Genomic DNA, 144,179 nt, shown 5'->3' with positions numbered 1-144,179 from the left:
TATATTATATTATATTATATTATATTAATTATATTTATTATATTATATGTATTATATTATATGTATTATATTATATTATATTATATTATATTATATTATACTATACTACATTATACTATACTATGTTATACTATATTATACCTGGTCTTACATTATAGTAAAATAAGACCAGGTCTTATATTAATTTTTGCTCCAAAAGACGCATTAGAGCTGATTGTACAGCTAGGTATTATTTTCGGGGAAACACAGTATGTGCCTCAGGAGACTGAGGAAAATACCTAAAGCATTCACTCTTGAGAAATCATTGCCTCTAAGATGTACAAAAAGTTTGATGGTGGCCTAACATTTATGGCTTTCAGGAGTATCACTATGAAAACAAGCCATGCTTCTTAACCCCAAAGAATAAAACCTTAACAATAAAATTTGGGACTATGGCAACTGACAGGGTGAGTATTTTGGGGTCAGGGAGACTCCAAATACTGTACAAATCACAGTATTAGGCAGCCACATACTTTGACTATGAAGGAGGCCAACCCTGAACATTTTTTGAGCCCAAGAGGGATTAGCGGTGCTGGTTAGAAGCAGTTGCTTTTTTATTAATTCCCTTAGTGCTCCATTTTATTACAATGACAGAATTATCTGCTCTTTCTTTGTCTACCTCACTATTTCTGATTTCTATTCCCATATGGCTGCAGTTGGTAATAATAGATTTGAGGGGGAGAGGTCTGGTTAATTAAAAAAATTATTTGTTATCCATAATTTGTTTAGGTAACTCTAAAAAATGTCATGCAAAACAAGGCTGTTTTTCTGCAGTTTTTGAGACATCATACTGAAGACAATTCCTGGAACCCTGCAAGAATCATATTGAGCAGTGGAACAGCGGGATAGTGCCTGTTCCAATACAAGAAATAAGTTGATTGCCATCAAACCATGCTACTACGTGACTATCAGTAAGAGCTGTAGAATATTCTGTAAACTACTTAAGTGCTAAGGCAGTGAATGTTTGCAATCTCACATGGTGTTCCTCTTTAGAGCAGGAGATGTGTTTACCATTCCCAAACAATCTAACATAAAATCTGAAAATGGATACAGAGTGCTCTCTTTTGTGGTAAATGAACAGTTCCAGTGTGTCAACCTGGGAAATTTAATAAATATCATCATCGTAATATTTTCTCACAGTGAGGAACATACAAAAAGTTGATTTTGTTTGTTTTTCATGCTATTGCTTTGCTCAAAATTTTTATTTCACTAACCTTGGGTTCAGATTCCTTTATCAAAGAGAAATGAGCCCCCTAAATTTATTAGCTTATTAATTTGGATAAAAGTACATTTTGTATGTTTCGAAACCTGAGAAGAGTAGCCCTGTTCACTCTCAATCCACAACTATAACAGGGGACATGGATAGTTTAAAAACCGTGGTTTTTCTGCTTCTACTAAACCCATTTCAAAAGTTAGTCAATAATAATTTTGACTGATTTTGATAAACTCTTCTTTATCTCACTTTACCATATCCCTAATGCAGATTCAAATGTGTCAGTTAAAATAAAATTTGTGTCTAAAAGGAAAAAAGAGGAACAGGAGAGACTTGCATACCCTAAAATGGATATTCAGGCCCTTGAAATAGAAAGCTGGCTGTATAGATTCGTTGATGTGCTCTCTCAGCAGGCAGGGTTGGGGATTCTGGCCCAAATGGGTTTACAAACGAAATTTCTGTTGCGCTCCCCATTTCCCCTGAATGATTTGGTGCCCCACAGCTTAAGGAGCATATCTACAGATTGAAGATTCTAGACTGTTGCAAGTTGTTCTCATCACATCCTTTGCTGTTATAAATGTACTTTCTATATCTGGGGAACGGAGACGACCTATATTTAAGGAAGGTCCATATTTAAGGAATGTCCACTTCTTCTTCCTGCAGCAGGCTGTTCTGATCCAAATGAATTCTGTGAATGGGTGGAACTCATGCTCTTTCCTTGCCTAGTAACCCATTTAAAAGTATCTAAGATTTTTTTTTTATATATAGTTTTATTTTATTTTATTTTAGTTTTACATCCCTCACACCGTGAACTCCCCTCCCCCCATCCACCACCACCCCGACCTCACACCGAGCCATCACATTATACACATAAAATTATAGTTGGCATTCATTAATGTCCAGCCTCTGGTGTACAATGCCATGACCAGGCATATGTGCCCCGCTGCCGCCATTCCTATGACGTCACTCCCCTAAGATTCTTAAAAGAAAGCAAATTTTATTGAAATGCAGTTACCAAACATTTTAAGTTTATCATTGTAGTAAAGATAAGAGAATACATTTCAACACAGACTAGTTAAAATTAATTCTTTAAAATAAAAAAAATAAAAAAATAAAAGCATCTAAGATTCTAGTTCACAAATAGTACCTGCTCTGGGCCAGGTCCTGTGTCAGCACATGTTCTTTCAGTTACTCCTTACAACTACCCTATAAGGTAGATATTATTAGACAATTTACAGGTGAGGAAACAGACTCACAGAGGATATTCTAGCCACTACACCATGCTGAATTATGTTATGAGTGAGCTAAAAAGACCTTTATTTATTCATTCATTACAAATGTGAGTTGTTGTTTTTCTTATTTTAAATCTCCTTTATTGCTTTTACTTGGCTTTAAGAGCATACTTGCTATATATGGGCCTATGTGAATTGGCTTAGGTAGAGCTATTACTCTGAACGTTTATACTTCATGACAGACATAATAGGCAGGGAGATGACAGAATAACTGTAAGGCAATGACAAACGTGCTCATTAGCTACAACAGCTCGCTAATTGAAAAATCTCAAATTTTGAAAAATAATATCCATCCAGTAAGTAAAAATGAACCACTCACTACCCAAAAGTGACTGAGTCTATTCACTATAGCTCATGTATTTTATTTGTAGGAAAACCATTCAGGTCCTCACTTTGAGCCAATTTTCTTTTAACTCACACAGACTTTCAACATGATTGGTTATCTGCTTGTAGCCTACAGTACAAAAGGAACTTTATCCTTGGGCATTGGATAGACAAAAGAAGAGATTAGATTACCCAAAAAAACCTTATTAATAATTTTGCTGAGGCCTGATTTTGTACACTTGAACTGGGAGATAGCACAGAAAATGTGGTTAACAACAGAAGAGTTTAAAACATACACATTTGATTTGACTTTCCCTTGAAGAGTGTGATTGAGTTTAAGTCTGTTTTCAAAACCACCATACCTTTTATTAAAAATAACTAAATCCTTTACCTCTTTGCTCCACCCCCTTTCATCTCTCATTGGTTGGTGTGCACTGATACGACTCTAGTGTGTTGATAACTCCAGTCAATTGTTAACTATAAAGTTTCTACAAACAAAGAGGGTGGCTTTTAATCTTATATCCTCACAGTTTCACAGGGACATGGATCAGGGTGGAAAACATCAACTTAGACTGTCACCATCTTTTGGCAAAACAGTACTTACTGGAGGCCTGCCTAAGTTGCTTCATGTTGTTGTTACTAGATGAGGCTTCTCCAGGGAATAGCTGTACTAATGAGAAAGGAGGCCTTAAGAATCAGAAGTGGAACCTATAGGCACACTAAATTCAGTGGTGAAATTGCTAGCCATCTGGGCAGAGGGATTAGGAATCTTGGCTTAAGAATGTACATTTCCAGGTGGTGCATGGGTTATTTTGTTAACTTGCGAATAATTTATATATATATATATATATATATATATATATATATATATATATAGGTATATATATAGATATATAGATATATAGATATAGATATACACACAGAGAGAGAGATAGATAGATAGATATATCTATATCTATCTATCTATCATCTATCTATCTATCTATCATCTATCTATCTATCAATCATCTATCTATCTATCTATCTATCTATCTATTTTTAGAAGTATGTGACTAAATATTTCTGAGAGTGGATTTATAAAATAGTATCCAATGATGGCTTTATTCTTGGGGATGGGAAGAAGTAAAAAAAAGGTACCAAGAGGACTTCATTTTGACATTTTAAAGAATTGTAATGTTAGTTACCTAAGGAATCTGAAGCTGAGATATCACCTATAAACTCTTCTTTTTCTTTGAATGAAGTAGGAAAGAGATGTGTAATGTTCTTGTCACTTTTAAGAATCACATATGTGGACACAGAACAATTTAGAATCTTAAGCAGGGTAGCAGAATAAGACAAAATGGAGAGAGCTAGAAATACAATACAAGACAAGGAATAATATATTTGGTATGACTCTCAATGAGTTTCTGTGTCTAATTAAAAAAAAACAACTTACATTTCTTTTTTTTAATTTTATTTTATTATTTTTTAAATTAAATTTATCGGGGTGACAATTGTTAGTAAATTTACATAGATTTCAGGTGTACAATTCTGTATTACATCGTCTATAAATCCCATTGTGTGTTCACCACCCAGAGTCAGTTCTCCTTCCATCACCATATATTTGATTCCCTTTACCCTCATCACCCACCCCCCACCCCCTTGCCCTCTGGTAACCACTAAATTATTGTCTGTGTCTATGAGTTTTTCTTTCTCATTTGTTTGTCTTGTTCTTTTTGGTTTATATACCACATATCAGTGAAATCATAGGGTTCTCTGCTTTGTCTGTCTGACTTATTTCACTTAGCATTATACTCTCAAGATCCATCCATGTTGTCACAAATGCTCCTATATCATCTTTCCTTAACGCGGAATAGTATTCCATTGTGTATATATACCACAACTTCTTTATCCATTCATCTATTGAAGGACATTTTGGTTGTTTCCATGTCTTGGCCACCATAAACAAAGCTGCAATGAACATTGGAGTACACATGTCTCTATAGACGAATGCTTTCAGATTTTTTGGGTAGATACCCAGGAGAGCGATTGCTGGGTCATATGGTAATTCTATTCGTAATTTTTTGAGGAACCTCCACACTGCCTTCCATAATGGCTGCACCAGTCTGCATTCCTACCAACAGTGTATGAGGGTTCCTTTTTCTCCACAGCCTCTCCAACACTTGTTACTATTTGTCTTATTGATGAAAGCCATTCTGACTGGGGTGAGGTGATATCTCATTGTGGTTTTCATTTGCATTTCTCTGATGATTAGCGATGTTGAGCATTTTTTCATATGTCTATTTGCCATTTGTATATCCTCTTTGGAGAAATGTCTCTTCAGGTCCTCTGTCACAACTAACATTTCTAATTAAAAAAAACTTATACTTGAAATCAAATTTTTAGGTTTAATATAATTTTGAATTTAAAGCAATTGAAAGAATTGAGAATTTATTTACCCAGTGATTAAGTGTCTAAGGCATAATTGCCTTGAAATGATAAACATGGACGAGACTTGTATTACAAAGTTTCCCAACTGAATTTCACCTTTGACCACTATATATAAAATCATATTTTGCATTTTCTAGGATTTTATACAGTTTTTAGATGATCCAAATATTTTCGCCTTACCTTCTTATCTCATAATGCTCAGTTCATAAACTCATCATCTCTATCACCACCAACACCATCATCATCTTCATTGTTGTCATCATTATTATTGAGAATGTGTTAAACTCTTGACATGTATTAACTCATTGGTAACTCCCAATATTCCAATGAGGTAGATATTAATATTATTATCCTGATTTTTCTGATGAGGAAACTGAGGAACAAAAAGTTAATAATTTGCTCAACTTTACACAACTAATATATATTCCTGAATAGGATAATCTCTTAAACATTCTATATTGCCTTAGATCTTGTGAGATCTTAGGGAAATTGTAATTCTAGCCCTTTATTTAGCAAAATGAGGGAGCTTAGGGCCTCAGAGAGGAACTGACTTTCCTTTGGCACTCAGCCAGTTCTTGACAGAGCTTTGAACTCACATTTCCTTGTTTCCAGTACAACGATCCTTCTAATATTATACATTGCCCTTATTTCTTGGGTAATACAATCTTTACCAGAAGGTCCACTTCATAGGGAGAAAAATGTAGAATAAATAATTGTTTATTTATTCTCTTCCATAAATAAAATGTTTGGTAGGGATGGAGACAACCTATTTATTAAAATAGGACTCCTGGAATATTTTTATATTCATTTGTACCTGTGAGGCTGTGTTAAGCTGGCTGTTTCATGGATGGCATAGAACATCAACCATCTTTAGACTTTAGGGAAGCCATTTTATCACCAATGTCCTTAATTATTAAGGGGTATAGTCCATTCCCTTTAATATCATTTATAAAGTAGTCACATTGAGTTATATTGCAAAAATACATAGTATATATTCCTCATATTTAAAACAATGAAGTTAAATATGCACATCCCTGGAACAAAGTTGAACAGTACTTCAGTAATTTTGAACAGGACTTGATTTACCGTCTTCAGTCCTTGGAGGATTTCATTCCCATCCAGGACTAGTTTTTTACACATATGTAAGATATGTGACTTGAATGTGGAAAACTCATTGTTGGTTAATATCTGTTAAATACAACTAAAGATTCAAGTACACTACAAAACATATGGAAAGCATGCTTTCTCCCCATGAATAGCTGGCATTCTAAAAAATCTGAAAATGAAGTTTTCTAGTATTTTAGGGTGCTCAATGGCAATTAATTGTGAAAACTAAACAAGAGCCTTCTTATAAACTCTGTTAATTGCAGAACAGCATTTCTGTATGAAATTAAATTAATTTTCATCCTTCTTTGTGGTGAGGAATTTAAATTATGAAGTACCCAAAGGACTTCATTATGAGGCAGCTTCACTTATAAGCAGAGCATCAATCCACCTATTTTGCTTGAGCAAGACTCAAACTTATGGATAAAATATGCCCTTGGGGTAAGGCAGATGCCTTGAAAAGTTGCATTAATAACATGTAGAGTAACTCTTTATGATTCATGAGCTAAGCGGGGTTATTTTCCTGTGGCTCACCAGACCATCTGTAAATTGGCCTGACACCGGGCTTCAAAAGAATAAATACATAGTAAAACATCCCGAGTTAGAATTGAGGCTGTTTTCTTGACTTAATTTGAAATCCCAGTGTTTTTGTTTTTAACCCGATTCAAGTATCTTTTTATTTTAAGCTGTTTACCAAACATTTCCTTGAAGTCTAAATGTTGACTGAAGGTTAATGTCAGCATATAAACACTAACATGTGGTAAACGAGTAGATGTTTCTCATTTAATTTATATACATTTGCTAATGTTTGAGTATATTGAGTATATTAATTAGAAAACATGCATGTCTGGGAAACTCAGAGAAAAACAATACAGTAACTTATTATATAACCAGCAGGTCCATGACTTCATTCGCCAAATATAAATAAGGTCTCAATGACTTTAATTATGAAGAATATATATATTTAATGATAAATAACACGTGACCTTATACAGTTCAAACAACACAGAAGTGAATAAAAATAAGGGTGATTACTCCACTGCTACCCTCTATTTTTCAATTATCCATAGAGTATAAAATTCCAGGCTGTTTTACAAATGTACCTAGATGTGTGCATATACATACACACATGTAGTTTTTGTTTTATAAACATTTGAAACAGATTATACTTATTGTATGGCAACTTGTGTTTTTTAAGTCTTAAAAGTGAACAACGATGTGTAAAGATTAACTTAATTTTTAACAGCTGCACATTATTCCATGTATCACCTTTTAAAAAATTGTTTCCTTGTTGGTAGATATTGAAGTGGTCTTCATATTTTTAAATAAAATATGCTTCCTGTTGAAGATACTTGTAAATTTTCCAATAGCATTAATCATTGCAATTTTAATAGGTAACATTTGTACTTGATTAAAAATTCAAAAGGTACACGTGAATGTATGATGAAAAATAAATCTCTCGCCCACTTCTATTTCAGAATCACTCACTTTCCTTCCTTTTCTTGTGAATCCTTCCAGAGATTTTCTGTGTGTGTGTGTGTGTGTGTGTGTGTACATGTGTACCAAAAATTTCTCCCACAAATACAGCTATAATCTACACACTTCTATCTTGCTTTTTAACTGGATAATAGATTAGTCTGTTCAAGCTGCTTATTTCTTTGTATTGACTCTGAAGTATTCCCTTGTATAGGTGTACTGTAATTTATTCGCTCTAATAGTCTCTTATTAAGTTGTTTCCCATCTTTCTTATTACAATAAAGTGAATATCTTCATATGCATAACATTTGCATAGGTGATCGTATATCTTTAGCATACTTACACGTGTAATTGTTGGATCAAAGAGTATGTGTAATTTTATTTTGAAAAATTTTAAATTTGAAAAGTCCTGTGCAGAGAGTTTTACCAACATAATTTTCAACCAACAACGTATAAGAAGTATACATTTTTATAATTTAGTTTACATAACGCATTTTACTTTCAACTCTATCATTCTCTCCTTCTCTCTCTCTCTCTCTCTCCCCCTCTCTTTCTCTTTCTTCCTTATCATGACCAAAGTGGTAGATGAAAATGTAGCCTCATGATTCTGTCCACTGTTTAAAAAAATTATTAGTGAAGCTGAACAATAATTCATGTGTTTAACAACCATTTGCATGATCTTTTCTATTAATATTTATCTTCCATTTTCCCCAGTTTGATTCTTGGACTTTTCTTACCGAGTTATGTGAACTCTTTACATTTAAGGCTATTGGTTTTTTATTAGTGATGTTGGTTGAAAATTTCCATCTCCCTTCTTCCCCAAAGTTGTCATTTTTCATTTGACTTTTGGTCTTTTTTGCAATGCAAAAAAGTTTTTATTTTTACATAGTAGAATTTATCATCTGTTTTTAGTGATTTCTGAGTTTTGTTATATATTTAAAAAGTTCATTTCCTCTTCCAAGTTGTTAAAAAAAATCACTTGATCTTTCTAACACTTCTACGGATTAATTTTTTTTCATATTTAAATCCTACATTCATCTTGGAATTATTCTGTTTCTTTTTCTGTGTCAAATTTTGAGTCTACTTATATTGATGTAACATTCAATTTATATGATATAAATCCCACTTACTAGAATTGAGGACCTCAGCCACTTTACTAGTCGCCCTCAGTTATGTTTTTGGATATTCTCAAAGGGTTCTTTCATAAACCGTTTGAGTATGAGGCAGGATAATTTCTTGGGTATAATCATGTATTCTGCAGTCCGACAGACTTTGATTTAAATACTGGCTCTGCTGTTTTCTAGCTGTGGCATCTTTGGAAAGTATGAGTAGATGCTAATGGTCGTAGCAATGCCTACATCATAAGGTTGGTGGAAGTATTAAATGAGATGATACATGCCATCCTGGTACACAGTAAGTTCTTGGCAATGTTAGGCATGATTATCATCATCATTAATATAATTATTAATAATATTATTATTGTTATTGTTATTAAAGTTCATTTGGCAGATAGAGTCTCACTGAGAGAGCTCCCTCTGCTGATCTTGAGGGGAGCCTGAGTGATGCCAAAGGTACACCTAGTGGGAATATCATTGTCCAAGGTGCTGCCTCTGGACATATCCCACTTCCAAAGCCATAAGGTTTTAGAGGTGGATTATGTTCAAAGGAAGGGAGAGAGCCTATTCCCTAAGTATGCACTGCACATTGCCACTTGGGCTCTGAAGAGCAGTGCGTATGCCCAGAGCCCATCAAGCTGCAGGAAGGCTGCAGACCCACATGTATTTACTTATGAGATTCAAATCCAGGCCAATAGTCCTGGTGAGTAGCAGGCATAAAAAATAAAGATTAATATGTTTATAACCCTGAGGTAGGTAAAACCTTCCTTGGGATTCACAAAATTAGAAGTGATAAAGGAAAATACCAACTGATTTTAATATTTTAATATTTAAAAGTCCAGAATTCAGAATTTCTGGACAATAGGTGTCAAATGCAAAGTTAAAAGACAATTGTCAACCTGACAAAAAAATTATTTGCATAAAGACTTCATGAAAATTAAGAAGGAAGAAAACAACTTAATAGAAATTTAAAAAATTACAAATGGTTAAGAATATGTGAAAAATGTTCAAATGCAGATTAAAACAGAGATATAGTTTTGCCTTTCAGATAGACAAACATTTAAAATATTTATAATAGCCAAAAGCATGGGTACATAGCAGGTAGAATGCAGTTTGGGAGTACCTAAAAATTTATACTATACCTGCACTTTGAAAAGGCAAATGCCATGTCTGGATATTTTTTCTATATATATATGTGCACATTAAGATATATGATAAAGGAAATTAATTGTCATATCATAAAAAAAGTAGAAACAATTTAAATATCAGTAGAGGAATGGGGAATATGGAATGCTAAATAATGGTTAAAATCATGTAAGTTCTGATAAGGAAAGATTTCCCAAACACATGATTATATGAAAAAGCATGTTGTAGAACAAAATATGTAGTGTTCTATAAGTGATAAGAAGTCCTTCAGACAAAAGTATATATTAAACTAGGTAGCAAAATATCTGGAGGAATGCACACCTAAATGTTAATTTAGAGTGCTTCTGATAAGGAGAATGGGATTGATTGGCGGGGATGGACGTAATGGGGAGGTAGGAGAGAGAGTTCTGGAGATATTCACTTCTCATTCTCTACACAGGTATACCTCAGAGATATGGCAGGTTTCGTTCCAGACCACAGGAATAAAGTGAGTCTGGCAATTTAGCCAGTCCTAATCTTTTTGCTGGTGGAGGGTCTTGCCCTCAATTTGTAAAAACTACAACATCTGTGAAGTTCAATAAAGCTAAGTACAATAGAACGAGGTGTGTCTCTACCTCTTTGTTGTTTAAAAAGTTTTATGATTAGACTGTAGTGGAGTACTTCTGTAACTAAACCTTTTTTAAAAACGACATCATGGTTATCCTTACACAGTACTGCTTGCAGTCAAGTTTAATGGAACGATTGCTTCTGAAACTTCACCTAAGAAATTTATATTTTCAGAATACAGTTGGAAAACCAATTATGAAATCACAAATAATCAGGGTGTATGACAGGACTGTTTACAAACCACTCAATTTAGGACAGGCTTCACCACAGCACATGTTTTAAGATAATGCTGAGGTCCTCATTAGAGTTGGAGCTGGGTTATAATGAGGTGACTTTGCTGACAAACTGCACCCAGCTCCATGATACTAAATTCTGAACTGCAGGAAGTAGTGTCACTTTCTGGGATAGACTTTCTTTCTCTGCTGCAATCCTGTTGAACTTTTGCTCTTTAACATATCAGAAAAACAGTGGCAGAATGAAACTTCCCTGGTGTCATTAAGATTGTGAAACTGACTTTCAGTTGTTTGGCAAAGCCATTGCACAAGAACATCATTAATCTTTCTTGAAATTTCATGAAAAAGGGATTGATACCCTAATATCTTTGAATTTTCTACTTCTAAAACTGGCCTTTTTGGTTTGTCATCCCCCCCCACACCCCGCTTTTGACAAAGACAAGAGTCCAACAAATTTTTCACTTTCTTCTTCTTTGTATGCATTCTCTGTATAAGCAAAGCAAGAGTGAAAACACAATGGTACCTAGCCGTGACATTCATCTCAGTAGCAGGGAGACATCAGGGAATGAAAAGGACTGTGACAAAATAGTAAGTGCATGTCACCACCAAAGGAGGCAGTTCCATTCTGTTCCAGCTGGTTGTTACAATGTTGGAATGGCCGTCTGGTGTTGCAGACTTTCTAGTTTTTAAAGAGCAGCAAAAAATCCTGACTTTATGTGATTTTTTTTCCCAATTTTTGAATATTGGGAAATATAAAATATTAATACAAAATATAATATATAAAAATCACTTAGCCACCCTATAGAACACACTGAAAGACAAATTTACTTTATGGGCCACCACTTTGCAACTTCAGATTTATGTCATTCTTTTTGTCCTGAATGCTCTGCATCATAGCTTCCCAAACATGGCAGTGAGTAAGGCCTACCTGTGGAAGTTGTTAAAAGTACAGATTGTCATTTATGACAACATACATGAACCTAGAGTTATTATGCTAAGTGAAATAAGTCAGACAGAGAAAGATAAATACTATATGATCTCACTTATATGTGGAATCTAAAGAGCAAAATAAACAAACAAACAAAACAGAAACAAACTCATAGATACAGAGAACAAACTGATGGTTACCAGATGGGAGGGGTGTTGGGGGATTGGGTGAAAAAAAAGAGGGGATTAAGACGTACAAATTTCCAGATATAAAAACAGTCATGGGGATATAAAGTACAGCATAGAGAACATAGTCAATAATATTGTTATAACTATGTATGGTGCCAGGTGGGTACTAGACTTATCAGGGCGATCACCTCGTAAATTATATAAATGCCTAATCATTATGTTGTACACCTGAAATTAATATAATATTGTGTGTCTACTGTAATTGAAAAAAAAATACTATGAGGTTCCACTCCGTGTATCAAACTTTAAACTAACAGCTCCCCTATTGACTATATACAGCTAGCCCAACAAAAGTTCTTGGCTAGCTGCTCATCTGCTATAATTGGAATGGCAGATGGGACCCATCTTGAATGCAAATTCCAACCCATGAACGGTGACTGCCTAGAGCACTGATTTGAGGAGGACTGCCAGATTGTGACGAGATTCGGTGGGTAAAGATTGGTGATCTTTTAGTGGTGCTATCTGGGGCAAAGGTGAGGGAAAATGTGGTACATAACAGTTTCTTTGTTGACCAGGACTCACTGGATAGGATTTATGCTTTTAAAACTAATATTTAAATTGCTTCACGATGTGCCCCTCCCTTCTCTAGTCTCATCATCCACTATATACTGCTTCATATGTGAGGCTCCAGCAATATCAAAGTATTTGTTGCTTCCCACACATGTCATTCTGTTCCAGGCTCTGTGGCTTTATTCCTGCAGTTTCCATCCCCAACCCCCTCCCTTTCTTGCTGATTCCTACTTTCTGTTTAAAGCTTAGTTTGGACATTTTCTTTCAGTTGAGGATTTTTCTGACCTTTTCTCCCCCCCCCCTCTGTTATTTCAGGATGCATCAAGTGCCTTGTGCTTCCTTGTCAAATTGTCCTAAGAATATCTCCAATCATAGCATTTGTTTCATATTATTAAAATGATCAGTTTACACTTGCCATTTCCTCTCTAAACTGGAAGCTTTCCCATTTTGAATATTTTATTCATGTACATATAAATGTACAATGTATTATTGATTATATAACTGAACTACATCTAGTACACCCATGGTGCTGAATTAATATTCATTAAGTTGAACTTTGCCATTTTAATTATGTGTAACCTTGTAGTATACATGTTTGTTTTGAAGACTTATTTTTCTTTCTTTAAAACGATTTTTATTAAAATATACCTAACAGACAATATTATATTAGTTTCAGGTGTACACCATAGTTATTCAACATTTATATACCTAAAGAAGTGATCACCACGGTAAGTCCAGTAACCATCTGTCATAGTACCATGGTATCACAATATTATTGACTATATTTTCCATGCTGTTCATTGCATCCCCATTATTTATTTATTTTATACCTGGAAATTTGGACCTCTTATTCCCCTTCACTTTTCTCCCTCTTTTAAAAATTTTTCATTTACAGTTGACATTCAATATTACTTTTTATGAATTTTAGTCATATAAACCCCTTGGCATCATACATAGTTATTACCATATTATTGACTATAGTCCCTATGCTTTACTTTATATCCCCATGACTATTTTGTAACTACTAGTTTGTACTTCTTAATCCCTTCACCTTTTACACCCTGTTCCTCAATCTCCTCCCATCTATCATCCCAATAAATCTAGTACCCATCTGACACCATGCAAATTATTATAACATTATTGACTTATGCTATATATTCCTTATGCTATACCCATGACTACTTTGAAACAACCAATTTGTACTTCTTAATCCCTTTCCCTTTTCACCCATTGCCAACTCCCCTCTCTTCTGGCAACCATCAAAATGTTTTCTGTATCTATAAGTTTGTTTCTGTTTTGTTTATTTATTTTGTTCTTTTGATTCCACATATAAGCGAAATCACATCTGTCTTTCGCTGTCTGACATAGTTCACTCAGCACAATACCCTTCAGGTCCATCCATACTGCCCTGGATGGCAAGAACCCATTCTCTTCCATGGCTGAATAATATTCCATTGTACCATGTTTCCCCGAAAATAAGACCTAGCAAAAACTAATATAAGACCTTATATTACATTATATTATATTACATATTACATATAATATTACATATTATATTATATATGTCTTATATTACATTATATAAGACCCAGTATTATGTTATGTTATGTCATGTCATGTCATGTCATGTCATACCCAGTCTTGTATTATAATAAAATAAAATGGGGTCTTATATTAATTTTTGCTCCAAAAGTCACATTAGAGCTGATTGTCCGGCTAGGTCTTGTTTTCGGGGAAACACGGTACATATGTACCACCTACTCTTTATCCATTCTTCCATTGATAGGCACCCAGCTGCCTCCACATCTTGGTTATTGTGAACAATGCTCCAATGAACATATGGATGTACATGTCCCATGGAAGTAGCATTTTGGGTTTCTTATCTCAGAAGTGGGATTACTGAGTGCTTCTTTGTCACTTGTTATAACATTTGATTTAAAGTCTATTATGTCTGGTATAAATATTGCTACCACAGCTTTTATTTTTGTTTCCATTTTCATGAAATATATTTTTTCCATCCCTTTGCTTTCAGTTTGTGGGTGTCTTTTGATCTGAGTCTCTTGTAGGCAGCATACAAGGTCAGACAATTAAGTTCACAAACTAGTCCTAGTAAAAGTGCTACATACCTCATTGCTGAATATCACTATGGTCGCCTTCAAAGTACTCCCCTTGGGAAGCTATGCACCAACGCCAGTGCCTAGTCCACCCTTTAAAGCAATTTTGGATTTCTTTTTCTGGAATAGCCATCAGAGCTGTCTTCGTATTACCCTTGATGTCCTGAATGTCATCAAAATGTCTTCAGTATTTCCTTTATCTTCAGGTAAAGAAAGAAGTCATTGGGGGCCAGGTCAGGTGAGTAGGGAGGGTGTTCCAATAAAGTTATTTGTTATTTGTTTATGGCTGAAAACTCCCTCACAGACAGTGCTGGTGTTAGCTTGGTGCAAAATTAATTGCAGTTTTTGTAATTGTTTTTAACCTTTTAATATGCAATTACCTTTTCACCAACCTGATACATTGTCATAATGCAAGAGCCATGAATTGTTGGCAGGTAGTTCAGGTAGTCTAACTTTTTCATGCAGCCTTTTCAGAACTTCCAAATAGTAAACTTGGTTAACTGTTTGTCCAGTGGGTACAAATTCATAATGAATAATCCCTCTGATAAAAAAAGAAGTTAGCAACATCATTGCAACAATTTCATAAACTTAATTGTCAGATCTCACATGCAAGGGTCTTATTTTTTTATGCATTCAGCCACCCTATCTTTTGATAGGAGCATTTAACCCATTTATATTGAAAGAAATTCTTGATAGATATATAGTTATTGCCATTTTATTCATATATATATATATATATATATATATTTATTTATTTTTATTTTTTATTTTTTTTGTCTTAAAGAAGGCCCTCTAACATTCTGTGTAATATTGGTTTGGGTGAGGAACTCTTAGCTCTTTCTTTTCTGGGAGAAAATTTTAAATGATAAAATTTTCTTTATCTGTCTTTCAATTTTAAATGATAGCTTTGCTGGGTAGGTAATCTTGTTATAGGTCCATACTTTTCATCACTTAGAATATTTCCTGCCAATTTCTTCTGCAAAGTTTCTGTTGAGAAATCAGTTGATAGTCTTATGGGAATTCCCTTGTAGGTAACTAATGGCTTTTCTCTTGCTGCTTTTCAGATTATCTCTTTATATCTAACTTTTGACATTTTAATTATGATGTGTCTTGGTGTGGGCCTTTTTGGGTTCATCTTGTTTGGGATTGTACTTCCTGGGCTTGTATATGTATTTCCTTCTCAAAGTTAGGGCAGTTTTCCATCATTATTTCTTCAAATAGGTTTTCAATTCCTTGCTCTTTCTCTTCTTCTTCTGGTAGTAATGTTAATGTCAGTAGGTGTGATGTTGTCCCAAAGGCCCCTTAAACTCTCCTCAATTTTTTGGATTCTTTTTTCTTTTTGCTATCCTGATTGCATGTTTTCTGCTACCTTATCTTCTAAATCACTGATTTGATCCTCTCCTTAGTGTATCTACTGTTGATTCTGTCTAATGTAGTCATTTCAGTTATATATTCTTAATTTCTGACTGGTTCTGTTTTATTTTCTACCTCCATTTTTATGTTTCCTATTTCTTTGTTGAATTTCTCCCTGAGATCATTGAGCTTCATTATAACCAGTGTTTGAAACTCTGCATCTGGTAGGTTGCTTGTCTCCATTTTGTTTAGTTCTTTTTCTGGAGCTTCATTCTGTTTCTTTTCTGCAAATATTTCTTTGTCTCTCCATTTTGACTACGTCTCTGTTTTTATTTCTATATAGGGCTTCTATGCCTCTTGGTCTTAGTAGACTGGCCTTGTAGTAGATGCCTTGTGGAACCTAGTGTTGCACTCTCCCTGATCACCAGAGCCTGGTGCTCCAGGTATGTCCCTTGTGTTAGTTGTGTGTGCCTTCCTGTTGTAGTTGAGACACTTGATTCCTGTTTGTACATGAGTGAGAGGGACTGAGTCTCAGGCTTTTTGGTTGTGAGGAATAGCTGTGACTACAGTGGAGGAGCTGTTATGCAGGGGCTGACCCTACAGAGCAGGGTTCACTTTAGCAGGGATCTGGTGCCTGCCCAGTCTGCCCTTTTGGTGTGTCATTCTTGGAGGTGGCCAGGTGATGCTCTGGCCCAGTTTGAAGCTGGCCACTGAGACTACAAGCCTCAGGGCCTCCTAAGAGGGGACCCATTGCAGGCCAAGTTTAGCTGAAGACTGTGCCCTGCTCAGGGCCACCTGGCATGAGTCACAAAGCATTCCGGAAATGGCCACTGCCCACACTGTACTTGGAAGTGCCTTGAGAGGCCAAGATGGGAACCAAGGCCAACTTTTGCCAGTGCTAGTCTTAGGGCTACTAAACCAGTGGTATTGGACATGCTGAAGCCAGATGCTGCTTGTTTGGGTTTTGTGAATCTTTGAGAGATTTTAGGAATATCCACAGCATGAGCCAAGGCAAGGCTCTTTATATGGAAAAGCCACTGGGAGTGGCTTGAGTGTGCCCAAAAGTTGTGTGGGGCGTAGTCAAGTGGAATCACTAGGGCGGGGTATACAAAAGGTGATAGCCAGTTGGGTGGAGACTCAGAGGAATCTGCATGAGTCAGCACGCTCAAAGGGGGAGAGCGAAATAAAGAAACAATGGCTACCGCCAGTTCCTCTGGCTGGGAGAAAGCTGCCTCTCTAGATCTCACCCTGAAGCTGTACAATTCACTTCTTCCTTGTATGTCCCTGGCACCTTTTGAGAAGCTGTCCCAGCACTGGAGCTCAGAGCAAGTGAGTCTGTGCCATGGGCCTTTTAAGAGGAGCACCTGGGAGTGCATTTGCCCTCTGTCTCACTTAGCCACAATCTCTGTGGGTTTTTACAGCCAGAAGTTGTGGGGATTTCTTTCCCCAGCACTGAAACCCCAGGCTGGGGAAGGGCTGGGACCTCTCCCTTCTTTGGGGGGGGGGGCACAGCTGAGGTATCTTTCCCGATTTTTAATGGTTACACTTGGGTGTGGGAGCAGCCCATTCTGCATCTATGTTCTTCCTAGCAGTCTCTAGGCAGCTTCCTCTGTATGTCTGTAGTTGTAGGGCTTTGGTTTAGAAAGACTTCAGGTGATTCTCAATAATTGTTCTGTAGTTTAGTTGTAGTTAATGTGGTTCTGAGAGGAGGTGAGCACAGCATTTATCTACTCTGCCATCTTGATTGGAAAAATGAAGACTTACTTTTCTCGCTGAATTATATCTTAAGGGCAAGGTACCTGGAAACCTAGGTGTTAAAAAGATGCTAAAGCATAAAAGTGCCTTAGAAATTATCTTATTAATATATTTCTCTTATAATTACATACAAGAGGAAAATGAAGTTAAGAGAGTAGTGAAGACTATGTGAGTAAGCTTGGTTTCTGGAATTAGACTGTCTGGATTCAAATCCTGGTTTTACCATTTCCTACCTGTTTGAACTTAGATGTAAAATCTGACCTTAAGTTTTTGGATGTGAGAATGAGGTCAATGATATTAGGTCCCTAATAAGGATAATATGTTTGTTCAAAGAGAAAACCCTTCTTTAATGCTTGGTAAAATTCCTATCATGTTGTAAGGACTAAATAAATGTTAGTTGTCATAATAGGTTAAGTAGTTTGCTCCTAAAATACATAGGAGTTAGTGGAAGAACAAAAAGGAGAACCCATTTTCTGACTCCATTCCAGTTACTTGAAAAGCTTAATTGATCCTTTTCTAATGGCACACTAGATGTTTCCTAGTTCTTGCATTGCTTTGGCCCCAAAATGCTAAGAAACAACAAAGGAACTGCTAAGAAAACTTAGCATGTTTTCTCAGATGAAGGCTTTTGGCTAGAGCCTTTAAAAGTAAATGTTAGGTAAAGGGAAAATGTTCTCTAGAAAAAAAAAAAAAAAATGAGAACAACGAAAAACTATTTTGGAGTAAGTGAATAGACAAGTTCTTTTTCTCACAGGTAATCGATTGTGTTAAGCATTTACATAAGCAATTGAATATATTTTGAGTCAAGTTTACTTACAGTTTTTTTAAAAAAAATCATCCAAGGTGAATTTTGGGGAAACATGTCAGGCTGTATCCTCTCAATGATATTGTTCTTAGAAAATGGCAAGCGTTTGTGAATTCTTGCTAGAATCATGACTATTTGAGCAGTGATCATTATGAATAAATTATTCTTCTAAACGTTATCTGTAGCATTTCATATTGTTGAAATTCTTATTGACAAATCAATTTTTCAGGATTCTCATTAATCTAAAGAAGCCAAAGAATATTTTGCCATTGTAGTGGGGCAACAAATTGTGTCTCTTCATATATATATACACGATGTTTTGTTCTATATAATGTGTGGTATCCATTTCCTTGCCTTGTCTACAATATACTGTATCAAGGCTTCTAGACATTGTTTCATATTAACCATACTCAGTAGAAACTGATTAATTTAATCACATAAATCAAATTAATCAGTTTTTAATAGATGTCAATGTTAAATATTTTAGATATCTTAAAATTAATCAGTGTTACTAGATATTATCAGCTATCTGGATAATTCCAGCTTTGAAGCTGGCAGAAATAGTTTTGTTTTTGCTGAAAACAACAATGCTTTGTTATTTAGGTCAATTTTATTTAGATTGTGTATGGTAGGAATCTAAGTCATTTTAAAAAGGGGGTATATGTTATTTGTACAGAGTTGCGATTGGTATGTAACCTTGGTTCTTTATGACAATGTGACCTACCAAACCCAAACCAAGACTGCTCACCTCTAATTTCCTTGTTAATGAGTAAAAACTGTGCCATATGCCACCCATAGACTGATCATTGGCAAAGGGGAGGGACTTAGAACAGTGAGAATTCATCCCAAGGGGCTGAATACATTGCAACCAACAAGTCAGAGGGAAGAGGCTAATGAGTGATGGAGAAGTAACCAAGAGTGCAAAGAAAGACCCTACTGCTAGGATGATGAGTGTTATCTCACACCAAGGATAGCATTCCTAATGATTAGCCATTCATGTTTGTAAACAGGCTGGAGGACAGAAGGTGTAGAAAAGCAGTAACTATTATGCATTTAGTTGTGGTAGTAAGATGCATCCTATTTAAAGACTGCTCTAGTATCTGTGCACATATATGATATATTTAGAAAAAACTTTTGTAATTTCAGGCCACTAACTGGTGATAGGTAATAAAGCTGTTTTGGTTAATTAGTTGGATTAGTGTCACACCAAGAGGTTCAGTAAATACTAGTTGTTCCCAAATCTGTCTGTGAATATGAATTATGGCTGTAGAAATTCCAAGAGGCTGTGTATGGGATAGGTGAAAAGCTTCAGTGTGAAAAAGACTAGTCCAAAGTTTTTATAATTTGTACAATAAAAATGCTTAGAGACGTTTTGTGAGCTATAGTGTTTAGAGTTACAATATATAAAGTAAACACAACTGCTCGGAGCACACTGGTGTTCTTAAAGGGTGAATAAAGTGTAGTCAGGTGTGAGCAGAAACCTTCATTTACAAAAATGAACAAACCAATTTGTATTTGCCTCTATCCAGTGATTTTTAACTTTCTTGATTCAATGGCCTCATTGAGAATCGAAACAAGGTTATGGAACACTTCCCAGAGAGATGCACATTTGCATATTCACACAATGTTTTGAATATTAATAACCTCTTCTCTAATGTTCTTGGTCCTATTAGAAAAACTGAAGTAGCGTAACTAATAACTAACAATAGATACCATTAATTGAGTCCTTACCAGTTTTCCAAGTTCCACTTAAAAAAAATCCAAACTACTGAATTAGAAGCTTTAGGGGCTCAAAAATACACAATTTATAAAGTTCCTTTGTTGTTTCTAATGAAATGAATTGGATCTCTCTTGATGAGTCAGAGAAACAAGGGCTTTAGAGTCTGACAAACTTGAGTTAAAAATAAAACTTTACACTTATGAGCAAGGGCAAGTCACTTTAATTCCCAGAGCCTTAGTTTACTTCACCTATAAAATGGGAAGGGTAGCTGCTCTCACAAGAGCATTGTTAAGATAAAATGAGATAATGTATGACAGCATCAGAGTACACCTCTAGCATATAGTAAGCATTATATACATCTATTCTTTAGAGTAGGCATTCATAAGGGGCCTGATTTGTGTACAGTGGGAATATTGTCCAAATATTCAATAACTGAACTAAGAAACTCATGGTTGTAATATTTACATTAAATGTTAAAAACTGAAATTGTGACATTAAAACAGAGACAAAAATAGCAATGGCATGAGATGGAGATCGCTTTTATTGGAACCACACACTATATAAATACATTAACAAGATAAAGCTTCAAAAAACAAAGCTTACTGGCCCTGATATCCACCGGTCTCATCTTTAACCCTAATTTTGCAAGGCTTTTGGAAGGTTTCCAATTCCTAAAGCTTTTGAATGTTCATGTTAATAAGTAAATTTTTGGTTGTGTTTACTTATTGACTTATTCATGTCAATAAGTAAATTCTTGCAAATGTCCAAAATTGTCCTGAATTGGGAACCGTTTGTCTGGCAACAAACAAACAAACAAAAAAATCTTTGAGCATGATGCAGTAAACACCATAGAGAAGGAGTTAAGATTTGGAAGTTTACCCTGACTGGCTGTTTGGTCAACAACAACAAAAAATATTCTTATTGTAAATGATAACTTTAAAAGGACAAAAATGAGGAGTCTGGGTTAGGGGAAAGAAAAAAAAATGACGGTAGAGGTATTGGGTGAAATAACTCAGGGAATGTTAAAAGAGATAGTAGCCCAAAAGAGAAGAAGCAGTGATGACTGCTGGTAGTTTGGAAGGGATTTTAAGGTAATTTTGTGTAACTCATTAATTTACCTTGGAGGTTTTCTATCGTTTCTTATGTTAATGCATGTTTCATCTGTCCAAAAATCTAGGGGGTGGGTCGAGAGCATTAAGGTCAATGATGGAGTGTCCAGAAATAGTTTCAGAGCAATAAAAGAGCTTAGTGACAATTAGTGACAATTAGTGACTCAGGAGGCCACTATTATCTCTCAGAGAAACAACATATAAATATGTGTCCTGAGCTCCTAATTGTCTTCTCAAAACGGAGAATGGAGAACAGTGGCTGTGAGTCAGCACCTTCCTAAAGAACAGAGCCAACTTATGTTTGCCTTTTTGCAGTGGTTTTTACATTTTTCATTCATGGACCTCATTGAAAATCTGAAAAAAAGATTGAAAAAAAAAAAGATTATACATCCCCTTCCTAGAGAAATAGTTTACATTCACATATAAGTATAGTGTTTTGTGGATTGATCATTACTTTTCTAAAGTTCTTGGTCATATAAGGAAATGGAAACACTGTAACTAGTGGTAATAATTTCAATTATTAACTAATTATTAACTAACATTAGCCAAGCAAATGATAACTAATAGCTGCTAATAAGAACTTACTGTGTTAAAGATGTTGTGCTAAGTCCTTTATACACATCCATCTCATTTAATCTTCACCTTAACTCTATGGAATAAACAATAATATTGACCTCATTTTATAGATGAGAAAACTGAGGCTTAGAGAAGTTAAGTAGCTTGCTTGAAGCTCTACAGCTTGCAAGTGGCAGAGCCTGGAATCAAACTGAGGTCTGTTTGATGCCAGAGCACATATTCTTAAGCACGTGTTCATACTACGTTTAATATAATTTCTTAATATATAATTTTTTAATATAATTTTTTATAGGCACTTAAAATCCCGTATTCCAGCCTGGGCTTTAAAGGATTACTGAACCTTCTGAATTTATATGCTACATTGTGTGTGTTTTGTGTGTGTGTGTGTGTGTGTGTGTGTGTGTGCACATGCGCACAGGTACACGATGTTTGTTTTTCTGGAGATCCATAGCTTTAGTCAGATTCCCTTAGGCTATCACATCTAAAACAGTAAGGGGTCAGTCATCTATCTATGCCAGATTTTAGCTGTGGATTAAGTCACGTCATCACAGAGCCACATATTTGGGCTACAATGGCGGTCTTCCCTCCACTTAGCTTACAGAATTGCTGTTATTGGCTTGTTTTTGGAATTACGTCCTAGTCTTACATTGAAGAATACTACTAGAAATAGCTGTGTAAAATCTACTATTGCATTTACTTTAGGGATATTTTTTAATGTATTTTAAAATTTATCTTTCAGTGTCTTCTAAACAAAACCCCAAGCAGTAAATTAATTTTAGAAGAAAGAAAATATCTTCCTTATGTGTGATAAAGAACACAATGGTTTATCCCTTTACTCAAGAGATAAAATGTGAGAACTCAAATCTACACCAACTTTAGCACCTGTTGTGGGGGGAAGTCTTTGGGCTACATATTTGCATTTTACCTTTCCCTAAGTTATAGCCATTTTCTCCAATTCGTATTTTCCCTGTTTTGAATATATATGATATGTATGTGTGTGTGTATATATATATATATATATATATATATATATATATATATATATGTTCCACCTCCCCATGTATTCTTGTAAGGCATTTCAAATTCTTTACTGAACAGAGGAATATAAATTAAAATTTTAACTTTTTCTCCTTCTTCCTTTTCTATCACTCCATGCTTAAAATTAGGAGGCAGAGCTTTGATATCTGGCAGAAATTTGTTCTTTAATACCTTTACCTTCAAAGATGCAAGGAAGTGATTTCCAGTTAGGGCAATATAGCATGCTAAAATAATACAAACACCTTTCATGACAAACACTCTTCTTACTGATTAACTTAGTAGAGGACTATATGTTGCTTCCCTTCTCCCCCACAGATGCTTACCTCAGGCAAAAATGGATTTCTTTCATTCATCATTGGATTTTCTGAGAAGTTTCTGTATTGTAGCTATTTTTTGTTGTGAATTGGATGAAAATCATGGTTCAATTCCAGATCTAAAGGGGCGAAGTTCTCTTTCAGTTGTATACGCTGAGTACATGAACGTGAAGTCTATCCCAGTGAAAAGATCAATATACCAGCACAGGAGTTGGCCAATATAGTGGTATTTACACATAAAATCAACATTTTTCTCAGTGAAGAACTTCGGATTTTCTTAAGTGGTTATGATAAGTAATTGGTTAAGAGCCTTGGTGCCGTGACTCTTGAAGATATTTAAAGTCAGGTTGAACCAATTGTGGATTTTGCTGGCAGACTATAAAAAATCAGGGAAAACCTTAAGACAGCTTCAGTTGATATTTAGTCTGAAAGCATGTATCCAGAAAAATCTCATCCACAGCCTTGGTTTTAATTTATCTCCTGCATACCAAGAAAACTCAATGTTTTGCTTCTAGTTAAGACCAATCTTATAATCCCTAGACCTATATACTGTATCTACTGGCTCCTCAACTCTAACTGATGTCTCACAGTCATTCCAAGCTCAGTATCTGAAGGGGAATTCACATACATCCAACCTGACTCTTCTGTGTTCCCTCTCAGAGTAAATGATACCTACCTGAGCTGAATACTTCAAACTCCTCTTAGCACTTTCCATATCTTGCCCCATTGGCCTTATTCAGGTTCCTCTAAAATCAAGTGCCTTTTTGCCTTGAGACCTTTACACACACACACACACACACACACACACACACACACACACACACAACACGCACACACGACACCTATTCTCTACTTTCAAGCTCTTCTCAACACAGTTCTTAACAGAAACTTTCCTTGCTACCTCTGACAGATTCATCCCATTATAATTTTCATAGTACCATATATTTGCCCTTTTTATTCCTTATCATACTTTAATTAATTATGTGGTTGGTTGTTTAAGATCTTTTTCTTTTGTTTGACATAAATTCCATGAAAAGTAGATGGTATTTCTCTTTTTCACACTGTTTACCTAGTGTCTGGCACAGTGCTTTGCACATAGTGGGTACTGAATGATTTGAATAACAGTTAATGAGCCACTTGCATGAATTAGGTGCAAAAATGCCACTCTAAATAGATATATGATTTTACCTTGTAGAAATTATTAAAAATTAGTGTTATTAACAATTATGATTTCCTTTTTGGAGAAATAAATTCTCAGCACAATTTTTATTAAAAACTAGGGAAGAAGAAGTTGGGAGTTTATATTTAATGAGTGCTTACAATGTCCAAGGGCTTTCCATCATCAAGTGATAATAATTCTAGTGTAATTCTCACAATGTGCAGTGAGAATTCATGAGAAAGGAAACGGATACCCAAGGTCTAATTTGACCATAATTTCACAGTTACTGAATGGCAGAGATGGCAAAAATTCAAAGGTCTCAACAAAATGAATCCATTTTCCGGAAACAACAGGACCAAATCTATCTTCTTGTGTATTACAGGACTATAGAATGATACCTTCCATGTTGTAGGCCATTCAATAAATATTTCTTAACAATTATCTTGGTTTATTTAGGTTTTTGTTAACAAAAGGAGATGCTGAGATCTAGGTCTGTTTGATTCGAGTATCAAGAAACCACTTCCTTCACATAATGGTCACTCCATTTAAAGAATGAGTGAAGCAGAGCCAGCTATTAGCAATAGGGTTTTTATACACACACCAAGGGTGTATTAATAGCCCCGAAAACTTAAAACTTAAGTAAAACTTTGGAACTTTGTGGAAATAGTCTTGATCAAGTCAAGATCGAAATTAGCAAGTTTTCTATCTGCTTCTCTGCTATGTGCTATCGAGACACTTTGACTTTTGAGGTTTATGAAAGAGTATAAAATATCTTGTTCTCCATTTTGTTTTTCCTAAAGACATAAAAGCTTGCTACATGTGTCTGTACAATAGCATGACATATTCCAGAACTTGCAGAAGCAGATGACAACTGGTCGCTCATTTCTCTGCCTCTATCTTATTTTCTGGGCTTTGTCTTTTAAGAGACAGCTGTACCAGGGTAGTGAGACAGGCCAGTCTCTTCAAGGGAAACTCCTCTTGGTGCTTTTGATTGCAGACTTGACTGTCAGTCATCCACAAAGACAAATCCGGTGCTGCGGTGAATTGGGTCCCTTACTGCTCGCTCTCTCTCTTTTTTTGCTTTGGATTCGGATATGGTTCTCCTGTGAAGTGGTAAGACCACATCTGTGCGGATGGGAGGAGAGTGAGGGATCTCACTTTAAAGAGTTGGATATTCTTGGAGTCAATAATGTGGTAATGAGGAGGATTATCAGAAAAAAGATGAACATTTAGAAGGTGGGCTTTAGAAAGATGTAAGAGGGAATGAATGAATGTCTTGCTCTCATGGGTCAGCCTGTCCCTGATTGAATTGGGCTTCTGCCAAATGGGTCACAGGGAAATGGGCCTGGAGCTGGGGGAAAACGCCTCTTTAGGAGACCGCAAGATAAAACATGAGCAAATGATATTTTAAGAACTATGTTGCCTGGTTGTATGTTCCCATCTGGTTTTGTTTCCCTTTTTATTATATCTGAGCTTTGAGTGGAGTTGTTTAAATGCTACAGCCCTGTGTCAGCTCTAGTATTAGAAATTTAGAGAGCAGTTGTGTTCTATATTTGAGCTGGAGTATTACAGGGTGAACTTTTTGTTCTGCTTCTGCCCCTCATGTCCCCACTGTCTGGGCCATGTGGTGGTGGCAGAATTGATTATTGAGAAGTCTGTCCATCTACCTCTTCCTCATATGACAATATACTCTCCATTGAAACCTTAGAAGATATTAGACTTTATTTATTAAGCTAGACTCTGGTCTCTTTAGGGTCTTTACAGTGAGATTTTGAGTTTCTCCATAGCCCTCAGATTTCTCCCCAATCATATTGCTGTTATGTTATCTGAAAGTCATTTAAGAAAAACATTTGTCTTTAAAACAGAAAAAAAAAAGAACAAGCTTAAAGGCACAATATATAAATAGCTGGCTATAGCAGTGACCTCGTAGAATTTTGTTCAGTCTGAAATACAATTTATCAACCAATAAATATAAGGTTTCATAACCTTTCTTCTTTAAATGGGAGGAATTGATGGGAGACTAGGAGCCCTTTGTGTAGGAGAGGGGGTGGGGTGCAAAAAGGTGGGAAATAAGAGAGGCTAGAAATATCAAAGACAAGCTGGGGTCACTCTCTTTTTGCCTGGAGCAAAGCATAGTTACTTTCATCTGGATGTGGGACAAATAGGCTCTGCTCTGAGTACTTTTGTCCTGCGTGGAAAGTGATAAGCTCTGAGCCAACTTGGTTTTGAGTGATGGACCAAGTATTGGGTGACTTTTTACTCCAAGTACAGCAGAGTTTTTTAAGAAGAATATGATACCCAGAGAATTAATAAATAGAGGTATCAGTGTATTTTATATCTCTACACAGTAGATAAGAAGAAGGGGACCATCAAGGAAATAATTTACCACATTGTGGTTTGCTGTATGGTTAATAATTCTAATGTAGATGTCATCTAGAACAAAATGGATGCATTGATAATGACTGATTATGAACTTTTAAGAGAAAAGACACATTTGGGGGCTCTTATGACAAGTACTTCACTTGGCAGGCAGCAGCATAGTAAAAGCTATTGGGTCACATTGACAATCCAACAGGAAATAACTGAATTTAGATTTTATTGAGATTTCCCAGCATCTTTCTCTTCACTCTCAAATTTGTACCCATGGAGCTTCCGGCAGAATCGCTTTCCATCATTGTTCCTTTCAGTTTCATGTCCTGATATGTTCTAGAAGAACTGACTCCTGAGTTTTGGGACAAGTGGCTTACTCTGAGAGGATAGAAAGTGATTAGTTTTGGTAAATATTTTTTAGGGCTTTTGTAATTTGCAATATTTTATTTTGTACATTTTATGTTTTATGCTTTGCTTTGAAAAACATGGAGAACCAAGGCTCCACCAGACAAACAGGCAAATACAAAGAAATGAACACAATCGTCTGGTCTCTTTCATTTGGAAACAAGTCACTCATGACAACCAATATTTGTACATAAACTCTATTTATTTTGATAACAGAGAAGGAAACAAAGGTCCTGTATTTTCCAAAGAATTTCATCAATAATACTAAATCCTTGTAAATTGTAATTATATTTAAATATTCATCGCCTTTCTTTCCCACACAAGTGATTAAAAATCTTATATTTGTCCTACATTTTAAAAAATTCAGAATGACTTCTATGTAGTCTTTATCACATTATCAAAGGTTTTGTTCATGGGAAAATATTATTCCTGTTTTGTGATAATAATAGTACTAAAACATTATATTTGCATAATAGTCTCATAGCATTCCATTCACAAAATAAGCCTTGAAGGTAATTTTCCCATTTTATAGATTAAGAATATAAAATGTGGTCAAGTATGGCTAAATAGGACTTCCAGGAGGTATGAATTTCTGACTGTAAATTTGGAAAGGTTAAGTAACTTGCCTAAATTCTGGAAAAGTGAGACTGGAATCTTGGGCTTCTGGATCCCAGCTTTTCATTCCTTTTGGACCACCAGCACCTCTGCACATTGATCCTATTTGGAGGGAATTCCCTACCGTATGAATTCCTACCTCTCTCTATAAAAACCTGATGCTCAGCTCCCAAGCCTCTGCTGAAGCTGCAGTTAGGCTGAAAGAAGCCAGAGCTAGTGTTCAGATGCATCATTGAGAGGTTCTAGCAGAATCCTATACTGTCCTGCCTCAGGGTGTTAATGCATCCTGATGTACTGTCTGTGCCCGGTGGAGGGAGAGGGGCAGAGCATCTCCGAGGCCAGTTCTGTGGCAGAATGTGGCAGTTGGCCCTATCTATGTAACTTCCATACCTGGTTCATTCATAAGCTATTCTGGAGAAGGTAGGAGCTACTTAATATTCTTTAATATAGTTAATTCCTACTTAAACTTATTAAGGTAGGTTTCTTTTATTTGCAACTAAAAACCTTGTTTGCTACAGATCTCAAATTTCTTTTCCTGGGATGGCTTAGCCCCCAAGCCAGAGAGTTCCCTAATGAAAATTTTTGGCCACTTTTAAGGTTTACTCACTCTCAGTTTTATCATTCCCTCTCATTATCTGTACTGTACCCAGACTCCTGACTCTGGTTTAGCAATGTGAATTCAAAAGGGGTGAATCATTAGTTATAAAATTGCTACTGTGTTGAGCCAACTCATTTATTCAACAAATTTAGTGTTAGTGTGGGGAGCAGAGGGAAAGATGGAGATACACTTGAAAAAGGAGGTTTGGGGCACTAGGTTGAGGGTTGTAAATGTCATTTACTCATTCATTCAACAAGTAATTATTGAGTGCTTATTACTTGCCAAGCTGATTTCAGATGCCGATGTTAGAACTGGCAATATGTCTTAGATAGCTTTCAGTGATATAATCACATGTGTGATTTAAAAAGATCCCTCTGGCTGAAGGGTTGGTGGGAATAGATGGGAAAGGTGTGAACTGCAAGGAAGGGAGATCAGTTATGTGCCTTTTTTTGACATTTCAAATAAAATAAGATGGTGATCTGAGTAAGATGGTGGCAGTGAGGTGGAAAATAGTGAAAAAAATGAGAGATTTTTATAAAAAGAAACGTAGAAACTGTTAATTAATTGGATGTGAAAGATGAGAAAAAGGGAAGAGATGAGGGAGAAAATTAAGGTATCTTGCTTGGGTGGTGACAATTACTGAGATAAGTAAGAGGAGGAGGAGTAGGTCTTACTTATCTCAGTAATTGTCACCATCCAAGTGCGTTCTGTTTTACATGTTGGTTTTGACCACTTTTGGGTTGTGTAGGTAGAGATGAATCCAGAGTTCAGGAGCAAGGTCAGGTCTACAGACAGAAATTTGGGTGTCTTGAGCTCATAACACAGAAATAAACATTGAAATCATGGAGATGGATGACATTACCTAGAGAGAGTGTAGAGAAACGAGCTAGTGAAGCAGTTCTCAAGCTGTGGGTCAAGGACCCTGTGGGTGCTCGAGACCTCTTCAGGGATCCACAAGGTGAAAACCAATTCCGTAAGTAATACTAAGATGTAATTTGTCTTTTCCACTCCATTCTGGCACAAATGTACAATTGAGTTTCTCAGAGGCTACATGACATGGGATGATGTCATCACTCTGAAGGATAATGGAATGTGCGCTTGTGTTTTAAGAATTTCTCAATTTAAATTTGTAATATGGTAAATGTTGATAGATAGTAAGCACTTAAACATAAGCTCTTTGGGTCCTTGGAATTTTTGAAGTGTAAAGGGATCGTGATACCAAAAAGTTTAAAAACCAGTGTGCTAGAGCAGTTAGCCTCAATTCTGTAGGCAAAGGTGGTTTTAATAGTCATTAAAGATGTTTGGGCAAGGAGAACAAAATCAGAGTCCTGTTAATAGAAGGTTGTTCTGATGGAAGCATCGAGGATACATTATGATGGGGATAACATGAAATTGTGGAGATGATTTAGTTGGAATTACAACAACTGAGGTATGAGGCTTGGACTATGGAAATAACAGTGTGAATGACAACGGACAATGCAAGAGAAAAGTAAATGTGACTTTATTATTAACGGAGTTGCTATTAAAGGGATGAAAGGAGTAAAGATAATTGAAGTTGGACTTATATGAAAGGAAGAAATGTCTGCTTCTTCTACCATTTCAAGCACAGGAAAATTGATCCTTGATATCGAATAAGGATTCATGAGATGAGCTTTGTCCAATAGCAATACAATGAGGACTACATTTATAATTCTGAGTCTTCTACTAGCTGCATTAAAAAAGTAAAATGGTGAAGTTAGTTTTAATAATATATTTAACCCAATACATCCAAATATTATTTCAACATGTAATATAAAAAAATGATACTTTTTTTTTTGGTGGGGTTACTAAATCTTTGAAATCCACAGCATATCTTACATGTACACATCAGGCTAGTCACATTTCAAGTACTCCATAGTCACAAGTGGCTAGACATGGATAGAGTAGCTTTAGAATAGCTTTTTTTCTTAATACTCTTTTTCTTAAGTCACGGTGATCAGAACCCTAATGTCAATTTGTCTGGCGTTGAAAATAACTCTCTCCTTTTTTGTTATTTACCCAGAAAGGGATAGATCTGTACCAAGTCATCTAACTCTCTTACTTCTTTGTGATCTCACTGTGGTATAGTGTAATTACATTCTAAGGAAATGATCCAAGCAGTGGTGGCTGGCTTACTTAAAACTGATTCTCTGACCTGCCTTGTACAGCCATAACCCATATTGAACGTAGCTAATAAGCCCAGCACACTGATATTGGTCAGCGGAAGGCAAAACAGACAAAGTTTGAATTATGTGCAAAGACCATATTAATAGTTTTGAAAGGATAGGAAAATCAATGAAAGAGGGCAGCAATTTTGGAAGGTAGGGAAAACAGATAATGTAAGTACTTTAAGATTTAAACTTTAAGATTTTAACTTTAAGATAAAAACTTTAAGATTTTAGCAGTGGATAAAAAGTTTAAGATTTTAGCAGTGGTAGATGAGTTAAGAAACTGTTTGATATTCCTCATTATCCATGTCCATGTGGTGTCATTATGTTTCTTCTTTGTGAGACTTGAACTGTTCCATGATGTAGGCACATTGTAGGTACATATTGTGCAATCTCAATAAAGATTCCAAAACATATGACTATTTTTATGGAAAAGAATTAATCAAAAGAAGAAGAAGGAGAAAGAAGCCAAGATTTCCTAATGAAAAGATTTCTGGGATTAAGAGATGAGTGGAGATGTGTCATGTACTTCTTTAGGGAGCATGTGAGTTTAGGATGGGAAAATGCAGTACAACGAGAAAAGATTAGACCGTGATGGTATATAGCAAATTATCCTAATATGCCTCTGAACTGTATGCTCATTCCATGATAAGTTTATGCTCCAAGGTGAAATGAGAAATTAAGATGCACGACATTGGGGATTCTGGAAAGAATAATAATAAAAGAAGCCTGTATGATAAAAAAATTTCTGAGCAACCATATCCAATGAATAGTCATTTTCAAAGTTCAGTTATGACACACATTTACTTGCCTTATTAATTTGTAAGGTTTTTCTGCAAATGTATCAGATCTTTGTAATTTCAAGTCCCCATTCCTGCTTCCTTTGCTTATATAAGAGTTACCTAAAGGCTGTTTTGCTGATGGGTTATGAACTCCTCGATTATTTGTTGTTGTTGCTTTCTTTGGATTATGACAATCCACGAGTCATGATGTAATGTTGCTATGGCAATGAATATGTACAAATAGATGATTAAGGTTGAGGGGAAGGTTAAATCTTGAGACACATTTGCATGTATATTTCTTTACAGTGAAACAATAAATAGTCAAGCATTTAAATTTTTTCCTGTTGTGTACAAAAAATATGAAAGATGTGTTATATCACATCTTGAACAATGCATTTGTAATGCTTATATTAAATAACAGGAGTCAGTCAATATGCTCCAAAGAGTGTTTCCTTAATACTATTTCATTTAAAAAGATATTGGATAAAGATTGGATTAATTTCCATGTACTTACGTATGCATGTACGTGTAAATAAAGTGTAATTTTTAAGTAAAAATTGGGACATGTTATAAGGATGAAGGTCTTTTCTTGGTTGCCTTAAAGGTAGCCTTAAGGAGTCAAGCATATAGAAATATTTGTAAGTGCCCACAAATATACTTTGTCAGCTACTGAGGTTGAAAACATTGAGAGCAGTTAACTTCATACTTCAGAGTTTCTGTAGTATTGATGTTGGAAGAAGAACATGCATAAGAGGACAGAGGAAATGGTATTTGAAGACCCAGTTCAAAATACTCCTATAAATTAAGAACTTAGATATTTGACATGTTAACCTTGTTAACATGCTGTTAATATGTTGCTGTTGTGCTACAGAACTTTGCACCAAGAATTCAAAAAATTCTGATTCCTTCATTGGCTGGCCGTCACCTAACAACTCTTTTGGTTTTGTGTACTGTGCTGAAGACAACGGTCTTTGCCATCTGATGAGGATACATTAGACTAGCACTGTCCAATAGAGATGTCATTTGAGCCACAAAAATAATTTTAAATTTTCTAATAGCCATATTAAAAAGTAAAAAGAAATAGGTGAAATTAATTTTAGTAATATATTTTATTTAACCCAATATGTCCAAAATATTATCATTCAACATGTAAGCAATACAAAAATTATTAATGATATATTTTACATTCTTATTTTATATGAAGTTTTTGAATTCCAGCATGTATTTTATACTCACAGCATGTGTCCGTTTGGACTAACACATTTCTAAGACTCACTATCCATACATGACTACTGAGTACCACACCATGTGGACAGTGGATACCATAGTGGGCAATGCAACATTAGACTGAGAGGAAAGCATTGAGTTTGTCAGAATATTGAAGTTATTCAATATCAGACTTCTCAGGATAATAACCTTGCATTTATTTATCTATCTATCTATCTATCTATCTATCTATCTATCTATCTATCTATCTATCTATCTTAGTTTCAGATGTACAAAACAATGTAATAGTTAGACATACATACCCATCACAAAGTGATAACCCCTCTCCCCAATCTATTACCCCTCTGACATTCTATATAGCTGTTACAATTCCGTTGACTCTATTCCTCATGCTGTACTCCACATCCCATGACTAAATATATATATAATTATAGTTGACATTCATTATTATTCAGCTTCAGCTTCAAGTGTACAGCACAGTGATCATGCATCTACATCTTCCCTGAGGTGGTAGCCCTAATGAGACAAGTGTCCATCAGATACCCTACAAAATCTTTACAACATTATTGATCATATTTCCCAAACTGTTTTTTGTATCCCCGTGGCAATTTTGTGGTTACCAATTGTGCTTTCTAATCGCCTCACTTTCTCCCTCATTCCCATGCCCCTCCCATCTAGCAACCCTCAGTTTTTCCTCTATATCTTTGAGACTGTTTCTGATTAGTTTTTTCATTTATTCTATTCTTTAGATTCCACTTATACTTAAGATCATATGGTATTTGTCTTTCTTCATCTGTCTTATTTCACTTAGTATAATATTCTCTAGGTCCATCCATATTGTTGAAAATGGTAAGATTTCATTCTTCTTTATGGCTGCGTAATACTCCATTGTATAAATGTACCACAGTTTCTTAATCCAGTCGTCTACCAATGGGCATTTTGGTTGTTTCCATGTCTTGGCTATTGTGAATTGTGCTGCAATAAACATAGGGATGTATAAATTTTTTCGAATCAGTGTTTTGGATTTCTCTGGATAGATACCTAAGAGTGGAATTGCTGGGTCATAAGGTAGTTCCATTTCCAATTTTTTGGGATACCTCCATGCTGATTTCCACAGTGGCCGCACCAATCTGCAATCCCACCAACAGTGCACAAGGGTTCCTTTTTCTCCATATCCTCAACAGAACTTGTTGGTTATTGATTTATTGATGATAGCCGCTCTGACTGGTGACCTTGCTTTTTTAAAAGATGAGAGCTTTCCAATCCACGGGGATTTTACTTACTATATTCAAGAGACAAAATAAATAAGTGGGGAGTAAATACCTGACATTAATGTAATGCCTTATGGTTTGACAGTGTGTTCACATTCACTACCCTTTTTAATCCCAGTGGTGGGTATAAGACATAAGGGTGAAAATTTTCTTTTGAGGAATCAGGCCCATAGAGGGCGCTAAATCTTGCTCTTTCAGTTCCAAATCTCATGATTCAACATAGATCACAATGTAGGGTACAGTTACCAAATAATGAGCAAACCAACGCAGCCAAAATATAACGTGTCCTAGCAATTTGTTGCCTTAAAAAAAAAAAGCATCTGTTTTGTGGGTGTCTGAAAGGGCTCAGGCTTGTCCCAAATCTCCACTTTTTTTTGTTGTTTACTTGGATCCAGCATAAAATGAGAACAAAGTATTTTTATGCTTAGGAATGTTTAGATTCACCCAAGGTGGTGGTAGTGATGGGGTGTGTGAGATCCTCAGGACTGTTACCATTATGCCTCGAAGTCCAACAACCATCCCACCCCCAGTACTGTGGTCCTCTGTTGGTAAAGTCATTTGTATACCTCATTCCACCATAGGGCTTTCATAGACCTTTTCAGAAAGAACACTTGCGTTATTAAGAGCTGAGCTAGGTGAAGAAGCAAGTAGCATTTCTTACTCTAAAGCAATTAATATATATGACAACCACTTTTCAAGGTGTACCATAACAGTAGCAATAACACTGGTATTGGAGTCTTGGCTTTTTGTATTCTTTAGGTTAAAATAATACCATTCACTTTAATGTATGTATAGGTTACACACATGAATTGAATTTAGGCTAATTTCTATGAATTGGTAACATTTCCCTTGTATTTTCAATCACAATCCACATAGGAGGAGCACCTGTTAGGTGATAAACTTCAGGGATTTAAACACTACTCACATAAGTTTCTAATACATTACTTTAAATCATTCTTCACCTTGCCCTAATCTGTGTATGTATGATCTCCCCCCAGCCCCACTATTTTTCAATTGCTGAAACTGTAGCTGATTATCTTCCATAGGATGGGTTCTCAAGCTCCAAATCTAGATTACAAAATGCAGAGGACCATATCACCTGACGCAGGTGGCCTAGCTTTGGTCGTCATCCATGGAGAAGAGGGTCACAAGAAGACATCAGATAAGAGATGAAGTTTGTTAAACCAAAGCTACGGGTAGTCAACGCAGTCAAACACCTGGTTATTTCCCAGGCTGGACAGAGAGGGCGCCCTTCCACAGACGCGCGCACAGCCAGGATGCGGTAGTGGAAAGAGCTGGGCAGGAATACCCGGGGGTGTCTAATGGCTCAGTCTAGTTAGAAATACCTTCAGGGCACTGGACTATAAATGAATGTTAAGAAACCTGGACCGGTGGATCTTCTGTAGAAGACTACAGAGCGGACCACCAGGAAGCAATTGCAACAGGGCTTATATTTTCCTAGTCTTAGTAGGACTTCCCCTCCCGTCCTGACTTCCACCTCCAGTTTTGTGGGCTCCACGCCAGCCACCCCCTTCCTTCCACCCAGCTCTGGGAGATCTCACTGCCTCGTCATTGGGCCGCCTTTCCCCCCTGTCGGGCAGCACCAAGCCCCAGGCATCTGAGAGAGGGCGCAGGGGGCGGAGGCGCGGCAGGGGCGGGCTCTGTCACCCCTCCGCCCCCCTCCCAGCCCGGCTGCTGGGGCCAGTGGCAGGAGCGCCGCGCACTGCCAGCCACGAGGGGCGTGGGATGTGGGAGGCAGAAGAGGGGGCGTCCGCTCGGATCAGAGCCAACCGCACACTTCAAAAGGCTGTGGGGGTGCGCTTCCCTCCAGCGCCCCGGGAACTTCAAAGCAGCTGGCGCTGTCCCGGAGCCTAGCTCGGCTTTGGGGCCTCGCAGCGCCAGCGCGGCCGCTTGGTGGCCATGACCCGAGCACTCTGCCAGGTCCTCCTGCTGCTCGCCGGGGCTGCCGCTCTCTCAGCAGGTACGTCGGGCGCCCCTTCCCACGCTCCCAGAAGAGTGGGAGTCGGGAGCGGTGTGCGGGGGTGGGGAGGCACACGGGGGGAGGAAGAAGTTGCTCAGAGCAAATTGACCTTCCACAGTGCGGAGGGGAAAGCGCCAGTTGGACTGAGGGGGCGTGGGATGGGACGCAGTGTGGGCACCTGATGTCTGGCAGCTGCAGGGATAGACAGGTGTGTCAAAGCCACCAAGAGGAGGGAAAAGAGACAGGGACATAAGAGTGTGAGTTGTAGGAGTTGTGAGGTGGGGGACAAATTTGGGTCAGTTTCCAGCGGAGGGAGAGTGTGTTTGTGGGTGTGCTTAGGTGTGGGAGCTCGGTGACACCTTGAGTTCACTCTGCCATGGCTTCGGGACGCTCTGTGCTGAGCCCTAGAGAGCTGAGTAAGGAGGATGGCATGGTGATGGTGGGAAGGTGGGGAGGGGAGGTGGCGATTCAGTCTGAGTTTGAGGAGGCGAAGGATACCTCCAAAGCCGCTGGTGCCAAGCTTTGTAGGCGGGAGTGCGAGCTTAAATCTGCGTGGTTTGCAACGCACATTGCTTTCGAGGTATGATCTTTACTGAGTTGCAGGGGGGGGAAAAATCTGGCAAGAGTCCCAGCGTTTATAACAGGTCTGTTCCTTGATAGGCTAAATAGAACCCTTGCCCAAGCTAGAAACTAAACGTTTCTTTATAATGTTTACTAGAAACTGGGGCAAATGCATCTTTGATAAAATCATAGTATGCTCTGACGAAAAACTCTTTTTTGACGATAAAACTATTTTTCATTATTACATTGTCCTGGGTTATGGAGACCAGGAGCAGGTTCCTTGCTAACTCATTTTAAAAACATTTCAATCAGACATTTAAAACACTTGCAACTAAAAAGCTGGTGTTTTTCCGTAGAGCTGTGCTTTGTCCGAAGCTGATTTTGATGCATTTTTGTTTTCCCAGATGACAATCTGTTTGACATTAATAGCTATACTCCACTGCGGGTAGATTTCCTCTTAGTGACTGTGCAGGGGAATGTTTTGAGTAGTATGATTGCTGTCATTTACAGATTTCAGTGTTTCAGATGGCCTGGGTGAATCACTAAAAACATATAACTGAAATTTTGATTATTGGAAGGGATTAATTAGGAAAGCAGTTACCCAGAGACTGTGAGGAAGATGATGAGATAAAGTGAAATATTTACATTCAGAGTTGTAAATGCATCCATGGGAAGGAAACTGACTATGTGAGTCGTTCTAAGAAATGGGTGGAAACTCTGCTAATTTGGAATACTCAAAGTGCCCTTGACTTAATAAAATTTACACACAAAAAAAGTCTTCTAGATATATTGACTGGGCACCTGTGAAATTGCCTCTGCGGGCTGTCCATACAGCTCTATTTATTTTGGGGAATTAGTAACTTACTGCAGACATTTAAAAAAATAGACTCAATTATCTTTTATCTAGCTTGAAAAGTATTGTTATATGACAGAATCTTTTAGAAAATTTCAGAGATCCTGGGCATAGCAACATAGCAAAACATGCCCTACTATACTATGTTCTTAAAAAGGCATGGGAACTTTTCAACGTTGAAATCTGCAAAAAAAATAAAAAATAAAAAAATAGATTTTCCATTCAAATTTGATTATTTCTTCAAAAATTGAAGGCTAAGAAAATTGCCTGATATGGAGATAATGGTTCACTATAGTAGAGAAGTACTTATCAAAATCAAACATTTACAATGAACTTTTGTATGTGAAATGCAAAAGAATCTTTAAGAAACTTTACCACTCTTTGTATCACACAGAAAAAATGTCTATTGCTCTGCACAGTTTTGATTCTCAATTTTTGTACAAATCTTTGATTATTTGGTAGAGGGATACAAGGTAGTTTATTTATTTATTTATTTCATCTTTTAAATTGTTTTTCTCATGTGATTACCTACGTCATTTTTGACCTGGTCACTTTTACAAATTACAATATTAATCACATGTCATTTTTGAAAATGTACACGCCATTGTCAATGTGTTATATGGGAAGTTGCTTTTGACATGATGACATATCAAAACTGCATGACAGAAAACACCACCTTCCAATTTGGCTCTGCTGAGGACCAGGCCTTGGACCTTAAATATCGGAAGACATTGATAAGCCAAAATAAAGGCTTTTTGCTGTTTTTTTTTCCAGCATCGCTATCACCTTAGATGTGTCATGCATTAACACCATGTTTCCCTGAAAATATGACCTAGCTGGACAATCAGCTCTAATCCATCTTTTGGAACAAAAATTAATATAAGACCCGGTCTTATTTAGCTATAATATAAGGCTGGGTCCTTAATATAATATAGTAATATAATATAATATAATATAATAATATAATATATATAATACTGGGTCTTAAATTAATTTTTGCTCCAAAAGACACATTAAAGTTGATGGTCTAGCTAGGTCTTATTTTCGGAGAAACATGACAGCAGAATAGAAACAATTGCTCCATGATGAAAATCTCAGCGTATAACCACTGGCGGAAACTTGGAGAAAATATGTTTTGGTCTGGACTGGCTAAAATATTAGGTTGCTCTGAGTTGCTCTAATGATCTAGTCTCTGGGTTCCTTGATGTTTGATAAGAAAGATCTGACATGACCTCACCACAGTTATCATGTGTACTAAATGAAGAATTGGCAGAAAATATCTGAAATATGAAGCTGTGATTTGAATATTATGTAGATTTACTCTACTAAGTTTATGAAACTCCTTGTCCTCTGGTTGGGAAAGAATTACTAAGTCTGGAAAGCTAAATGTTATTACTCTAAAAGAGGAAAGATTACAGTTTCACTTGATAACCAGGGTGGACATGAAGGTTTCAGATAGTGAGATTTTTTTTTTTCTTCTCCTAACAACAATTAGCACTTCCCACTATACATTTTAAGCTGTTCTGGAAGTGAAAGTGAAAGCCTTAGGCTGACTGAGTTTACAAAGGCAAAAGGTGTCACCTTTGCCCTTCTTTAAGCACAATCATTTATTGGTTGATTGACACAAATGTGGCAAGGAGCTCCCTGGTTCCCAGGAAGAAATTACTCCAGCCCAGGAGAAACACCGTGCAGAAGCCCTTGAGGGCATATTTCTTCATTGAATATACTGCCACAGCCCATTTTCTAGCCTCAAACATACAAAGTATAGAATAGAGAGTTCCTCTGATTCACTACAATGATGTGAAAATAAAAGATTTGACATGTGAGAGAAAGAGAAGAGCAAAGGAGGAACCAAATTTTTTCCCCCTCTATTTCCTTAATCAAACCTTTTTTTTAATTTTAATTAATTAAATTTATTGGGGTGACAATTGTTAGTAAATTTACATAGATTTCAGGTGTACAATTCTGTATTATATCATCTATAAATCCCATTTTGTGTTCACCACCCAGAGTCAGTTCTCCTTCCATCACCATATATTTGATCCCCCTTAGGAGGAACCAAATTTTTGACCCAAGCAATGGAAGAATAGATCCTTAAATGGGATGAGCCCAACGACAGCAGGAACAGGTCTGGGGAGGAGAAGGGGACAATGTCAGGTAGCTGGAGCCCAGTTTGGAATATGCTGAATTTAAAATGCCTATTAGACACTAAAGTGGAAATATTAAGTAAGCAGTTGATTTTATGAGTCTGGAGTTTAGAGGATAAGACTGGCCTGAAGAAAAAAATCTAGAGCCAAGGGCACTTCCAGATCATTTTGATTTAGCAATCATAGAACACCCAATTAAATTGAATTTCAGGTAAACAATGAACAATTTTTGAATGTAAGTATGTTTTAAACTTGACAAGGGACATACATATATTAAAAATCAATTGCTGTTTAATTCTACTTTAACTGTGCATACTGGGTACTTTTATCTGTCAACCCCACCTTAAAGAAATATTGTGGTGAGATGACCAGCTTCTGATACAGGTATTGCATTAGAAAGAGAATCACAGACTGATTTTCTAGTCCTTGTCTCTTAAAACTTCTGTTCTGGCTCTGCAGCCACCCCCATATGCATCTCTGAATGCTGGATCCCAAAAGCATGTGGGCCTCTTGGTTCCCTGGAATCTGAACAATTCAAGTCACCAAGTTTCTCATGTGGGGATCCAGCATAAAGTAAAAGGGAGGGAGAAGGTGAGTAGGAGTGTGAAACGGACAAGAAAGACTTTATTTCCATAGAAGCCAACACTTGGCTATTGCTCAGGGGACACTCTCTTTCCTTATCAGGTGGCTCGTAAATTCATCTGCTCTGATTGGCCAACCAGGCTAACAAAGTTGTGCTCTGTCCCGATTCTTCCCTTTTTCTCCTCTAGAATAACTCTCCTTTTCTGTTATGCTCTTCTGTTTTTTTTTAGAGTAGGTATGTGAAGATACTGTTTCATTGGAACTGTTTTAAATTAATCCCCTCAAGAATTCATGGGTGAATCATTCAGAATGACTCAAGAGCTTGGCTTATTATTATTTTTTTAAACAATTTAAATTTGCCAGTGACTTAAGCATCCCAAATTAGATCAGTCTACTTTTTTATTAAACTTTTCACATCAAGAAAATGATTAGGTTGCTCTAATTTTGAAAGTGAAACACATACATTTTCTTCTGATCTATTTTAGCATCCTTATTTCATGACAAGGTACAATGACAGGGATAGATGCTACATTTCTGTGCGTTAAGTTTCTTAGAAATTTTTGTTCAAAGCCATGATTGACTGAAATAAATACTCTCGTCAAAAACAGGATTAGAAAACAACCTAATCCATCAGGATTGGACAGTGATAATTTTAATGCGAAATGTTTAGTTTCATGAATGCATGCTTACCCAAAAGATGTTGACTCAGAGAGTCAGAGAGTCGTAATCCAGATTAACACAGCTTTAAGGAACCAGATTGTTTTAAAACAGAGTCGAAGTATATTAAAAAGTATTAACTCATCACATCTAAAATTTTTGTCTGATGACATTTTCCTGGCCTGCTCCCCTAGAAGTGTTTTTTCTTTTTTCTTTTCTCCATCCCTGTTATTACTGTGCAAGAGTAAAGATCTACTCTGTGAACATTTGCCTGCTCTAATAACCATACTGTGACAGCATTCTCACTCCATCTCCACTTACATCTGTAGTGTGTATTTCCAGGAAAGAGACAGACAATACACTGTAAATCTGAAACACCGAATATAGGACAATTATGTGAAGATTCTTTACAGAATAATAAAATGCGTAATTGAGTGTACCTCTCTTCCTTTTTTTTTTTGCTTTCTTTATAGCTGTTCTGTAGCTGTAATATATTAGTTACATTATATTAAAAGGCATTGTTTTTTTTACATGGAGAAGAAAGTTGATTTTGTTAAAACAACCAGACCCCTTTAAAAGTATTGAGACTTATTGGGACAAATCAAGATGAAGATGCTTTTTTAGGATTGCTTTTTCTGAACGCTGCTTCGGTTATTGCCATCATAAAGTTTTTCCATACTATTTCTTATCTTTTTAATATCTATAGTATTTGTGATGCTGTCCCCTCTTATATTCCAGACATTGTGAATTTGAATTTCCTCTGTTTCCCTTGATTTATTTAGTTGGAGGTTTATCAGTTTTATTGATTTCTTTCAAATAAGTAACTTTTGGCTTTGTTGATTTTCTTTGTTCTTTTTTGTCCTGTTTCCTGCTTTTATCTTCATTACTTTGTTCTTCTACTTACTTTGAATTAAATTAATTTGTCTATTTTTATTCTAGCTTCTTAAGTTGGTACCTTAGATTAAGAGTTGGCAAACTTTTTCTTAAAGGGTCAGATGGTACATATTTTAGGCTTTGGGCCATACAGTCTCTATTGCAACTACTTAATTCTGCCATTGTAATGTAAAAGCAGTCATAGATAATACATAAATAGGTGTTGCTATGTTTCAATAAAACTTTTTTTTTTTTTTTTTTACAAACAGGCCAGCCAGTGGGCTGTAGTTTGCTGACCCTTTTTAAAATCATTCATTTAAGACCTTTCTTCTTTGCTAATATAAGCATCTAAAGCTCTAAATTTCTTTTTTGGTAACTGCTTCAGCTCATCCGTAAATGAGGCTATGTAGTTTTCAACTTGAGGATGGAGCGATACAAATTACATTATAATTGCATAATTATACTATTATAAAGTTATTACACTAAAGTGGGTGGTGTTAGGAGTTAAAGAGGGAAGAATGAAAAGAACCAAAACAGAGCACTCAAGAGATATGAGACAATATCAAGTGGTATAACGTGTAAATGGAATTCTAGATGTGAAAAGAGAGAGAAAGGAATAGAGGAAACAGTTGAACATATTGATTAATAATTTTCCAAATATAATGAAAGACATGAAGTCACCAATCACAGAGGCTCAGAGAAACATGATAAATACCTCTCCTCCCAACACCCACAGTATAGATGTATCATCTACAAATTGATGAGATTCAAAGGTAAAGACTAGTTCTTGAAGGCAGCCCAAATAAAATAGCTGTATTACATACATAGGAACAAAGTTAAGAATTACAGTAGACTTCTCATCAGAAACTATGCAAATCAGAAAACAATGAAATGTCAACTTTATAGTACAGCAGGTATAAAACTATCAAGCCAGTATTCCATACTACGTAAAGTTATCTTTTAAATTGAAAGAGAAACAAAGACATTTTCAGATGAATAAAAACAGAGAATTCATTACCCCTATGTGTGCACTGCAAGAAATATTAAAGGAACTTTTTCAGACAGAATGACTACAGATTCAGAGACTTGGATCCATACTGAGAAATAGATATTTGGAAATAGCTAAAATGAAGATAAATATAAAATATATTTTTCCTTAATTTTAATCATTCTGAAAGATCATTGACTCTCTAAAGCAAACATAGTAGCAATGATTTGTGAGTTTGTAGCATATGTGTAGATACAATGTATGATGACAGCCTTAGCACAAAGAATGGGAAGGAGGAATTGGGAGTATACAGTTGTTAAGTTTCCTATATGTGAAGTATTATAGTATTATTTGAAGTTATACTGTGATTAATTAAAGATATATATTGTACAACCAAGGGCAATCCCTAAATATTAAAATATATATTAAATATTAAGCATAAATAAGAAGCCAGTAATGTACATAAAATGAAATAAAAATATTCAACTAATACAAAAACATGATGATAAAATGGCAAAGGCACCAATCACAGATCAAGCAAATAGAAAGCGACTAGGAAGACAGTGGATTTTATTTCAACCATCTCAATAATTACATTAAATGTAAGTAGTTTAAACATAGCAATTAAAAAACAGATTGTCACATGGGGTTAAAAAGCAAGAACTAACTATATGCTGGCTATAGGAAACTCACTTTCAATATAAGAAATGCATTTTAACTGTAAAGATATAATAAATTATAAGTAAAAATATAGGAAAAGTTATACTATGCAAACACTAATCATAAGAAAGCTGGAGTGGCCATTTTAGTAACAGACAAAGTAGCCTTCAGAAAATGGAAGGTTGCAAAGGATATTTCATAATGATAAAGGGATCACTTACCCAAAAAGATACAGTAATCTTAAATGTCTTTGCACCCAACCACAGAGCTTAAACGTGTATGAAAATGCAATTGATAGAACTGAAAGGAGGGACAGATATATCCATAATTACAATTTGAGTCTTCAACACTTCTCTCTCAAAACTGATAGAATAAGTAGATAAAAATTTAGTAAGGATATATAAGATCTGAAAAATACTTTTAACCAACTTGATTAGTTGACACTTAATGTAACATTCCAACGATCAACAGGATATATATTACTTTACAGTGCACATAGAATGTTAATAAAGAGAGACTATATTGTGGGCCATAGAACAAACCTAATAAATTTAAAAGAATATAAAATATACAGAGTATTTTCTCTGGACATAATGGAAATAAACTAGAAGTCAACAATAGTAATAGTAACTTATCTGGGAAATCCCCAAATATTTGGAAATTAAGCAACAAAGTTCTAGATACTCGTGGATCAAAGTCAAAAGAAGAATTAGATAATATTTTTAATTGAAGGAAATGAAAACACAACATATCAAAAATTGTGGGATACACCTAAAGTAGTCCTAGAGTGAAATTTATAGGAGCAGCAAATAAACTCAAAGCAAACAGAGGAAAGGAAATAATAAAGGTGAACAATGAGTTTGAAAACAGAAAAACATTAAAGAAAATCAGGGCAACAAAAAATATTTTGTTTGTTTTTTAAATCAATAAAATTGATCCACCACTAGCTAGATTCACAAGGAAAACAGGGAATATACAAATTGCCACTGTCAGAAGTGAAAGAGAGGGCATCACAACACACCCTACATACATGAAAATAAAAATAAGGGAATATTTCAAACATCTTGCTGCCTATAATTAGGAAATTTAGGTAAAACAAACAAATTAATTGAAAAGTACAAACTACCAAAGAACACTCAAGAAGTAATAGCTAACCCGAATTCTCTCTCTCTCTCTCTCTCTCTCTCTCTCTCTCTCTCTCTCTCCTCTCTCATTCACAGATGATATCTAAATCAAGACTTATGAATTCATTATGAAATTCATTTCATAACTTAAAGCTTGAAAACTTCTATCAAGGCTCCAACCCCAAATTTTAGGGAGAAATAGTATATACTCTAAGCAAACTCTTTCAGTATGTAGAAGTGAAGGGAACACTTTAGCTCATTTTTTACAAGATCAGCATTGCAGTGAGACTAAAACTAGGTAAAGACAACTCCATGAAAGAAACTATAGACCAGTATCTATCAAAGAAATGCAAAAATCCTCAGCAAAATTTATCAAATTGAACCCAAAAATATAATAACGTCATGATCAAGTAGGGTTGGGGAATGCAGGGCTGGTTCAACATTCAATATTGAATCTAATTACAATTGTAATCTAATATTACAATTCACCATTTCAGTAGACTAAAGAAGAAAAACCATATGACAATATCAATAGATACATAAAAACCAAATACCCGTACTAAACATCTATGGTAAAAATTCTCACCAAACTAGGAATAGAAGTGAACTTCCTTAAAATGACAAAGAGATTCTTCAGAAAACTTGAGGCTAACATCATGCTTACTTGTGAAAGACTGGAGCATCTCACTGAGAGTGGGAACAAGGCAAGGATGTCTACGCTTACCACTTCTAATCAATACTGCATTGAAAGTCCTACTTGATGCATTAACATAAGAAACATGTGTAAAAGGCATATGGATTGGACAGGGATAAGCACAAGTTCTTTATTCACAGATGATTTGATTTTATATATAGAAAATACTAAAGAATCTCAATTCAATACTAAAGAATACTAAAGAAAAAAGGTATTCGAACTAATATATTCTAGTTCAAGTTCAAGGTTGCAGGATACATGATTAATATTTTAAAAATCAATTGTATTTTTATATAGTAAAAATGAAAGATTAGAAATTGGAAAAAAAGGGGCCATTTACAATTGCACCTAAAAATCCACAAAATACTGAAGTAGAAGTCTAACTAAATGCATGGAAAATCTATATGTTAAAACCTATAAAACAGAGTTGAAAGAATTTAAAGAAGATCTAAGTAAATGGAATGATATGCTATTTTTACAGAATCAGTCTTGATGTTGTTAATATGTCAGTTACCTCCAAATTGGTCTGTAGATTCATTGTAATCCCAGTCAATTACAGCAGGAATTTTGCAGAATTCACCAAGCTGTTTTAAAATTTATATGGGAAGGCAAATAAACTAGAATAACACAATCAATTTTGAAAAAGAACAAAGTTGGAATTTCACAGTGCCTTTCAAGAGTTATAAATATATAGTAATGAAGACAGTGTTTTATTAGCAAAAATGGAGGTACATTGATTAATGGGATAGAATAGAGACACCAGAAATAGACTCATATATAATAATAGACATGTATGATGAATTGGTCCATTTATTAACAAAGGTGTAAAGGCAATTCAATAGAGAAAGGATAGTGTTTTCAACAAATGATGCTGGAATAGGAAAATAAACAAAAAAGGACCTACAAACATGCCTTTCATGTCTATAATTGTTAACTTAGAATGGATTATAGATGTCAAAATAAGATCTGAAACTATAAAAACTTTTAATACAAACCATACAAGAGGCTTCTAATAAAAATAAAGAAGTAGGTAAATGCCGTGCTTGCCACCCCCATGACTAAATCAAAATGACAACTACATTACAGAGCAACCATCATTGAGAATTGCCTGAAGTATAGCTGAACAGAAGTCTTATAACTAAGGATATACAGAAGAAGTCACATCAAGACTGATAGCAGAGACAGAGGTGCAGAATGGGTTGGTCCCACACCCCCGTGTGATGGTTATAAATTGGGAGGGATATCTCAATTGTGGAGGTCCCCCCTGAGGAGTGGAGGGTTCTAGCCCCACCCTCGGCTCCTCAGCCCAGTTTTCAGTGCTGGGAAAAGAAGTTTCCATAATTTCTGGCTGTGAAAAATAGTGGAGATTGTAGTTGAGCGAGAGTGAGTGCTGCTGGAGTCCCAGGCATTTTTTCTAAAAGGGCCCATGCATTGACTTACTTGCTGATGGACTCACTCACTCTGAGCTTCAGTGCTGGGGCAGTAGCTCAAAAGCAGTCAGGGACATACAGGATGAACTGAATTGTCTGGCTTCAGACTGAGGGCTGCAGGGGCAACTTTCCCCCAGACAGAAGTCAGTTTTCTTTTGTTGAGCCCTTCCCTCACTCAAGCTGCACAAGCCGGTATGTGACATATCAGAGTCTCCATCAAACTGGCCAATGCCACTTGCCTGACCTGGTGTTTCTTTGAGATTCTGCACCACTCTACTTGTGGACCAACCCAAGCAGCTTCCAGTGGCTTTTCCATACAAATGGACTATCTTGGCTCGTGCTGCAGACTTTCCTAAAATCTCTCAAAGGTTCACAAACCCCAAACAAGCAGCACCTGGCGTTGGCTTGCCCCATACCTCTTGATAAGCAGCCCCAAGCCCAGAACTAGCAGAAGCTGGCCTCAGTTTGCAGGTTAGCCCCTTGCAGAGACATCTAAGTCCAGCACAAGTAGCAACCATCTGCAGATTACTTTGTAGCTCATACCAAGTGGCCCTGGGCAGGGCACAGGCAGTGGATGACCTTGGCCTGCAGTACAGACCCTCCCAAGAGGCCCAAGAACCAACACATTCAGTGCCCAGCTTCAGATCATACCAGACCACCACTCAGCCACCTCCACAAATGGCACACCCAAAGGGTATATATTCAACAAGCACCAGAATCCTGCACCCTCCACAACTAAGACTGAAAGGACAACAACTTGAAGCTGGATAGCACCCTCCACACCCAAGATTGAAAGGACGACAACTTGACTTGGAAAAAAGTCCTGGAAGTACACACTGTTCCCCAATAAAGTCCTATTCTCCTTCCCCAATACAATCTTTACAAATAAAAATAAAAAAAACGTCTTGGATAGCAATACTTATAACCAAACAAAGTAGACTTTAAAACAAAGGCTGTAACAAGAGACAAAGAAGTTTCCAGTGATTCCACTTCCTGATATTTATCTGAAGAAAACCAAAACACTAAGTTGAAAAGACACATGTATCCATATGTTCATTGCAGCATTATTTACAATAGCTCAGATACAGAAGCAACCTAAGTGTCCATTAATATATGAATGGATAAAGAAGAGATGGTTCATATATACAATGGAATATTACTCAGCCATAAAAAGGAATCTTGCTATCTGCAACAAAATAGATGGACCTAGAGAGTATTATGCCAAGTGAAATAAGTCAGACAGATAAAGACATACCATATGATTTCCACATTGCCATATGAGGAATCTACAAAACAAATGAACGAGCATAACAGAAATAAATTCTTAGATACAGATAACATTTTGATGGTGGTCAGATAGGGGATTTAGGGGCAGGGGGTAAAAAAGGAGAAGGGATTAAGAAGTAGCAGTTGGTAGTTACAAAATAGTCATGGGGATGTAAAGTACAGCATAAGAAAGATAGTCTCATGAGAAAGATAGAAATATGATATTGTAATAATCATGTTTGGTGTCAGATGGGTACTAGATTTATCAGGGCAATCACTTTGTAAATTATATAAAATGTCTACTCACTATGTTGTACACCCAAAACTAATATAATATTGCATGCTAACTGTAACTGAAGAATAAAAATATTATTAAAAAAACTTAGGAGAAAAATCTTTTGCTCTTGGGTTAGCCATTTCTTAGATGACAGCAATGAAAGACAATCCATAAGAGAAAATATTTATGAATTGGAATTCATCAAAATTAAAATCTTCGAATTACTTGAAAGATTCCGTTAAGCAAATGAAAAGACAGGACAGACATTTTGCTGGGAGATAATATACGCAGGACACAAACTTGATAAAGCATTTGAATCAGAACATATAATGACCAATAAACTGTTGTACATTTGTTCGATGAACTATTGATGTAGACAACAACATGAATGAATCTCAGAGGTCTTCGGGCAAATGACTGAAGCCAGAATCAACAGGCTGCACTCATTTTTCATTCTAGAGAAGGGAAATGTGTAGGAACAGGAAACATTGCTTGTGGTGGGCTGAGGTAGAGATAGGTGTTGTCTAAAAGGGTGTATGAGGAAATTTTGGAGGAAGAGTGATTGAACTGCACTTATCAAATCTCGTAAGATTGTCTACCTAAAAAGGACAAATGTTACAGATGTAAATTACATCTCAATAAACTTAACACTCCTCCCCAAATGGGAAGGCATGTGTGTGAACTAAGAAGTCTTTTATAAGTCAGGAATTCAGCAGATAATGTTTCAAATTGGTTCATCAAGAATAGCAGTATATTTTTAGAGTTAATGTCCTAACATAATGTCTTAAAGAACAATTAAAAAAACAGTTAAAAGTGGGTACTTCTGGGAAGTGAGACTTAGGTAGATTGCATCACTAGACAGGTACTTTTCATTGTCATTCTTCCTATACTATTTTTTTTAGTATAGGAAGATTGTGTGCATTTATCACGTTGATTAAACAAATAAAAACATTTTAACGTTACAAATAATTTATTTACCTTTGTTATATAACTTCTATGTAAGTAAGGACTTTCTGTATATGTTAAAATGTGGTTTGTATGTATGATCTCCAGTCTGTGAAATGGCATAAAGTAGATAGACATTAAATCAAAATAGGATGAGCTAGGCTATGTTATGTTCATTAACATGGAGTAGTAATTTCTTCTCTTAGCAAAGTAAATTACACCCGAGGAACATTATCCATACATAGATAAAGCCCTTTGTAAATGCAACATGACTCACCTGCTCTTTTAGGTGAAAGCATTTGGTTCAACTTGAAAGGTCATTCATCACCTCCAAGTGGAGCACTTATGGGCTGTTTGGGCTCTTTTAGTTGCTTTACTATAGCATTAAGCTTGCTTATGGAGAATTGTGCTTGCATCTGCAGGCTACACACAGCCTCATTCGTGCATTAACAAACCTCACTTTGCTGAGTCATGTTAGAGGGACCCCTTCTTCAGTATCGTGAAATGCACACAATGGGCAGTCAGCGTTTTCTTGATTGTCTTCTACACAAAACCCACTCTGCGGGTTTTGACTCTCTTCCAAGACAAATTAAAAGATGAGATGAAAAGTTACAGAAAGATGAGGCTAAGCTAGTCTGTTGGTTTATGTCCCAGAGATCAGCTAAGTTTCTAGTGTAGAGTGGGAATCATTATGTGATACGCGTGTATCTGCATTTTCAGGGACAGCCCTGTGTTCAAATATACTAACCTGTTTTTAGACTATGAATTCCAGTTTTTGTTCCTGAAAGTAGAGTTGCTGTAAGTTGTGGGATAACATGGCAACCAGCATGTGGGTGTTCACCAGACTCCACTATCAGTGTTGCGTTAAAGGTCTATGCAGAAGAGTTGACTGAAGATATCCCTATGATGTTCTCAATGACAACCTGTTAACTAAATACTTTGAAAGAGCAAGAAGTGACTTTAACAAAATAATGTTAGTGTTAGTTTCTGATTATTTTCATGTGTTCATTATGGGAAATTAGGGGGAAATATTGAAAATTATAAAAATCACCTTTAGTTTGATAACCTCAGAGATAACCACTGTTAATATTTTAATATTTCTTCTAATTTTTATTTCTATGTATATTATGTAAATTAAGATATCCTGTATGTTTTATAATTCTACTTTTTATTTCATATTCATAATGAGCAATATCCACTCTTACTAAATATTAAAAACAGAATATTATGCCATCATATATATTATCAAAATTTATCTAAATGTGTTGATTTGGGGACTTTTAGGTTATTTCCATTTTTTACTTTTGTGAATAATACCTCTGCAGTGGGAATTTTAACTAAAATTTTGTTTTTTTTTTATTATTTCATATATAGGAAGTGGAAATACAACTCAAAGGTCATACATTTTTAGGATCCTTGAGACAAATATGTCATGTTGTACTCCCAAAAGTTTATACCAATTTATACTCCACCGCTATGTATAAAGTAGAAATTTAATTGCTTCCTTCTTGCCATTTCTGGGTGCTATAATTTACAAAATAATTTCTAATTTGGCAAATGAAAATTGTATTAACTTTCCATTTAGTATTAGTGAGATAAATCCTTTTTTGTTTCCTTTTTTGTTCATCTACTTTGTCCACTTTTCTATTGACATATTTGTCTTTTCATATTGATGTAATTCTTCATCTACTTTGTCTATTTTTTTATTTGACATATATTTTTCAAACTCAAGAAATGATTGAGAAGTGAAAAGAATTAGTGTAGTAACCAATGTGAGAGTTCATGTTCTAGATATTCCTTCTCTTTGATCATGCTCAGATGCTGAAGTTTTATTTGTGTTTTCTAAATTTTTTTTTAAACAAAAATGTCTATTTTGTTTTTAGAGCTGCTGATTTTATCTCCTTAGTGTGGCAGTGTCACTACCAAAGAAAAAGTTCATTAAAGCCAGAAAGGATTGTCAGAAACATGGAAAATTATTTTTAAGGAGTGTGGTTTAGGCCTTGAATGTCTCAGCAGCTCATAACTTATAATAGCAGGAGCTTAAGTTTCAATTTTTAATTTTTTAATTTTCTTCCAAAGATTTTATTGGGGAAGTGGAACAGGACTTCATTGGGGAACAGTGTGTACGTCCAGGACTTTTTTTTTCCAGGTCAAGTTGTTGTCCTTCCAGTCTTAGTTGTGGAGGGCGCAGCTCAGCTCCAGGTCCAGTTGCGTTTGCTAGTTGCAGGGGGCCCAGCCCACCATCCCTTGCGGGACTTGAGCAGTTGAACTGGCAGCCTTGTGGTTGAGAGCCCACTGGCCCATGTGGAATCGATCTGGCAGCCTTTGGAGTTAGGATCATGGAACTCCAACCACCTGAGCCACCCGATGGCCCTGAGTTTTAATTTTTTTAATGTCTACTGTGCATCAAAAGATTTTTTAAAAATATCTTTTAATCACATAAAAACTCTGTGAAATGGGAATCATTATCTGTTCTTCACCAGTTTGTAGTCACATTTAGGGAGGTGGAGTCACTTTCCAGGCAATGCGACTGATTTGCAGAGCTCAGGGTTTCAACTACAGATGTGAAGTTGTCCAAAGCACAGAATCTTTGCATAACACCTTGTTGAATTCCAACAATGTTAAACTCAGTGAAAAGAGCTACAAAGATAAGATTGTTGTTTGTCTCTTTGCTATTGTTTTGTGTTCTGTATTGTCTTATACTGGCTTATCACAAGACAAGTAGCAAAACTCAGACAGGATAACCTACCTTAGACTTGTCTTTTGTTCTGGCTAATTATGAATTCTTTCAGACTTCTCTGAGGGCCTCCAATTTCTTTTTATATTCCTTCATTGTTATTTTGTTCAATAATGTTTTGATAAACAAAAGGAAAATATAATTCCAGGAAAAGCCATGTAACCCACCTTCTAAAGCAGCTATGATAATCCTGGAAGTCTAAGAATTGTATATATTTTTAATAATAGGATTTCAACATTTTCTCTCCTACTTCTCAGCTCCCATTCCCACTCATCTTCTTTGAACAGAGGAGCAGATGATGCTGCCCTTTTTTTGCACAATATGAGTTTGCACTCATATGTTTGCACAATATGAGTTTTTCAGAGTATCTAAGCTGAAACTTTGAGTCTTGGGGTCAGTGTTGGAAAGAGGCCCAGTTGGAATCAACCTTAAAAACTTCCCCTATATCACTTGCCCTCCTTTTCGCCTTTCAACTCTTCACTTGCTAATCTATTTTTAGTTAGATCAGTTCCTTACTTTGTATAGTTTCCTTTTTTATTTCTAGATTAATAATTATCTATTCCTTACCATAACTTATCATATAAATGAATAGCTGTGGATTGTGATAGAAATTTCTGACAAGTGAGCCCCTGAGAACTCTAGAGGATTTTAACTTTTCAATTTTCTTTGCTACTTTCATTCTAAACCTGAGACAGTTTTGTCTCTTTCTATCTGCATATATTCTTAGCTTGGTTGTTCAACAATTAATTATTGATTATTTGCTTTTTCCTTTACCGATTATTTTTAATTGCCTCCTTTAAACAAGTCAGAGTTTCCTTAGCTTTTAAAACCTTATGTTTTTCCCTTAAGTTTTTCTTTTTGTATTTTTTCCTTCTTTCTGAAATAGATTATGTCACATGCTGCTGCTCTCCTTTTATTACCAAATTCTTTGTGATCCTCTCCCATTTGGTTTCTGTCTTCTCTACTTGATGGCGATTAAAAATATGAAATTAGACTTCTATGATTTCACGGATCTGCAAAGCATGAACTCAGATTATTCACTCAATCTTTATCAGACTGATACAATATTGTCCTGAACAGTTTTCGTTGTGAACTCTGACTCTAGACAGCAACTTCTTTGTTCTCTGGGTATGTAATTCCTTAGCTTGCTCTTTTTGTTACTGCATGGTGGTTATTGGTGCATTCATCTCTTTAAGGTCACAGAACTTTAGAATAGTTAAAGATCACCTTTAAATTCTTTGTTGGGCAGAGCAATTGAGGACACAGAAGCCTCAAATGTCATATTCATAGAACTAGGATTAGAACCCCAGGTCTCTGAATGTGGACCTTAAATGCACTAGACTGGATCAGAACTACACATTTCTTTTCTTCATTCAGATTCATTTCTCCACACAACAGAGTAACAATCTCTGCTTATCGCTACAAGATGTTTCTGGAAATTGTGTTCTCCAGAAGTTGGTTATAATTTATTATAATTTCCCATGGAAACAATATTAAAATAATATGGTATGATCCTGATCAATAATTAATCAAGTAAATCATAGGTTTGACAAGCAATACATTGAACTCAGGCCTATAGTAATCTAAAAGTTGTATCTCATCCTCAAAGTCCTGTAATAATAGACCTAAATGTGCAGGTTGATCAAATACAGTGTTAAGCTCTGTGCCCAGTACTGGTGGAGGCATTACAGAGTGAATTTCTGGCAGGTGAATATTTGCCTAGTGTGAGCTCATTGAGTTGAACCCAGAAGGTCCAGCAGCCCATTCCCTAAGCAAGGAAGTCCCTTGGTAGCCAGACACCTGGTCTGCCACTGTTAGCATTCTTGACAGCTTGGAGTGGATGATTATTATTATTTGGCTTTTTTCAGTTTTCCAGAATAGTCCATATTGAGTAAAAACAGCACAATGGAAGATTGCCTTTTCCATTTTAGAGAGCATTCCTATGTAGATTGTGGCCATTGATTGTGAACAAAACAAAGCAGAGGCACATGTTAGACACTCAAGTTCCACTTTTTGATGCACATTCAACCCTCAGATTAACAATTTGTGTCATATAAAGACAAAATCAATGTAACATTATAAAATACAATTGTTTTTCTACATTTGAAATTTAAAAAATATAACCTTGATCTTGGTAAAAATCAGTCCTCACTTCTGAGATTTATGCTCTTCCTTACTTGGGTATTATAATGACCTCCCCACCTTTTTGTTTTTGAAGTGATGGTAATAGAAAGTGCTTTTTATTTATTTGTTTCTCTCCAATGTTCTTCCTAGAGAAAGCAAACATTCTGGTTGAGTTCCAAAATTGTTTTTGAAATTGAGCTGGTGGGTGAAATCCGCAGATCTGGTAACCACTGCTATCAGGTATGATTTCATGTGTAGCTCTACATAACCACTATATGACCAATAGGACCTAAATTCATAGGCAAATTGTAATAAGTATTAAGGACTTAGTTTTTCTTATAATTTGGAAAGACTTCATTAGCTGTATTAGGACAGTTGGAATCTTTCGGATCAAGCAAGAGATTTCTGTTAATAAATTCTGATCTATCAGGCAGTGGCTTTCAAAGCCATTCCCCAAGGCTAGAGCTGTGATATTCAAAGGGATTGGAGAGCAGAGTGCCTTTTTTCCAATGAAAAAGCACATTCAAGTCACCACTGGGTTGATTTGTTTCTAGACAAGCTGTACATTTTATTTCAAAATTTCAAATAAGAGAACACTAGGGTGTGAAATTTTAATGTTTATTTTAAGGAGACATGGGTTTTAAACATTGAGAAATACTCCTTTAGAGTTGAAGTCATTTTGTGAAAAATAGCCTAAGTCCTCTCTCTGTTGTGGCTAGATGGTACCCGGGTGCAATTGGAAAGCGTCCAAGGAGTAAGTCTCTTTTGGGCAGACAGGCTGCGAAGTCAGCCAGGAGCTGATGGTGGTTGGAATTCACTCATGCCAATATGCGGCTGAAAGCCTGGGGATCCCAAAGACCCCAGGGAGAGCCTACAACCTGATCAGAAGAAGAGGTTGAAGCCCCTGGGCCCTTCATAAGGGGAGGGCTCTCAGCCCCAACCTGCAACTCCAGGGAAGGTGGCTGAAACTTCCCAGACAGCTGCAGCGTCCAGGGGCCCTGCCAGGGCAGTGCCCTGGATACGGAGATTCCTATTGGAACATGGAATGGAATTCCATCTGGGGAATGCATGTGACAAGAACCCATTTGCAAATTGGGAGCAGGTTAGTGCCCATACATTTCAGCTTCACCAAAGGAGGTATTTCTCCACTGTCAGATGGGTGAGGACTGCTGTGGTTTTCCCAGGCTGGTGGGGACTGACTAGAGGGTCTTTGAGGCCTGCTGAGAGGGGAAGGTGGGGCTGGTACAATGAATGGGGGAGGGGAGGGGCCTGGGGATGGCGAAGAACAATTGTGCTCCTCAAGACTCACCTCGAAGATGCCTTCCCTACCTACCCTTTCCCCCACCCCCAGCTAGATTAACTAGTGCTCAGCCACTGCGTCCCGATGCACCATGTGCAGATTACACTCCCTAATGGCGGGGGTGCGGGAGGCGGGGCTCATCAAATCAGTTGAAGGCCTTAAGAGGAAAACAAACTGAGCTCCCTTGAAGAAGAGGGAATTCTGCCTCTAAACTGTCTTCAGACTTGAGCTGCAACATCAGCTCTTCCTTGGGTCTCCAGCCTACTGGCCAAAACTTCAGACTTTGGAATTGTCAGCCTCCATAATCTAGTGTCTGTGGTGGTGACATTCGAGCTGAGACCTGCGAAATTAGACATTAGGTTGGTTCAAAAGTAATGGCGGTTTATAAATTGCAGAAACCACAATTACTTTTGCGCCAACCTAATAGAAAAGAAGAGCATGGTGGGCAAAGGGAACAACCACATCAAGGGCTGTGAGGTGGGAAAGAACTTGTTATTTAGAGGTATTAAAAGGAGACCAGTGTGTCTCGGGCGTTCAGTTATAAGAAATGAGGTTCAAGAAGTGGGAAGAACCCAGACCCGCTAGCCTATTAGGTCATAATAATCATTGTGGATTTTGTTTTATACTACTGTAAGTGGGATCCATTGAGTACCACCCTTCTCCTAAATAAAAGACAATAAAATACCTCAAGATTGAGGGAACAGTTTGATGAGGAACTACTTCAGGTGCCAACATAAGAAAATAACTTCTCAAATTCAGTAAGAATTACATGCGAGGGCAGCAGAAGAAATGTGTCCTATGTTTAGAGACTCTGTTTTCTTTGACATGATGCTTGGAGGTGGGAGACCCTGTATAGGGTCGTTTTCTACCTTACATGGCTACAGTCAAAGTCTAAAGTTGTGATTGTTTATACACTGTGACTGAGGGATTAGGCAAGTCTGGATGTCTAGCCCAACTAAGAAATGCTGTGAACTTTCTTTCGATTTTTACCATATTATGCTGATATTGGAAACAATAATAAATTCCCATATCATATAGGACAAGATAAATCATCTTTAATATCAACTGAAGAAGTTTTGTTGGATTATAAACCAGTAGCATCCTCTCACCCACTGCAATATCAGTGAATGAATTTGGGATGCAAACCTGACCTTCTTTGAGTGCTCCTATTTCTTTTTTTCTTTTTTTCTTTATTTATTGGGGTGACAATTGTTAGTGAAATTACATAGATTTCAGGTGTACAATTCTGTATTACATCATCTATAAATCCTCTTGTGTGTTCACCACCCAGAGTCAGTTCTCCTTCCATCACCATATATTTGATCCCCCTTACCCTCATCTCCAACCCCCAACCTCCCTTACCCTCTGGTAACCACTAAACTATTGTCTGTGTCTATGAGTTTTTGTTTCTCATTTGTTTGTCTTGTTCTTTTGTTGTTTTTGGTTCATATACCACATATCAGTGAAATCATAGGGTTTCTGCTTTTTCTGTCTGACTTATTTCGCTTAGAATTATACTCTCAAGATCCATCCATGTTGTCACAAATGTTCCTATATCATCTTTCCTTAATGCCGAATAATATTCCATTGTGTATATATACCACAACTTCTTTGTCCATTCATCTATCAAAGGACATTTTGGTTGTTTCCATGTCTTGGCCACCGTAAACAAAGCTGCAATGCACATTGGAGCACACGTGTCTTTATGGATAAATGTTTTCAGAGTTTTTGGGTAGATACCCAGGAGAGGGATTGCTGGGTCCTATGGTAATTCTATTTGTAATTTTTTGAGGAACCTCCACTCTACCTTCCATAGTGGCTGCACCAGTCTGTATTCCCACCAACAGTGTATGAGGGTTCCTTTTTCTCCACAGCCTCTCCAACACTCGTTACTATTTGTCTTGTTGATGATAGCCATTCTGACTGGGTTGAGGTGATATCTCATTGTGGTTTTTATTTGCATTTCTCTGATGATTAGTGATGTTGAGTGCTCCTATTTCTAACACCAGCTCTCTCTTTTTATCTATGGTATCATAGATAAGATAACCCTAAAGTTACTTATATTGAGAATTGGGATGTGAGCTCAGAGCAGCCGAGGGCTATAAAACTGGAGGGGTCTTTAGAAATCTTCTAATCTACTTTCTGATCTTATGATATTTTAGGTGAAGAATTTAAGATCTGGGGAGATTGAGACATTTGTCTGAAGTCAGGTGATTTATGGTAGAGGTGGTGGGCTGAAACCTCAGGTTTTATTTAATTCTGCTTTTGGATGGAGCACATTTAGAATGGCTAGTACTATAATTCAAAATATTCTGGACTCTTTCTAAATTGAGCCCTGCAGCTGGAAGTGAAAGCTGTTCTGGACAGAATCCCTCCAGTGAGGGTGGTTCTATCACTTCTCAGCCAGAAGGGTGAGGTCCTCTTGAACAGGGAGCGTAATTGCTGCTTTGCACAAAGGGATGATTTTCTTTTGTGCTGGGTATCTTCCCATATTTTAGAAGTTCTGAATTCCCTCGGGTACAGCCAAACAAATAGGATTTATAAAAGTTGAATCTCTATTGAAAGTTCATTTGGCCCAAAAGTTTGCATTTATATTGCCCATATTTTATAATGCTGGTTTCTCCCTGTATTCTGTTTTTCCTTACTGTTAAGAAAGGAAAATGCTTTTGAATAAGCACATGACAAGAAAACAAAGTTTGAAAAGGAATAGAAAAGGAAAACAGATCTTTATTGATTTCTTTTGCACCTGTCTGGCTTTGTCTCACGTACACTAATACTAGTGTCCTGGCTTCTTTCCTGTTGCCAAACTTTTCATGTTCAGCACACTGATGAGTTTGAATTGTTCCTTTTGTTAACTCAGAACCCTACAAATGATGAAAAGATTACATATTCAGTAGGTCAAATTTAAGAGTTTTCTGAAATTAAAAAACAATTTTGTGTTTAATAGCCTGCTCTAAAATTAGGGAAATTGAATCAACTAATGTCTGGAAAAAAGGAAAGCACATGTGTCAGAAATTTATGTAACACACTGGTTCATCGATATTTTATCATATAGACCCAAAATATAGGAAACCTGGGAAATATATAACCAACTTGTTGAAAAATCATATCTAATGCAAAATAATTAGTATTTCCCAAGCAAATATTTGACTTTTTAATAAAAATAGCATGTAAATACAAATTGACAAATTTGGTTCTTTTTTTTTTGTAGTCTGATAATTTTCACATTTCTGGAACCAGGGTGTACTTGCTATCACATGTAAATATGGATGAAAATTTATTTTCTGGTTGATTAGGAATGTGCACATCTTTTGGTTTCATGTGGGTAACAGATGTCTTGTGGGTAACAGATGTCTTGGCTTTTAGAGACTAATTGGCAAAATGGGGGAAAGGAGATAATTAAAGGGGTGGGGGGAGACACAGGGAAAGTGCAATCTTCCTTGTGGGGAAAAATCTAATAGACCTCCTTATTACGGGTAATTACCTCCTTCTTCAACTTCATTTGCTATCTCTTTCCATATGACTCAAGCACAGTATAATGGGAAAGTATAAAATAAAGAAACATAAGGCTGGACTACTGTCTACTAACAACCAGATCTATCCTGTCATGGAGTAGTCTAGTATAATTGACTCATTGAACAGCAGTTTTTAAAGAAACAAAATATGAAAGCATAAGTCTAATCACTAATGGAAACTTATGTTTTAATTGGCAGCTCCAGGGTTTATGTTGAGGATGGTTGACATAAATATAGTTTAATTATATACCAAATGTGGCCATATAGTGGATTGGAGGGAAATGAAAAAATGGAAGACTGAATATGCTGTATGTTAGAAATACATCTTAGGAGCTTTTAGTTTGCTGTTTGTTTCCTGTTAATGTTATAGTACTGCCAATTGACCTGGAATAAATAAGAACACTTAGCAGATGTTTGAAGCCATTATCATCAACAAATTCTCAATTTTCTCACTGTTTTCCATTGTGCAACATTTAAAGTAAAGTGTCATTTATTATATCTTAACTATATTGCCTAGATCTATATTATCCTTCTCTTTGATACGCTTTACTTTTAAGTGAAAGAAATTTTTATAGCCTGTTTTAAACAGTCAGTGAGTATTCATATTATTCCTTGATGAGAACTATTATGTAATCATTCTTATAAAGACCTAGCAGAGAGAACATATCAGGTTAGGTACTTAGAAGCTTGCACTTAATACAAAACTCAGACAACCTGAAAGGTCAGATTATTTATGCTTGATACAAGGCACAAGCTATTGACTTTTGTTGGACCACCTGTCTCCTCAAAAAATAGGCATGTAGAATCTGTTTAAAAAATATCAACTATTTTAAAGGGTAATTAGGAAAATACAGATAAAAATCTCAGTTGTTAATTAACTATTAATATCTTCCTGCTCTCTTATGTTTTATTCACAGTTGTTAGAAACTGGAAAGTGGGAGAATGGTTTCTTTTAAAATCAGTTTTGGTAGGCTAGAAACAACATTGCTTGAGTAGTTTTATGACCACATTAATTCAGTCACTTGATATTTTTGAGCCTTATTTCATTATCAATAAAATGTAGACAGTGGCAAGTAACTCCCACAGTGGCACTGGGAATTATACACAATGATAAACACACAAGAGACTAACGTGTTTAGTTGTTCAGTACTTTATAGTTGTCTTTACTTAGTGGGTCCATATTTCTTAGTTGCTTTGGTTTCTAGGCTAGGCTTCTTTTGGAAATAGAAAATTCAAGGAGATTCTGATGAGGAGTCCAGTAACACATGGTTTAAGATTGTGTGTCAGGAGAATTAGCCTTCATTACTTCAGCCCGTTAAAATATGAGATTGAAGAATAACCATAGTAGAGTCAGTTTCTTGATGTCAAAGAATTTTCCATATTTTTAAATTGTGAAAATCCATAAATTATAAATTCATAGAGTCATAAAATGTTGGCACCAAATGAGACTTCAAGATTTCCAGGTCCACTACCCATCTCTTAGTTTATTTCCCATTTTCAGAGGAAGGCACTGAGACCCTGTAAGGTTAAATATCTTCTCTACAGTCAATCAGCAAGTGAGTGACTGAGCTAGGACTGAGACTTTCATCTTTTCCTGAACTTTACCTGAACTATCACCAGCCACCACTCTGCTGTGTGACTGTCTAGGTTTTAGCATGAACCATTAAAATAATGGTTTTGAGAACATTGAACTTCCTTGGCGGAGCAGAAAGAAATATATTTCTTGTTATGCCTCTTAAATGGTCTAGTTCATTCAGCCATTTCTTTACATATTACAAATATATTTCGATTATTTGCGTGGGTTAACTAGCTTGATCTCCTCCAGTAGGTGAAGACACAGTCACTAATATTTACATAGTACTTCCTAAATACCAGGCATTGTAACAAGGACTTTACACATGCATATACTAACTAATTTATTCTTTACAACAACATTATGAAGAGATCTATTCTTTTTATCTTTCACATGAGGAAATGGAGGCACAGAGGGACCAAGTAATACCCAACATTACAAAGCTGGTATACCCATGATTTGAAGTCCTTTGTCAGGTTGGAATTGGAAGATGCTGGAGAGAGAGATTTCACTTTCAGAAGACACCTGGGTGGATGGATCCTTATTATCTGAGTTGTCTTTTTTTTTGCAAGGAAAGTGACTTAAAACTTACAGTATCTAGATTTTATTTATATAGTTCTAGTGGGTCCTCATCAATCTAGATTATAAGATGCCACTCTAGTACATAAATATCAACATCAAAATTTATTTATTTATATTGATCACCATTGGAATAAATAAAAGAGTGAGTTATTATGCTTGGTCCAATGTTGATAAAAAAATAGCATTTTATTTTATGATTGAATTTCTCTTAACACATAGGAATAAAAATGTTTAAGAGGATATTTTGCTGGTCAGAAAAAATTATCAAAAGAAGAGATAATTTCTATTAATATGTAATTTGTTCTTTCTTACTTATCCAGTTATATAGGAATATTATCCATATTTGCTCTTATACTGGTATTTGAAGTTGAGTATAAAAATTTCCATTTATGTATCAAATATTTTACAGGTATAAAATCAACTCCAATTTGACTAATTAGTAATTTAAGGACTTTAATTTGAATAAAAGTGATTGTATTGTAAAGTTAAACATTTAGATAATTGTGGTGAGCAGTTATGATTTAAGAAAAAGTTCATTAAAGTGATGCAAAAGACTTATTCAGTATTGTACTATGTAAAAACAATATGATTAAGCAAATTTAAATAAATTGCTCACAACCACTGGACTTTTCATGCTGACAGATATTTTACATCAGAACAGACATACTGCACAAGGAACATGTGAGTTAACGTGGGGTGTATGCGTGTGTATGGTAAATGGGGAATGTGGAGAAAACTTACGTAGTGAACAGATTAAGTGCAGCAAGGCCTAATTTTTGAAAGTTTTATTGCTGTCGATATATGAGCTTCTACAATTGACATGTTTTGCTTTTTTGAATAGATGTGTTCATTAAAGAAAATTGCCTGAAGGCCATGGTCTATGTTCAAATAACTTTCATTCTAACATGTATTGTTTAGTGAAGAGGGGGAAGTTTAATGGCTTATCAATGCCTTAAAGGTACGATGACAATAACAATAACGTTAAAATATTACAGAATATACAACACGTAAAGAATCACACTATTTTTTTTAGAGCTGTAGATATCTATGTTTAGGTTTGTGTTTAGCACATTCACTTGAAAATTTAAAGGAGAAAGAGTAAATGAGCAGAATACACTGGATTGTTTGGTTACACAGCTGTTGTAACCACAGTTTAATATTCTGTAAGTGATGCCAGACAGTACCCCTTGGTTGCTGTGTTACTGTATCCTAGCGATTCATAGAAGCTATTGATTTAAGAATGAGCTGACTGAGGTTAAGAAGCAGGGATTTAGACATTGGATGAGAAAATTGTTTCAAAATATAGTAGCAACTGGATAAATTCATAAAAATACAAGCAAAGTAAATGAAGATTGGTCAAGCCTGTTTAAGAAAACACATGGCTGAGAAGGAGTAACAACATTAGCATGTGTTTATCTAGTGCTGTTTTTTTAAACCCTCCCTCAATTTTCATTAAGATTGAATTTTACACTCAAGTATTATGAAACAGATTTGTATGATGTCTTTTGTATCTTAAAGCTTTTTTTGCCTTTCACTTTGCAGGACTGAAGTGTGTATGTCTTTTGTGCGACTCTTCAAACTTCACCTGCCAAACAGAAGGAGCATGTTGGGCTTCAGTAATGCTAACCAATGGAAAAGAGCAGGTGACCAAGTCCTGTGTCTCTCTCCCAGAATTAAATGCTCAAGTCTTCTGTCATAGTTCCAACAATGTCACGAAAACCGAATGCTGCTTCACAGATTTCTGCAACAACATAACCCTGCACCTTCCAACAGGTAAGGGGTTTACCTTTATTCATTCCAAATTTAATTTTACTCTTGGGAAATCATAAACACGGTAGAAACCAACCTGTTTTATGTTTCTTTAAATAAGAAAACCAGTTTTACTGTTCTGTAAAATTCTCTAGGGCCTAACAGAGGTTGATTTTTTTTTTAATTCTGCAAGACTGTCAAAATATTGACAACAGCATTACAATTTTGAAGAAATTTGTCCATGTGAATTATATTTTTGGAAGTGATTAGTGGACCTAAAATAAATGTACATTTTTATGGATTCTTTTAAAGGAAAGATATTGAAATGTGCAATAAGGGGGAAAAGAAAAATATAGCAAAACTAAAACTAATAGATTCCCAACTTTTATGGAAACAGAATCTTTTTTTTTTTTTTAATGGTTACCTCTGCATAGCTTCTTTACCCATACTCAAGTGAGAGCACTCATTAGCAGAAAGAGGTAGAATGGAATTATTGTTCTGAAATATTCCTACCATTCCCCCAATATCATGGCATTTATCCCAATTTACATGATACTGAAAATCTTAATCTCACTTTTTATCAGTAATCTGGAATGGAAAATTTGAGAAATAAACAAAGGGCAAGTAATTCAAATTAAAAACTAACTTATGTCATGAAAATATTATGTTAGTGAATCTTTTTCAATATTTATTCATGTCATAATAATTCAGTGCTTATTGATATGTTAATATCTATACACAGATACACATTGTTCCTTACAAATTAACATTTTAGGGTACTGTTATCCAATCTCAGATATTCGTATATCATCATATCAATATTCAACTATAGTATTTTTAACCTATTTTAAAAATAAATTAGCTGCTTCCCTTTTTTACTGAAGAACATTTATTTTATGCAGAACCTTGGAATCACTACCACAAATGAAAAACCAGTTTACTTGCCATAAATAGAAAATAAGTATGTAAACAAACAAGCATTGCTATTGCGTTCCAGTATTTTTGTTTTTAAGAGAGAAGAAAGAGGTGTTAAATACAGACTAGCACAAAATGAGGCTTTTTGACACATAATCAAAAACTAGGAGAACTAGAGAAGAAATCATCATGAGATTCAATGTTATTTAATATCATATTTGGTTTACTATTCCAATTCACCTCAAGAATCCTTAAAATCGTGTCATGTTCCACCACTGGTACTTGTCCAGTTATTTGGGAAACACTGTTCTGACCTACATATTGCAACCTGAGAAGTTATACTTGGCGTATTTCATCCCTCAAAGCTACTACAGTCTTGCTTATTGGACTACAATTATTCTCTCTGTCTCAGATTCCATAGATTCCTTGGTTTGGTAGTGACCTGGCATCTATTCTGGACACTTTCTTTACATTTTCTCCCCTGATTATCTGTGGACTGGAGACACCCTAAAGTGAAGGGTGTCTTCCTATATTTGATGATTGTCTTACCCATGGCCAAGATCTAAAAGATTGAGGGGAAGGGAAGTCTCATGAGTTCGTGGCAGTGGTTCCTTTAAAGTATCTTCTCAATAATGAATTATCCACAAGATCACATTCTGCCAGTCAGTAGAGGTACCAGACAGTAATTTGACTGCAACAAAAGGGCTTGGAGGACAAATTAAATGGTTCATATGCATGTGGGCAAATTAAAGGTACTTAATGCAGCTGGAATGTAGGGCCTTCCCATTCCCAGCCCAACTACTATAAACTCAGCCTAACTACTGAGGAGACAATATTCAACTCTCAAGTCTAGCCAATGACCAGTCTTTCCTTTTTAAAAACCAATTTTATTGAGATACGATTTACATATAATGAAACACACACATTTTAAGTAGACAGTTTGATGGCTTTGACACTTACATACACCCATGTAACTACTACCACATTTCCATTACCTCAAAATGATCTCTCAATCCCCACTTTCATTACAGTTAGACGACTAATTTATTTTTCCATCACTGTGGATTAGATTTATTTTTCCTAGAGTTTCACATAAAAGGAGTCCTATGACACATTATTTTGCATTTGGTTTCTTTCACTCAGCATGTTTTTGAGATTTATTCATGCTGGGTGTATCAGTAGCTTGTTCCTTTTTTGAATCTCTGGGTAATATCCCATTGTATGACTACACTTCAGGTGGTTTTTATTTATTTTTTTATCCGTTTGCCCATTGCTGGGCAGTCAGATTGTTTACATTTTGGGACTCTAATTAATAATAAGCTGTTGTGAACATTCATGTGCTTGTCTTTAGATACATGTTTTCATTTTTCTAACCTAAGAGTGGAATTTCTGGATTATATGTAATTGTAATCTCCCAAATAGATTTTAAACTGCTTATACTATTTTAGATCCCCAGGAGAAAAGTGTGATAGCTCTAGTTAGTCCCTATTCTTGCCAACACTTGGTATAATCATTTAAAAAAAATATTAGCTATTGCAAGTGCTTGTAGAGTGGCATTTCATTGTGGTTTTAATTTGCATTTCCCTGATAACTAATTATGTTCAATTATATTTACATGTACATATTGGACATTTGTGTATCTTCCTTTTTAAAGTGTTAAATCTTTTGCATATGTTAAAAAATTGTGTTATCTTCTTGTGGTTGAATTGGATTCTTTATATATGCTCAATACAGGTTCTTTATCAGATGTGTGTATTACGACTATTTTCTTCTATTCTGTGGATTGCTATTTTTTTAAATTTATTGGGGTGACAATTGTTAGTGAAATTACATAGATTTCAGGTGTACAATTTTGTATTACATCATCTATAAATCCCACTGTGTGTTCACCACCCAGAGTCAGTTCTCCTTCCATTACCATATATTTGATCCCCTTTACCCTCATCTCCCTCCCTATTTTTTATTTTATTGAAGGTGTCTTTTGCAGAGCAGGAGATTAAAATTTGATGGAATTTAATTTTTTAATAAAAAGGATAAAGTTTATCTTTTTTATTATTATCATGGTTCACTATTTCATGTCCTAATTGAGAAGTCTTTATCCAAAAGCCATAAATTTTTTTTTTGTAAGTTTTAACATTTCAGTTTTTACATATAGGTCTATGTTCAGTTCAGCTTAACTTTTGTTCTTGTGTAAGGTTAAAGTGGAATTTTATTTTTTTCCAAATGGATATGAAGTTATTCCATTATCATTTATTGTAAAACTTATCCTTGCAATCACTTTGGCATTTTGAAAATAAAGTGACCATATATACATTGGTATATTTCTAGCTTCTTTATTCTGTTCAGGTGTCCCATAGGTTTATACTTACACCACTATCTAATACGGTGATTATTGTAGCTTTATAGTAAGTGTTACAATCAGGTCTTCTGACCCCTGCAACTTTGTTCTTTCTCAAAATTGATTTGCCTATTTTATGTCCTTTGCATTCCCATTTAAATTTTAGAATCAACTTGACAATTTTTATAGAATACATGCTGAGATTTTGATTAGATTGAGTTGAATATATAGATTAATTTGGAGAGAATAGTTATGTTAACAACAATAAATCTTTTGATCCATGAACATACTATATTTTTCCATTTACTTGTTTTTTCTTTAATTACTCTTAGTGGCATTTGTAGTTATCAGAGAATAGGTCTTATACATATTTCATTGAATTTGTGTCTTAAGTATTGCCTCTTTTTGTATGCTATTGTGAATGGTATATTTAACGTCTCAGTTTCTAAATGTTAATTGCTAATATATGAAAATTAATCTTTTAGATCCACCTTATTTCCTGCAAGCTTGCCAAAATAATTTATGTTTGTTCTAATAGCAGCTTTCTTAATTTGATTTTTGGGGGCATTTTTACATAGACAATCTTATCTGTAAATACAGACAATGTAACATTTTCCATTCTGATCTGTATGCATTTCATTTCTTTTTCTTGCCTTTTTTCACTGTCTAGCACTGCCACTATGACAACTAGGAGGGATGAGAGTGAAGTTCCTTGCCTTTTTCCCAGTTGTAGGAGGAATGCATTCACTCTTTTACCATTAAATATGATGTTAACTGTAGATTTTTTGTAGATGCCTGTTATCAGTGGAGGAAATTTACTTTTATTCATAGTTTAGGGGACAGTTTGTATTGTGAATAAATATTAAAAATTTTCATGAATTTGAGATATCACATGATTTTTCTTTTTTAGTCTATTGATAGGATGGATTACATTGATTTTCAAATATTTACTAATAACAGGGAAGATATGTGTTTTCTAGCCAGTAATTAATAGGTCTAAAAAAATTTCTATATGACATTTAATTGAAATCAATTTTTTTTTATTTTTACTTACACTAAGAATGTGTTTCTGTTAATGACATTGTATGGTAAATTGACATTAAACTGAATAGGAGTGCATGTGCAGTCATCTTGTGGCAGGCTGTTCTATGTGTGAGGCAGCACTAAATGGATATTAGCTGTATTTGGAATATCAGTTGTTTAGAGAGGAGCTGGGAATCTCCAGGCTGAGCACTGACCAGCCAGTGCCAAGAACTCTGCTGTTCCCGTGTCATCAGTGCGTGTGATTGATATCCTCTGCTCTGCCTAGTAGGGATTTATCGATTCTAAATGTGATTACATATATATGAAATATATAAGAGCACTCTGAAAAATAGTGTGACATTTCTATAATACTTAATACTCTGCACCACTTTCATGAGCAAAAGAAGGAAAGGTTAGGAAGTGACCAGAAGATATTGGGGAAAATCTGAAAATTCCCTTTGAGGTTCCAGCTGAACGCCAAGTGGATCTTTGCTTTTTGGCTCACTCACTCATCACCCCAGACTGTGGGGACATTTATGGATGGTTGTCTTGATGTAAGTGATTTACCACTTACATCATTAAATATGACCACACTTACATCTTGTCATGTTTCAGCTGGCCCTCTTGTATCCTTACATCCTGTGTGTTATGATTGGGCTCTCGCTTCCTTTCTTTGTGACAAAGTTCATACCTTGAATACAGTTTGTGACATTTTTTATCCCCCATTTCTTCCCTGCTGGTTCCCTAGTAACTTGGCAATTGCAGAACTATAGGTAGTTACTCATGCTTTCTTAAAAATCTTCTTACACGTTTGACTATAATCCCTAAAGCCTTAGACTAGTGGCTTTTATATGTGTTTCCATTGTGAAACTCAGAAAGACATAAATTTTACATAATTTCTCCCAACCTGCATTCACACACAACTGAAAGAAGAATTTTACAAAATATTCTTACCCTTAAAATGTGTTACACATTCTATGCTCTTTGATTAAGTAAAAATGTTGTTCAGACCACACTAATAGGTTGTGTTTACAGTTTAAGAAACACCATTTTAATTGATATTTAAAATGTGGTGATTTTAGAAACAATCTACAAATACAGTAAAGTTGCTGGCTACAAAATCAACGTACAAAAGTCCATTGCATTCCTATATACTAACAATGAAATCTCAGAAAAAGAAATACAAAAAACAATTCCTTTTGCAATTGCAGCAAATAGAATAAAATACCTAGGAATAAACTTAACCAAGGATGTGAAGGACCTATATGCTGAAAACTATAAGACATTTTTGAAAGAAACTGAAGAAAACACAAAGAAATGGAAAGACATTCCATGCTCATGGATTGGAAGAATCAATATAGTTAAAATGGCCACATTACCCAAAGCAATATACAGATTTAACGCAATCCCCATCAAAATCCCAATGGCATTTTTTAAAGAAAAAGAACAGAAAATCATCAGATCTGTTTGGAACTACAAAGGACCCCGAATAGCCAAAGTAATCTTAAGAAAAAAGAAAATTACTGGAGGTATCACACTCCCTGAGTTTAGCTTGTACTACAGGGCTACAATAATCAAAACAGCATGGTATTGGCAGAAAAACAGACACATAGACCAATGGAATAGAATTGAGAACCCCTAAATAAAACCACATAAATATGGACAGATAATTTTTGACAAAGAAGCTAAAAAACATGCAATGGAGGAAAGACAGCCTCTTCAGTAAATGGTGTTGGGAGAATTGGATAGCCACGTGCAAAAGAATGAAACTGGACTGCTATCTGTCACCACGTACCAAAATTAATTCAAAATGGATCAAAGACTTAAGCATAAGACCTGACTCAATAAACTGAATAGAAGAAAACATAGGTACTAAACTTATGGACCTTGGGTTCAAAGAGCATTTTATGAATTTGACTCCAAAGGCAATGGAAGTAAAAGCTAAAATAAACTAATGGGACTCTATGAAACTTAAAAGCTTCTGCACAACAAAAGAAACCATCGACAAAATAAAGAGGCAATCAACTGAATGGGAGAAGATTTTTGCAAACAGTGCCTCCGATAAGGGGCTAATATCCAAAATATACAAGGAACTCATGAAACTCAACAACAAAAAAACAAATAACCCAACTGAAAAATGGGCAGAGGGCCTGAAGAGACATTTCTCCAAAGAGGACATACAAATGGCAAATAGACATATGAAAAAATGCTCAACATCACTAATCATCAGAGAAATGCAAATAAAAACCACAATGAGATATCACCTCACCCCAGTCAGAATGGCTATCATCAACAAGACAAATAGTAACAAGTGTTGGAGAGGCTGTGGAGAAAAAGGAACCCTCATACACTGTTGGTGGGAATGCAGACTGCTGCAGCCACTATGGAAGGCAGTGTGGAGGTTCCTCAAAAAATTATGAATAGAATTGCCATATGACCCAGCAATCCCTCTCCTGGGTATCTACCCCCAAAAATCTGAAAACATTTATACATAAAGACACGTATGCTCCAGTGTGCATTGCAGCTTTGTTTACGGTGGCCAAGACATGGAAACAACCAAAATGTCCTTTGATAGATGAATGGACAAAGAAGTTGTGGTATATATACACAATGGAATAGTATTTGGCGGTAAGAAAAGATGACATAGGAACATTTGTGACAACATGGATGGATCTTGAGAGTATGATGCTAAGCGAAATAAGTCAGACAGAAAAAGCAGAGAACCATATGATTTCACTGATACGTGGTATATGAACCAAAAACAACAAAAGAACAAGACAAATAAATGAGAAACAAAAACTCATAGACACAGAAAATAGTTTAGTGGTTACCAGAGGGTAAGGGGGGTTGGGGGTTGGAGATGAGGGTAAGGGGGATCAAATATATGGTGATGGAAGGAGAACTGACTCTGGGTGGTGAACACCCAATGGGATTTATAGACGATGTAATACAGAATTGTACACCTGAAATCTATGCAATTTTACTAACAATTTTCATCCCAAGAAATTAAAAAAAGAATGTGGTGATTTTAAATGGCTCAAGGACATTTATTATTTTAATTTAATAAAAAATCTATTAAGAATCTGATTACTATTTTAATTTGAAAATGGCCTTTAAAAAAGGCCATTAAAAAACAGCCTTTAAAAAAACCTAATGACCTTTAAAAAAACCTTCTTATGTATCCACTTTTAATACTAAATTATATTAGGTTTAAGTCTAATTAATTCAGATCTTTGTAAGCAATATTTGATTTAGAGTCTATTAAATTTAGTCACTTGCCCTTAAAAAAGTACATTCTTTTTTGACATTGCTTGTGGGTTTAATTTTTAGGAGTTAATTTTTTTCTTTTTACACTTTATTTATTTTGACATTCAATAATATTTTATATTAATTATTTTATATTAATTTCAGGTGTACAGCATAGTGGTTATACATTTACATAATTTATGAAGTGTTTAGTCTAGTACCCACCAGGCACTATGCATAGTGATTACCATATTATTGACTATATTCCCTATGCTTTACTTTACATCCCCATGACTCTTTTGTAACTACTGATTTGTACTTTTTAATTCCTTTACTTTTTCCACCTTGCTCAACCCCTTCTCGTCTAGCACTCCAATACATCTAGTACCCATCTGACACCATACATAGTCATTACAGTGTTGTTGACTACGTATATTCCTTATTCTATACCCCACTTCCCTATGACTACTGTGTAACAACCAGTTTGTACTTCTTAATCTCTTCCCCCTTTTTACTCACTCTAATTCCCTGCTCATCTGGCAACCATCAAAATGTTCTCTGTATCTATGAGTTTGTTTCTGTTATGTTTGTTTATTTTGATCTTTAGATTCCACATATAAGCAAAATCACATTGCATCTGTCTTTCTCTGTCTGACATACTCCACTCAGCACAATACCCTCCAGGTCCATCCATGCTGCCTCAGATCGCAAGAACTCATTCCCATTCATGGCCGAGCAATATTCCATTGTATATATGTATCGCCTACTCCTTATCCATTCATCCGTCAACGGACACCCAGGCTGCCTCCACATCTTGACCATTGCAAACAATGCTGCAATGAACACACGGGTACACACGTCCTCTCAAAGAAGCATTTTGGGTTTATTTGGATAAATATCCAGAATTGGGATTACTGGGTCCTTCTTTGTCTTTTGTTATAGTCTTTGTTTTAAAATCTGTTCTGTCTGGTATAACTATAGCTACCTCAGCTTTTTGTTGTTCCTATTTTCATGATAAATGTTTTTCCCATCCTTTTTCTTTTAGTCTCTGTTTGTCTTCCGATTTGAGGTGAGTCTCCTGTAGGCAGTATATGTAAGTGTCTTGTTTTCTTATGCATTCAGCCACCCTATCTTTTCACTGGATCATTTAACCCATTTACATTGAAAGTGATTCTTGTTAGATATGTAGTTATTGCCATTTTATGATTCATATTTTTGATCTTCTTTGTTTTCTTCTTCTTTTTAAAGAAGCCCTTCTAACATTTCTTGTAACACTGATTTGGTGGTGATGAACTTCTTTTTTTTTTAAATTAAAGTTTATTGGGGTGACAATTGTTAATAAAGTTACATAGGTTTCAAGTGTACAATTCTGCAATACCGCCTCTATATGTCACACTGTGTGTTCACCACCCAGAGTCAGTTTTCTTTCCATCACTACATATTTGATCCCCTTTACCCTCATCTACCACCACCCTCGCACCTTATCCTCTGGTAATCACTAAACTATTGTCTGTGTCTATGAGTTTTTGTTTCTTCATTTGCTTGTCTTGTTCTTTTGTTGTTTTCAGTTTTATATACCACATTTCACTGATGTGTGGTATGATTCTTGACTTTTTCTGTCTGACTTATTTTGCTTAGCATAATAATCTCAAGATCCATACATGTTGCAAATGGTACTATTTCATCTTTTCTTATGGCAGAATAGTATTCCATGGTGGTTATATACACCACAACTTCTTTATCCAATCATCTATCAAAGAACACTTTGGTTGTTTCCATGTTTTGGCCACCATAATTAAAGCTGCAATGAACATTGGAGCACATATATCTTATTGGATAAATGTTTTCAGATTTTTTGGGTAGATACCCAGGAGAGGGATTGCTGGGTCATGTGGTAATTCTATTCTTAATTTTTTGAGCAACCTCCACGCTGCCTTCCATAGCAGCTGCACCAATCTGCATTCCTACCAATAGTGTATGGGGGTGATGAAATTCTTTAGCTTTTTCTTTTCTGGGATGCTCTTTATCTGTCCTTCGATTCTAAATGATAGCTTTGCTGGGTAGAGTAATCTTGGTTGTAATCACTTTAAATACTTCATGCCAATCCCTTCTGGCCTGCAAAGTTTCTGTTGAGAAATCAGCTGACAGTCTTAAGGGAGCTCCCTTGCAGGTAACTAACTGCTTTTCTCTTGCTGCTTTTAAGATTCTCTCTTTGTCTTTAAATTTTGGTATTTTTGTTATAATGTGTCTTAGTGTGGGCCTCTTTGGGTTCATCTTGTTTGGCACTGTGTGCACTTCCTGGGCTTTTATGTCTATTTCCTTCACCAGGTTAGGGAAATTTTCTGTCATTATTTTTTCCAATAGGTTTTCAATTCCTTGCTCTCTCCCTTCTCTTTCTGGTACCCCTATGATGTGAATATTGGTAAACTATCCTCATTTTTTGGAATGTTTCTTTTTGCTGTTCTGATTGGGTGTTTTCTACTACCTTGTCTTCTAAATCACTGAGTCAGTCCTCTGCTTCATCTAATCTGTTGATTCCCACTAATGTATTCTTCGTTTCATTTATTGTATTCTTTATTTCTGACTGGTTCCTTTTTATGTTTTTTTTTTTTGTCTCCATTTTTATGTTTCCTATCTCTCTGTTGAAATCTCCCTGAGATCATTGAGCATCCTTATAACCAGTGTTTGGAACTTAGTGTCTAGTAGATTGCTTGTCTCCATTATGTTTAGTTCTTTTTCTGGAGCTCTGTTCTGTTCTGTCATTTGGGACATTTCTTAGTCTCCCCATTTTGGCTGCCTCCCTGTGTTTGTTTCTATGTATTAAGTAGGTTATGCCTTCTGGTCTTAGTAGATTGGCCTTATATAATAGGTGTCCTGTGGGACCCAGTGGTGTAGCCTTCATGGTCACCTGGCTAGTGTTCCAGGTGTATCCCTTTTGTGGGTTGTGTGTGCCCTCCTGTTGTAGTTGAGCCTGGGTTGTTGTTTGCACATCAATATGAGGGATTGACGCTCAGGCTAATTGGTTGTGAAGACTGTCTGTGACTATAGTGGAGGAGCAATGATTCAAGGGCTGACCCTACAGAGCATTGTTCACTTTAGCAGGGCTCTGGAGCCTGCCCAGTGTGCTCTTTTGGTGTGTCGTCCTTGGAGGTAGCTTGATCTGATGCTGGCCACCAGGCCTGCCAGTCCTGGGGCCTCCTTTGAGGAGACTTACTGCAGGCCAAGTTTAGCCAAAGCCTGTGCCCTGTCCAGGACCACCTGGTATGAGCCACATAGCAATCTGCAGATGACCATTGCCTGCACTGTGCTTGGAGGTTCCTCAAGAGGCCAATCTGCAAACTGAGGCTGGTTGTCAATAGTGCTGGGCTTAGTGCTGCTTAGGGACATGCTGAAGTGAGGTGCTGTTTTTTCTCCATTTTGTGAACAGTTGAGAGAGTTTGTGAAAGTCCACAGCATGAGCTGAGACAGATTGTTTGCATGGAAAAGCCACTGCAGGTGGCTTGCATGTGCTTGAAATTTGGGTGGGACAGGGTTTCAGGGAATCACTAAGGTGGGACACATGAAAGGTGATAGCCAGTTTGATGGAGACTCAGATATGGCAACAGCCTTCCTCGGCACGCAAGAAGGAAGGGGGCTCAACAAAGAAACAATGGCTTTCACCACCTCCTCCCTCTAGAGGGAAAGCTGCCCCTCCAGTCCTCACCCTGAAGCCAGACAATTAATTTCCTCCCCATATGTACCTGGAGTCTTTCAAGCTATTGCTCCAGTGCTGGTACTTCAGAGCAAGTGAGTCCATCAGCAAGTATGTCTGTGTGTGGGCACTTTAAGAGGAGTACATAGGACTGCAGCTGCCCTCCATCTCACTCAGCTACAATCTCTGCTGGTTTTCACAGCCAGAAGTTATGGGGACTTCTCTCTCTGGCACTGGAAGCTTGGTCTGTGGAGACTGGTGTGGGGTTGGGGCTCCTCACTCCTCCGGGGAGGGGGTGATCTCTGCAGCTGAGATATCCCTCCTGATTTTTAATGGTCACGTATAGATGTGGAACCAGCTCATTTCATGTATCTGCCCCTCCTACCACTCTCAACATGGCTTCTTCTATATGTCTGTAGTTGTAGAGCTTTGGTTCAGCTAGACTTCAGGCAACTCTCAATGATGGTTGTTCTGTAGTTTAGTTATAATTGATGTGGTCCTGAAAGGAGGTGAGCACAGTGTTTACCTATTCCACCATCTTGACTAGAAATCAGGAGTTAAATTTTTTTGATAGAGGTAATTTTATAGTTTGGTAGAAATATAACTTTAGAAAACTTGCTCCCTTCCCTGAAACTTATTGAAGTAGATATCTTTGATGTAACTGGAGTGATCTTCCAAAATCAACTATTATCACAAATATTTAGAGGTTGTTTTTTTTCTACATAAAACTTGAAAGACAATTTCCAAAAAACAGCCATTTATTTGACTAGTGCTTTAGTTCATGTCTCTACTAATAGCAAATGTTATATTTTCACAAAACAAATGCAGTACTGAATATTTAAAAATTAAATACAGACTATTAAAATCAATGAAATAAGAGAAACATACATACTTTATGTAGTGTACCTGTCTAATTTCTTCTTCCTGTTTATTCTTAGATCAGATAAGAATAGCTATCTTGAATTCCAACAAATATCTGCCCACCTTTGTGCCCAAGAAGAGTAGTGGGCTACTCTTCTTGCTCTGATTCCAGTGACCTTTAATCTAGTACTCCCAGGCATCATTCAATTTTCTGCACAGTAACTCCTGCAGATTGTCCACTCTCAGCTTCCTCTGAATTAGGAGAGAAGCCATGTTGGTAGGAAAAATTTACCTTCAAAAGTATAGTTAAGAGTATAGGATGTACTCTTAACTCTTAAAGAATATTTCCATTTCAAAAAGAAAAACTTATTTACAGAAATTAGTGTGTGCTTGGTGTGTTTGGAGGATTAAGGTAGAGTGAAAAAAAAAATATGTGAGAAAGTTCCATTCACATTGGAGAATGTTTTGGGTACGTGTGCCAATGATGGGTTCTTTCTGTCAGCCTTCTAATAAGTTCTCTTTAGTTCTTTTCACAATTCCTTCACTGATTTTGTGTAAGTTGGGGTTTCTGTATCTATTCTCCATGCCTCTTAAAGTCTTTTTTCTGATCTTTAAATGTTGGGTAATTTCCATATCTATAGTTTCCATGAGTTTGAATCCATTGTTTTTGATTCTGCTGATTCATATTTTTAGTGGCTATTTTCCTTGTATGTTTTGTGACTTTTGATTGGGAGCTCATGTTTCAGGGAACCATATCCAACATAAGACTGGGTTTTATATTAATTTTTGCTGCAAAAGACGCATTAGGGCTTATTTTCAGGAGATGTCTTATTTTTTTCATGTACAACAATCTACATTTATTCATGTACAACAATATGCATTTATTCATTTATTCATGTAAGCTACATTTTTAAAAATACGGTCATGTCATCTTCTTCTGGAACATTGTCATAACTCTCCAAACCCCAATTTCTGGCTTGAATTTCTTGTGACTCCATTTCCTGTAGAACCATTGGCCCCAATCTCTCACGTCCAGCAATAGAGCTCTCCTTAAATGAGCACTTCTTGTCCAGGTATCCTGCTCTTAGTACATTGGCAACATAGCTGTCAGTGATTTTATCCCATAAATTCTTCACCCAAGTCACGACCTTTTGCAGGTTAGGCTTCACAAAGTTTCCATGCTGATTTCTCTCCATTCTATTTTCAATGTAGTCATTGATTTCCATGCGCAAATGGTCCTTCAATGGCTTATTTATTGCAATATCAAAAGTCTGGAGACAGACAGTCATTCCTGTGGGAATCATTATTTGATCTATTATTTTCTCTGTAAAGAAGTTCTTCATGTCTTTAGTGCAGTGAGTACTGGCTGAATCTGACTAGCAGACCTCTTTGGCCACCTTGCAAAACAAGTGGCAGTATTAAATCAACCCACTTTCTTATAACTGCTTGTATGCACCAGGCTTTTTCAAGAACATAGATGCCTGAAACATGTCCAACCTTATCTTTCTTACCCTTAGTGATGATTACAGCTGGGGCTTTCTTTCCATCCAGATGAATTGCCAAAATAAAGGTAACACGTGCACTTTTGTAACCAGTGGAGGGAATGTAGGTTGACGAGGTACCCCTCTGATCAATTGTCATTTGAGATCTTTTGCCCATAAACACTGCAGTTTCATCCATAGCAATCATGTTGGAGAGTTGGTATTTAGAAAAGTCGATGCCATCAACAAAGGACTTGAATGCAAGTGCACGTTTAATAACTTCAATAGCTTCCAGCTTGAATAGTGTTGTTGATCTTAGTTCTTATTGCTGAAGGAAGCCATCCAGCCAGTGTTGTGATGCTTTGAATTCTTCTGGGGCTATTTCTCACTGTGGAGCCATTGCAAGGGCAAATGCTTGAATATCAGCCCTGCACACAACAAAAGACTTTTCTCTCATGTCAGCAATCCATTCACAGATGATGGCTTCCAGCTCAGGATATAATGGTTGCCGACCAGATCCACACTTGTGCTTCTTAGCATTTCCTTTGTCCACCTGTTGACTGAGGTTATCATACTCTGCTTGCCATTTTTTGGACCATTTGGAGATCCAACTTCTTCTCTTTGCAGAAAGCCATACGATTCTTGCCCTGGGAGTCCTCCATTAATCCTTTTTTGTACTCGACGGAATAACTCTTTCTTTTTGCACCCATCTTGTCTGGGGGTCAAAATGTTATTCCCTTTAAATCTACCATTTAATCAAGTGTTAATTGAAGACTTACGAGACAGGATGGCAACAAAAATGATGATAGTTAAGAATGATGGTCCACAAAAAAGTGATGAAAAATTGTAGGCACCAAAATTCAGAAAAGTTTCTTTATTTCACACAAGTGCATTAAGTACGTCCGTTACAGCACACAACATATTGAATTATGAAGATTCATATTGGACACAACCACGTCTGTCCGTTATCAAGTGCACAAGTTATTTGTGTGCTTCGTCTATACTCCGATTAGTCATTCAGCAGTAAGTCTTGAGTTCATTTGTTTACATAGGTATTTACTTCTTGTCCAAAGGCACCCACTTGGGTATTTACAAATACTTAATTATAATTTATATTATGATTTATTTTAAGTATTAATGTCAATAATACTATTTATTTATATTTAATTATATATTTATATTATTTTATAATTCAATATGTCTGTCGTGCGTTGCAAAGGGCATACTAAATGCATCCATCTGGCTGACTATCTTAACTGGGGCATATTTTGGGCGTAGGGTTTATATTATGAGCATCCTGAAAAATCACGCTAGGGCTTATTTTCCAGCTAGGGCTTATTTTGGGAGAAATACGGTATCTACAGGAAATTTTTGAAGCCTGTATTTAAAATATGTTCCTCTAAAGAAAGTTATATTAGCTTCTCTTAGGTGACTGGGGTTGATGTTTTGATTTTTTTCCCAACATATAGTATGAATTGTGGTGCTAAGTCAGCCTGTGAAGGTATATACTTGTGGTTAAGAAACTCTTGAAGAGATTTTTTTTTCTGTTCCACCCCAAATTGAGGTTGACACAGACAAATAGATGAATATACATAGTCTCTCTCTGCAGAATACTTTCTGTTTTATTTTATTTTCAATGTAATGTCCTTCATAGTTGTCTTATTTTTACAATAATCTCTAATATTACCTTTCACTATTTCAGGAACCAGTTCTTATGTCTTGATCTTGTAATACAATGTGGTAAACTAAGCACTTAACCACTAAGAACTGGCCAATGCCTCCAGGATAAATGGCAGTCTTAGTGCTCAAGTTCCTCTCTCGATTTGCAGTTTGGTTTTGGCTGCTGAATAATTCTTTTGTTTTCCCACCACCTTAATCATGTAATAGAAAAAATAACGTTTTTTATTTGTATTTTGTTTAGTATTTTTATTTGTGCTATATCAAGAAGGGTGTCCATGGACATCTAAGTGTAACTTGGCATAAATGGAAATTCCAGGACAGTTTATTTTTGAAATGATGCTGGCATAATTATCTATCCATCTGAGAGAAAATAGAGCTATGGGGCATTGTCATCATACCATATACAAAAATAAATTACAGCTTGATTAAATATCCATTTGTGAAATATAAACAACTTAAATGTCAGAGGAAAATTTAGAAAAACAAATATTAACTTCATAGTATAGAAGCTGTTCTTAAATAAGACAGGAAATCCAACTGCCATAAAAAGAAAAGACAAATATAATTGACTATATGCAAACTAAAATAAAAATGAATAATAAAATATAACACAAATAAAACTAAAAACTAATTAAATATGAGATAGAAATATTTGTAGCATATATGACTGAAAAAAATGGTAACTATTTATAAGGTTTGCTCTGTGATTTGTTAACAAAGAGACTCAATAAAGTCACCAGGCTACTTCCAGGTTTCTTGTTATGTGAATCAGTTTAAGACATTAGTATTAATTTGTTGATACTTTTATTTAATTCTTTTTTTCTCATGTGTGTCTTCTTTTTCTAATAAGAAAAATGTTGGGTTTTTTTTATTAGGGATCTCAAGGTTCAAGAGAGACAAAAAATTAACAAATATGGTTTGTTCAAATAGGGTTGTCCAATAAAACCCCCCATGTTTAGTAGAGATGTAAGAGGCCTCTTTCCTTATTAGAAGTTTAAACCAGATGTAAGCTCTTCTCCTTATAACCCCATGGAGGAGCCTTGGGCTTATTACTAGGCAGAGCAGGAGAAAAAGAAAGAAAAACAATAACACCATCAACAAACAAACAAACAAACAAAAAACTTGTTCTTGAGGAGCTGCAAACATTGCCTGGCCATCACACAAATTTTAAGCTTGAATTCTGATTGCCTGAGTGATATGAGGACTCTCCAGAGGAAAAGAATTGTTTAAGGTAGTCCCAGACTATTAGTTCCCTCAGATGATTTCCTGTAGAAATTGCAAACTGTCTAGAGTAAAGCACTTTAGTATTGTGCCTCAAAAAGACACAAAAAACACTTTTGCAAGGATATGAACAGTATACAGTGAAGAATAAGTACCCCAAGCACACAGGGATGCAAGACACCATGAACATTAACCAGAAGAAAAGATCGCACAGCAGAAACAGATCACAAAGTTTCCATATGTTGTAATTATCAGATAATAGTTATAGAACAATTAATCTTCCAATTATAAAAACCACAAGGCAAGTTGGGAAATATTTTTAGAAAGTAAGAATTTGTAAAAAAGTAACCTAGCATATTTGACTAACAGAACAAAACTATTTAAAATTATAAATAAAATAACAAAAATTAAAAACTTAATGGATAGTTTTAACAACAATTGATGTAACAACAACTGAAGAGAGAATTAGAGATCTTAAACACAGGTCAGAAGAAATTGTTTGTGTGCAGTATATAGAGAACACATAATGGAAAATATGGAAGAGAGGATGACAAATAGAGGAAAGCATAAGAAGGTTTAACCTGTTCTTTTACATAGTGGTCCATAAGGAGAGAAGAAGAATTGGGCAAAAGTAGTATCTTGAGAGAAAAAGCTCAGAATTTTCCAGAATTGAAGATACCAATTTACTAATCCAAGAAATTCGGTGAATATGAAGAGGAGGAATAAAAAATCAAAACCTTGATATAGCATATTAAAACTACAAAACACCAAGTACAAAGGCAAATGCTAAAAGGTGATGAACAAAAAGATAAATGAAATTCAAAGGAGTTACAGAAAAATTGTTTTAATAGAAAAATGTAAAAAGAGAAAAAGTGGAATTATATCTTCAATATTCTAAAATAAAATAACTCGTCACCCAGAATTCTGTACCCAACAAAAATATCTTGAAGAATGAGGTAAAGAGCTCAGCGGGTGATGGTGAAGATGGTGGAGTAGGGAAACGCTGTGCTTGTGACCTCCCATAACCACATAAAAATTATAACTAAACTACGCAACAGCCATCAATGAGAATCGCCTGAAGACTTGCTGAACAGAAGTTTTATAACTAATGATATACAGAAGAAGTCACATCAAGACTGGTGAAAGGAGCAGAGATGCAGAATGGGCTGGTCCCAGACCCACATATGGAGGTTAAAACTCAGGAGGGATATCTCAGCTGAAGAGAGGTCCATCCTCCCTGAGGAGTAAGGGGTCCCAGCCCCACACCAGGCTCCTCAGTCCAGGGTTCCAGTACTGGGAAGAGAAGTTCCCATAACTTTTGGCTGTGAAAAACAGTGGAGATTATTGCTGAGTGAGAGTGAGGGCTGCTGGAGTCCCTGGCTTCCTCTTAAAAGGCCCATAGTGGACTTACTTGCTATGATCTCACTCACTCTGAGCTCCATTACTAGGGCAGCAGCTTAAAAGGTGCCAGGACATACAGGAAGGAACTGAATTGTCTGGCTTCAGAGGAGGACTGGAGGGGTAGCTTTCTCCCAGACAGAGTGCTGGAAGAAGCCATTGTTCCTTTGTTGAGCCCTCCCTCACTCAACCTGCCATATCTGAGTCTTTGCCAACCTACCCAATAGTATTCAATTTACTCTGGGGATTCCCTGAGACTTTTCCCACCCAATTTGTGGACCCACGCAATCAGCTTCCAGTGGCTTTTCCACTGGTTCACGCTGCAGACTTTCCTAAAATATCTCAAAGGTTCACACGTTCCAACCACGTGGCACCTGGCCTTGGATTGCCCAGTACCACTTGATAAGCAGCCCCAAGCCCAGAACTAGCAGTATATGGCCTCACTTTGCAGCCTAGCTCCTCCCAGGTACCTCCAAGTCCAGTGCAAGTGGCAACCACCTGCAGATCACATTGTAGCTCATACCAAGTGGCCCTGGGCAGGGCACAGGCAGTGGCTGACCTTGATCTGCATTAGAGCCCTCCTGAGAGTCCCAAGAACCAACACATCCAGTGCCCAGCTTCAGACAACACCAGAGCTCCCACCCAACCACCTCCACAACAACACACCCAAAGGGTATATTCCACAGGCACCAGAGCCCTGCTAAAGTGAATTCTGCTTTGTAGGGTCAGCCCCTGCACAACCACTCCTCCACTGTAATCATGGTCAATCCTCACAAGCAATCAGCCTGAGGATCAATCACACCAAACAATGTGCGAACAGCAAACAAGGCTCAACTACCATAGAAAGACACACACAACCCACACAAGGGACACACCTGGAACACCTGGCTCAGATGACCAGGGAAACTGCCATTGGGCCCCACATCTACTACATAAAGCCACTCTACTAATATGGAGAGACATAGCAGCTCTACCTAATACATAGAAACAAACACAGGGAGGCAGCTAAAATGAAGAGATAAAGAAACATGTCCCAAACAAAAGAACAGAGCAAAGCTCCAGGGGAAAAAAAAAACTAAACAAAATGGAGACAAACAATCTACCAGCTGCAGAGTTCTAAACATTGGTTATAAGGAATGGATGCTCATTGATCTCAGTGAGAACTACAACAGAGACATAGGAAACATAAAAATGGAGATAGAAAATATAAAAAAGAGCCAGTCAGAAATGAATAATGCAATAACTTAAGTGAAGAATATATAAGAGAATCAAAGGTAGGTGAGATGAAGCAGAGGATCGAATCAGTGATTTGGAAGATGAGGTAGCAAAAAATACTCAATCAGAACAGCAAAAAGAAAAAAAATATCCACAAAATGAGGGTAGTTTAAGGGGTCTTTGGGACAACATCACACATTGCATCAACATTTGCATCACAGGGGTACCAGAAGGAGAAGAGTGAGAGCAGGAATTGAAAACCTATTAAAAGAAATAATGATGGAAATCTTCCCTAACCTGGTGAAGGAAATAGATATAGAAACATGGGAAGCTCAGAGAGCCCCAAGCAAAATGAACCCAAAGAGGCTCACACCAAGATGCATCACAATTAAAATGCCAAAGGTTAAAGACAAAGAGAATGTTAAAAGCAGCAAGAGAAATGCATTTAGTCACCTAAAAGGGAGCTTCCATAAGACTGTCAGCTGGTTTCTCAACAGAAACTTTGCATGCCAGAAGGGATTGGCATGAAATATTCAAAGTAATGAAAACCAAGATTACACAGCAAGGCTATCATTTAGAATTAAAGGACAGAGAAAGGACTTCCCAGACAAGAAAAAGCTAAAGGACTTCATCATCACCAAACCAGTATTAACAAGAAATGGTACTTCTTTAAAAAGAAGAAAAAAGGATCAAACATGTGAATAATAAAATGGCAATAAACACATATCTATCAAGAATTACTTTCAATGTAAGTGGATTAATTTTTTCCATCAAAAGACATGAGTACCTGAATGGATAAGAAAACAAGACCCTTACATATGCCACCTTCAAGAGACTCACCTCAGATTAAAACACATACACACAGACTGAAAGTAAAGGGATGGAAAAAGATAATTTATAAAAATGGAAAACAGAAACAAAAACGAAAACCTGGGATAGGAATACTTACACCAGACAAAATAGACTTTAAAGCAAAGCCTATAAGAAGAGACAAAGAAGGACTCAGTAATCCTACTTTTGAGTATTTATCCAAAGGAACCAAAAACACTATTTTGAAGGGACATGTGCATACATGTATTCATTGCAGCATTATTTACAATAGCCAAGATATAAAAGCACCCTGGGTGTCCATCAATAGATGAATGGACAAAGAAGAGGTGGTACATATATACAATAGGATATTACTCAGACATAAAAAAGAATGAAATTTTGACATCTGCAAATAGAGGGTATTGTGTTGAGTGGAGCAAGTCAGGCAGAGAAAGACAAATGCCATATGATTTCACTTATATGTGGAATCTAAAGAACAAAATAAACAAACAACAAAACAGAAACAAACTCAGATACAGAGAACATTTTGAGAGTTGCCAATTGGGAGGGGGGTTGTGGGATGGGTGAAAAAGCGGAAGGGATAAAGAAGTAGAAGTTGGTAGTTACAAAATAGTCACGGGGGTGTAAAGTATAGCATAAGGAACATAGTCAATAATATTGTAATAACTGTGTATGGTGTCCGATGAGTATTAGGTTTATTAGGGTGATCACTTCCTAAGTTACATAAATGTCTAATCATTATGTTGTACACCTAAAGTTAATACAATATTGTGTGTCAATTGTAATTGAAAAATTAAAAAAAATTATTATAAAAAAATGAGGTAAGAGAAAAGACATTTCAAAGTAACAGAAATAGGTGAGTTTGACATTATCAGACTCCTCGATAAAGGAAATTCTAAAGGATGTACTTCAGGCGAAAAGAAACTAATATCAAAGTTCTGGCATACACAGAGGAATGAAAAATAAAGAAAATGATAATATGTGAATAATCTGTTGAGACAACAGTTTTGTGGGGTTTTAAACAATGATAAAGTGATCATTCAATATAAAAATAGCATACTGTATATGTCAGGACAGGGTCAAATGTGTTAAAATTTTCTGGTTGCCTTGTTTTGTCTAGGAGGAGGATAAAGATATTGTTCAGCTTTATGCTTTTGGTATGCCCATTGTCATTTCTAAGTTAATTCCGAAAGAAAAGACTATGTTCTTACAGTAAGTAAAAAAGAAAAGAAAAGACTATGTTCCTACAGTAATCTACAGTAAGTAAAAATGAAAAAAAAATCCAAAAGAACTGAAAAGAGAGAAAAATAGAGAGAGAGAGAGAGAGGGAGAGAGAGAGAGAGAGAAAGAGAGAGAGAAGGAAGCACATACAAATGTAACATAAATTATCCAAATATGTCACTAATACTTAAATGTAAATAATTTAATGTATAGACTAAGCATTCCAGTTAAAAAAACAAAGATTATTATATGGAAGAAAAATCCAATTTAATGTTTTTTTTTAAAAAATTATCTAAAGTACAACTTTATAGAAATGTTGAAATTATTGTGATATAAAAGATATACCATGCATATATTAAACAGACAAAATTGTTGATTTAATCATATTAATAGACAAAATTAACTTTAATGGTAAAAAAAGAGTAAAAGAAGAGTCACTTTATAGTGATTAAAGTTTCAGTTTACCAGGGACTTTAACAAATTTGAATTTCTGTGTGCTTAAGAATATGGTATCAAAAATAAAGAAAATATTTACAGATCTATAGAGAGAAATAGAGAAGTCTACAATCTCAGAAGGAGATTTTAATACACCAGTGTGTTGGTAATTAATACAAATAAATTTTTAAAAAATTACTAAGAGTATCTAAGTTTGAAACAATATGATTTAGGAGCAATCTAATTTTTAGAAAATAATAATTTACCAACTCTGAATATTCTCATGACATTAAAGAACTTGAATCACTAGTTTTTAAAAAGGTAATAAAAATGATTTCCATAAAGAAAAAATTAAAGCCCAAGAGGCTCTATGAGAAGATTCTGCTAAACTACCAGGAACACATAATTCTTACACAAACTCTTCCAAAACATAGACAAAAAGGAACCATTCCTTAGCTCATTTTATGTATAACCTTGATATCAAAACCCAACAAAGATAGTATGAAAAAAAAAATTACAGGCCATCCTCATTGTTGAATATGTATGTAAATATCCCAACTTCAACCTGGAACCATGTAGGAAAAGGGGTTTTGGGAACCACAGTACAAAGGTGAGGAAATGTTTATTTTCCAAATCAGGATAATGGTTATCCTAGGAGGGCAGGATAAGGTTGTGCTCATGTAAGGGTATCTCATATTGGGAGGAAAGTAGAAAGAGGGTGAAGGGAGTGGTGATACATGGAAGTCTATAATTATTTCTATAGTCATCCTCTATATTGTATGTACTTTCCTGTATATTCATTGTATTTTACAATAAAAGAAGAAAAAAACATTGTTTCAAAGAAATCTTTTAGTAAATTTATGGAAGTTACACATTCTATTAACATCTGTAGTTGGTATTGGAGAGCTAACAGGCTAAAGACATTTAACCCTTTTCTTATAAATTCTTGTACTGTCAGACTTGTTTTGTTGCACATGTTCTTTTTATAATAAAATCTAATGGATCAGAGCTTATGATGACTATGAATAAGTGTTTTAAAAACATCTAGTTTCCTCCAATACCCATTTAGTAGCATAACCTAGACTTTCAGGTTTTTGTATGGCTGTTCACCTAACAGACAATATGTTCAGCTACTCTTACAGGTGAGTGTAGCCATGTGACTGAATTCAGGCTAATGAGATCAAGTGGCAATGTTTTGGCAAACTTTGGAGAAGACTCATTCAAATAGCACTGGCACATTATTATGCCATCCTTTATCACATTACCTGGAAGTACAGGATGGAGTTGTAGCAGCTTTTTTGGACCATGAGGATAATGGTGACACCATAAGGGTGGCAACAAGGGAGATGCAAGGAGCTCTACTGAACACTTCATGGGGCCAGGTTACTAACATTGGTCTACCCATCTTCACATTCCTTTTACATGAAAGAGAAGAAAATTGGTTTCCTGTTGTTTGTAGCTAAACCCAATTCGAATGAACATAGGAACAGCAAAACAAGTCATCCAGAGTTCTACCTGCTTTTTTTTTTTTTTTTTTTTTTAATTTCAGCTGGTCTACAGACAGGTTTGTGTGATCCACATAGTTTCTGGCAAAGAAAAGTAAATTTATTTATGTTAAAAATTAAGAGTCTTAATCTGAAAATCCACATGTCTAGTTTGTCTTGAAAAACCAGAAAATTAGGCATCCCTGAGGTCTCCCTTTTGTTATCAGTTGACTGACTCTTCCTTATCGGGCATAGGTTTTTCCCTCTTCATTCATTCATTCGATAGGTATCGAGCTTCTATCCACTGGCCTAGAGTTTCCACTGTAATTGTTTAGTACATTTTCTATTGAAGTATAGTTGAGTTATTTTGTCTAATACAATTCTATATCTTCTCTCCCTTATTTTTAGAACACGTACCTTATCCTCTGTGAAGGAATCACATTTTGTTGTTTGATTCTTTTATGGCTAGATCACATTTTGGTTTGTAACAGAAATGATTTCTGATGACTCCAGGTGACATCACAGACATGCTCAGAGAAAAAGCAGTGATGTCAAATAGCATCTAAAATTGTTTGTGAAAATTCATCCAGGGTAAGATCTGGAAACCTGGGCTAGTGAAGCCTGTTATTTATGGGGTTAATTTTGATAGGCATTTCTATTTAGTTCATGCTTACACTAATTACCACCCTTCATATGGAAATAGACTGTTCAACAAAAACATTCCAGTGCAGGCAACTTTATTTCCATTTTTCTACCAAAACATACAATGCTTAAAAGGGTAAGTGTAGTAATAGCTTTTTATTTTTCCTTTCAGATTTCAAAACACTATTTTAATAATACCATTATAGGTTTGACTAATTCAAATAATTAGTTTCAATAAAGAAAATACATGTACAATATTTAAATGTGCTTCATTAACCTCAGTACAAGTTCTACCTTCCTGTTCTGTTCTCAGTTGTGGAAAGAGAAAAAGAAAAATGATTATCTGTATCAAGGTAGGTGAACAACGCATATTGTTATGTAATGCATATTGATTAGGCACATGTCTAAATTAGACTTCAGTATAAACCAAACTGAAGGATTACATCTGATGGAAGATAAACTGCTAAAACTTTAGAATTGAATTTATCAAAAATTAATAATTTTATAGCATGCTATAATTATAAAAATTTCAGACTCATAGTATTATTCTTTTGGGAGTTTAAAAGTCTTATTGTTTTTATTTCTTAAAACAAAATATGGTTGTTTCTTAACTTTTATGGTTTTCTATTTTAAACATAAATTCATTGATCTAGTCAGTGTAAGGTGACATCTACATGCTGAGAAATGCTCATGGGAACCCTCGTGGAATTGTTCTGCTATCACATGAACAAATCCATTTATAGCTCATTCTCTGAGGATTCAATGCACTCCTGACAGGTGTGCCAGGTGGGTCCCCCCCATCCCCCATAAACTGAAAGGTACTATGATTTTTATATTTTGGAGAGTGCTATGAAATATAAGCATACAACGAAGTCAAACTTCTGCTTTAAAAGTTTAATATAGGAAGATAGGAAGCATTTCTTATCTCAAGTACAGTGATTTCAATTATGAAATTTTGTTCACAGGGACATAATGGGAAATAGAAAGTGAAATTTATAACCAATTCTAAATTGCGGATTTTACATTATGTAAGCCCCTACTCACCCACTTATGTAAATAATATTACCTTTGTATTCAAACATTTTGGGGGATGATTGTCATGTACAGGACATTGACCTGGGTCAAATTAGGATTATCTCATATCAATTTCTTCCAAGTGGATAATCTGCTCTGTGTGAACGTGTTAACTGTGGGAGAAATTATATTAGGACGGAGAAGTGTAACTATTCCTTTGTCATCAGTATTTTTAGTGCCTTCTCTGAGCAAGGCTCTCTGTTGTAAACTGGGGAAGTCGAGATATGAGGTACAGGTGCTGCTTCAAAAGAAGTTTCATTTTTCTCATATAAAAGTTGGCTTAAGGAAAAAAAAAACTAAAATATTCCTTGAGTAATCACTACCTCAGTTCTTTACAGATATGTATCATTTGAGGATATGTGTTTTGGTGACAGATTAAGAAGCTAATCTCTGGACGCATGCCCTGAAATTAAGAAAAATGGTACAGCCAATTTAACTTCTTCTTACGTTTTATTAATCTCACTTTTGCATGAGTCAAAGTTCTTCATATCCCTTATGCCAAAGATTATATTATTCAATCAAACATTCTATTTCCTTAAAATATAAAAACATTATTCTTAAATTCAAATGCTAGTGGACAAAAGAATATTTGCAGCTTCTCACTGTTCTCCACATCCTCCCAGAAACCCAGCAGCACAAAGAGAACAGTTCAGGAAATCTTTTTACGTGCGGTGCTCCCTGCCTGCTATACACTCATGAAATCAGACCAGATGAAGACAGTGTATGCAAATAACCATTTATAGATTGAACACTGAACAGTGGAATGGCCCCTTGGTAGCTCATCTGATTCATTTAAAAGGCAGAAATAATTCTCATGCTATTTCTGTCACTCATGGCTCAGTTGAATCTCTAGATTAGAATAAATATTCTGCCATTGTTCAGTTCTTGAGGTTCATGTTGATGTAAAACAACCTGTTTAACATGATTATTCTTGATCTATGAAAAAGGGAGACCATTTGCTGCTCCCTATAGTGGAGAATGTTGGGGGGATGTAACCGAATTAACTTCTAACTGGATTATTCCTGGTGACATTTATAAGTGTCACTGTGAAGAAGTAGGAGATGAGGGACAAGCTCGGGGTGGGGATGAGCTGCCTGCCATCAGTGAGTACAGAATTACATGGGAGTGTTAGACAAATAAAACCTGTATTTGTGACTTAGTTCCTTGGGCTTATTTTGCTTCATGTATGTGTACTTCACACATGTAAATATTGTTACTTATTCTTTTATATTGGACTAATTCATCATGATTGGAACTCTTCTTGATGACCTTTTCTTATCTCCCACCCCCTTGCTCTTACATAAAATTTTTCTGCATATTTTTACTTACAAAGTTGTTTTGGAATTATTCCCTAGATGGGTTGTGTATTCCTTAGTAAATTTTATAACTTCCACAAAGATGCGGAGCATGCCCCACTTCTCTGGCCTCCCTCCTAGAGAGTTGTTCTTAGTGTAACATTATACAAACCAATCAATCTGGACCATTCTTTGTTACCAATTAGTAAAGCAACAAGAAACTCTTTAGTAATGTATTTTTATTCCCACCAAGCTAATGTTTGAAATGACGGTACCCCCATTTAAGGATGCTTCGAAATGGCAGGTTAAAGGAAGTTCACCATAAAGATTTGGGAGATTTCTCATTACTTAGCATGTCACTCTGATTTTGACAAAAGGAATTATTCCTGTTGAGCTACTGAATGACGTAGCTTTGAATGTCTTCAAGATAATGTGTTCTCTCTCTTCTGTTTTACCTGCACATATCATTTCCACATTTCCCCTCAGAAACTTGTGAACTAAACAGATGCTCTTTAATTGAAACCACAGGGCTGTGTCATAGAAGGTTTATAAGAGGTAGATGGACAGAACATCGCTAGGTCATTTAGCTGACCCTGGTGGCAGGTCTTCCAGGTGCCAGAACAGAAAAAGACCCATCCGAAAACATCTCAGGCAACATTGTCTTTTTGGTTGATTTATTAACTGAGAACATTTCAAAGCCACAAGCTAGAGAAAGAAATGCTTCCCTTCTTTGGAGGTGTGGGGAAGCAGTTGAAGATTTGATAGTTATACATTCATAGATTCAACCTCGAAAAACGGTATTTTTTTACTTGGAGAAAAACGTTTAATAAAAGGAAGAGGAATGGTTTCAATTCTAAATTTGATTATGGTTTCTTTAGGGGTGTTTTGTACCCTGTAACATTTCTGTACCTACTTGCCACAGCAACTTTTGGGAAGGAAGCATTAACCTTGAAATGTTTAACAAAAATGCACTTTGTTTGGACGAAGACCTCTGTTTTCTTTACCTGAATATGTTTTTAAACAGTTGTCCAGCCTATACATATCTCTTCAGGTACTCGATCCTCAATGAGTTTCTATTCCTCACTCCATTGTTATGTCCTCAGTTTCTAGTCCGTTGAATGCCATTCAAATACAGTGAAGAAATGTGTCCTTAAGTTGAATATAGGTATTATACTACAAAGTTTTTGTGCCTATGGTCAATATAAGTTATTTGAAGTCATTCATCAAGTCCATTTCTCCAGTTAGTACTAAGGCATTTCCTCCTAATGGCATATACTAAGGAATTGTGAATAAGTAATTAGAAGGTCATGTAAATTTTATCAATATAAATTATTTTTCATACTTTTCATAAAGAAAAAGAGGTCAGCAGGGAAGGAAACCTGGAGATCATCTTCACTTCTCATCTTTGTCTTTTTGTCTTTGAGGAGTTTATCTTCCTAAAACCAGAAATAAGAAGTGGCAAGGTGGTAATGGGAGTGATGGACTATCCAGGGAGAAGGGAGGCATTTAAACTCATTCCAGATTTTATTTGGGCATTGGCAATTACCATTGACTTTCATCCTCATCAGTTCCACTCAGGTCTCTAAGGAAAGTTGCAAAATTGACAAAGACAACTTTAAAAAAATTTATTCTTCCCTTCTTCCCTCCTTCCTTCTTTTTCTCTATTTTCTTCCCCTCCCTCCCACCTCATCTTACCTTCTTGCATTGTTTTGCCTTTCACATGACTCTCTCCAGTTGTACACAAGCTTCCACCCCATTCAGGTTAACATTCTGTTCTCCCTGCCTTGCGAGTACTTCCTTCCCCTGTGTTGTCATGGTTTCTGTATTGTAGAACTTGCATAGGGGAGATATTTGTGAGCTAGGCTCTCACACATCTGGGTTAGCGCTTTTCTCTTTTTTACCCCATTATCTTCTATTTACTAGGCAGTGACATAACTTGAAGTAGCAATGCAGCTCTACCCAGACCTCACTTTGGGGACTAACATATCCCCCCGTGAACCTACTTATTTCATGGAGAATACATTGTGGTCGAAACGGGCAATCTCAAAAATTGGAACTTATCACATAATGAGTTCTCTTATGATCAAAAACATAAAACCTCTTAGGAAAATTCATGTGTTCATCAGAGGTATCTTATTAAAATGTCTTCTTAACTGCACTACTATCTTCTTTTACCATGACTCATGGGGTGTAGTCTACAGTTTTTTTTTTTTTTTATTTATCTCCTGTAGAGATTACAATCAGCATTTGGTTTAGAAGATAGTTTAATAAATGTTTGCATTAAAATTGCTCAGTGTTTAAGGAGCTCTTTCTGGATGCTGTTCCTAGCTTTTTTTCTAGCTGAGTAATCTTTTTTTCTTACTAATCCGTGTCAGTAAATTTGTTCACAAAAGAAGAAACATTGCACATCTGTAGTAAATATCCCTGAGAGCCGTAGTCATCACTAGAGCAGTGCACTTTTATAGAGATTATTTTCAGGGTTGCTGACCTTTTGTTTCCTTATTGGTTGCCATAGTGATGATCTGAGATCTGCTTATGAGAGCTTTACTAAAATGAAGACAATCAATAAGCTTTTTAAGGGTAATGTTTATATTGATACTTCCTAATAGCATATATCAAAATAAAATTTAGCCATATAAATGTATCCAATATGGAATTTTATTTTTATAAACCTGTTCTAAATAGATGTTTATACAAATTGCAAGTGATTGAGTATACTCTGTGGCTTTCTTGGAATACATTTGTGAAGACCTAAAAATGTATATATAATTTGAAATGTAGATTTGAAAGGTTATTGTGAAATAGATAATAAAATTCTTTTATAAGTAAGCTTTAGAAGTTGTAAGTACCGTGGTTAATGATTCTAAAGCTAAGTCAAGTTAGAGAATTCTGTTAGCACCTTATAAGAATAGTCAAGGCCAAGCTCTCCTCATGCACCTGTACAACATCTAATGACTTCAGAGGAATCCTACAACACTCAGAAGGTACGTTGGTGATCTGCCAAAACTCACTAGGCAAGGTGGAAGGTCATAGATTATGTTTGTTTCCAGAGTTCACTTAACAGTTTTAAATCTATTACTCATTGGTTGTAGATAGACTACTATTTTTAGGATTATAGTGAAACTTCTATGAACACAGTTTTGAGGAATTTGATTCTTCTTCCAATAGAATTAAATAATATTTGTTTGCAAATTATGTTCATATATTTTGGTTGAAACATTGTAGGTAAAATGTAAGTATGCCTAATATAATAAACTATGATTGTCATTGCAAAGAAGGAAGTCTGAGGAATGGTGTAATTCACAAGGTTCATTATCACTGTAATTTGTCTAGACTCTAAGGTGAAGGTGTTATTCTATTGCTTTCTATGCATTGTCTCCAACCCTAAGCAGTCAGCTGGGGTGAGGTGGGGGAGGGTGAAGTTTGCCCAAGGCATAACCGCCACCTGTAACTCTCTTCCCTCTCCAAAGCCTTCATTCTTCTACTTCTCCTTGATATTTGAGAGCCTGACTCCAGAATTCTGTTCCTATATTCTATCAGATACACTCCAAGTTTTATTAAAAACAAAAAAGTCAACATCCCCAATGGTAGGACTTGGGGATAAAATTAAATTGATGCGTAGGCTGTCTATAGTGAATGAAAAGAAAATGAACTATGTGCTCATTACAAGTGACAAAATAACTACTTTGAAGTACACAAAAAATATCTGTTATCATAGATTTTTCACATATCACTGTTTTTATTTTCCGAAATTAAAAAGATTTCTTAAAGGCAGGATGAACTTTAAAATTTTTGGCTATATGTGTTTTAAAATTGGTGACAAATTTAATTATATCTTTATGTTATTTGGTTTCAGTTATATTTTTCTATAACTAAAAATCTTTACTTATTAAGAACAAAATGAGTAAATCTTTTAGTGATTCTGCTATTCACGTGCTATTTATTGACCATCTCCCATTGTAAACACTAGGATGTAGTTGGAAACAAAGCAGATAAAATTCTTCCCCTCATGAAGCATATGTTCTTTGGAGGGAATCAGATAATAGATAAATATCTGATGTGTATATATGAATATATGATGTGCCAGGTGGTGATAAGATCCAGGAATTAAAATAAAACAGGAAAAGGGTACAGAGAGTGAATGGGGAATGAGAAAGAAGGACTATTTTAGATAGTATTGTCAGCCAAGAACATCATTTCCTGCCAGGATTATTACATTTGGTTTCTAATTGGTCTCTTTGCTTTTTACTCTTGCACCCCTAGTGTCTTCACACAGCAGTCACACTAAATAGACATTGAATTATTTTTAAAAAAAAAGTTAAATTACATCTTTTGCCTGCTCAAAACCCTGTAACAGCTTCTACTTAGAATAAAATTCACAGTCCTTTAAGCTTACAAGACCCCATATGATCTTTCTCTTTTTTTATCTCTCTGACCTCATTTCCTTCTATCTGTCTCCTCATTTACTGCACTCTTGGAACAAGTTGTTTCTGAACATGCCAAGTAGGTCTCTATCTCAGTGCCCCTTACCCTTGCTGTCCCTCAGCCAGACACATGGTTCCTTGAGATACCTTCCATTGTTGCTCCCTGACACCGCCCAGAGTGGCCTTCAGTGACCACGCTATCTAAAGTACCATCCTGCTATCACTTCAGTCTCTTTCCTCTAATTCATTGTTCTTCATAGTACTTATCACCTTCTGCTTTTGCATTACATATCCATCTATTTAGTAGGTGCATGAGAACATAAGCACCACAAGAGCAAGGATTGGGCCTCTTTCACTCGACACTGTTATCTCCACACCTGGAATGGTGGCAACATATTGCAAGAGCTCAGTAATTATTTGTGGCATGAATGCATGAATGAATGTGCTCTAAATATGTACTGCTAAAAAAAATACTAGAAAAATGTCAAATGCTTAGTCTGTGCCAGTGCTTTCCATGGTCCTACTCCTGTCTTCCATTGTCACCTGGGGTAACTGTTCCTGGCTGCTGTCTAACCTCAGATCACTTTCCCCATCTTTGATTACTACACAGAGAGTCTTTGCCAACGGACATAGGGTACACTCTGTGGCTGCACATTCTAGATCTGAAATTTGGGTGATGGCATTTCCAATTTCTAAAATATTTTAAATGGCTGATTTATGGTCACGTTCTTTCTTTCTTTTTTTAACCTGAAGCTTCATCAAATACCCCCAGACTCGGACCCATGGAGCTGATTGTTGTTATTACCGTGCCAGTTTGCCTCCTGTCCATAGCTGCAGTGCTGACAGTATGGGCATGCCAAGGTCGACAGTGCACATACAGGAAGAAAAAGAGACAGAATGTAGAGGAGCCTCTCTCTGAATGCAACCTAGTAAATGCTGGAAAAACTCTAAAAGATCTGATTTATGATGTGACTGCCTCTGGATCTGGATCTGGTAAGTGCCCATGGTCCGTTTTTCAGTAAGAAAACTCTTATTTAAAACTAAATAGAAACAATTTTTAACAAAAAGGAACCCCAAATATTATGAATTCCCTCATTTAAAATGCTTGATATGATACATGGTAAGTTCTGGTATAGAAACTTGTTTTAAGAGTTGATGAAGAGAAAACATTGTCATGGCTGAACAAGTCTTCTCAATTGGCTTTTGTGCCTTTAGGTATTCTGATTCTCATTTTTACATTCCTTCAGAATTTATTTCTGAAGCAAGAAAGAGTTTCTCTTCTCTCCCCTCTCTTCCATGATGATTAGTAATAATCATTGTTGGTCTTTTGGTAATGCTTCATGGGCACAAAAGGGTTACTGTATTTAAGGAGTTGAGTTCTGGGGATACTACATAGTTATGCAAAATAGTGTTCTTAGAGCACCTTTGCTTGTGAGGGTTGAAGGTCCTTAGAATCTGTACACACCCCCTAGGATGTGTGAGTGAAGTTACCAGGGAGCTGACCTGAAATTCAAATCAAGACTATGTTTTCTCAGAGCATAGAAACGGATAATGAAAGGGAGCAGCCCAGCATTCCTGTGCTGGCTTTCGCTGCTACGCTTGTCTGATAACTCTCTTCCTTTTTACTGGAACTCCAGAACCCCTGGTGAAGCGACTCAAAGTACCAGGCTGCATTATAGCCTAAATGAGCCTTTCTCATAGCACACAGCATCGGAGGGCTTTCTGGGTTTCTGGTGAAGGAGCAGTTTCCCCTGTAATAGCAACCTTCCTGGAATGGCAGCAGGCTCCCTGCTGTCATGCCTACTTCCAGAAATCTTGTCAACATGCGGTGGTGCAGAAATAGCAAGGAACTAGGGCAAACCGAGGTGAGCCACTTCGGAAGCCCCTATGTCCCCTCTTGCTTTATAAGGATCACTAAGGATGATGTTTACCCCCAACAGATTTTAAGGAACTCCCCAGCTCATGGCTGTTAGGGGCATCCAGGCAGGCACAGTTAACAGGGGCAGATGACAAAGGGGCATTTGCCTCTATATGAGCTTTCATATTTAACACAATGCAGCTCTGGACTCAGCAAAGAATCCAGAAAAGAAAGGCGCGGTCACATCATCCAGAGAGCTCAGATATTATATAATGGTTTGCTGCTTCCGGGGTCAAGATCACCTGCTTTCTCTCTCACTGACCAAAATCTCCATGTTTACACCAGCACTGCACAAATTAGATGGCATGTTTTCAATGGAGGGATACTGGAAAAATGTCTCCAAACTGCAAAGTCTATAAAACTGACATCCAAATTAAACTATAGAAGGCTAGTATTCTTTCTTTTGAAGTAAAATGTGTACAGATTCAGTGCTCTTTTCTCTCTTGAGCATTACATTTTGGGGCCCACTGTGCCCTAATTTCCTGAGCACTGGCAACATTCTAGGCACAGAATACGTGCATAGAAAGCTCTGATTTGTGCCAACTTCCTTGAAACCTTTTACAACCTTTTTATGAGGTTCAAGTGATTAAATGCCTATTTAATTACCACCAAAACATTTCATCTGAAGATGTTAGGTAGAAATGTGTATTTTGGAGCAACTCCTTGAATATATTTAATATGACCAAAGATTTTCCTTTTAAATAAACATAATGGAGATTTTTTATAACTGGAGACTGTATATTTAGTTTAAGAAAGTAGTCATGAACCAGGGCACAAAATAAATACAAAAATTAATGTTAAGTTTTTGGTGTTTTTTTGCATCTTTAAACCCAAATCTGGATTTATTGACTGCTGGATGCTCTTCTCTTTAGATTATGCTAATATTTCTCTTAAAAAGGAAGCTGCAATGTGCCCAAGCACAGGTGATTTTTTTAATGAGCAAGTTGAAGGAGTTTTAGACACTTTTCCCCTAAGTCAGCTGCATATGCTCCGCAGGGATCACTGGCTACAAGTCAGTGATAGTGGCACTGTCTTTGATAATCAGAGATGGGTCTGTCTGCAGCAAGGCTGCTGCCACAAAGCTCACCTATGGGGAGGGAATTGGGCCATTCTGCCTCCCCTCTGCTACTCTTAATTGGCCAGTGACCTTAGAGGAGAGACAACTTTGTCAGATGCTGAAAAACAAAAATTGTGAAGCTTATCCTTGACCTGGTCAGGGACAAATTTCAAAGAGATATAATTCCTGAAAGAGAGGAAAATGGACAGATATTTTACTGGGCTGTCTTTGAGAGTGGATTGTGTCTCAGGTGGCTTCTTAGAGACTGTGTAGCATGCTGCTTTCCTCTCATGAGATAGCACTTCTGACATTACTGAAAGGTGCCTTTCCATCAGACAGGCATGAGCTTCTACAGCCCCGGGAAACAATGAATCCAATGAGCATACAGGGAGAAGCAAAGTCCATGTATCTTCAAATGAAATCTCTAATTGTATACACAAGAATGAGATTAATTTGGGTGGTTGCTTTGAAAGATACTGAAGCAACTTCTATTGAGTTTTACTGTCTCAACTTAATTGCTGTATTGAGTACTAATGTTGTCTAATGTTGTCTTACTTTGTCCTGGTCTGTGGCATTGATCGTGTGCTTGATCAATTTTCAGTTTGAAAACATTGGCTTATCTAGTTCCCTAGCTAAATATTGTTGCGTTTTTGTTGGTAGTAGCTGTTGATAGTGATGTTTTTGTGAGTGTGTGCGTGCCAGACGGAGAGGGAGGAGACAGATTGAGATTGCGATTTGCCCCACTAATAATTGTTAGTACAACTTTTATTGTGACTAACCTATAAAAATAGCCCCAAAATAAGACTGGGTCTTATATTAATTTTTGCTCCAAAAGATGCATGAGGGCTTGTGTTAAGGGAGTGTCATCCTGAAAAATCATGTTAGGGCTTCTTTTCCGGTTAGTTCTTATTTTCGGGGAAACATGGTAGTCGGCTGCTAGGAAGCTTCCCAGTGGGGGAGATCTGCAGTCCTAGCCACTAAATGGTGAGAGAACAAGAGTTTGGACTGAACATCAGTGATTTAGTTGTAGATCTGCCTCCCACGAGCAGCCTATTCCCGGGTTAAGTCTTTGATTACTGCGGGGCCCCAATTTTCTCTTCCTGAAAATGATAAAGTTGAACCACATGATCTCAGAAGAACTTTCTGGCTCTGGGGCTTTGTGACTAATTGTTGAGACCCATAATAGCAAACTTATAGCCTGTGCTTATTTAGTCATAGTGGGTGGTTCTCATGATGATGAGAACATCTGAATAAACCATGGCTCATTTCAGAGCAGAGGCTGAATCTTGCAAGAGCTTATAGTTGTTGCTATGAGGGTTTCTCAGCCATCTGAGTACAATGACAGCAACTAAACATGACTTTGCAGAATAAATCATACTGTAATCTTTCAACTATTTTCCTCTAATTGTAAGAGTAATAAATACCCATCATAGAAATTAAGAAAATGTACGAAGTTATAAAGAAGCATATCACAGGTCATTTCGATTCCACTCAGTAGGAATAACCATCATAGCATTTAGCATGTTTCCTTTTCAGTCTTTTTCCTATACATGTTTTCAATAACTAGGTACACTTATTTAGATGGATAGAATTTATTGTGCTATTTCCATTTAACATTATGGCAAAAGTATTTTCTCATGTCATTAAGACATACCTCTTCATAAGCGGAATCAGTATTATTTACTAAAGTAATTTGTCCTAAGACACAATATTAAGGACTAACCATAATTGAGAATGTAATATGCAGATACTGTGCTAAGTTCTTAACATGTTTATTAATTCTCACAGGATCCCTATGAGATAAGTAGTATTATACTCTGTTTTTCAGACAAGGAAGCCAAAGCTCAGAGAAATTCATTAATTTGCCTATGGTTCCACGTTGCACAGCTGAAATTTGAACTGAGGTCTTTCTTATCTGTGCTCTTAATCTCTACACTATATTTAACAATTTTTCTACTATCATTTTCCTTATTTTTTCTATAAATAATGATAATATCTTAAATATTTTGACTTTTTTTTGCATTTTACATTAAATCTTTAGTGTAGAATTCTAGAGGTGAGTTAATGGTTCAAAAAAATCTAAACATTTTCTATATACTCAGAATATATTTTCATTGACTTTTTGCATTCCACAGAAATTATCCATTGGATATTATCTATGACTGTACCTTGCTTTTAGTGTAACATGATTATTTCACTTAATTGTTGAATTTTACCTCCCTTAATTGTTGAATTTGAATCTTCACTTTTCAATTTTAATTTTTTTAAAATTCTGTAAGAATTCTTCTGCTTCCCCAATTGTACTAGGGACCAGATATTTTATGTTAGAGGCTAACATCATATTTTTATAAACATTTGTATATTTAGTAACCTGACTAGCTTTACTGTACAAATCAGAAAGATTTGCAGCAGTTCTGGAAAATCAAATATCTATAGCATCAGGCTATGTTCACTAAATTTGATCATACGAATGTTGTATTTGTGAATATAGGAAAAGAAATTCATATTAAGAATTTAGAATATTTTTTTAGTATGCTTTGACATTAAATTTAAGTTTGATATTAATGTGCTTATTTCTTCAAAATCAGTAAAATTATTAAAGTGCTTAAATGTTTGCTATTTAATGTGAAATTAATGGTCATTCTGACAGGTCTTTTCTGGCACTTACTTTTTAATCATCAATTCCATCTTTCCTTTGGTTAGGTCTACCTCTATTGGTTCAAAGAACAATTGCCAGGACGATTGTACTTCAGGAGATAGTAGGAAAAGGTAGATTTGGTGAGGTCTGGCATGGAAGATGGTGTGGGGAAGATGTTGCTGTGAAAATATTCTCCTCCAGAGATGAAAGATCTTGGTTTCGTGAGGCAGAAATTTATCAGACGGTTATGCTGAGACACGAAAACATCCTTGGTTTCATTGCTGCTGACAACAAAGGTATTTTCATTCTAATTGGTTTCAGCAAATAAAATGTTATGTCTATTATCAGATGAGAATAAATCATCTCTTTGTTTTATTAATAATAAAATCTACATAAAAGTGTAATTTCTTTATTGAGGAAAGACAATGCTTTCCTCTTTTTCACAGACAAATATTCATAACTGTATAATAAAGCAACGCAAATGAGAGACATGAAATCATGATGACGCTATAGCCAGGTAGATATTTAAGATATCTGATGACTGGTATGGCTCAGGAACCACCCAATTAGAAGAAAAACTTCAACTTGAACAGAGTCCTTGGAGGATCCTGCAGGCTGGGTTTTATCTCTTTAGTTGCTGGGTCATGAAGAGGTCTGGGGTCATCTTGATGGGGGTGTTGCTTTGGGTGTATAGGGCAAAGTAATATCCCTGGGAGTTTTCAATAGCAGCTGTGAACTAATCAAGACAGAGTTTCCATAGTTTAATAACTGGTACAAACATGCCAATGAATGCTAGCTGAATATTCACCTTTGGTAGGACTACACTTTTCATCTGTACAACAAGCTTCGATTCCAGGACTCACATTTTCTGTAAACATTACTGGAATGGCAGCAAGTAAGACAATTTTGGTGACATTTTCTATTAATGTACTTTGAGTATGATTTGTATCTTGAGGTTTAACAGCCCTAAAGAACATTATTTTTTGCGCTTTGTGGAATGAGAGCATCAACTTTCTGATATTTAAATCAATATTCATAAAATATTGTATATATCCCTGAGTAATCAAGGACTGGATATAAAGTTTGTGGATTACCTATGCTCTCTTTTCTTTTTTTGCATGGCTTTCACTCAATTAACTGTGCATTAGTTCCCTTAAATGGAAACAGGGAACAGAGGTGAGCAAAACTCCAGTCAATTTTTGTTTTTAATTTGAATTAGTAATACTCACGAAGGAATTTGGGGACGTAGAGATTGTAACCTCTAGGTATTAGGTTGGTGCAAAAGTAATTGTAGTTTTTGCAATTATTTTTAACCTTTTACTGCAATTACTTTTGCACCAACCTAATAAAAAACAAATTACCTGTGGATATCAGGCACCCACCATTACCTATGAAAGTTAAAAATCTATGATTATGTTTATCTAATATAATCTCGATCAAGAAAGTATTCATTATTAATTAGATGGCAAAAGAGAAGCTTAGTGTTATTGTACATTTTGGCCATAAGTACATTTGCTAATGATTTGTTTTATCTCATTTGCTAGGGAGAAATTGAGCATAGCCAAGATGAGCTTAAAAAAAAAAAAAGATTCTTCCAAATTCTCAACTACATATTTTTTGAAAATATATTCAGCCTATTGAAAATGAAACATTTCTCATTAAACTGTTAAGAACTACTTTTTTTCCTTCCTAATGTTGAACTAAACTACCTACTGGTTAGATTAATTAGCAATGTTGTGAAAGCAGTTATGACTGCAGTTTTATGGATCATATCGATGGGGCTAATTTGACAAGAAAGATCATCTTGAGTTTCTCTTCTTCAGTTAACTGGTCAACCTGTGTCAATGGCTTACTTATCAGTAGCTTTGTGCCTGATTACAAATGGTCTCTAACATCACTTTCATCTTCATACATTTCTGTAACTTTTGCATCACTTACAGTTTCACTTTTTAGTTAACTGTCTGACAAAGACATTGATGTGAGAGGCCAAAGATAGCCACTAGTGTTAAGCTAAGAGAGAGGTGTGAATAAGGGTTAGTTTTATATTTGGTCAGTTTATTAGTGAATTTTATCATGTTATGTTGAATTTTGCATTCCTAAGAAATTTTTATCACTACCCAGATTTGGAAATTAAATATTTGAACAACAAGGAGCTCTTGTACATAAAACAGTAGGTAGAAAGAGTCCTTACCAAATGTTCGTTATAGTTCCCTTTCTCTGAGCATCAGAACTAGTCAGGACTGCCCAGGGCTATGACGGACACTTTATTCGAAAAACAAAAGCTAACTCTAGGGATTTGTACCTAGAGAAGTGTTAAGCTAATATCTCTTCTGCTAAAAACCTTTTATCAGCTTGATTTGGGCAGAATCATCAGCTTCATATTTTGAAAAGTGAATAACATGAACATTCTTAGAATGTTAGGGCTTTTGTAATAATAAGAATACTTTGCATAAATTTGTTATATTTCTGGTTTTTATTGATACAGTCTTTCTTAAAAGCTCAAGAGTAGTTTATAACACAACACTGAGCCTAAATTCATCTTTCAGTGGTTTCTCCTACAATGTGGTTGCTATTACCAGCAGGTATCGATATAGAGGGAATAACAAAGGAGTTGTTCAGTTAGAATCACTGCCACACAGCTTCTTTTAGCCATGGTGAGTACATATAACAAGTTCTAGGTAGTATATCAACATCTTCAGGAATTCACTGGCAATTTTTACTTTACTAACTTGGACTGTCAGCATGATCACTGCAGGAATTAACTTTGCTTTGTTAACAACACAGATTTACTTTAAGCCCTGACATTTGTTAAAAGCCTTTGGCTTCTTTCCCATCATATATTTACAGCAATAACATTTTTTCCTGTTAGATAATGGAACTTGGACTCAACTTTGGCTTGTCTCGGAATATCATGAGCTGGGCTCCTTATATGACTATTTGAATAGAAACGTAGTGACAGTGGCTGGAATGATCAAATTGGCACTTTCAATAGCGAGTGGTCTGGCTCACCTTCATATGGAGATTGTGGGTACACAAGGTATGTATTTTCTCCTTGATTTTTTCCTACTTAAACATGAGGATAGAAAACTAAGTTGTATGTTAGTATTTAGTTGTATTCTAGTTTATTACAATTCTCAAATGTAAAGAAACAACACTAAAGGTACTTTATAAAGCTGAAGATTTTGTCATCATACTGTCAACTCTCATCTATATATTTGTCATTTTTTATATTATTCATAATAGTATTTTTATTCCTGATGGCTCCATCTTGGCCACTTAGCATATATACCTGGGAGATCTTGCATTGGTGGCAAATGCTCTGTATTCAGAGAACACAAATAATTTAAATATTTACATTTGATAATTAAAATACTTGGAAAGAGTGATGTGATCTTGAAAAAGTATTTATAATACACCATGTACTTTAAGGCCAAATAATACTCACTGTGTTTTTAAAAAATACATATTTATTAAAGCTGATACTGTACAGAGCGTACATTAAAATATATTTCACTTATACCTGATAATACTTATGAGGGAGGCACTGATTTTTGCACTTTTCAAAATACTCAGAGGTATAACTGGGCATATCCATTGCAATATTTTGTGTTCTTAGTTTCCAAGAGCTATTTTACATCTTTCTTGATTCAATGCTACAAACACTTATTAACGTTTAGTATGTACAGGGCACTTTCAGGGATGAAGCCATGAATAACAGATGTTCTCTACCCTGTAAAACTCCAGTCATGTGTGTGATGTTGATGTATGTGTATTGGAAGGGCAGAGGAAGATACATGTTGTAGTATGATTGCAACTAACCCTCCTAACTAAGGTGAGCTGTGTTAAATGCTACAAATGAGGTCTAAACAAAGCAGCTGGAGGCCCAGGAGAAAGTGATTCTGACCTGGGGTGGGGCAGGAGTCAATTGCACTCCTTGATGCATCAGGGCTGCATCATGAAGATATTTACAGCCTTGTTGAGGAATTTGTGCTTTATTATCAGGGCAGTGGAGAACCTTTGGAGGTTGGTTGTGTGTGTGTGTGAGTGTGTGTGTGTGTAAAAACTTTTATTATGTAGCTATTTTGTTTTGCTTTGGTTTTCCCCCTCAGAAGAGCGTCTCAGAGGTAGAACTGCTTGATCCCAGAGGAGAAACATTTTAAGATTCTTAAAACACACTGTCAAATTGCTTTCCATAAAAAGTAGTTGTCATGCAGGGATTCTAGTCTTGCTCCCCGCACAAGAACGCAGGACATGGTGAGGCCAAAAAGGAACACCCAAGGAGCCATAAGTAGGGGAGTCATACCACTATATTCTCACCAGCGGCATCCGCCTTTCTGTAATCCGCTCTTGCTAGCCCCCATTTTTTTGCTAGCGTAGCCACGGCAGTTATATTAGTGGCCAATGGCTCACTAGTAACAGCTGACGGTCAACTAGCCACAGCTGATGGCCGTCCATTCTCAGTTGATGGCCATTTACTACCTGAGCCAGCACCTTTCTATGTGAGGCTGAGAGCCTGGAAACTGTTTTCTGGGGCTTTGTCCCCACAGTAGTGCATTGACAGGGTCTCTCCCCTGTGTGGAGGCATTGGTGTCTATAAAGGTATGAACAAAGGAAGTTTCTCCCACAGCCGGGGCATGTGTGAGTTTCCTCTCCTGAATGAATCTTCTGGTGCTCAGGAAAGTCTAATGTTGACAGGTTCTTGCAGGTTGGAGTTCTCTGGGTTCTATCTCTATAGAGTGGTTAGGATGATCTATAAACTTTGCTATGTCTGGGGATTTCCACATTGATTTTCTAAACATTTTTAGTCTTTTTTGTAAAATAGAGCCATGGATAGCATTCCCCTCTAAAGGAACAATGAATGGATGCAAAGTGTCATTTCCTTCTGCTTTGAAGAAGCTTCTTCATTTTCTCTCCTGATCTCAACACCTATCTTGAAGTCAAGTAAATGTTTCATTCTTTTGGAATCCCGCAATCCTTTCACCCATGTCATATCGCTAAGCTCTACTGGGAAGCTCAGGCTAGGCTGTGGTATGGGATATCTTTTCTTATCTTGCTTTTCACCAAAACCCTAAAGTAGTGGCTCTTAATCTTTTTGGTGGTTTTGAGAACTTGACGAAAGCCATGGATCCACTTCCTGCTCGTGGGCTGTGAGGTTTCTGGGTCCGCCTTTCCCACAACAACTTGTGGACCTGTCTTTTTCCCTGTGGGTGAAGAATTTCTTGGTGGGGGCAATGTTAACAATTCAGATTTCTGGGCCCAACCTGACACTCTGATGCATTGGATGTCCCGTGGCCCGAGGGTTTGTATCTTAGTAAGCTTTCTGGGGAATTGTGACCCAGGTAGCCCACTGATCATACCCATGTTGGGATTATTTCCCATAAATTGATTTAGCGACCTCGTCCCTGCCTGCGGCCAATCCCAGACACACCCTACTGTCTTTTCTACTTATTGAGTTAATGGAGAACTTGCTGTAGGAAGGCATTAGTCTAGTCAGGGTAGTGGTTCTCAAGTTGGGATTCATGATTTCTTTAAACTCTTAAAATTATTAGGACCCCCCCCAAAGTTTTTGTGTATGTGAGTTATGTCTATTTACTATGACAGAAACTAAAATTGAGAAATATAAAAATACTTATTAGTTTACTTAAAATAACAATTAACTAAACATTAATGTAAATAACATTTTTCTTTTAAAAAAATACTTAATTTTTTATAATACCAACCAATCTAGTAAAAATAATGGTTTTGTTTTATACTTTTGCAAATCTCTTTAATGTCTGGCTTAATGTCTTGATTTTTACACTGCTCTTCATTCAATCCGTTCCAATGTGTTGTTTTGGTTGAAATATGTTAAGAAAAGGTGATATCACACAGATTTGTAGTTGGGAAACAATCTCAAGGACTCAGGGATCTTTAGGCCATATTTGAGAACTGCTGGTCTAGGGTAGTAGAAGTTTGAAAGTTGTTTTGTAAGAGAATGTTTGCTATCTTTTTAAGTATAAACAACAATGCTAATTCTTTTCCTATTCATTCAGCAAACATATTTTAGTGGCTACTAAATGTTACCTAGTGATCTAAGTATTGGAGGCATGGTGATGACTAAGACACAGTCTCTGCCCTAATGCAGTTTACAGTTTAGTGGGGAGAGAGATATAATTAAACATGCATAGAAATAAACAAGATACTTTAAATATTGATAAGACCTATGAAGAAGGCAACATGGGATACTCTGAGGGAGAATAACTTGGGGTGCGAAATGGGTAGTCAGGGAAGACCTCTCTTAGGGGGTGACATTTAATTCCTTTTAGAGAGATTCAAACTTCAGTAATGCAAAAATGAATATGCTTTTCTTGTACTTCATAGGTAAACCTGCTATTGCTCATCGAGATATAAAATCAAAGAATATCTTAGTGAAAAAATGTGAAACTTGTGCCATAGCTGACTTAGGATTAGCTGTGAAACACGATTCAATACTGAACACTATTGACATACCTCAGAATCCTAAAGTGGGAACCAAAAGGTAAGGTGATTTACTTTGGTAGAACACTAAGACTTATAACTGCCCCCATAAACATGCCTGCAATTTAGGTGTGGGGCGGCGGGTAGCAGGTCCAAAAAGGAAATCATTAGGCCCAAGAAAGCAAGAAGTCTTCTCTGGGTCACTGAGAAATCAGTGGCACGATGGTTATAAAGCAAGGAGAGTTGGCATTTTGGTCATATAGGAAATAGCAATTTGGGTGGGGAGGCCAGTGGAGAGAAGTGGTGGAAAAGACGGTGATATATTCTTTTTAGTGTGCCACATTCTGAGAATACATTTTGCTACAGGGTGTGGGTGGGTGGGGGTGTCAGAAGTATGTAGCTCCTCAAAGCCTTTATACCTTGTAAATAAACTGAAACTCAGGACTAATTCTGTATGTTCAGCTTCTAAACAACAGATACAGAATCCAGACAGTGGATGAGATAGGTGAGGGACTCTAGATAATACATACATATATGTGTATTGCATTCTCTTAATGTTTAAGAATATTATGTAACAATTTATGTTTTTACCTTTAGCTTTGTATTCTTACGTCTCCCAAATTGATGTGTATTAAGACACTGAGTTTGGACACAATTCCCACTTTTAAGGAACAGAATCTCTGAAAGTTAAGAAGAAGCATGATATAAACAGAGCATACCACACATGTGTCAGGACAGGCCCATTACTAATGGGGTTTCTGGTGGTTTCCTGTTATGGCCAGCCCGTGGCCATAGGAGCAGCATATTTCCATTTCCTTTTATCTGATTTCAGGCTCTGTGCCACTTTGGCATCATTCCACATATTTTGACTTTGAAATGAGAACCAACCAAGTCATTTCCTGGAGTTGTTAAAGATCCTTAAGAGTAAAGAATTTCTAAGTTGGGATAGTTGGCCTCCAAGCCATATTTGAGAGTCCAGGCCAGTCCCTCTGAATCCTTCAGTTGGTTCCCTGGGAGACTTTAATGAGGCCCGAGAAATACCTCAGGACAGTTTATTCAGACTGGGCAGCCCTAAGCGACCTCTTTTCTTTTCCCTATAAAAAGCCAGCTTTAACTTGCCCATCTGACTATCCCCACCTTAGGACCATCACGGAAGCCTTGGATGCCAGATTCCCTTAAAACTTTTAAAAGAGTTTGGTGGAGTGCTGCATCCTCACCTCAGCATTCTGAGGAAATCCTCAAAATCTCCCTATGCCAACTAGGCTCAGTTAGGTCCCATGGACTGTAGAATTCTTTGATTTGTCCTCTTCAAACAAAGCTGTGATTTTCTTGGAACCAATGCATAATGAAGTTGTTCATTCAGAGCAGGTATTTGTGGAATGCTACTGAGTAATGTGCTGGAGGACTGGGCCCACCTTGATGAATAAAACATACTCTTTGCCCTCAAAGAGCTTTCCTTGGCAATAAACTACTGGTGGAAATTGAGTTCCATCTCTCCTATCGAGTGTTTTGCTTCCTGAATCCCCTCTGGCTATACTTTTCAAGTATTGGGCTCCTGGTACACAAGCTTTAACACTGAGGAGGATGACCTCTAGTTCTATTTAAAATGTTTTTAAAATTATGGTTGAGTCATAACTGTATTATTTAACTCTATTCTATTCCAGTGGCTTAGATGTACCTGTAAAGTTGATGTAAGCTATCTTTACTTATATTTTATATCAGGATTTATTAAGATTGTGTTTTACTGGAGTACTATAAAGTCATATGCAGAATCTGAAATGTGCATGTTTTTGAAGGTACATGGCCCCTGAAATGCTTGATGATACAATGAATGTGAATATTTTTGAGTCCTTCAAACGCGCTGACATCTATTCTGTTGGTTTGGTGTACTGGGAAATAGCCCGAAGGTGTTCAGTTGGAGGTAAGATTTTTGACGTATTTTTTGTGCCTGCCTTTCCTTGATGCTCTCAATATAGGATATGATATTCTATTTCTTTTCCCCAAGCATTATATTGAATCATTTCTTAATATTTAAAAGAATACCTTTTGGTCATATCTTTTCAGTGGCAAAAATGGAGCGTCCTGCATATAATGGAGATTTTATATTAAGATTACTGCTTAGGTGGGAGTGACAGTTCTCCTGGTAATTCTGATTTCCATAATGATACTTTGCAAAGCACTTGAAAATTTTATTTGAGTTTGTATGCAGTTAGCTTGTATCCCAACTTTATACCAGAAATGAAACCCAAAGAATTTAAATGATTTGCCAAGGTCACAGGACTGGAACTGAAATTTTCTGGTTCTCAGGCTTTTCGTGTTTTTTTTCCTGTGGTGAGGAATACGTGAGGGACAAAGTGGGCAACGGACATGAGCAAAAACTTAAGTTCCTCCCTCTACTGCTCACAGCAATTTAGAGATTAAGTGACAGGAAGATTTTGAGAGGATGAAACCCTACACATAACAGTCTGGTGGAACTGTTGTATCAGTGGAGAAAAGTTAAACACTGAGGGAAAATGCTTTAAAGTTTTCTCTTTCAAGTGAGATGGACCTAGTGCTAAGCCTTGGTATAGCGACTTCCTGAAACTCTGTTGAGGCAAGTTACTTGGTCTCACTTTCCTCATCTGTAAAATGAAGAAATAATAAAACTGACCCCTTCGTTTTTGAGGTGTTAATGGATTAACTCAATGAATTCATGTGAAGTTTTTAGTGCAGCACGCTCATGGTAAATATTCAGTGAGAAAGCTGTCATTATTAAACCACTGTCAGTTTTTATATTTTGTGTAGATGTCATTTTGCCTTACATCAGTCTCATTTTTTTAAATGAAAAACTTACAAGGTAAACTTATATTTGAATGAGAAAACGGACTTTTCCCCTTTTAGTTATAGATGAGATAATAAAGCATTCTGGAAGATAAAACTCTTCATAAAAGCAGTAGAATTATAGTGGTGTAGAACATGGGCACTGGAATCCCTGAGCCTGGGATTGAGTTCCACATCTGACCCCTACTAGCTGTGTGACCGTGAGCAAATTCACAGCATTTTTTTGTGTGTCTCAGTTTCTTCATTTTGTAAAATAAGGGTAATATGGTACCTTTTTTAGCCAGTGGTTTTGCGGAATGATTAGTGAAAACATGTAAAGGGCCTAGGACAATTCTTGGTAAATAGTAAGATTCAAACATATTTATTATTATCTTTAAATTTTTATATTGATATTTGTCTAGATTTGCTTTTGGGATTTTGTCAAATTTTCTGCAAATGTTGAAATAGTAATTTAGTTAACATGATTGAAAGTTAATTTTCTAATATTATGGCACATCTTAAATATTGTGAATTAAAAGGACTGTAGTTAATTCAAATGATTTTATCAGAAAATTCTTGAATTTTAGTAATATTCTCATAAATAAGGTCAATTCTTTGTCTTTGTATTTAAGACTCTTTAAAATATTAATCTTCATGTTGAACCACCCATTTTCAAATACTTTGGCGGCTTCTTTGGAAAATTTGCAGGTGCAATAGGTACAAAATCCAAACATAAGAATCTCAGCTTTTGAAAGATTAGCTAACAATTTTCAAAAAGAGAAAGCAATTTTGTTTTTAAAGGTTATTTAATGGAGAAATGTACTTCATTCACAGAGCCATAAATTTTGCAATTAGGTATTACTTTTGAATTTCACAATGGCATTTTATGTAAATCAAAATTTACATAATTTTCATAATATAAGTTATAGTGTATGTAATTATTTATATGTAAATTATATGTAATACATAATCATATAATATTATGTTATATAAAATAATTACATATAATTTTGTTTTATGTAACATTTATGTAATTATCAATATTATATAAGCTTTCGTAATATAAAATTTTATAAACTTATAACTATTCAATAACTATTCAACTGAATGCTTTAGATGTATATCCTTGGTATTATAGTGATACATAAATTTAATAAATATGACTTCACAGTTTTCCATGGTTCCACTTGTGCCTAATTGGTGTTATTTTGAAATACGCATCTTCATTATTTGCATTGGGAAATTTATAATGCAAATTTCTTATAGGAATTGTTGAGGAGTACCAGTTGCCTTATTATGACATGGTGCCTTCAGATCCCTCAATAGAGGAAATGAGAAAAGTTGTTTGTGACCAGAAGTTTCGACCAAGTATCCCAAACCAGTGGCAAAGCTGTGAAGTAAGGCTATGTTCTTATGTGTATTTTTCCTGTCAGGGAAGATTTTCAGAGACCATATCATTCTTCTCTTTTAATCTAGGCATCCAATTCATTCCACACATGTAGGTGTATGTCTTTGATTTTATTCCCTTTAGCTGTATGTATATATAATCTGAGTTATGTGTCAGTGACAAACCCTAACATCCCAGTGACTTTACACAGTACGATTTTATTTCTTGCAATACAAAGCCTCCTAAAGGTGGGGACTATGTGCTGCTATCTCAACACATAGTGTTTAGGTGTCTATGTGAGGAGAAGAAAGGAACTGGAGGGTCACACACTGGCTCTTTAATGCTTTGGCTTGAAATGAATCATATTGTTTTCACTCATCGTTCATAGACCCGAACAAGTCACGTGGTCTCATCTAACTACCAGGGCTGGGAACTGTGGGGAGAAGAGGCATATCGGAGCGTATTCAATATCTATGCTACACAGAGTATTACAGTTTCAGCCATCCTTCTATTCTATAAATTATTCCTAATCCCAAACCCTGCTGAAGTTTGACCTTATTCTCTCTCATCAGAAAAGCTTCCTTTTCTGGCAGGGACCTTTATTGTTTATGTCCTCACCCCAACAACACATGTATTAACCATCATATAGTAGACACACAATAGACGGTTAGCAATGCTTGTTCTGCCTTACATGAAGATAGACTTTTTTAGCTCCCACAAGAAGAAAGGAGACAAGGTGGAGGGAAGACTGTAAACCATCTAACGAATTACAGAACTATTTTAATGCTTTAATCTCCACCATCCTAGTTATTACTGTGTATCTTCTGCCATATTTGAATGTAATTCTTGCAGTCTTTTTTAAGTTTTGTGTTTGGACTAGAGATTATTTTATATAGTTGCTTATTTTCCCTCTCATCTTTTCCCCTCCTTCATGTTTCATTCAACTCTTTTCCTATTTAAGGCAAGATTTATATCTTAGTATTTCTATTTTGTGTATCTAAATACAGGTAACCCCCACATAACACAGTTGTTAGGTTCCTAAAAAATGCTGTGTTATGAGAATCTGTGTTATACAAAACAAAGAACTAGTACAAAAAAAGGGGTAGATTCCAAAAATTAAAAAAACATACTATTATATTTTTATAATTACGAGAAATATTTTTATTGAAGCAATTTTCACCAAAACTGTAACATATTAATACGTATTAAGAAAAGTTTTCTTCATCATCACTACTAAACACCATTAACGGAGGGTGTTTTCTTTTTGACAAGATATCTTTATCCTCTGAACTTAATGCTCCATGAACAAAATGGGTTTAAAATTCTAATAAATTTTAAAATTCTGCAGTCAAATCTGATACGACATCCATGCTTGAATGAAAAATTTCAAATGACATATATTTTGCTCTTAAATGCGTTTTTTATGTTCCATGTTATTCGAAGATTTTCCTAATTTCAAATGAGATATATCTTTTGCTCTTAAAAGCTCTTATTACACTCCATGTTGTTTGGGGATTTCTCTAATTCTCAAACTGTGTTAGAGTGAAACCATGTTCTAGGATGCCATGTTATACGGGGGTTTCCTGTACTTAATTTTAAAGCAGAGTTTGAGGCATTTACAACCAAATTGAAATTAAATTATTTTTTTCTAATATTAATAATTTCATGCATCCGAAGGAGTAAATGACATATGAAAAGTTTAAAGTATAATAATAAAATGAAAGGCAGTGAATTTACTACCAAGTTTAAAAAATGAGACATTTCCAGTGTTTTGAATATTCCTTTCCCCTCTCAGATGTACTGTTACAATTATTTATTATTGTCATGCTTTTCTTTAGAATTTTGCCATATATATTAAAAAATGCATTGCTTACTTTTGTGTATTTGTAAAACTTATATCAAAACTCTCTGTAGATATTCTTAATTTTTTAATTTTGTCTTATATGTGTATACCTATAATCTGTTTATTATTTTCATACCTGTGTAGTATTCCATTGTATGGACATAGCACACTTTCTTTTTCCACTGTGCTGTTTATTGTCATATCTGTTATTTTTAATTTTGTAAAATAATGCTGCTATTTATATACAAAATATGATGAATGTTTAAATTTAAAAAATTTATTATAGTAAAAGACACATTTCCATTAATCCCCCTCAAAATACTCCCCCTTTCTTTGAACACACTTATCCCATCATTCTTGCCACTTTCTGAAGCAGTTCTGGAAGTCCTCTTTCATGAGTGTCTTTAGTCGCTCTGTTGTGGCTGCTTCCATGTTCTGAAAGGATTCAAAACGTTTACCTTTCATGGTCATTTTGACCCTGGGTAAGAGCCAGAAGTTGCATGGTGCCAGATCCGGTGAATAAGGTGGATGAGGACACACCATAGTGTTTTTATTTGACAGAAATTGCTGTACCAGAAGCGATGTGTGACATGGCATCTTTCCATTGTGATTACAAAATATGGTAAATGTTGCTGCCAAGTGCCATCCAATGCAAACGCAGGGATCTTCAATACAGGAAACGGTACAAGGAACCTTAGTAACAGTGTGTGACAAGTTTCAACTTGTTCGGTGCAGTTAGCTGGGTGTGAACTACAGTTGAGAGAAGGTGTGTTTTAAAGTGTGCCATAAATTATCCCCCATTATGACAATGCTCTGTGTCACACATCACTTTTGGTATATGGCAATTTCTGTCAAATAAAAACATTATGGTGTGTCCTCATCCACCTTTTTCACCGGATCTGTACCATGCGACTTCTGGCTCTTCCCCAAAGTCAAAATGATTCAGGACATCGAGGCAGCCACGACAGTACAAGTGAAAACACTCACGAAAGAGGACTTCAAACACTGCTTCAGAAAGTGGTAAGAATGTTGAGAGAAATATGTTCGAAGCGAGGGAGAGAATTTTGAGGGGGATAATGGCAATGTGTCTTTTACTGTAATAATTTTTTTACTTAAACATTCACTGTATTGTTGATCACACTTCGTATGAATGTATTTATATTTTCTGTGTTCAACATTCATTCTTAACTCTCAGAGCTTCCTTCTAAGATCATTTTCTGACTTCATGATGTGCATCCTTTAACTGTATTTTATTTAAATATTTTTTTTTTTAGTGAGCGTTTAGTGCTTGTAAGTTCTTTCAGTGTTTGGGTGTCTGAAAATGTCTTTATTTTGCCCTCGATCTTGAACAACTAGCTTATCTAGGCATAAAAATTGAGGTTCACAGTTATTAAAGGCATTATTCCATTGCCTTCTGGCTTCTATCATTGCTATTGAGAAGTCAGCTTATTTTTGTTTCTACTAAAAAGTTAATCAATCTTTTTGTAACTACTAAAAATTTTATTTATATTTTCTTCCTATTTTTGAAAACGTCTCTGTCTTTAGTATTCTGTAGTTTCTCTGTGATGCATTTGATGTACATGTCTCTTGATTAATCGTGCTTGGAATTTTTGGACTTTCCAATTCTAAGGATTTGTGAATTTCCTCAATTCTGGAAAACTCTGACCATATCTCTTCAAATAACATATCCTCTCATTTTCTCTATTGCTCATTTTTAGAGAACTCTTTGGCTGCCTGTTAGACCTTTCATTTTACTTTGCTTGTTTCTTATTCTCCCCTATTTTCCATATTTGTGTTTTTATGTGGCATCTTTAACATTTATCTTCCAGTTGATTAATTCTGTCTTCAGATGTAGCAAATCTGTCATTTAACTTATCCATTTAGTTTTTTATTTTAATGATTGTATTTTTTATGTCAAGAAGTTTTATTGATACTTTTTCAAAATATACTTTTGTTTTTTACTTTATAGTTTGAATTTCCTCTTTGCTTTTTGAAAATGTACTTTATATATTTATTTTCTATTTTATATCATTTAGTTTTAGCGTCTCATGTTTTGAAGTGTCTGATTTTACTGTTTGTTGTTTCAATTGAGTCAATATCCTTATGTGCTTGTGAATTTTCATTATGAATTCAGGCTTTTAAGACTTGGGCTTGATTTTCTCTCTCTCTCTCTCTCTCTCTCTCTCTCTCTCTCTCTCTCTCTCTCTCTCTTTTAACCAAGAGCTAAGATTTAGACAATTTTCTTTGCAAATTTCTTCTAAAGCTGATTCATCCTTACACTCAGAACTTTGCAAACATCTTGATCTGATACCTTTTCTGAGCTTCAGGCTGTGCTTCCTGTCTTTCACATGTGGTCCATCACTTCTGATATTCTGGATTGTGAGATCAGCAGATGCCACCAGAGCAGCCACTTGCTTTAGTGATTTGTTATATCTTTCTGGATTCATGCATTCTCATTGTCTTCCCCTTTGAATATTTACCTTATACTGATTTTTTAATTCAGAATTTTTGATATTTATATTTACATCATTATTTTATTGTGACATAACTTATATATGGTAAAATGCACAAATCTTGTGCATTTGATGAATTAAAAAAAAATGTATACATGTATGTACTTACCATCCAGATCAATATATGGTGAAATTCTAACCCATCCTATTTCCCTTTTTGTCTTCATGTCCCTTCTTAGAGTATTTTAAATGATAGCCATTCTACCATATTCCCAGAAATCAATAGATTGAACTTTCAATTAAAAGTTAGACTATAGGTAGATGTGTATATTTTGACAGAATTTTTGAAGGGATTTGGCGCTAATCTCTTCCTCATATTGTTGTAAATTCACTATTTCTTCATCAGAACTTAGCATCAATTCCTTGCTTTGTAGTTTTGCTTCTCTTGTACTGTGCTTTGTGTGAGTAAAGTCTTTGATATTTTTCTCTCTTAAAGGCACTCCGGGTCATGGGGAGAATAATGCGGGAGTGTTGGTATGCAAATGGGGCTGCCCGCCTAACCGCCCTTCGTATTAAGAAGACTATTTCTCAACTTTGTGTCAAAGAAGACTGCAAAGCCTGATGATGATAATCATGTTAAAAAGCAATCTCTCACAGCTTTGTTTCTCATTTTCCCTCTTTATGTGAATGTTTTTGCCTTTTTTTGTTGTTGTTGTTCTACCTCAAAAATAATGCAGTACAGTATTTAAGTGACCAAAGGCAGCATGAAAAAATAACTCTAAAAGTAAGCATGGACGGGAGTTGGCTTCATCCAATTTTCATGCTGTCTTTAATTTTATTTTGAAAGGCAACACATCAACTCATCTATTTAATAAAAAAGATATTGCAAAAGTGTAAAATAAGCTATATAAAAATTTCAAAAGTCATTAAAGTTTTATTTTACTTGAATCAAGAGCACATGAATGAATGGGGAAAAGTGTATTGAAAGGTGAGATGAAAACATATTCATTAAAAATGTGAACTAGAGTATGTTATAGCTAAACACACCTTAGATGATGCAATCTATGGTATTCTCTAGTTTTTTAATTAGACAGGACCTTTAAAAAAATTATATATTGATTCAAACTTTAATATATAAGACATGCAAAAGTAGAGCTGCTCTGTTGGAAGATAGAAGTGAGAGTCCCACTTACTTGGTCCCCCGCCACTCTCCCCTACTCTTCATAATCCATCACCATTGCAGCATCTCAGGCCAACAGTTTGAAAGCCACTAAAATTGTTACTTCCTCTCATTTACAAATGGGATACCTGATATCTTGAGTCACTGAGAAGTGTCCCAAAGTCACACTGCTAGTGGTAGAGCTGCCTCTATGTCCACATCTTGTGAAGATCCACACTGTGGGGTTAGCAGGCTTCCTACCGCAACTTAATTCCTATAGTACTTTTCTCCCTGTGTAGAAATAATATTTTTTATGATGGTATTTGTGGTTTAATAAGACAAGACAAATTGAGTTATTTCTGCAGAATCATAATTGACCTGCATGAACTCTTAGGACAATATTCATTGATGTTTTTCTTATAAAAACTTCGTATTCACCTTATTTAGATATGTATTAATGATTTCTGAATACTTTCAGAGATTAATCAAGCATAAAGATCCCATGTCAGAAGTAGTCTTTAAGATGCATTTTAGAGGTCTCTGCTACTTTTAAAAAGAAAAGAACAGAAAAAGAGAGGAAACTAGGAGATATGTTTTTTAAAAATTAAGAAAACGCTTAAATGAAGTATAACAACCAAATTCTACACATGGTATCAGTAATTGTAAACAGATATTTCCCTACCCTTCCAAAATGAGTGAGTGGGCACAGAAGAAGGCTCATGATAATTTTGTCTTTATTCTACTTCCTGTGGAGACAGAAATGATGAATTGTGACTAATACATGGAACATTAAATATTTCCTTCAAATCTATAATTCTGCTTTGATGAAGGAGTTTAACATGGTGTCTTTTATTGCTCTAAAATACTGTTTCCTAAACTCTGTCCTTTAGAACACTCTTCTGAGATGGTCCAAGACCAAAAATGTTCTTTGATAGATTCTGAGGTGATACTGCACATTAGTGTGTCATGTTCTTTGAGGAGTCTAGCAGTAAAGAAATGTTACATGAACTTTATAATAATGTCACATTTCGTATGTATAGATTAGATATGGATGGACCACAAACATTATACTGAAGCAATTTTAATGCATTATAGCACAACTTGGTATGTGCATTGACGTTTTAAATAAATTTCTTCCCCCTGCCTCCCAAAAAATGTTACATGAATTTCTTTAGGTTGAATTTCGCAAATTATTTGACCATGGAACCCTTTTATTAAGAACAGGGGAAACCTTTTACTATCCCACATTTTAGGTTCTGCAATATGTAACTTAGGTAACAGTGTTCTGAAGTGTATACCTATATATTTTCATGTAGAGCTCAATTAGTGCTTATACTCATTTTTGCTGTGGAATTATGTTACTGAACCCATCTTCATTTGACTAGAATGAGATATCAAAGGCAAAAGTATGACAACTGTGGTTTATATATAAATTTTAGTCTCATTCATGAAGTTATCCATTCATTAAATAATATGGATCATCCCATATATTCCTTGCCACAATATTGGGCCCAATAGGGAAATTAAAAGATGGATAAGCTCTATCCACAGGAATTTTAAGGTCTAATTTGGGAATAGAAACAGGGATGTGGGTGTGTGGGGGAAAAGAGTAAATTGACAAATAATACAAAGTAGGATTTTTGCGTTCTATATGACAGTGGGTTTCCAAAATTACTTTCAACTTGCAATACATTTAGAAAGTATTTTTATTTGCTATTCCAGATAATCTAAATTATGTAGTCAGTTTTAAAAAGTGCATATGGGAAGGATTTTAAAAAGAGTTTATGAAGGAGCTAATCTTGCTTGTGCTTATTACCTTGATTTCTCAAAGATTGTTTCTGTATTTATGAGAATGAAATTATTTATTTACTATGGTTGTACTATAGTTTCAAATAAACAAGAGTAATATTTCCTGTTTTATTCACTTATTGTGGGTGAATATATTTATTTAATTTTTAAGAGAATGTTTTAACATTATTTTCCTTGTCATTATGTTTTATAATTTAGAACATGACCAAATATAATTTTATATTTTTATTGGTTCAATTTTCACTCTAGAGAAATCTGTACATTTGGAGATATTTTTCTTGTTTTGTGTTGGTTAACTATAATTCCTAACTGAATAGTCTTATATTTCAATTACCAAGTACATTTTTTAAGAAAGAGAGTAGATTAACAAAAACGATTACAAAAAGTTAAAAGATCTAATTTTTCCTTAACAATCAACATGATCATAAAAAGTAAATGCTCACTTACAAAAATAGGATAATTTTAGAACATTAAGGCAAATTTACTGTATATACCTATGCTGTCAAACTTCAGATTATTTGTTTTTGATGGAGTCTTGTGTAATATTACTTTTGAATTGTGTTGAAAACAAGAAATACTCTTCTTAGGCTCAAAGTGTCAGTGTTCTTTGCTTCTCTCAAATACTTTGGCTTTGGATATAATATAAAGCTTGGGAAAATGCTATTTAAGAAATATCAGTACTGTATAAAGTATTGATGGTACACGTATATTCAGCTCACTTCCTTAAAATAAGGGAAACATTATTTGTTGTCAATATTTCAGCATGAACTGTTGCCTTGTAAGCTATGTGTTTAAATGTGTGATTGGTAGATTCTGTTTTGTGCTTTCTCCTATGCCTAAAATATTTGCCATGTTACATCTAGAGTTCTTAATTTATGTTCTGACTTGAAAGTTAAGTGAAACATGACTGTGTTGTGCACTATTTTAGGCGTAGCACTTGCTTTTTCATCTTTACACTTTCAATTAACTTTGCATTTTAAATTTCCACAATTGTATGAAAATAGTAACTTGACTGCATTGGCTGAAGATGTCAAAATCAGCTTTTATTTGAAAATGAAAATCTACAAGAGATTCATTAGGTTACAAATTCCATAATAATTTATTACTTTTAGTACTTCTACTTTAGTAGAAATATTAAACAAAACAAAAGTGAACTACTTCTACTATGCTGGAATGGTGCCACCATGTGACTTATTGGGCAGAGAAATCTCAGGGCTATCTTAGAGTTTATGCAAAAGGACCAGGGAGCCTACTAGCAGATCATCTGAAAGCAGGGAGCCCAGGTTTGCCATTATGCAAAGTTCAATGCAAAATCGTGTGTCAGGGAATAGTTTTTGATTAATTATTTAAAATAAATATGGAAATGTATTTAGTTTAAATACATTTATTTAAAACATGGACATTTTATTTCCCATTAAGAAAGTAGCAGTAGCAAATTAGTACAGCTGATGGCAGTTGATGTCTTCAATAATCTTTTCGTTAAATAAATTTTCAAACACAGCATTTTAAGTTACTTGGAAATGTTTGAGAACTAGTATGTTAAAATGGTGTCATTGGTGTTTTTTAAAGATATTCTAAATATCTTTTCTTTTGTGAAACATACTACTTCTATGTTTGACAATGCTTTGTATTAATTAGCTCCCTCCATAAACTAATATCTACATAGACTTTATGCACCATTTAATGAAGACAGTAATTCTTTGGCTCCTGAGAGTTTCTTCTAAATAGAAAAAAATGTTAGTTGGATTATAAATTTTTTTAAAAAGTGTTAATATTAAGAATTTTTATAATATAGGCAGTTTTTCGAAACATTTCAATACAAATTTGCAGATATTTGACATTCTTTTTCCCTCTAGCTTTTCTTTTAGTTTTCATTATTTTTCTTACCTCCTTTTCCCTCACTGTCTTCCAAAATTATCTTTTGTCCCTAATTAGAGAAAAAACAAAACCCAAAAAACAACTCGCAATTGTTTAACTTAACTATTCTAGTACTTAACCTTCTAATGAAAGGGCATCCCTTGGTAGTCTAAATTATTTCAGATGTGTCACAAACAAAAACCAAAACCGGAATTTGGGAATTGTAAAGGATGTAAGAGATTTTATAATTCAATTCTCATACTTTATAGATAAAGAAACCAAGGATCAGAGATTGAATGTTAGGTAATTATTAGCAGAACGGATATGAGAATCCTATGGGGACACCCACCATGGTGCCCTACCATATCCAACATTTACTAATTAAAAAACAATTAGCATGCATCTAAACCTACCTTGAATGTACACTACATAATGTGCCATTTAATGATGATGTTTAAATCCCACTCTTTTTATTTCTGCTATAGTCATTTGCTCACTCATGGTGAGGTCAGTGAGAAAAAAAGTAAAATAAGCTAAGGAAGAGCTTTAAACAGCTAGATGGGCAACCACTGGAGTGCTGAATAAAATCAGAAATTGTGAGAACATGGAATTTCTTAGTGCAAGTAATGCTAAGAGATGCTTCATAACTCTTTTTCCCTCCTTTGTGTAAGGATTGTTTTTTTCTCTTTATGCATTGGAATGGGAGTGAAAGATGAAATGGTAATTGACTCTGTGACCATACCTAGTGTCTTACTTCTTTCTTTTCTTAGCTTCTCTTTAGTTTATGTTTGGCATTCATTGTTTTAGTACACTTTTCTGGATTTCATCAATTGTAATCACTATGTAATTCCTCTTCTTCTTGTGTTCTGGCCCCTGTCAGATTGCCACACACTGAACTTAATAAGATTTTAATTTGCCAGACCCATATATGAGAAGTTTCATTTCATGCTCTTTCCAGTAATTTTTCATTTGACACAATGATGAGGGTATTTGTTAATAGCAAAGACTTTCTTTTAAATTTTAAAAAGACTAACAGTCTAGTTATAGTATTCTAGCTTCCAGCTAACGTGAGGAATGTCTACATTTACCTTAATGCTAAAGTCCGCTTAAGAGATGGTGACTTGTACAAAGAATGTGAAACATATGTCCCATAATGTGATTACATTTATTTCTGCTATGTGTCATACTATTGCTTTGTTTTTCTTTGGCCATCTTTTAAAATTAAGCCATTATGCCATATGATTTGAATATAATATTATGTTGAAATTCGGTAATAATCCACATTTTAATATCCCGCTATTAAAAACTGCCAGGATCCTTCTTAATTCAGTTGCAGATTTAGTAAATGTAGGAGACTATGAGCTCTATCTTATCCTAGATTTTAATATTTTTAGATATGACTACATTTCCTTATTATTGGTAAATGTTATACTACAAGAAGTTTTTCTCTTCAGATCTAACAATTTTAACTGTGAGATAGTTACCATGGGCTACATGAACCTGAATGTTAACATAGCCGTTAAGAGTCTGAATGTATTATGAAATTAGTCTTAAACTGAGTGTCACCAGATCCAGCTGGGCATGTGTGTTCTGCACAAATACTCTCAGCTGAGGGGCAGGTAGGGGCTGAAATCCAACCTGCAATTGGCTTCTCAACTCAGAAATACTTTTATATATTACAGAAAAGCACCTTATGTGCTTACATATCTTCAGAAAAGGGCCCTGCCTGTATGTCTTCAAAAAATGAGAATTAAAATTTCAAAATGGTTCTTGACATCTGTAAGTTGAATAGACAACCTAGAAAAACAAATACGTTAGCTTTTCATCTTAGCATTCCCAAGAGAGCAAAAGGTATTATATGTTGATCCTGTTGATTAAAATTTTCAACTAAGACAGTTTGCACCAAGATACATGGACCCTAATTTTGATATCTCCATTGAGATTTCAGTCCATGTGCAAACATATTCGTTGACTTTGCCTGTAAAGAGGCAAGTACATACTTAAGTTCTAACTAATGCACATATAGAAGGAGATTTCCAATGTCTCCATTTCCTCAAATTGGCTAAATGCAAGTAATTAACTATTTTTAAAAAATCCAACTCTTTTTCTCTCTTTAAGTAAGGGTATTGAGCCAAAATATTAAAGTCTAGTTCATTTCCACAATGACTAGTGTCAAGTTCTTATATTCTTCTGATCCTAGACTGGAGCAAATTATTCAAATTTAATCTGTGTTTCAGGTTTTAAAATGTCCTAAAAACAGAAAATTAGATTCAGATCTCAAAAAAAGGAATTTTGGATTGACTTTCAAAGTACTAATACTAATTATACTTTTCTTTTGGTAGTGTGACTTTTCTTATACCTAAGAACATATTACAAATGTCAAAACCATTGCATTTTGACATTGCAAAACATGCCTTGAACTCTTGAACTACTGTGAAAGAATCACTACAGTGAAGACTTATTGTAAGCTGGCTGATATTCTTAAGTATGTAAAAAGGAGTTACATTTCAACAGACAGGTCCAAATGAATGTATATAAGGAATATAAAGAAATAAATTATGTTTTAAAATGAGAATTGGACAATAAATTGTATAAAAATATGCAGATGGCAATTTCAGTAGTTGCAATGAATGATATTCAGATATTTTATTTCTAGTCTGTGGAAGTATGAATTTTATACTTATATATATGTATATGTACTTATATGTACTTATATATATATATGTATATGTATACATATATATACTTATTTTGTTTAGAAATAATAGTGTTTTAAAGTTAGTAAGAACTCAGTGATAGCCTTCATTCCAAAATGTTTAACTTTACCAACAGCAAGTTATAAAAGTATTTATTTTAAAGCTTTTATAATATAGGATAAATTTCAGCTGCCTCCAGATGTAAATACTTATCTGCCTAAATGTTATATTTTTATGTATGCATTTTCTGAAAATGTATTGTTTTGTAAAGTGGCAAAGATAATAAATTAAGCACTCCTTGCACTTGTTTCTGTGATGCATATAGAGTTCTATTTTAAATAAAAAGAAATGTGTTACAGTTTGGTTTCTATACAATTATATTCTGTTATTTTAAAATTTATATTTGTATGCACTGTATGGAAGGGGTTTTGGAAATTTAAATGCTAGCCTCAGTGGGTACTGGAATTTTGCTTCTCTCCTTCCTGAAAGAGACATTTGCTTCTTTAGCCATTTCCCTACACAACACGTAGGACAGGAATCTTCGATTGTTTTTCCTGCGGAATAACCGTTCTTTGCACTTATTTAAGCATTTATTCAAAGACCACTGGGTTGGCTTGCTTTCAAGCCTAAACTAGCTTCTTTCACACTTAAATTCCTAACCACTAACGTGGTTTACAAGCAACCTCGACATATGGAACCTGATGACCTCTCTGCCTTCATTTCCGATATCCCCCACCTCCAGCTCCAATTGTTCTTCAGACTCCTGCCTCTTGCTAGCATTGACCTTGCTAAACATTTGCTCTATTCCTGGAATGTTCTTCCTTTGGGTATTTATATGGTTTGGGTCTTTGATAGAATACCATAACGCCAAATGGACCTTCTTGCCACCCTTTCTAGAGCAGCACCCTTTGTCATTTACTATCCATTTAGCCTGTTTTATTTTTCTTTATAGCATTCTGATTAACTGGCATTATATCATATATCGTATAGTACACAGTATCACAGTGACTAAATCTTTGAGCACTAGAATTAGTGACAATTTTACTTAAGTTTGAAGATATAGTTTTAAAACATTAGGAGTGACACATTCTTTTGCACAATGAAAAATACTCTGTGGAACTCATACCCTCCACCCTCCCCTCTAAAAGGTAGTAAACCTTAAGGGATAGTTGTAAAGCCAATCAAGACTAGTTTAGCCAAATTCATAGTGGCTGTTCCACAATGACATTATGAGAAAAATAGGTTGTGTCATTAATATTTCAAACCCTACAATGATGATTTTTCTTTTCTAGGACTTAGCATAACAGAGGCTGAACACTGTGTGGGTTGTACTTTAGGTATGGGTTAAGTTCTTTTTCTTTTTTTTTTTTTTTGATTTGGGGGACAGTTTTGTTAGTGTGTTCTCATTATTTTGCATCAAATGGTTACTAATCAGGTTCACAAACCAGTATTCTTGCCCAACAATCATGAAGTCAGGTTCTCATCTGGCTTCGTCACTAGCTTTGTGGGGACAGAGCCAGGAGTTCAGTTTCCAGGCTCTTGGCCTCACGTGAAAAGTAAATGGCCATCAACTGTGATTGGATGGCCATCAGCTGTAACCAGTGAACCATTAGCCATTAATATAACTGCCGTGGCTACGCTAGCAGGAAATGGGGGCTAGCAAGAAGATGGTGGCTGAGCCTGCAAGTGGAGCAGTGAGGGTTGCGGACAGTGTGGCTCCTGGTTCCTGTGTCTCCAACCCAGCCGCCAGCTAGAGTATAGCGTTATGACTCCCTAACTTATGGCTCCATGGGTGTTCCTTTTTGGACTCACCATGTCCTGCGTTCTTATATGGGGAGTGGGACTGGAGACCCCGCCTGGCACCCTGCATGACAAATGGCGCAGCGAGCAGGGTCTCCCACATGACTCCCCACAGGACAGCTTCTTCTTGGAGTTGTAGAAAAAGGCAAAATACTTATGTCGATCTAGATTGTAAAAACTATAAATGATGTAGTTTCAGCAACACTAGTAATAGTGGGGTTTTTTTTGAAGTTGTAATTTTGTAATAACTTTTCAGCATTTTGATTTTTTAAACACTAATGTGTGCAAAAGTTAGTGAATATTCCCATTGATCACACAATTTATCTAATGAGTGAACTTGAAATTGAAATTCTGTTTCCCTTAGGATAGGTTCCTAGAGATTGGGGGAAATCACAAAATTCAGGCTGCTTTATGGAATGTTCTAAAGTGAAAATTTTAAGAAATGTTGATTGACCTTTAGAGGAAATATACACATGTATGGTTAAGGATAGTTATTAAAACAGTGTATGCTTTCTTAAATCTATTTAATGAGAAATATTTTCTATAGAGAGGTTTTTGTTTTTTTTCTTGGTTAATGCTATATTTACCGAAAATGTAATTACAATCACTTCTATAGTTAAAATAGGTTAAAAAAAATCTTTTCCCCTTAAATATTAACCAACAAATCTTTATCAAACATTGTTGCTAAGTGCATTGTGTAGCAGTCATTGCAGGCGCTAAGAAAACAGTAGCCTCCTGCATTTATTTAAGAAGATAATCTATTTAGGAAGACAACATGCACAGGAATAGCTGTCTAACCTTAGAAGCAAGACATGTCATAAGGAAAAATTATTAAGGCTGAGTAGGAGTACAGATATTAAGTGATAACAAAGACATAGAAATGGGGTATGAGTTGTTGGAAAATTCAAGAAAATTAATGAGTTGATGCTGTAGAATGGGAAAGATTTGTATAAATGTTATAGACAGAGAAGAAGTCCACGATAGGAAAAAGGTCTGTAACAAAGCAGGAATGCTCTTGGCAGTGAGTAACCTACAGAACTATAATGGAAGGTTTTTAAGAGATCCAGATTACAACATGTAACGTTGATCTGCCTTTGAGGGAGACTGAAGATTTTAAAGCAGCAATGATGTGAATTTGGTATTTAATAAAGGCAGTTAAAGAGTAACCTTAGGAAATTTATCAAAGACACCTGAAGATTCCACCATTACGTTTCTTCCCTAATTGGTGAATATTTAGAGATAGCAGACAGGTGAAGAAGTTCAAGATGAGCTATACAATTGGGGTGATTCGGTGTCTTTATATGGTGCTTTTCTCCCTTTTTCATGTTTCTCAAAAGCAAAGCAAAATATATTTACAAGAAAGAGAAAAAATAAGTCAAAAATTATTAAAGATATGACCCAGGGATTTTTAAAACACACACATGCACAGAGAAAAAAAAATCATTTAATAAAGTTCTACCTTGTAATTTCGTCTCCACATGAAGAAATTTCCAGGTGACACTCAACTGTGTACAATGAATTTCAAATATAATCAAATTCGGTTTAGAAATACTAATGGTGATTTCATAAAAGAACTCTTGCTTCAGCAACTTAGGAAATTACACTTGATTTTCTTTTGAGTGTTACTCAGTTGTGCTTGAAATTGTTCATTTGAACTCTTACCAAACAAGAAGCAGGTGGTTAAATGTGGGCGCTGTTTAACATTTACACAAAACATTCCAAACACAATGTACTTTTGCCCTTTGAATGTCAACTGGCTTTTACTTTTCTCTCGGCCTGTCCTTCGTTGGCCATTTGATCTGACCTCACTGCATCCCTGAAAGGAGAATTGGTTCAAAAGTAGTTACTTGCTAAGAAGCATTAGATTATTTTTACAATCTTCCAGCTAAAGCTTTTAATGTGGCAACTGCTGGTTACTGAAGCATTTTAAGAAAAAGGAACTGCTGAGTTTGCCTTTTCTTTTTAAATGGAGAAACACAAGGTGACACAATCGCATGAGATATAAGTGCACAAGAACAGAGAAATATAGCTTAGTTTTCTGCACAAAGCAAAAGCAAGACTTTGCAAAACACATTTCAATTCTGCAAATATACAGTAATCTGGATCTTTGCTTTTACATAATACATGAACTCGTTCATGAAATTCACTTTTCTCTAAGTCAGCCTTTTTTTTTTTTTTTTTTTACCAGAAATACATGGGGATATCATGAACTTCTTACTGAGAATCCATTTGCTGCAAAGTACTTATTAAATACTCCAAATTTATAAGCAGGTAGGAAGATGAATTTCAGAAGTACACAGACTTGGCTCTTTATTTCTTCCTTCCTTTCTGAAACAAACTTTTGTAGAATTAGGGTATACTTCTCTGTCCTCATCCAAATTTATAAGCAGGTAGGAAGATGAATTTCAGACCTACACAGACTTGGCTCTTTATTTCTTCTTTTCTTTCTGAAACGAACTTTTGTAGAATTAGGGTACATTTCTCTGTCCTCATCTACTCTCTACCCATTCTTTCCTCGATCCACTGCAATAGACTTTTGCTCTCATTGCTCCTCTAAAACTGTCTTCTCTACGCTCACGGATGATACAGCCTAGTGCAAAGAACACTTTGCCCTTTTCTTTCTTTGTCCCTCTAGGATTTTTGACATAGAATATCCTCTCCCAGAATTATTGTTCTTATTTTCTAAACTATCACTTTCTTCTGGTACTCCTCTTCCTTCCTCTTCTCTTTTTCAGTGTCCTTCACCTATTTTCCTTTCTCTGTGTGTCCCTAAAATGCTGATATTTACTCAGTATTCTGGCTTTGACTCTCTTCATCCTAAACCTTCCTTCTTAGTGATTTCATCTACTCTTTTGTCTTTAACAAATCTACATATTTGTTCGAGATTTCTTTTCTAAGATCCAGTCCTCATTTCCAGTTGCTTTCTGATGTATCCACTTGGATATGCCATAGTTACTTCAGACTCAAATGTCAAAATGCACTTTTTTGTGTCTGATTTCTTTTGCTTAGCTAATGTTTTTGAGATTCATTCATGTTGTTAGATGTGTCTGCAGTTTGTTCTTTTGTATTGCTGAGTACAATTCTATTGTATTAACATGTCACAATTTGTTTTTCTATTCACCTTTTGAACACTTAAATTTTTCCAGTTTGGAGCTATTATGAATAAATCTGCTATGAATATTCATATATAAGTCTTTCTGTGGTTATATGTTTTCATTTCTCTTGAGTAAATAACTTAGGAGTATAATCTCTGCGTCAAATGGTAAGTGGAAACTATTTTCCGAAGTATTTGTACCATTCTACACTCTCACTATCAATGTATGAGAGTAATAGTTATTCCAGATTTTTTCATTTTAGCCTTTCTAGTGGGAATGCAGTAATATTTCATTGTTATTTTAACATTGCACTTTTGTGATGACTAATGATATTTAGCTTCTTTCCCTGTGAATATCAACTCATATAATGAGAGATATGTTAAAATATTTTGCCTGTTCTTTATTGATTGTTTACTTTCTTATTATTGAATTGTGAGAGTTCTTTTATATTCTAGACACAAAGATTTTGTCAAAATGAACTCATTTTCTTCATGATAAACCTATACTCTTGCCTATGATCCCTCTTGGTCCACTCAACAACCTACTTGTATTGTTTCTACTTAGTATATTTATCGCTCCTCTATGTTTATGCCACTACTGCTTTAATTCAGTTCCACTCCTGTATGTTTTCTCCCTTTCAGATAACACTAACAATTGTTCTTAATAACAAATACAATGGCTTGAAATCATAAAAGAATAGTGTAGGGATGGCAGTAAATCCCATTCTCCTTCTGTCTGCTTATCAAATAGGGATGAACAAATTCTATATACTTTGACCAATAAATTCCACAGAAAAAAGAACATTTTCCCAGAAGTTGGCAGTATTTCCTCTTTGCACATAACATGTTGTCCACGTTACTGGAATCATCTTCTGAGCCCAAATCTAGTTTTCAATAAAAACTGAGTTTTGTCCTTAATTGTCCATACTCCAAATGGTTTCTATCTTCAATTTATTGAAATTTGTTTTATGGCACAGAATATGGTTTATTTTGGTGAGTGAGTATTCTATGTGCCCTTAAAAAGAATATGTATTCTGCAGTTTTTGTGTATAGTGTCCTTTAAATGTAAATAAAGTAAGTAGCTGGATATCATTTTCAAGTCTTTTCATCTTATTTCTCTGTTCCATCATTACTGAGAGGAAGGTAATTATGGATTTGTTGGTTTCTTCTTTCACTGTCAGTTTTTTGTTTATGTATTTTAAAACTGCTTTTGGGTGCATGCACATTTAGATTTTATATCTTTTTCGTAATGGATACCTTTATTATTATGAGATGTCTTTTTTATGTCTGATAATATTCTTATTCTGAAATCTTTTTTGTATAATATAATATAGGCACTGCAGTTTTTTTGTAATTTATATTTCTTGTTTTATATATATGTGTATATATATATATATATATATATATATATATATATATATATATATATATTTGCATCCTTTTATTTGAACATATGAGTCTTTATATTTAAAGTGGGTTTCTTGTAGAATGCATATTTACATATAGTTGAGTCTTATATTTTTATCCAGTTTGACGACCTCTAACTTTTAAAAATTAAAGTGTGTAGACCATTAATATTTAATGTAATTATTGATAGGTGTGATTTTAATTTATTACCTTGCAATTTTTTTATTTGTTTTATCTGTTTTTTTCTTTTTGCTTTTTTTCTTCTTAATCTTATTTTGGATTAATATAGTATTTTTAGTATTCTAATTTATTTTCTCTATAACATGTTAGCTATATCTCTTTTTTTAGGGATTGTTCTAGGGTTTACAATATGCATCTTTAAATAATAATAATCTACCTTCAAATACTGTCACATCAGTTTACATATGATGTAAGAATTTGACAAAATATATTTTTAATTTCTTTTTCCTATCCTTTGTGCTTTTGTTGTCATATAATTCACTTTTGTATATAATTTCACAATATGTTGATTTAATTTTTTGCCTTAGACTATCAATTATATTTTAAATAATTAATTTAAACATTTTAAATGAGGACTATTTTACCATTATCTTTACTATAAACAGTGCTCTTCATTTCTTTGTGTATTATCTATCTATCTATCTATCTATCTATCTATCTATCTATTTAATTTGATATTATGTTCTTCAGTTAGAAGATTTTTTTTTTATGCCTTATGTAGCACTGAATTTTTCTCAACTTTTGTTAATCTGAAAATACCGTTCATTTTTGAAGAATATTTTCACTGGATGGGTTTTTCGTTTTTTCCCCCCTGGTTTTGTTTTTTTTTCTTGGCCAACACTTTAAAGGTGTTGTTTTATATTCTTCTAGCTTCAACTGTTTCTGTTAAGGTCAGTGGTAATTTTTTCTGGCTTTGCTTGCATTGTACCCTTTCTTTGCTCTCCTAAGATTTTCCCTTTTCAAAGGTTTTCAGCAATCTGATTATGATCGGCCTAGGTGTGGTTTTCTTTGTTTTTATTCCACTTTTTTTTTTTTAATCTAGAAGTGTCATTTGGATTTTTTATACCATTTCTTTTCTCATTATTTTCATGTGTGCTTTTAGTCCTTGAGCATATTTATGGTAGCTGTTTTAAAGTCTTGTGTGTTCCTCTGGGTCAGTTTCTTTTAATTGCTTTTTCTCTTGTTTACAGATCATATTTTCATTCTTCTTCACACGTCTAGAAATTTTTTATTAGATGCTAGACATTGTAAGATTACCTCATTGAGTGTCTGGATTTTATTGTCATCCTTTCTGGAGAGTTGAAGTTTCATTTAGAAGGTAGTTAAGGGTCTTGAAGAATAGTTTTATCATCTCAAGTCTTGTGTTTTGTTTTTTTTTTAACTTTGATTAGGGTAGGTCTAGAGTAGCCTAACTCTAAAACTAATTTAAACATATTACAAAGGTGTGACCTCCCTGGGACTTCAACTGAATATCCCACGTTTCAATAAGTTTTCTATACTCTGCCTGTTCAGTACTCAAACATCTCCCAGTCCTGTGCAAGTTCTGAGAATTGTCCAGTTTGCCACTTCTCAATAATTGTTCTTTGCCTCGTTTCATGAAGATTCACCTAAGTAGCACTACTAAGCATTTAGAAAAATACTCAAGGTTACCTCAGTGCAGATTTTTGAAGCTATATCATTGCAAAACTCCCTCCTGTTCTGTAAATATGAGTTATCTTAGCCTTCTCAAACTCCAGTCTCTGTCTCCTCAACTCAGTAAGACTTCCATGCTTAACTTGGTTCCACCTTTCACCTCACAATCCACTAGGAGGTACCTCCAGGGGAAGATTCTGAGCAATGGTGGGCTTGATTCATGTATTTCCCTTGTTTTTGGAATTATAATCCTGTGCTTCCTATGGTTGTATGTCTGATATATATATATATATATATATGTTCCATGTATATTTCACATATATGTTTCACACTTATTATATTGCACATCTGTCATTTATTTCAGAATTTTAGCTATTTATGGCAGGAGGGCAATTATAGTACTGATAGTCTGTCATGGATGGAAACAGTAGTCTCAGTTTTTATTTAAAAAGTTTTTAAGGTATTATATTTGTTTTTCCAATTATTTATCAAAAAACTGGCTTATTCTATGGACCAGGTGTTTTGAGACTCAATCAAGTCTAGTGCAACCAAATAAGTACCTAAAATAAAATTCTGGACATGTTCAATTCATTGAAATGTGTTAATAACATTAAGAATGACTGGGAAAAAGAGAATGAGAAAAAGATCAGAAGAGCTTCACAATCATTTGTTCATATTGAGGGGTTGGTATAGACAGATGGTGGCAGATGGTGAATGATAGTAACTTTCGTGGGATGGAATACTTGTAAGCAGTGCAAACATCTCCAAAATCGTCCCTGCAATGTTCAGTTTCATTGTAGGCATAGCTTGAACATAATATTTTGTATGGCACCTAAATTACTTCGATCTTTAGTGTGCTCTATGAAATTTGCAATTTTTACAGAACTCTAGAACAAAACCATTGATTATTATTCTAAATGGATGTAGGTAATTGTATATACTTTTGACAGGTCTATCTTATTTGTGACAGTTAACACTGTTTTCTCCTCTGGAATGGTGGGGGTTGGAGTGAGAGGTGACTGACACACTTCCAAATATGGCACTAATGCTCCACTTTTTTACTATTACTTTTTATTCTTCGCATTTCTGGTTGTGTACATTCTTCCATTTCCCACTCTTTGTTACTACAGAAACAGTAGATAATGGGCATTACAGTGGTTAAGATTGGTTTAGAAGGGGAAAAGTGTTTGTTTCATTGCTTGGTCACCTCTGAATCATGACTCACAAAAATCTATCTTGAAGTCTTTTGAAGGTAGATTCATGGAACCAGAGCCTGTTTTTGAAATTTGAAAAAGAACAACTCTAAGGACAGGTTGACATAGTCCCCAGTGGCTTTCAGTACTATCATAATGTACCTTCTTTGATATCCATTCTAGTAAAACAAGAATACTGAATTACTGCAAATTGATTTGGGTTTCAGTTGAAAGAGTTTATTTAATGGCATCATAGAGCAAAGAGACAATATGTGTTTGCTTAAGAATATATAATCCATATCGATTGGATTATAAAAAAGATATAAAGTTTAACTTTTTTGTATTGATACTCTTTTTTCCTTCTGCTAATTTCTCTGAAGGAAACATTTGTAAAATTGCATCGTTACAGGAAATAGGTCGCTTTTCTAAAAATATTTTTTAAAAATAGTCTGTTTTATGATACAGACCATAGCAATAGTACTTAATCACATTTTTCTTGGTCACTGATACTTTAAGAATTTGATGGGTTCTCATCACATTAAATATATATTTATATACACACACACACACATAAACTTATGAGATTTTTACATTCAATCCAAGGTATCTTTAAAGGGCATGAATATTCCTCATGTTAAGGCAATATTTTGAATGAGGATAGAAGAGAAATGTGTATTTTGCTTGAGACAGGGAACTGACATGTGTTGAGCATTTATTTTTCTAAATGTAAATTATTTTATTTTACTCTTTTGAGGTAGACTTTATTTTCCAAAAATGGTGGCAAAACATATTTTTGATCTCACGTGCTCACTCAGAAACTTGCCATCTGTGGAACTGATTTCTACTCCACTTGAGCTTATGGGCCCTGTGTTACTGTCTCAATGAAAAGAATGTAGCAGAAATGACATACGTGACTTCTGAGGCTCACTATTGTCATGAAAGGCAATATATATTCCTGGCTCTCTATTTCTCTCAAAATGTTCACTTTTGGAATTCAGTCACTTGGTGGAATCTCATGACAATTGAAGAGATCACATGTAGGTGTTCCAGCCAACAGCCCCAGTAAAGATCTCAGCCAACAGTCAGTGTCAACCATGTGAGTTAACAAGCCCTCAGATGACGTCAGGCTCCAGCCTGAGAGTTATCCATAGGCTTTACGTCTACCAGCTGAGGTCCAAAACACGTCATGTTGTGGTGTGAATTCAGTCTTCAAATTTTGAGCTGCCCCTGATAAGACTGAGTTGAGCAGAGATGAACAACCCCATAGAGTCTTCCTCAAATTGCAGATTTCTGAGCAAAATAAATATCTTTTTAGGCAATTAAGTTTTGGGGTAATTTTATAGGCAGCCATAGATACCAGGAAAACATTTTGATTTCAGGTAGTAAAGTGCAGCTAAAATTCAATATATGTGGTAGCAGCTTTAGGAGCAGAAGGCAGGTGGAAATGGAAAGCACCTTTACAAGAGTATTAGTGAAATCTTAAAGGGGTCAAGGAGACTATTATAAGAAACCTGATGGCCCTTGAAAAGGCTGTTGGTGAGGGCTTAAAAGAAAGACGAAAATGGTATTGGAACCTAGAGGAAAGGGGACTCTTGTTATACAGTGATGGAAAGTTTAGCAACAATGTCTCCTGCACTAAGGTGGAAAATAAGAAATACACCTACTTCTGAGCGAAGAAGATATTAAGAAAGAAGATTGAAATGGCTTTGCCTCATGTCTGCTTCTAGCTGTTTGTAGTAAAAATGTAAAGAAGGGATCTGAGCTAAAGAAAGAACTGTTATATATAAAGTCTCCAGGACTTGCTGGGTTGGAAAAGAAAACTGTTTCTCATTCCCAGCCTTTCCAGATGGCAAATGATGCTAAAATTAAGATGTGGCTTCTGAGCAGAGATCAAATCCAGGGTGCTGTCAGGAAAACATGGTCTAAATATAAAACCATTTGTTAAGGACTGATAAAGTCTTAAGATGGTGACTTACAGACCATTTCAAACAGACAAAAGTCCCTCCAAGGATCTTAAGCGGTGCTTCACAGATTGTTTCCTTCCATAAAACAATAAGGTTTCCAGGAATCTTAAGGTAAGTGTCCTTAAAGGGGGCTCCAGTTAAAGAGGCTTATCTCAATGATATTTGGACATACTGCATTTGTCTAATGTGGTGGATTATAAATTGATTCATAAGAAACCCACAAAGTGTTTAAAGGAATGTTGTCACTTTATATTGAAAAGAATAGAGACAGTACAAAATTTAAAGAGGCCTCTCTGTAGTCCCAAAAGTCTGGGTAGGAAGCAGGTTAAGAAAACCACTCAACTGCAAAGATGACCTTCATTTTATGGAATAGAAAAGATAAGTTAATGAGTTGAAAGAGGCCAAAAGCAGAGCAAAGAACCATAGAGTATTCCTAGCTAGTAGGACTGAGCCTTAATGAAGGAATTGGTAATATGTACCTGGTTGTGTTTTGGAATTGTTATGAACTAGTGACTGCTAAGTTTTATCTGGTTTCTCCTTTTTGATGTAAATACACTTAATGGTTTTCCTCCATCTTTCACATCTTTTTATCTCAGGTGTGTGTGGAGTACTTGAAAAATTTATTTCATTAACAGATTTGCAGATCGAGCAGAGTCGCACTCAAAATATTAAACCTAAGAATCCGCACTCAAAGAAATTTATCTGATTTAGATGACAATTTCATGCACCTCAAGCCTAAGTCTGATGAACCTAGGAGAGGAGTGATAGAGAAGAAATTAGTATACTTTGCAGGTAGAAGAGATATGAATTGGTGTGGTCTGAAAGTGGATCAAGGCAGATTTTAGTTCCAAGAACAGCCTCCATATCCGTTTGGATCAAATGCTCTTATGCTGCCACTCCCCTATTAATGGAATATATGTCTCATCCCCTAAAACATGGACAGACCGTAGTAACTATCTGAAAGAATAGAATGCTGCAGAATTGATACTGTGTGGCTCCTGAGCTAACACATGAAAAGAAATAGAGCTTCTGCCTAACAGCTCTTCCACTTAGAATGCTTTCCTTTGGAACTCCATGTTGTGGGGAAGACCAAGCTACAGGGAGAGGCTATGTATAGATTCTGGCTGACAGCACCAGTTAAGGCATCAGACAATACCCAGAATAATTGCCAGACTTGTGAGTAACTAAGCCTTGATGTGATTCTGCCCCCAGCCTTCAAGCTGACACTGAGTGGAGCAAAGATGAGCTCTCCCTACCAGACTTTGATCAGATTACAGAATTAAGAGCAAAATAAATATCACATTTTTAAGCCACTAGATTATGAGTTGGTTTGTTCTGCAGCAATAGATAACTCAAACAACCACCGAAAATACTGTAAGCTAGGTATGCTCATCTATTGTGCAAACAAGGAAATCTGCTGAGCCACATAGCAAGTACGTGGCAGAGCTGAGGTGTGGATCTCAGAGTGTCTGAATCCACAGTTTGAGTTCTTTCCAGTCGTTGCCCCACTCTTATAAGACATCATAGTTGAGCTAGAAAGCTCATTAACCCCTAGCTTGAGAGGACTGAGCCCAGAAAAAGGAAGATGACATTTGTAGCCTGCCAAATGTAGAGGCCTTTCTTAAAAAACAGGCAGACTTAGAATTTGCAGTAAAAAAAAAAAAAAAAAAAAATTATGGTCAAATTCTGCCCCTATATTTATGAGCTTTGGTGTGACCCTGAGCAAGCTATATGATTTATCTGTGTGCAAGTTTCCTTAATTGGGAAATGATGATATAATATCTGTCTTGCAAAATTGTTGTAAGGGATATAAGTTTTATATGGAAATAAGAGAACATATTACTAGCTTGAATTTCTTAATATAGTCATCTGAAAGTCTTGCTAAAATATGAGTGGCACACATCCATTGCTCTCTGACCTCTGATCAAAATGTCAACACTGAACTTGGCCATTGGTTCTTCCTCTTTTGAAATCCTGCTGCTACCTGTCATCTTTTCCCCTAGTTTCAGATACTCCCTGCCCTCAAGACCTCTAGCTATGAGGAGGCCTTTATCGCTGTTCCCTTACTCCTCAACAAGGCTCTTTACATCTCCTTCCCCTACCACAAACTTTTCTGCCTTGAATTTTAGCTAAAATTGATTATTTGTTTAATGATGTTCAGATGCAAATGAAACTTTACCCTATGAGACCTTTGACTTTAAAATAACAGATTATTAACCACTATGAAATCTCTTATTGATAGAATTAGTGGGAGAGAAAATTTTGTTCACAGAATTCTTTGCCTACTCTTTCTTTCCTCCCAAAATAAGCAAAAAATGTTCCTGAAATACTTTGTAACCTCTCTGCACCCCTTTTGGAAAATACCGTATATCCCAACAGGGACAAATAGAAATGAATTTCTTGCCTGGGGAGAGAACTAAGGTTAACAGCAAAACACAAATGAACTTTATTTTAAAATTGTGACAATTTTTTTCTACCTCTCACCCTCCTCAAGTAGAGTTGAGTGGGGGAAGAGGTTACCATCTAGTAACCATCTTGACATAGCAAGTGCTTAATGTAGCTCTCATTTACTGCCATCCCCTTCTTGTATATTTACTTTCTGGATTAGCCAAACTTTGTTTTCTTAAAAATATATTAACTAGTACTCACTGTTTAAATACAATCAAAAGGAGGAGGGAGGGAGGGAAGGAGGGAGGGAGGGAGAGAGAGAGAGAGAGAGAGAGAGAGAGAGAGAGAGAGAGAGAGAGAATGAAAGAGAGGGAGCGAGAGAAAGCGAAAAGGGTAATTATGTTCTTCCTTTGACTACAGCAGTGTGACTTCACTTCATTTTGTTTGACACTGAAGCATTTCTCTATGCTGTACTGTGGAAGCTCAAGAGGTAGAAATTACAGAGGAGCATAAAGAGTATAACTGGAAGGTATTTTGAACAGGCATTTGATTCACTCTTTAGGAAATATGCAAGGGCGATTTTTACAGCTCAGGATAATGAGGGAGATGAAGAAAGGGAATAGGAGTAGATAGAACTTGTATTGTAGCACACATATTTTTATCTACTCATACAGTCCCCAAAACACATAAAATAAAACTTACAATGCATTATAATTTAATAAAGTATTAAATATTTTGTACTCAACAATATTGAACAGCCCCGGTTCAAATCTCTGCCTCCATTTCTAGTCAATATAGAGTTGTCCATTGTATTATATTCCCTTTGGGTTTATGATTTTGAATTTTCGTTTTGCTCAAGTGCTCTGTCTTTTAACAATTAACCTATACTTTTGTCATGGTAGCCTTCCATTTTCTTTAGCCTCAATCTGGTTTCCTTTGACCATCAATTCCTATGTCCAGAGCTCATGTCTCTATTAATGTCACTGTATGGTGCCCATACCTCTTTTAGTCTCAAAGTTTCCATGTCTGTCTATGTATCAGAATTTTCTGGGGAGCTTTTGAAAAATTATAGATTTCTAAAGCCCATAGAGAAACTGCATCACAACTTTTCATATCTTTCAAACTGCTTTTCCTATCTTTCTCTTCCTTTTCATTATCATTACTACCACTGATGTTCAAGTGTTTATTTGCTGCATTGTTGCAATGATCTGTTAATTGGTATCTCTAACTAGTTTCTTGTCTCCCCCAAAATATCTTTCATCTTCCTAAACTAGTACAGAGCACAAGTTGTTTCACTGTTCAATAACTGTTAAGGGATGCTTATTGACCCCAGGAAAATAATCAATTACCTTTAGTCTGATATTCAGGCGTCTACAATGTATTTTCTACATACCTGTTCAACATACTTCAGTTCTTGTCTGACTTGACTTCTTACTTGCAAATACTCTTCTTACTTGCAAATGACTCTGTTTTAGTTTGGGCTGCTATAACAAAATACCATAGGCTGAGTGGCTTACAAATAAACACGTATTTTCACAGCTCTGGGTGCTGGGAAGTCCAAGACAAGGGTGCTGGCTAATTCAGTGTCTGGCGAGGTCATCTTTATATTTTGCACATTCTACCTTCTTGCTGTATCTTCACGCGGTGAAGGGAGGAAGCTCTGGTTTCCCTTCCTCTTCTTATAAGGGCACTAATCCTATCATGGGGGCTCCACTCTCATGACCCCATCTAGCCCCAATTATCTCCCAAAGGCCCTATGTCCTAACACAATCACATTGGATGTTAGGGCTTCAACATAGGACTTTTGGGGAGTCATAAATATTTGGTCCATAACACCTTCCTTCTTATTAAAAGGCACTCTTCCTATGATTTCTTTGAAATTATAAATTCTTTTTAGAAAACTTTATGTTGAAATAATTTGACTTAAAGAAAAGTTGCTAGTATAAAGAATTCCTAATTATCCTTCACTCAGATTCCCTATGTAAACATTTTACCACATTTGTTATATCATTTTCTCTCTCTTTCGTGTGAGTGTGTGTGTGTGTGTGTGTGTGTGTGTGTGTATGTCAGACATGATGCTTCTTCTCCGCTACCTACTTCAGTATATATCTCTAAACACAAGGATATTCTCTTAGATAATCACAGTATAATGTTTCAAATAAGAAATGAACATATACAACACTATAATCCACAGAAAATGAAAAGGCAAGGCACTAAATGGAAGAAAATATATATATATATATATATATATATATATATATATATATATATATATATATCTGCAAAAGCCTTGCATTTAGAAAATAAAAATAACTTTTGTAGTTTAATTATAAAAAGATAAGTACTTCCCTCCCCACTGAGGCAAAGGCTGAAACACCTCACAAAAGAAGACTGATAAATGGTCAATAAGCACATAAGAAGGTACTCAATATCAAAAGTGCAAGTTAAAACCACAGTGAGATGCCTAAAAATACAAAGACAATGTCACAATTCAGGATGTTGCAAAAATATGGAGTAACTGGAGTTATTTTGTTTATGGAATAGAAAATCATACAATCACTTTGAAAAACTGGAAATTTCTTACAAAGATAAACATAGATTTTTTCCTATAAGTCATCAATTCTACTCCACTTTAATTACCTAAGAAAGATGAAAATATATGCCCACAAAAAGATGGTACAAGAATACTCATAACATATTTATGTATAAAAGCCAATAACTAGAAACCACCCAAATGTCCATGACTAGGAGAAGAGATCAACTGTAGTATATTCTTGCAATGGAATGACATCTACAATAAAAGGAGACATACTACAGACACAATTACGTGATGAATCTTATAGATGTGATGTTGAGAGCAAAACGCAAGACACAGAAGAATAAAAACTATATGATTCCATTTATAGAAATTCAAAACAGACAAAAGTAATCTATGGTGATAGATAGCACAGTACTTGCCTCAACAGAGAACATACTGACTGGAAAGGGTCATGAGTAAACGTTCTGATGTGATGGAAATGTCCTATATCTCAATTGGAATGTGAGATTCACAAAGTTGCTTGGCTTATGTGCATTTCACTGCATCAATTTTACCTTAATAATAAATGTCAAACAAAAGTTGTGGGTGGGTGCTGTCAGACTACGGGGATATGCAGGAGCCCAGGTCTACTAGAAGTGGAGCTACTGACATCACTAGATGGGAAGGCCTGGGTGTAAAAAGAGATTCCCAAAATTTAGGAGAGTGATTCCTTTACAGCAGGCTAGTGAGCTGACTTCAGTAAGGGACACAGACAAGCTTTGATGCATCTTCAGGGATGGAACCAATGAAATAAACAATTGGAATTCAATGATCCTTGATTCCTTCTGTGTCATGCCAGGGCTTTCGATTTGTTGAACTACTGAAAACCAGAGGACATGAGAGCTCTGTCAATGTAGTTCTTATAGGTCAACTTCCCATGGCATAAAGTGGGGAGAAGGAAGGAATTGTATCTTAAAGTGAAAACAGAAGATACTTTATTTTTAAACAACTTCAAAGGGCATCACTTAATTATATAATGGTGGCTTGGCCAAGGGTTTCTACAGATTGAGAGGGGCCTAAGCAAGTTAAGGGTATATGAAAAAAAATTGAAACTGTTTAGTAATGAACGTGAGCACATGATGGGGGAGGGACAGTGCAATCATGGTAGAATCAATGGAATACAGGGCCCAGTAGAGACAAAGGATTATTAGGGTTGGAGTACTAGAAGGGGATTTTGCAAATGAGACTATAGAGGGATTTCAGTTAATAGTAATGAAAGGTCAAGTATATGTCCATCGGAAAAGGTAACATAGAATACAAAATGATTAAAGGAGAGGAAATCAAGCAACCAAGCAACCAGGATAATGGAAGGATTAATCTGCCTATATATTGAGATCATCAAGAATTATTGCAGGATACAGAGAATGACAGAGAGTTAGAAGTTAAAAGTGCCAAAACAATGATGAGAAATAATAAGAGGAGGGCCAGAGAAGGAAGAGAAGTGGGTGGTATAGCCTGTTACTTGAGTCATCCTTGCTAGCTTTCTCTCTCTCAGCCCTCCTGAGTCAACCAATCATTAAGTCCTGTCAATTTATTGCTTTTCTCAGTATTAGTACCACTCCAGTCACCAGCCAGATTTTTCAAAAATCATTTCTCCTTGTTTCAAAGCATTAGTTTTCTAATTGGTTTTCCTGTAGCTACTCTTGCCAGTTTGTTTTCTTTGCTGCAGTACCAGTGAACTTTTCTCAGTAAATATGATCATGTTACGCAATCTCCCATATTTTCCTCTAATTCAGCACTTACATTTTTTTTCAATGTGTCTTTACTACTTTTAAGATCAGGAACAAAATCCTTCAGTCCTAAAAGGACATTGATGATCTGGCCTTAGGTCTGCTTATCTAGTCTTATCTAGCAATACACTCCCCCATCACCTCTCTATGTATCCGTCACACACACCTTCCTGGCCTACCCTTGTGCCCTCTTTTAGCTCCCTGTGTTTCACCAGGTTAATTAGTAGTCATCACTTAAAGCTCAGTTTAAATGTCACCTGCATAAGGAAGCTATTCTCTACATTTCCCAGACTGAGTCTATGCTAGTTAGACCCTTTATAAATGGAACAGTATGAGTGCTTCTTAAGGGAGACATTCAAAGGACTATCTCATATTGCGGGATATTTAAAATTTATGTTGGCTTCTCCTTTGTCTGGGGTTATGCTCAGCTGGTTGCTAATTCACATGAATAAGAGAGTACCCTTAAAGAAGTCACAGATGAAGTCAGGTTTAATGACATGGTTTCATCACAAGGGTCTAGTGGAGAAGAACTGGTTTGGACGAGTATGTAATTTTGCTGGAACTCCCTCAGATGCAGCCTTTATAGCCCAGTGATTCTGATTCCACTTTGAAAAATCAGGGCTGGATTTTTGAACTGCATGCTTTTATTCAACTGGATCCAAACCAGCAGGGGCGCTGCAGTGTAGGAAAAGCCCAGTGCCTCCCGGGGGCAGATGGGCCTTTAGTGGCAACGCCACGTGATAGCAAAAAGGACCAACAATAGTGGACCGGGGTAGTGGTCTTAAACTCTTGATTGTTACTAGAATCACTTAGGGAACTTTCAAAAGATACCAATTCTGGTGACGTTTGCACAACTCTATAAATTTGCTTTAAAAAATTATTGAATTGTACACTCAGAGTGTGTGAATTTATACCTCAGTTAAGAAATGGGAAGTATAAAAAATGATACCAATGCATGTCCTCCCTCTTCAGCCTATTATTTCAGAACCTCGGGGAGTAGAGCTTAGACATTGATAGGTATTAAAAGCTGCCCAGGAAAATTTAGCAATATCTAACAAAGATATATACACATTTACTTTATGACTCAGTAATCCTATTTCTAGGAAGTTATTCTGAAGACACACCTCCAGTAATACAAATACTCGTATACACAATGTTTTTCATTGGAGCATTGTTTGTAAATGCAAAATATGGAAAACTACCTAAATGTCCATATACAAGAGAATGGTTAAATAATCCATGGTACATCCACACAGTAAAGAGCATGAAGCAGCTGTACAAAAGAATGAGGAAGACCATTCCAAACCAACATATAGAGGAACCCAGGAAATACTTTGATGTGAAAAGGCCAAAGTGCCAAAATATATCTATAGTATGGTATCCTTCAAATAAAAGTGAAGGAGATATTAGAAAATATATCTGCTCATTTATACAAAAAGGCATATGGCAAAGATAAATTAGAAACTAATGTGATTGATTATCCACATGGGTGGGTATGAATGGAGTGGAAAGAATGAGAGTGTGAGAATGGGTAGAAGGGATGAATGGAGACACTTCTCTAAGCACACCCTCTTGTACAGTTCTGACTTTTAGAATAAAATACTGTTTCAGATATTTAAAAAATAGATAATATTAACCAGGGTATGTTGGAATCCAAACAGAATACAAATGGTAACCAATGAATCTAACTGTACTAGAAATGAATACCAAAACCACAACAAATGGGATAAAAAATAAAATAATAAACCTATTCAATATTGGAAAATAGTATTTTGAATATATTCCACAAGGCCAAAGGCAAAAGAACTGCATACAAATATTTCACTCTTGTGAGTAAATTTGTTTTTCACAGAGATAAGCATTAGTAATTTGAAACTATTTTATGTATAAAATATTTTATGTATTTTATTATAACCCATAGAATGAAATAAATATGAGTTTGTACTGATCAAAATAGATAATTGAACAAATAAACACAGGAGGAAGGACTGTTCTTCCTTACAGTAGAATTCCAAAGAGTAAATGCAGAAGGAATGGCGGAAATATAAAATAGTCATTTTGCAAATGCTACCATAATAATTGTTTTAGAGGAGACTCAATGGATGCTAAAATTCGTGGGCAAAAATATAATTAAAAACAAGACGCATAATCTCAGGATATTTCACCACAAGACACTAATTACAAAGAGACCGTAGTATCTTTACAGTGGAGAAACTTGGCAGACACTAACTTAAATGATCAAGTTAATATCACCAAAAATGTGACACATGGAGTTCATGGACTTCATGATAGGATGCAGTGAGAAGGACACAACATCATTCTTGTGACATTTTTGCAAAAAATACATAACTCATTTAATCACGATGAAACATGAGACAAACCTAATTAAAGAACATTCTATAAAACAACTGACCAGTACTCTTCAAAACTGTCATGATCGTGAAAGACAAAGTAAGACTGAGAAACAGTCCCAGATTGGGGGAGACTAAGGAGACATGAGGACTAAATGCCATGTGGGATCCAGGATTGTGTCCTGTTGAGGGACACAACAGGAAGTTGGCGGAAGTTCTCTGGAGGCATGGTTTTATGTTATTAGAATAGGTGATTGCTTGAGTAATTAAAGAGCTGAGGCCAAATGAATACTCCAGGAAGTGGTGTGAGTCATTGAGTTTAAGAACACTCACGTACCACCATGTACTTTTCCAGTGTAGCATTTATTAAATTATAACCATGTCTGTCTCCCCCACTAGAATGTAAACTCCATGAACACAGATAGGTGTCACATCCGTCTCACTCTGTCTCAGTGCTCAACACACTGCTTTACACATAGTTGGTGTTCAAGAGATGTGCTGAAAAACAACCTTAATCTTTTTTTCACTTGTTTCAGGTGCACAAGACAAAGTAATACTTAGATGTTTATCATTTATATCCCTCACACTGTGTGAATCCCCTCCCCCACCCACTACCCCTTTGACATCGCACAGAGCCATTACATTTCCACTGTCTCTATTCCTAATGCTGTACTCCGCTTCTTGTAAGTATATATGTATACATACACACACACGTGTGTGTGTGTGTGTGTGTATATATGTATATATACATATATATATATATATATATATATATATATATATATATATATATATATATATAAACGTGTAGTTGACATTCATTATTGTTCAGCTTCAGCTTCAGGTGTACAATGCAGTGATCAGGCATCTACATCTTCCCCGAGGTGGTCTTCCTCATGAGACAAGTGTCCATTGGATACCCTACAAAATCTTTACAACATTATTGATTACATTCCCCAAATTAATTTTCAAAACCCTGTGGCCATTTTGTGGTTACCGACTGTTTTCTAATCCCTCACCTTCCCCCTTATCCCCACACCCCCACCCATCTAACAACTCTCAGTTTTTCCTCTTTGTCTCCAAAACTGTCTGATTAGTTCATTCACTTATTCTTTTCTTTAAATTCCACATATAAGTGAGATCATATGGTATTTGTCTTTCTCTGTCTGACTTATTTCACTTAACATAATGTTCTCTAGGTCCATCCATGTTGTTGCAAATGGTAAGATTTCTTTCTTCCTTATGGCTGTGTAATACTCGATTGTATAAATGTACCACAGTTTCTTAATCCAGTCATCTACTGATGGGCATTTCGGTTGTTTCCATGTCTTGGCTATTGTGTATAGTGCTGCAATAAACATAGGGGTGCATAAAGTTTTTTGAATTAGAGTTTTGGATTTCTCCAGATAGATACCTAGGAGCGGAATTGCTGGATCATAAGGTAGTTCCATTTTCAGATTTTTTAGATACCATATTGTTTTCCATATTGTTTTCCATTGTAACTACACCAATCTGCAATCCCACCAACAGTGCACAAACTTTCCCTTTTCTCCACATCCACGCCACAACCTTAATCTTTTGCTGGTCAAGTTCATGCAAGCACATTTTTTTTTTTTTTTAAGTTTGCTTTTCTGGATGGAATGCTCTGTCCACAGGTGACTGTGTGCTCCATCCCTTTATTTAATGCCTCCTCCTCCTTCAGGCTCACTGGAAGCCCCATCATTTAGTAGAAAGCATCTTGGGCTTTAGAGATTAGCTATAAGGATTCAGGTCCCATTTCTCTCACCCTCTAGCCTGCAACCTACCTCACATCTTTCCTCCTCTCCAGGCTTGATGACTTCAACGTAAATAAAGGCCTTTGGATTTTTGAGTAATGATTTTCAAATTGTTTTTAAAATTTATTTTGTTGTGATTATTGATGAGTAGATTGTTTGCCTATTTTGGCAGGCCCCTTTTCTTTAAAGGAAATTTGTATGTAGTACCCAGACGTGTATATAAGTAATACAGGTAAAGATGGAATTGCTCTCACCTGATTGTGGGGAACTGAGGGGAGGGGAGTGGTTCAGGAAGTGATGCCTAATTAACCAGCCGTTCCTGCCCCAGATGCCAGCCAGTTCTGGATGCTTTTGAGGTACCGATGAAAAACTTCTAGCCCATAATTTCAAAACTCTAAAAGATTTCTACAATTTTTCTGCCATCTTCAGAAACACTGATCAGTCTCTTCTGTGAACTGTGGCATTTATCCTTTCTCCCTTTCATTTTGCATTTACCATGCTGCAACCTGGACTAGAAGGAACGGGCCAAAACAACTTTTTAGGTCCAAGACTTGATACAAAACCCTCAACTAGTAGTTCACTTGGTGAAGTTTCTTAATGATGATCACCGAGGCTGGAATCTTCAGAAACTTCCTGGAGGATGTGGCCCCTGAATGGGCCTTGGGGAGGGAAAGAGGATTTGAATTAGTGGGCAGGAGGTCGTTAACCCTCATCAGTGAGGGCTGTGCAGTGATTATAGACCAAAGAGGCGGTGAATGGGGAGCTGTTAGGAGTTTTGAAGGAGAGACAGTAGGTGCAGGATGGGCATAGGAAGGGAACCAGGGAGAGGGCATGAGAGTGTAATAGCCCAGCTGTGACCTGAGACAGCCTAAAACCAGAAACAGAAATCATCATGCTATATTTAAATTCATTCCCCAGTGTAGCTTCCTCAGCAAGATATTCCAGAAAGATAATTGGAATTGGCTAGTTTCCAGATATCTTCATGATCAATTCCAAACAAAATGTAGGCAACCTTAAAAG

At 35.7% G+C, this 144,179-nt stretch overlaps 1 protein-coding gene across 3 annotated transcripts; it reads left to right on the top strand.

Annotated features, from left to right (window-relative positions):
• The first annotated feature begins 35,609 nt into the window (after nucleotides 1-35,609).
• ACVR1C (activin A receptor type 1C) lies at nucleotides 35,610-117,594 on the top strand. Of its 3 annotated transcripts, none has more exons than XM_081051698.1 (9): nucleotides 35,610-36,042; nucleotides 62,473-62,703; nucleotides 93,908-94,147; nucleotides 98,833-99,063; nucleotides 101,637-101,804; nucleotides 105,128-105,284; nucleotides 107,020-107,144; nucleotides 109,289-109,419; nucleotides 114,202-117,594. In XM_081051698.1, exons 1-9 carry the CDS (start codon nucleotides 35,982-35,984, stop codon nucleotides 114,325-114,327), a joined length of 1,470 nt encoding a protein of 489 aa, XP_080907824.1. In that variant the 5' UTR covers nucleotides 35,610-35,981; the 3' UTR covers nucleotides 114,328-117,594. The 3 variants fall into 3 exon arrangements, with proteins under 3 accessions (XP_080907824.1, XP_080907826.1, XP_080907825.1); XM_081051700.1 differs by lacking the exon at nucleotides 35,610-36,042 and adding an exon at nucleotides 36,516-36,622 and having other exon boundaries at nucleotides 114,202-116,781; XM_081051699.1 differs by lacking the exon at nucleotides 35,610-36,042 and adding an exon at nucleotides 54,074-54,200 and having other exon boundaries at nucleotides 114,202-116,781.
• Nucleotides 117,595-144,179: the final 26,585 nt, after the last annotated feature.

The sequence above is a fragment of the Rhinolophus hipposideros genome (genome assembly GCF_964194185.1).
Source record: "Rhinolophus hipposideros genome assembly, chromosome: 6".
Classification (NCBI taxonomy): Eukaryota; Metazoa; Chordata; class Mammalia; order Chiroptera; family Rhinolophidae; genus Rhinolophus; species Rhinolophus hipposideros.
This window is presented reverse-complemented; position numbering and strand designations above follow the sequence as displayed.

Coding starts and splice junctions, on each gene's coding strand:
- ACVR1C (XM_081051698.1), top strand. CDS start 35,982: ATGACCCGAGCACTCTGCCAGGTCCTCCTGCTGCTCGCCGGGGCTGCC. Junction 94,148..98,832: donor TGCCTCTGGATCTGGATCTG/GTAAGTGCCCAT, acceptor TCCTTTGGTTAG/GTCTACCTCTATTGGTTCAA. Junction 99,064..101,636: donor CATTGCTGCTGACAACAAAG/GTATTTTCATTC, acceptor TTTTCCTGTTAG/ATAATGGAACTTGGACTCAA.